Source organism: Acipenser ruthenus, chromosome 8 (genome assembly GCF_902713425.1).
Source record: "Acipenser ruthenus chromosome 8, fAciRut3.2 maternal haplotype, whole genome shotgun sequence".
Lineage (NCBI taxonomy): Eukaryota > Metazoa > Chordata > Actinopteri > Acipenseriformes > Acipenseridae > Acipenser > Acipenser ruthenus.
Genome location: NC_081196.1, coordinates 48,394,596 through 48,503,709, shown reverse-complemented (window position 1 = coordinate 48,503,709; position 109,114 = coordinate 48,394,596). Strand labels below are relative to the sequence as shown.

Here is a 109,114-nt window from a genome sequence, read left to right as displayed (position 1 = left end):
TTCTCAGTTGACCTGCTGTAGGAATTGCTCCCGCATTTATTACATGTTTGTTCAGAAATGCATGTCATTTGGGATTATCCATTTTTTCAGGGGAATATTAGCACAAACAATGCCTCTGTCAAATCGAAAATAACATCTCGTCAGCGTTCATAATTTTCGTTCCCCTTACATTTTGTCCTGGAGGACGCCATCTCATAGCTGTCAATCTCAGCCTTTCGTTTTCTGTGTTTTTCTGATGATAAATGTCGGTCTATTGTTGACTTTCGAGTGTGGTCCAAAGATAAATTGCATGTTGTGCAATATAAATTATAGCCATCGTACAGAACACCAAGTGGATATTGTTGTGTGCGTTCAGTCAATGAAATGCTTTTTGATTGTGATACCTATGACTCCATGTTTAGGTCTCTCGATTTTTCTTTTAACGCATCAATTTATTCAATTACCATTTATACTCATCATAATTAGCTTTTATCTTTCTAATTAGTCAATGCGTAATGTGTTGATTTCTTAACTGTGAATTTGATTACTATAACGGGAGTGGCTGCAGGGACATCTAGGGGATAGCAGTTGAATTACAATTGAAAAAAACAGTTCGCGTAAAATGCAGCGCCCTATCAATAACATACTGAAATTTAGCTGGCTGTACAAACATGCACTCAAATCCTATTTTAAAAAAGTTATCGATAACAAACACTTCACAAAACTGGGTACGAACAGCTGCATATAAGTAGAATATTTTAATTAAACATGGTACTGTGTTAATTTGTTATTTACGCCACAACTGGAAGTAGCCTACAGGGTTCACCGCTTGGATTAAACCAAAGAGCCAGAACAGACCACAGATGTTTTTTTGAGGAAACCGCATTTCTTATTAAAAAAACGTAATTTTTAAATTTTCTTTAAAGTATCCATATTCTAATAGCATTTGAGCCCTCACGAGCCTACTCGGCTTCGGCATGGGCGTGTAACTGCACGAAGCGGGCATTGCCACACGATTAAACCTGCTCCTTCAGTATCATTGCTTAATTTAAATCCCAAATCAGTAAATAAATTTTAGTCACAACCTTTATCCATTAATGAAACAATTCTAGGATAAAATATTTATATGTTTTGAAACTGCTTGTAGATTCCTGTTGCTCTTCTAAATTACTAATGCTTCCTCCGCAGCTAAACGTTGTGTTTGTTGATTGGTTATTTAAAACATCTAAATGGTCTTTGGTTGGGCATCAACATGTCCTCATCAAAGCAAGCAGACACTGCGCATGCGGCTCTGCTTTACCCAATCAGAATCCTGGCCAGCACAAGCGTCAGTGTGCTGAAAGAACGAGTAACGAGGTGCTTCTAGGAAATGTATGGGAGTAAAAAGTATATTATTTTCTAAACAATCGTACTTGAGTAAAAGTACAAGTATCTTGTACGTTACTTTCCACCCCTATCTCTATCTATCTATCTATCTATCTATCTATCTATCTATCTATCTATCTATCTATCTATCTATCTATCTAATAATTGTGATATAATATATATATATATATATATATATATATATATATATATATATATATATATATATATATATATATATATATATTAGTGACAAAAAACAGTGTGTACTAACAATTACAGCTAATGCTGTGGTTACAAAATTACATTAAAGGACGTAAGTAATACAAGTTCCTTAACGTGTTATATAGTATTTGAAAAGTTGACAATTGTTGCATAAAATTGCTTATATTGTTACATTAACATACAGTTCTGTTTTCCATTTATTACTGACAATTGAGGGTTTTCAGGTATATTAAAATACACTTGGTTTTATGTTTTTTTTTTATGTAAAGAGTTAACTTTCTTGAGAAAATGATTATTTTGTGTGTTATTTCTAAGCCAAAGAAACACAGTCATTAACACTAGAATTGTATCATAAAAATGATACAATTTATGTTGTTAAGCCTGGATAATGAGCGTGGGAGGCCAGTTCTGGAGAGGCATAAAAGATTGCCAGATCACGTCTAAAGAGCTGTATCTTTTACTTGGAGAGAATTGCCAGAGACGCGGGATCGTTACAACACGGTGGTAGTTGTGTTCATAATTGGCTTTGGGAATTCAGTGTTTAAATTAGTGACTCAGACTGGAGTTACTGGGACTTTTTGCTGTGCCTCTCGCAATCGATGCCCTGGCTAAGGAGAACGGTTAGCCTGTAAATTGAAGCCTAACTCAACTGAAAGTGTACCTTTCTGATTCCTGATTTTGGATTATAAAATATTATTGTCAAGTCTCCGTCTGTGAAAATAGAATTTGCGTTTTCATCTACTTTTCGGAGCCCCCACCTCCCCACCTGGATCCACCATGTTTATATTGCATAACCACTGTGAAAAAAACCCTGTTTATTAGGAAATGTACTCGGGGTAGTACAAAAAAACATACTGTATTTTACACAACAGGTGACAATATGAAATATCATTTGATAGTTTACATAACACTTATATAACACTATAAATAACTGGTAATGCTTTAAAGTATTTTACTGTGTCAAGCTAAAAAAACATTTTTTGCAAATTCATGAGCACCTGCATGTGATACAGCTGCTGAATAGCAATTATAGCCTGATATGGGGTTTCCTTTTCTTTTACACAGACATTCAGCTGGTAACCACTGAGTTGGGGAAGGATGTTTCTCTGCACTGCACTAATCGAACATGGAGTGAAATCATATTTGAAACATGGAAGATAAGGAAGACAAATGGAGCTGAGTGTCAAATTGCTGTTAGGTTTGATCAGACTGATACAAACAGCACTTGTGAAGACAGAATAACAATTCAGAGTACAAGTGAAAACAGACCATTTCTTCATGTATCACATTTTAATAATGCTGATGAAGGGAATTATACATGTGAGTCGGCTTACAATGGTGGAATGGACACAGTGCAGTTTAATGTATCCATTATTGATAATGGAACTGAGCCTCCTGCAGAGTCAGGTAAGTGATAAAACACCTGCTAAAAATGTATTGACCCACCAGAGTCCCCCAGTGCTGGTGCTTTGTGTAGGCTCTGAAAGTTTTGTTTAAGTCGATTAAAAACACCAAATTAAATAATAATAATAAATGTAGAGCAATATGTAAGTTTATAAAATATAAAAATATTCTTAAATGTTATTTATAGAAGCAAGTCCTGTATGTACAGTCATACCATGTTCCAGAAGAACTGATTTTGGCAGTGTACAGTATCTGTTAAACATTATGAACCAAGTAGCATTAAAAATTCCCCCGCGCAAAGGGATTTTGCCTCATGCAAACTTACCCAAAATAAAGCTGTGTGCTTAACTGCTTTAAATAGTGTACAACTCTAGAGTAGTTCAACATATAGGTGCGTATACATAAAAGGCGTGGTGTTTAACTTCAGTGGTGGTTAAGAGTTACACTCATGCAAATTGGAATTCAGCGAATCTGGCTAAAATGGCTTTCAACGAAACTTAAACCAGTATTCAAAAAATGATTTATATACCCTTTTAGCTAAATGCGTTTAAATGTAAGAGAGGCAGTGTTTAGCTATGTTCTTGTCTATACAGGTGCACTTAAATCTAATCGATTGCAGCTGCACTGGTTAATTAGCCAGTGGTGTAAAGGATAACGTTCAGTTTGCTTGACACTGCTGAAATGCCAGAGTGAAATGTAAAAGCAGTGTTGAATGGAAATGTAAAAAGGAAAATCAGCATATTTTACATTGCGGGTTATTTTTAGGACCCTTTACATAAGTAAGTTTCTTTTTTTTTTTTTTTTTTTTTTTTAAATACCATGCTGTCAGCAATTCGCCAACACAAATATAAGCTGCTAAAATAAATATTATATTGTATATGGAAATACATATACAAAAATCTAGTAAATAAACACAAACAAAAAATATTTATAAACAAATACCTGTGCTTCAATATAGTCGCACTGTGCGTAAAAATGCGTCTTCCGTCTTTTCAGCCAAAACATGCGTAACAAAGCATTCATAACACAAAATATAAAAAAAAATAAAGTTATAAAGACTCTAACCTTAATAAAATATTAAATAATGCCAACAACGCACAGTTAACAAAGACTGGTAAATGGAGGCACATTTACTCCAAATTGTCTCGATTCTGCAAGTCAATACACGGAAGACAGAAAAATAATAAATACATATTTTTGAATACTGCACTGTAGCATGATACTGTAAAGAATGGATGTATTAAATAAATTCAGTGCTGGAAAAGAATGTGTTATACACACATGGAGCTGCACGGTTTTATGTTTGTATCACTCTAAAATTGGAAATTGACTGCATAAGGCTAATATTTTATATGTTATTTTATTTATATATTTTATTTTATTTATATATTTTACTTTCCTTTATGACCAATTTAAAAAAACGCTTCAAATGTGAAAAAAGACTGCGTATTTGTTGTAGCTCTGCATAAATGTTACTGAAAGAGCTTTTAAAACAAGACTTAAACAAGCCCTACCCTTGTCTAACACATTCTATTGTATTTTGGTTAGCCGTGTCTAAATTTTAGAACACACTTAAGTGCATGCACATATAGATGTGCTTTATGAAGAGGGCTCATACGGTTTGCTATAATTTAAACTTATTTAAATGAAGTTCAAATGCAAACTACAAGTCTTGCTTGAAAAGCGTCTCAGGAACTTGATTTTTCCTTTAGCATTGAAAGGTTTCTTAAAGGTATATCTACCTATTCATAAAGGGAGTTGCTAACCAGGTTCAGGGAAAGTGCTTGTTACCCTGGTAAAGGGAAATGTTACCTACACTAAGGGGAACACTAAGGGTAATGGGAAAGATTGCAATACAGTGACAGAAATAAACACACGTGTAAAATTTGCCTATAACACTAAAGTGATTGAGTTTATTTGTCTTTTTCTTGTAGGTTCAGGATTGGTTACCATTCTTTTAGCAATATTGGCTTTTATAATAATTATACTTATTACTTCTTTCTTTTTCAAGAGAATACTTTTAGTTGTACTCAGGTAAGCATGAGTTTTTCTCAGTTTTTTTTCACACAGGCTTTTATCAAGTATAATTTCTTTCTGAAATATGATAGATGGTGTTGACTGGGTGATGTGCAGTGTTAGGCTTGCGCCAGACGTAACACTTGGAATTTAGACCGAAAAGTTCAATTTTTGTCTCATCTGACCACAAAACCTTTTTCCACTTGTCTGCAGTATCATCTACATGCTTTTTCGCAAACTCCATATGTGCTTTAAGATGAGGCTTTTTGAGTAATGGCTTCTTTCTTGCCACCCGTCCATACAGGCCAGCTTTGTGTAGGGACCGGCTTATTGTTGATGTGGAAACATTGACTCCCATCTCAGACACAGAACTTTGCAGAGTAATTTATGACGTCAGAGACCCTCGATGAAATTATTTTCCTGTAACTCACTGAAGCCCATCTATTATATACTGTGTGTATATATATATATATATATATATATATATATATATATATATATATATATATAAATTGTGTGTGTGTACAGTATATCTATTTGTATTTATATACATTGTCTTTGTTTATTATACAGCATTCTTTTCTTACATTAGAATTGTAGTGATTCAAAATGGCTTCTTTTTGTTAAAATTCTGATGCCACCTTTGAATGTAATCATCAATCCCTCTTTCCTACTTTCACCTGAAGAAGAGACCTTGAGGTCTTGAAAGCTTGTGATTAATTATTATTTAGTTAGTCCAATAAAAGGTATCACATCTCCTTCTCTTTTTCTGAAATATAAATGACTGAAGTATAAGAGCTCTTGAATGTATTCCTCAGATGTGTGTTACATCAGTTGGTGTTTTTCTCCTCTTAGAAAAAACAGTGCTAATTACATTCATGGTTATTCATTTATTAGATTCAAGTTTGATTTTGTACCTATGTACCAATGCATCCTGTGTGCAAAGACGCCAAGTTTTAATGGAAATTAGACTTTGATTTGAATCCTTGTTCTGTCCCTCAGTTTTTCAAGTCTATTTCATGATAGCCTCTACACACTGCTTACAGCATGTATTTGTATTGTCCCACAGAAGCTGCTGTAAGTCAGCCATTCCTGCAACAATATCATCCAACAAACAGGTAAGAAACCTAGTGGATTTACATTAAGGTTTTTTTTTATTATTATTTTTTTCTGTACACCTTGTCCAAGTATACAAGCCACAACAGTAGACCTATTTATATGGTTGCCTTCTATGGACAGCAGATTATTTCCTTCAAGTGTTTTTTTGGACAGTATGACAAATCAAAAAGTCGTGTTCAACAAGTGAATCAATCAGTTTGCAAAAAATATCCAACACAGTTTCAGGTAAAACAAGTTGTTTTCATTTTTTTGTCATTCTGGAATAGTTTTCAGTGATTATAAAACCAATCCAAAGCACTATAGGAGATCAGCAGGATTGTTTAAATTCAATTAAATCCAAATTATTTTGATTGAAAACATTTAACATTCACCAGCTTGCTATATTTGTTATTTACTATGCTTGTCAGAGGTGGTATTATTTAAGCTGTGTTTTGTTTTAATGAAATACTTTGTGACAAATTTGTTAGGTTACAGACAATTAAGCTATCCTGGGAAAAATTGCCTGTAGTGACCAGTGTGTTGAGCTGGTGAGAAAAAGAGTGTTCAGAGGTTTTGTTTCGTTTCATGCCGTTGGTGCACTTTCATTATAGAATAGCATAGAGAGAAGGAATACAAAAAACAGGCGTCTAGCCCTTGAAGAAAGCAAAATGCTGGCTCTCCTAAAGCCCTATCTTTAATAAAAGAGGCTTCCTGTCTCTATGCATGCCTATCTAAAGAAAAATAAATCCTCAGTAAATGTATACTGCTTTTGTATAAATCACGTGGTCATTAACAGCTTTGTTTTGTTACAACAATCCCTGGTGGAGGTGGTAAACTATCTACCCCGGGTGATTTAGACCTCAATTTATTAAGTTGTTGAGGAAATACTACCACAACGTTCCACACAAGTTTGTGAGGAATAACCAATTTTGTCACCTCACTCTCAGCAAAGATCACTTGGAACCAAATAGCCCTCTTGCTCACAAAATGACAGCAAAGAGTGTGCTTACGAAATACAATACTATACTATAGACTGTAGATTTCCTTGCTGGTACCTGTGCTGCAGGTCACATTATCTGATTGTAGTTCGACTGTTTGAAGTTATTAGGTACCAGAAAGCAGCAGCAACTTGTCATCTGTAGCATTGTCTTTGGAACATCTTCATTTATAAAACACAATCAAAGAAGCAAAAGGGGAAAAGTGATGATGTTAGTAAAGCAATATCTGCCCATGTACTGCAGTTCTGGGAAGGTCAGATCATGCTGTCTACAGTATACCAAGAGAGGAGCACAGAACATGTTTCCCCATTAAGGAACCCTGTATTAATATAATAGGGTGGTTCATTACAGCTACGAGTTACGTTTATAGAAGGACTATTTAGTTTAATATATTACCCATACTCACTATGTTCTTATGCGTTCATCCTTATAAAAGTCTGGATGAATTCATTAACCAAAACATTTGCCTACTTGTCTACTTAAAGGATTATCTTTTAACGTTTTTACTTTGGTATATCATGTGGTAAAAGCATATGCAAGCATAGTTAAGCACTGAAAAGGAAAATTACATCAACCATGATAAATGCCAGATAATTAAGGTAAAACACAGTGGACTAGAAACAAATTAATGTGCAGCAATTGGGCACCAAAAACATCTGGAATATTGATTAGGGTGGCAATGGGATATCAGTTTTAATTGTTATTTCTACTTTTTTACTCTTGTATTGTTTTTTTTTATGCATAATTGGCCAAGTAAGCTTTTTAAGGATATTCAGCTACATGTGGGTGGAAAAAAAAATGATACTAATAGTAAGCAGATATCTTCATGTTGCATAATGAAACAAGATTTTTGTCAACTTAACTATATGTAAATAGTTTTTTAAAACTACAAGTTTTCCTGTATGTCTTTTGATGGTGTATGATCTGTTACAATTATTTATGCATATTATAAATATGGGACATACTGTAAATAAATGTATTTATTTTCTAGGAGTGTGAAGAATTTGAACCATATGAAATCTATGTGGAAAAGATGAACTACATCTACAGCTGATCAGAAGATGTGTGTGAAATGGAATAACCTAAACTACAGCAGTTAAACAAAAACTTGACCTTGGATTTTTATTCACAAGTAACAAATGATATTCTCCTTGAAGTAACAAAAACTCATATTATAATTTCCCCCCTGATTTTCTCCCAATTTGGAATGCCCAATCGCTTTTTCCATCACCGCAGCAATTCCCCACATGGCTCAGGAAAACTAAGGGTTCAGTGGGCGTCCTCTGATATCACGACCAATCAAACTTCCTTTTTCACTCAAGAGTGGATGTCAGAGAACTACCGACCTCTGGAGGACAAAGGCCAACCCTGCAGGTGTCTGCCTTTGAGTTCACTGGGTGCCTGGCCAGCAGGGTTTGCTGTAGCGCAATGAGGAGAAACATTCCCTGCCGGTTTTGCCTGCCTAACCCATGCGAGCGCCAGTGCCAATGCAACACTCTCTTCTGAGTCTCCAGCAAAGACCGGCCTACTTTACACAGCCAGAACGTGGACCTGCTCTGTATGACTCACCCTGCGCACCATGTGCCTGCACTTCTACCAGGTGAGCCACTCGGGGACCCATAACAAAATGACTTGATCTTACTGTATATATGTAAAAGAAAAATGAAAAAAAATATGGAATAATGCCCTCTCGACTGATCAAGCTCCTCGACTGCAAAGAGTGGGGACCTGTTCAATGCAGCTCCTTTGTTCCCAAATTTTTACTAAAAGATGTGACTGTCCATTATAGACAGAAGTGTGTGTATATGTAAAGTTTATTGGTGCAGTTTCATTATTATTGTGAATGTGTATGTATCCACAGTATCTAAACATTAGCAAATGTTGTTTTTTTAATGTAGTGTTTTGAATGATAATTGGCATGTAATACATCAATGTTGATAACAAAGCAAACAGGAACTACACACACCGCAAGTGAGCAGGGCACAAGAAACACAGGCTTGTTTCCATGAGCATCACCTCAAACTCAACCAGATTGGACTACTGGAACTCCCTCCTTGCTGGTTTCCCTGCATTGGCTATGTGCCCCCTTCAGCTCATTCATAATTCTGCTGCTCGTCTTGTATTCTCCCAATCCCAGCCTCGCTGCTCTCATGCTACCTCTCTGCTTCACACCCTACACTGGATCACCTATCTCTGCTCACATAATAATAATAATAATAATAATAATAATAATAATAATAATAATAAAGTGCTGCAGCATTAAACATCAAAGCGTCTCGTGTGTAACAGCTGAGACCTGAACACACAGGTCACACTTTATATTAGGAATGGGTTTGGGTATGAGACTGTTGTTTTATTATTTTGGTTTCCTGTTAGCTCATGCAATTGTGGCCTCCTAAAGAGATATTATTTTTAGAGACATGTGAGAGACTTGCACAGGTCTCAAGAAACTCTAGATCAATACTGTAGTAATGGTATGGTCACATTAAATAAAAATAAGCTCCCTATAAAACAGATTTGTGAGTGGATTAGGAGTTGCACTTAACATATAACGATATGGGTAAGTGAGAATTCTACGTTGTGGAAGAACTAGGACCCACATATCCATATAAATGCTTTAAAATCCTTACATGACCCGGTTTCACAAAAATATTTTGGTCACTCTGGAATCTGTTTTTCTTGCCCAAACTGTATATAAAATAATATAATTATTGATCAGTTAATGCAGGTTTAAATGTTGGCTACAAGAAATATGATGACTGGGTTCTCCACCTATAAAACACATACATTGAAGGAAAGTTTTTTTTAATGGTGATGATCTGCTCTATATCTATCATAACTCAATAATATAATTTGAGAATTAATGTAGGTCTTAAGTACATTTCAAACTATGAAAATGAAGAAAATATGAAAATAGGAAAAAAATTGTTTAAAGGATTTCATAGACAGGTGAGTTTTTTTTCCAAAGAGAGAGGTTGTGGATGTCATTTGCAGGCTTTAAATGTCTTATATATATATATATATATATATATATATATATATATATATATATATATATATATATATATATATATATATATTATACTGCTAACTGTATTGAAAAGCTGTTTAATGTGTTAAAAAAATCAATCCTATCGGATACTACACCTTTAAGAAAAATAGTGATTATAACTGCTGGAATCATAATGATTAAATTAGGAACCACAAATAAAAACGTGCAAACAACTAAGGAACCAAAATTGAGAACTAGCAATATATTTGCTTCTGCTAAGAAATAAATAATAACATAAATAAATAAATATTTGAAGTGATTAGTAAACACCACGTTTTATTTGTTACAGTCTGCAAATGTCATTCCTGCCATGTACTTTGTAAAGCTGCATGTCCCTCTTGCAAGTCATTGTATTTATGGTGGGTAATTGTGATGGAAGCCTGATAGTGGGCTCATTGCTGGTGGATCTTTTGTACTTTACATAGAAGTTACAAAGTTGACAGATCACAATTTCTAATGACACAAGTTATACCACAAGGTAGAGCCTTCGTCGACGGGCCCTATTGCTTAAGTAGTATTGTTTAGTTTCCTCTTCCTGCCACATTCCTCTTCCTGCCTAGCAAGAATAATTAGATTCTCATGTTAGAAAGACCACATACACCATTAATTAATAGCATACTTAGCAGCAGAAAAATAATGACATTTTAATTTTATATTATCTGTGAAAATGTCACTAAATAGAGTATTCATACTAACTGTACTGTTGTTGGTGAGAATTTATGCTGAAGGTAAGGAAATTGCAGCCTTATATGTACAGTTTTTGTGTATTTTTGTTATATTGTATCATAATAGAAAAGACAAGCTGTTATTTTGTTCAGTATTTTTCAGTCTGCTTCTTTACGAAATTATTATCTATTAGAGTAGGGCTACTCAACCCTGGTCCTGGAGGGCCGCTGTCCCTCCTGGTTTTTGTTCAAACTGTACACTAAACTGATTAATTGGACAAATTAAGCTTCTAATAAGCACTTAATTGGTCCAATTAAGTAATTTAGGGTACAGTTAGAACAAAAACCAGGAGGTACAGCGGCCCTCCATGACCAGGGTTGAGTAGCCCTGTATTAGAGTGTTCAAGCTCATTGTGAACTGTATTTCCCAATACAAGTGATTCACAATGTACAGCATATACTGCAGATTTGTTCTAAATAATGTTTGTTCTATATATTGTATTGCATTTAAAATGTTTTGATGTTGAGTCTAATAAAAAAGGTGATCTAGGCATCAATTTTCAACATTATTTATAAGGTAAAAGTAAGTTAACTACTTCTAAAACATAAACAGTTTTATTTGTATATAAATGTAGAGATAAAGTAAATGTGGTCTGTATTTTGTGCTAAACAACTAAAAATTCCATCTGTTTTATTCAAACATAACCATTCAATAATTCTGAATACACATAAAAACCCTTTTCCATGCAGTGTTAAACATTTTAAAGCATTAAAACCCCTAATTGGTTTTGCAATGTCTTCAGCTGAAATAAAAACAACAAACATATATTAAATATTTAAATATGTTACATACTGTAAAAACTATTATATACTGCATTAGTTATCCCCCAAGTACATACTTGTTTCTCAGTATCTTTCGTGAAACATATTAGTACACAGGGAGATGAAATCTAACCCTAAGGCTCTGTGTGTATTTTGAGAATCTGTGAGAATTTGCAGCTTTGCAGTCAGCAGCTTCTCTTACACCGCATCAAATCAAACAATTGCTGCAATTTAAGCATTTGCAAAATAGAGAGATTTAAAGCAGATATATTTTGCCTTTTGGGAGAGAACTGAAGTGGGTCAATTTCCACGAAGCAGATCCACTTCGATTGTAATAAAAGAAGGGTCTGGAGCCGCACCTGCTCTAAGAGCAGCAACAACAGAAAGGAAGAAAACACGTATTTTCTAATTTCTTAACTGAAGCATCTACCCCAGATATGTAGATCTTCAGAAGCATATTGAAGTATAATGGACTGTAGGCTATCTTTTACATTGCAGGATAATAATCGGTAATCTCAAGAACGCAAACAAAGATCAGCCAGATGGGCAGTTCACAAATACAAGGTTCTTTGTCTGAAAAAATATGACGAGATAGCTGATTGGGTTAATGTGGTGTGTACTGTAAAAAAGGGAGATCATAGACTGACAGAAGAGCTAGAAAGATGAACGCCAGATTGTTAAAAATAAAACAACTGCAGGCTCTTCTCACTCTTCTGAGAGGATCATCATCCAAGGTATCTTCCTCCTCTTGATGCACAGACCACATAAGCACATCGAAGTCTGCCATTTTCTCCACTTATAGCAGTGACTAGGCTACAAACCGGATTTATGTGTTTTCCAACCAGTAAGTAGCTTATCTTGTTCTGAGGTTAACAATGCAATTTAATGTATGCGTTACTAATAACAAAATTCTTACATTCCCTTTGCTCTGTGATTAAAATTGGGCTTTAAATATGTTTGAAATCTTGGTCGTGGTCCTGTTGATTAAAGTGCAATGAACTGGGTCTGCTCTAGACTAATCACAATCATATCAATACTGTAAATCTGATGGCTACTAATATGCTAGTTTCACAAATAAAATTAGTTGTATTTATTAATTTTAAAGTTTGTGAAAGTAAAATAATTTCAACTTTGACCTAGTAAAAGCATTTGTCTATGAATTTACAAAGTTTATTTTAGGTGTATTGTTTTCTACAATTGTGTAGCATAACCAGAGTGAAAAAAAGAATTTAGGATCTATATGTTTATTGAGAAACAACATATATTGCACACACAAGGTGACTAAATAGTTATTAAGTCATATAACAAATATAATTTGTTAGTACAAAACAGTTCACAAATAACTGGTTATGCTCACAGAAAACTCCTTTCCTGTATGTCACAAAATACATGAATTGCAAATTTTGAGCACCTGCATGTGATGAAACTGAATAGCAGTTACAGCCTGATACGGGTTTTCCTTTTCTTTTACACAGACATTCAGCTGGTAACCACTGAGTTGGGGAAGGATGTTTCTCTGCACTGCACTAATCGAACATGGAGTGAAATCATATTTGAAGCATGGAAGATAAGGAACACAATTGGAGCTGAGTGTCAAATTGCTGTTAGGTTTGATTGGACTGATGCAAACAGCACTTGTGAAGACAGAATAACAATTCAGAGTACAAGTGAAAACAGACCATTTCTTCATGTATCACATTTTAATAATGCTGATGAAGGGAATTATACATGTAACTCTGCTTACAATGGTGGAATGGACATAGTGCAGTTTAATGTATCCATTATTGATAATGGAATTGAGCCTCCTGCAGAGTCAGGTAAGTGATAAAACACCTGCTAAAAATGTATTGAAAAGATGTATGTACAGTACACTATATTAAAACACATTTTGTTAATTTTAAATAAATAGCATATTACTGACACATTTCCATCTGCACCATAAAGGGATATCTAACCTTCTGAATATTTATGGATTTATCTGTATACTTTGACCTTTTTCTACTGCAAGCTTAAAATGAGGCTATCATAAGAATGACCACCAGGGGTGTGCACCAGTAATTTCCTCCCCTCTAAAACAGTGAGTTTGAAAACGATACATTTGCAATATCTATTGTAGACACACTCAGACTTCACCTTCAACGGAAACAATCTCAGTTCCTGAGGACTGGTGCATTGTAACTATAGTGTAGTAAATAGCCCTTTAATCAAGTGCTAACATTTGTTTTTATACAAGATTCATGTTTTTTTTTTTTTTTCAGGGCATGCAAACTTCAATTGGATTGATCTTCTTATCCGCTCATCATGTTACCTAGTTTTTATTGTCATTGTCTTGCTTATTTGGAAACAAAAACAAATACCTGATCTCGGTATGTTTCAGATTTCATCATTTTTGTTTTTTTAAAGCTTTGAATTATCTCTAACATGAAAGACGCTTCCAAACACTTCCTGTTGTAACGTTTATCTATTGTGATATCAGTCCAAAACATTGAAATAGAGTAACATTTAGCAAAGCAGTTATTATATAGGAGTTGCCATGCCATGCATCTAGCTTGACTCTCATATCTCACACTCACATGTTGTTTTACTATTTAATTCATTCAATAATAGACAGATTAAAAATTGCACTCAGGGGCTATAAAAGTATGAGATTTGTTTGACACTCATTGAATAACCTGTTTTTTAAATTACATTTTCCCTCGTGTTCCTTCATATCCACAGCATGGTTCAGAAGAACACCAAGGACAGAAGTGCATAACTAACACAACTCATTACTGAAGTCAAAGAAATACTTAAACTCGGCTTAAACTAACACACCTAAACACAGTAACTATACCAGCTTGCTTGACTTGTTTCCACAGAGCTACTTTTAAAAAGATCATTATTAAAATACTACTATACTAATACTGCATTTTAAATGTTAAAGTGTATAACAGACTACACAAAGGCTTGCTATAGCATTCAAAACACCTCCATCCTGAAACGCAATTGTCCACCTGATTGCCTTTCCTGGAGTGTAATTAACTAACTTGTGTGTAATCAGAATTATAAGTTTAGCACGAGTGAATACTGAATTGTTGCTCTAGTAGAAGTATCATTCCTGTATTGAATGCTGAAGTACTATTGATGAACTAATAAGATAGTGTGGAGAGGGTGTTAGTGACTCACTGCAGGGCGCAGCTAGATCTGAAGGAGTGAGTTTCAGCTGTGCTGTCCTATCTTGCTTTTCTAACTTGATGAATCAATGCTTATGTATTCGCTTTAGATGATCATTTAATGAATATTCTTTTTGAAACTTTAATGAATTACATATTGTTTCCGGGCTTCTATCCTTAATTGAAAGTTGTATTGATTTGCATGGTTGCATCTTCAACGAGTGTTTTTATTACATTGATTATTAGCTGCTTTTATAAATTTGAATACGTTGCTTAACGCTTTAACTACTGTCGCTAGTTATTCTGTCTTAATAAAACGCATTTTGAAAAGATTCATGTGTGGTCCTTGACTCATATCCGGGTGAGTCAGTTCTGATCTACAGCTTGACAGGAACAAGATCTAAACATTCTCTTATTATTGCCACACACAGCTGAATGTGCCACGGTGCCAATTTTCAGATTTTACTGTGAATTGTAAATCTGTCTCCTTTCAAGAGTTAAATGGTTTTATTTCCCTGTTTAAAATGATGTAACATATCATTGGATTTCTGGGTTGCTGGACAGTTATAATCTTGTATGACTCAGCTCCTAACCCTGTCTTTCTGCTATTTAAATCTGCTGTTTAACCGATCATGTAAATGAGCTTGACTCTTGTGTTGAGTGGTAAAGAGGCTCACTTGGGGACTGCGGTGCAGTCTTTGGTTCACATCCTGCCTCTGCTTGTTAAATAGGTGTTGCGACCCAAATTCCAGTTTTTAAATTGACTTGAAAATCTAAAATACAGAAATAAATACAACACATACAGAAATAAATACTTATGAATAATTTATGAATACATTTGGATACCTAAAATCAGTAGCTAAAAATATCTGCAAAGAGGTTGTGTTCTGTAAGTGTGTCATGCTGCCATCTAATGGACACTAGTGATAACATAATGCCCAAAGGCAGCTGGGAACTGAAGATATTCAATCACTTACAGTTTAAGTGTTTTAGTATTAGTGTTTTGAAAAGCATTTTAAGTTTTATTTGGGCTAAAAAAAAACTTACTATATAGAGTATATAGGGGGATTTTTTTTTTTTTTAAATATATAGAATGTTTTAAAGCAAGTAGCCCTGCACAAGACCTTTGCGTTCCCACCACCACATGAAAAAATAAAAATAAAGAAAAAACTCCAGTAGCGTACACCGACCCGATGTGCTTCTGTTTGTGTATGCGATGCCAGTGCAGGTGCTGTCAAAACACTTCCTTTCACGCAATGATTTTCAAAAAAAATTTAAAAAAAAAACAAAGTCAGATTTTAATTGAGATATTGAAACTTCTACGCGTCGTTGACAGTTTCCTTCAAACCCGTTATCAAAATACTGTATCAGTTGAACAGATCTTCATCAGACACTGCTAAGGATGCAAGTCTCATTGCTTGGCTTAGAAGCTTGGTTTAGAAGCATGCCAATCCTCCCCCAGGGCCCATGACGGCTCTCAGCGGCCCTGAGTACAGCAGTTAGAAACACATTCAGTAAAATGTACATCCATGTTTAGGCACATGAATAGAGGGGCAATTATAATAATAATAAAGACTTTCCCTTATAAAAGCTGACCATGGTATTTTTGCAGTTTTACCATACTTTTCCCATGCTTATAATACACCTCCCTATTTTTTACAATGCTTACCTATGCTTTACCATGCTTTCACTGTGCTTTATTACACAATGCTATGCTTTTACTCTGGTAAACTTTTAGAAGGGCTGTGTAATTGCTGATGCCTTGAAAAGTCTCACATTGTGTGTTGTTCAAAAATACTTTTCTGAAACATGTTGTTACATTTGCACACAACAGCACTGCAGTGTTTAATGCATTATTGTGTTTGTGAATTTCTACTGAGTACTGCATTGTACCGTTACCTGCAGCATTCAGTATACAATACCTTATTACAATCATAGTAGAATTTCAAGGCACTGATACGTGTTCCATTCATTCAAATGGTGTCAAATTTGATTCAGAGTTAATGTAACAACAACATTAACTGGGCAGAAGTGTGGAGTAGTGGTTAGGGCTCTGGACTCTTGACCGGAAGATCATGGGTTCAATCCCAGGTGGGGGACACTGCTGCTGTACCCTTGAGCAAGATACTTTACCTAGATTGCTCCAGTAAAAACCCAACTGTATAAATGGGTAATTAAAAATAATGTGATATCTTGTAACAATTGTAAGTCGCCCTAGATAAGGGCATCTGCTAAAAAATAAATAATAATAATAATAATGTTTGCATTTTAGCACTGAACCTAACAAGAAAGAATGTTATTACATACAAAGGCTTGGTAATATGAGTAAGTGTTGAATATGTTTAATTGATTGCATCACATAAATTAAATATGTATTCAAATAGAAATTACAGTAGTTCAGTAATTACATTCAAATAAAGGATTTCAGTTTGTAATACACAGATGTCTCAAGTATCTTAAATAATGTACATCTTATGACACAATAAACTAATAAAAACACATGTAATAAACCATGTTCTACAAAGGCTTAATATAATGGATTTTTTTTTTCTCAATTCAATGTCAATATTCAGCTAAACCTCTTTACGTCATATGGAAAACCTAAGACAGAGTTCTTAGAATTCACATTCAGCACCCTGACTATTGGCACTGTTTTAGTTTAAAATCTATGCCAAGAAAAGGCAACAGGGTCTTTGCTTCCTACGCTTAAAAAAAGGTTGTGCAGAGGGTGATGAAATTAAAAACCACAGCCTTTAAACGGATATTAGAACGCTTCACAACAGATTCCTACCTTCACTGTCCACAGTACAATCTAACATGCTTAAACAGAATTTGTGTGATAAAATGTACGTGAATAAAGCCGTCAGTACAACATTTCTGCTGCTGTGGATAACGCAGACTCAAGGTAAGAGAAATTGACATATTCAGTTGAAAAACTTAATATTTCAAATAATGTTGAGTGAAAAATCGTACTTTATGTAGTGAATAAATTCAATTATTAATCCATGCACCATTAATTAAAATTTAGGAAATACATGGTTAGACATTATTTCTAGTTTTTGTGAGGCAGATATTTTTTTTTTTTAACAATTGCTCCACATGTAGGCCTTACTGTATTTGAAAGAAATACATCATTTAGTTTACTGAAACAAAAAAATCAAAATATACAGTACAGTACGTATAGCATATAGAAATTAGGTGCATACGGGAAACAGCACAACTGACGAACATCTGTGATGGGTACTGCTGTTTTTTAAAGCAGTAAAAGTGCGTTTCTTATACAAACTACGCTAATGTATATAAATAAATACTGAATAAGGTGCACAAGGAAGACTCTTAAAGCAACTGATGTTAATATCATGACCACTAACCAAACTAACCTTATTTATATCAAACTGAACCAACTCACTGTGTATTTGCGTCCAAAAATGTCATTAACATTGTACTAATATTTATTGTCAGAAATTAACCCATACAACTCATTTCTTCTTTAGACACCCAATCAAATCCTTCACTCGCCTTCAGTGTGACTCCAAGCTCTTCAGCTTCAACAAAATCACTGGATTATTTTGGTAATTGTTCATTAAAGTAAAAACAGATTTGTATTTCATTTTAATAAGTCATAAAATAATTAATGAATAAAGCGTCCATACTGAGCAGAAATATATTATTATTATATTTGGCATTAAGTATTGATGCTTTATTAAATACTAAGGGGAACAGTGTCTTAAATTCAAACTGGAAAAATAAAACATAATACTATGCTAATATTACTAAAGACAGACTCACTTTGTCTCTTACATCCTTGCTTCCGTTTATTAATCTTTCCTGAGAGTTTTAAAGTAGTCTTTAATGTTGTAAAAGTATGCTATACTGTTTAACTCTCACTAACTTTACCAATGTAATTTCTCCCCTATATTTGTATGTAAACCTTTTGTATTTAATATTAAAACAGAAAATGTATGATTTTGATCCTGCATTACATTAAACATGACCTTCACTTTATGTTGGTTGCCATATGCCCCATATATTTCAGTCCCATTACGGTCTGTGACACAAAAGCACTTGAGTGTTTTTTTTTTTTTTACTAAGAATTTTAATTCTTGTTATTATCCATTCTGTAAATCTCTGTAAATAGGCAGTATCACACTTGTGATAACTGATCAAGCACAGGTTCTTACTGAGACTTAAATACACTACCCTCCAGCACAGTGTGCCACAATACTTGATAATGTATGTGCTGCATGAAACCAAACTGATGGTAAGGATAGTATTTTGTTTCATAAAATATGACTGCACTGTGCAATTCTGATTTAGATTTTGTGTAAAACTTTCAACTTGATCAATGTGTAACAGTGGCTTGAGCAGTCTTTAAATGCAGGTTTTACTGTTACAGTATACTGCTGGAAGAGAATGGAGAGACAACTTCCATCAACATTATCTGACCATTGTTTGATTTTATAATGTTATTAGTAATTTCCTTTTAATTTCCCTAGATGAAGAGAAGTTCATCAGCATTAAGTTGGGTGAGGAGATTAATCTGAGCTGCACAAATCGAACATGGAGCACAATGCTGTATGATACCTGGGGGTTAACGAACACGGACAAAACATGCAGAATTGCACACAGCAATAGCGAGCCTCCTGTCAATAATTGTAATGATGGAAGAATACTTATCAATACAACTGAAGGAAGATCACAGCTGCACATACCCCCATTTAACTATGCATATGAAGGGATTTACAAATGTCAGACAGCCTTCCAACATGGGAGCCACACAACAGTGTTCAATGTATCTGCCATAGGTAAGAATAACATTTCAAAGAGCTCTACTAACAGCACAACCCAGAGGACACCTGGATAGATAAAGCGAGTGACAATTGAACAAAGGCTATTCAATACACTGGGACTGCGGGTGGATTTAGACATTTGGGGGGCCAGATGGCTGCACATGTTATTGCGCAAGTCATGTAAAGGCTGTTTCTGTTAAATTTTAAAATAGAAAATTCACAAACACAAATGTACTTCTCAAAGAAGAAATAAGGAAACTCAAGTTGTTGCTATCAATGCCATGATATAGTATCTCAAACAAAATATTCAACTAAAATCATGTTTTAATGGTTAAATGTATTCTTTTACAGTTCAACCAGAGATAAGTGGAAGAATTGAATATTCTACCAATGACAATCATGACATGGCTGTGTGTGAAGCTTCCAATGGGAGACCAAATGCAAGCATAGCATGGACATCAGATGAAAATGTAGCTGACAAGATCATTTACAACCGGAATCGTACCTTTACAGTGGAGAGCAGGCGTATCATACCTTACAATACATCTATGGGAAATGTCACCTGCATAGTCAGTCATCCATACTGGAATGAATCACAAACCTACACAATTCCATACAGAAGAGGCACAGGTATGTTTACTACTGTTTATTAAATATGATTTACATTTTAAAATAAAACCTATTGCTTATTATAATCACCAGCCTATTTTTTTGTTTTGATTATTTTTTTGCAAACCTGATAAAGGTGGAATTTCTCTAATGAAAAGACAATATCAAATAGATAATATGTATTATAGAGATACCTATTAAAACAATCACAATTACAATATTCCTTAGTTTTAAAATCGAACGGTCTTTCAGTTGAACCACATCATTAACCTTTTAGGGTTAATTAAATCCCAAAGTAACATCATTTAGTAACTTTTCAAAATGCATGTCTGTATGTACAGTACCTAATGTATTTTCACTTTACCTACACTTTGCTACTAAAAGGTAGTGTTTAAAATTGGGGGGGTGGGGTTGGAGGATGTCCAGGCAGCCAGAGTACATACAAGAGTGATCCCTGCTGAAACCCTTCAGTATGAACTCAGATTTCCATTTCTGTGCCTGTAATTACATCACCATTTGTTTTGCTTTTCAGACCAGGCGGTCAGCTGTTTTCTTTCCGTAATACTGTTTCATTTGTAACATAAAATATTCAGAGCATTAAGATTTTTCAGCTTAGCTTGTATTAATGGATTTCAATCTGTTCTTTCAGAGCCATCAAAGGAGTCGCAATGGATTGTACTTTTTGCCCTCATAGGGTTTTTTCTGGGATATATTGTTTGCATCATCGTATTTCTCTTAAAATACAAATCAAGTTGACCCCAAGTAGGTATCTATATTAAATTACTTTGTGTTTTGTGTGCATTAATAAAGAAACGGTAATAAAGAAATAACAGAGTGTAAACAGAGACAATCATATACATATACAGCACCTCAACACTGGATTGAAATACCAGTATGATTTTCAAAGTAAGTTATTAATGTCAATTTAGCAATAGATTACAAATACAAAATATCTGAGTTTGTGGTAAGCTACCATTAGATTCAAAATTCTGCAGTAAAAGCGTGAGTGATTTTCTGAAGTGAGGTGGGGAAGCATATTAGTGTTGCACTTTGTACTGAAAACCATAGGTAATGCATTGTGCAGTAAAGCCATTGTGCACATAATCAACTAATAGGTTATTAATATAATATAGATGATGCAAAGTATGCCACTGTACAAGTTAGATAAAGAGAAGGCGATGTGATACCTTTCACTGGACTAACGAAACAATACTGTACAAGTTAAATCACATTCACCAACACCCATGCCAATATCCATGTTATCAATCCTTCCTTATTTTTAGAACCTGTCCCCTTTCCACTGGTAAAATGCTTGACAAACATGTATAATTTTTCTTGTCCAGGGACCACATATGGAGGACACTGATATTGCACAGTCCTTTTTCCCCAGTGTTTAGAAGGCCCATCACATCGTACACTCTTCCCTCATGACTGGGAATCTGCTTGAAACCAGCTTTGCTGCTCAACATGTTACAAATTCAAACCAAAAAAAAAGTCTAAACATAAGAGATGCTATTACTAGTTCCTCTGTTGTTTACTGTTCTATGAGAATTGATACAGCATGTATGTAACAGACAGTGTTGTGTGATGCACTTGTGTTACAGATTCTAACCACTGTCAGTCACATACATTTGAAAGCTCTATAACCACGACTGCAAACACGCTTTTTTTGCGTAGTGGTTAAGGATCTTGGTTGCAGTGTGCAGTCACCAGGTTGCGACTGGCTCTGTTCATTTCCCTTTTGTAACCTAAAAGAGACACATACTGTAGTCTTGAATAGCTACGTGGTCCTAAAATGTACACATCCCAAATCAAAGATAGAGAAAAACTGAAACTGTAAATGCTGCTTTTTATATGTTTGGTGTATATTTCGGTAGCAATATTCTCATTCAGTTAACCATGATTTTGTATTCCCACTGCGTAATAGTATGGTCTGTGTATTTATTGTTGATAGATAATAAGTGATTCAAAAGACTTGGATAGTTTATAGAGTAAAACGGGTAGTGCAGCTGTTTGCTCTCTCATTATCACTTCCTGGATCCCTTAGATAAAGGTTAACTCCAGTCCATATACAGAAACCCTAATCGTCCAAATGCAAATCTGTAGTTTTAAAGATGCAGACACACATTTCAAACTTTGTGTAACTGTTACAAATGACTTATTTTCTGTCCTGCAGTTCAAAGAAGACTTGTACCTGGACATAACACATTTCTTTAGTATCGGGTGCAGGATATGTGGATTTCCCCTTGCAAACAGGGGTACTGTATTGAATTTTACAGCCACATATAGAACGGGGAAATCAAGGGCAGCCTCCAAGCAGCTGAAATGACAAGTTTATAACAGCTGCACACAAACTGCGCTCGCACACAGCGGAAACCTGCCGGGACTGGTTTTGCTCTCTTCTGTTTCTAAGAGATGACCACAAAGACACAGACACATACTCTTCTTTAGAGCTGCAAATCTCCCTGCTCACCCTCACAATGTTCACTTAACTGGAAACCCCTCTCCCCTCCCCTTAAAACACATTAAAATTCATTAAGTATTACCAGGATTCTTCAGGAAATGTCTTCTCTAATTTAAACTGTATGAAGGGGATTTCATACAGTTTAGTATGTGTGCACTTACCTGACCACAGGGTATTGACGTCCCACAATTTAATATTATCATGTTTGTTATATAATTAAAACTGCTATATAAAGTTACTAAACACAGTTAAAAAAATATTATGTAAATGTTGAACAAGTAGTTGGTGATGCCAATACAACTGCTGACTTTGGTGGATAAGTGGCTAGTTATTTCAATACTGGCTGGTTGGTTACTTAGAGATTTTCCTCTTAAATGTTTAAAATGCAAATGTAGGGGCAAGATGGATCTCAGTGTAAATTACCAATTTATAACTTTATAAATGCATGGAATAGCCTACCAGGTGAAATAGCATGATCTAAAACACTGGGAACATGTACAAAAAGACTAGAGTCTGTGCTTTTACATTAGTTCTCCCAGTAGGGGAAAATGGTGTGCAAGAAAAGACAGGCTTTGATGGACCGAATGGCCTTTTCTTGTTCTCAAACTTTATAAAAAATAACTTGACCCTAAAATTGTGTTTTATTATTATGATATACTAAACATCACCACCATGTTCCCATAGAGGTAATAGAAATTGCACCATATGCTTTAGGAGGCTTGGTGGTCCAGTGGTTAAAGAAAGGGGCTTGTTACCAAGAGGTTCCCAGCCCAGTCCCTGAACAAATCACATAACTGAGGTCCTATTGTAAGTGACTTTGCAGCAGCAGTTGTGATGCATAGTTCACCCCTAGTCTTTGGAAGTCACTTTGGATAAAAGTGTCTGCTAAATGACTCATTAATAATAATTTGTATTATCTGAGTAAAGCAGGTTTTGTTCTCTACATTGGACAGATTTAATTTATGGGCTATTTAAAGAAAGGTCTTGAAAGTCAATTTTTGTACACATAATACAGTTTAAAATCCAGAGACTGTTATTGGCTTCTTCAAAAACAGTGTACCAAATACCAAATTGTAAAGTTCTTATCACTACTTAAAGCTTTGTGAATAGGGTCCAATATACACAACTGCATTGTTAGCATGTAGAGATGTTGAAGAAAAAAGGTTATCATGTTTTAAACCTGAATCAGAAATGCGTCAGTACAGTTTGATGTGAGTGGTCATATTTAGATCATTACAAAATAACCCTTTGTCTTACTCCCCTAGTCCAAACTGTGGTGTGGTCAATGATAAGAACAAGTGTAACTAACATTTTGATTAAGACACCTAAAATAACTTTTTGGGAGCTGTGACAGAAAAAAACAATATGCAAATGAGTTGATCTTAATCAAAGGTCAACACCCCACCCTAATTTGCACATTGTACTATCTCCTGCCCAATCTACTTTTTACATATTCAAAACCTCAACATTTAGAACAACACAGTACAACTCCACCAGTGGAAACACATCTATTGAGTAATATTGATTTTATAGGAAAATGGACCAGCAGCTTGAGTAAGATTGTAAGAAACAGGTGGCTAAAACAAACACATTTTCTGTTTTTATAAGAAAGTATAGCTCTACTTATGCTGCATTCGTCTGTATCTTCAAGGAACTAATGTAGCTAACTGGTCACAATGAGGATGTTTGACTAAACGCGTAGAATAACTATAGACAGGCAGCCAGTCTTCTCTGACTGCTGACTTTCAAATTAGTTCTATTTTTAGTCACCCTGTCTGGAGAGCTAACACACCAGCATGACTGCTAACACTGGGCTAGATTCTTAAAACTATTTATTTCAAAATGTCATAAACAGATAGTTAAAATGCCCCTAATTAAGTTACCAACTTAGAAATTAAGAAGTCTTAGGTTTGTGGCTTGTGAATAGTATTTATCATTTGTTTTAGAATTATAAATGGTGTTTTTTCTCTTTAGACAAAGAAAACGCTAATGGCGATTTGGATATCTAGCACATTCTGCTTTTAAAAACAGTTTTATAAAAATAAATACCATTATTCTAATGTTCTTGTGGCACATTAAATATTATATTATATTAAAAAGAAAGGGTTTTTATTATTTTCCCCATACAGTACCTAATATGCTATAATGTGTCATGATTTCTTTCAATTTAAAAGCATTGTAACTTTAAGATGGGTAATCTTGCCTAACGGATGGAGCCTGTGCCACCCTCTACATTTGGACCAGGACCAGTTGGAGAGTGGCAGTGTAGGCTGTATGCAGAGCTCATAGGGTCTAGAGAGATAATCATTAGCTAAAAGCTGTATGCCAATTTATTATTATTATTATTTATTTATTAGCAGACGCCCTTATCCAGGACGACTTATAATTGTTACAAAATATCACATTACTTTTACATACAATTACATTATTTTTTTACACATTATTTTTTACATACAATTACCCATTTATACAGTTGTGTTTTTACTGGATCTAGTAGGGTAGCAGTGTCCCCCACCTGCGATTGAACCCACAACCCTCTGGTCAGGAGTCCAGAGCCCGAACCACTACTCCACACTGCAGCCCGATCCACTGTACCCGTATGTATGAGGGAGTTTAGCAACTATTTGGGGAACCACGACATGTAATAAAACCAGTAACCATATCTATAGTAAGTGCTTGTCTGTGTCTTCATTGCCTTTGGACTTAACCTGTATCTTTAATAATAGTACGGCAAAATTAGTAGCCATATTTAAGTATAATGTAGCTAAAATTACATATGTACATATCCAAAGACAGACCTCAATGTAAAGTATACTGAACACACTTATCAAATATCAGTGAGTGCAGAGACAGAACACATATCATAGGATAATGAAGGGATTTTTTAAAAAGACGCAAACTCAAGGGTTATAAAGTACCTTTAAATTATTTAATAGCTTATAATACTAGCTAGTAAACATTATATAGTTTGTACATACATCACTGGTATACAGAAAAACAAATCCAAGGCACAAGAAGGTGTAAAAAAAACAGAATGTACTTTTTTAAGTGCATGAAGACATACAGCAGAACTCGTTTACTATATATATATATATATATATATATATATATATATATAGGTACAACAAACTGCTTTGGCTGTGTAAAACATTAGTATACAGTCTCAGGAAAGTTGAAACATTTTCTCCAGTCTCAGATTATGGTGCACCACTCTAACTGCACTGTTTACTCCTACTGGCCTGTAAAAACTAAACAGACAGTCGCATACTGAACATACTGTTTTGCTGAGGTAGCACAGCAGTAAACAGAATTTTCCAGATAATGAGATACAATTTTGGTTATAGGCCTGTTTTCATTCAAGTGTTGAATATTATAGTATATTAGTCATCTTTTCAACACTTTACAAAGTTGCAATATTAGGATTCTAGATTTAATCCATTTGAACATAATCATCATTACACTCTTCATTACTGTTGTTTCTTTTTTTGACAGATGGTAGACTGACAACTGCATAGTCACAGTTATCACTCATCACCACTGTCTTTCTAGAATTTGCTGGGTCCCCGTGATCAATGGTAGCATACAAAACATCTTCGTTCACACGTGTCTCCCCCTTTCAGTTCAAAGAAGAAAAACAAAAAATGAATGCATGTCTTCATTTACACATAATAACAATATTGCATTAAGGTTAAGGGGTTCCTGTGTTTGCTTTGCTGTTGCTGTTGCTCTGTGTCGTTAAACCGAAACAGAAACATCTGCTGCGATTGTCAGTGTTTCCTTTGACACTAAGTTAACCACCCTTTCATCCAGTGACAAACATCCTCCATAAGAGACCCTTTTGCTGCACCGGATGTAAGGTATTTCTCTTCCATTTCACACTCAGACATTCAACTGACAATGGCTTGGTTTACTTTCAAAATAAATACAAGTCTCACCTTTTTGGCATGCTATATTGGTAGTACCTTTTGAGCAATTTGGGTTTACTTGTAGTATTCTTTTAGGGGAGAGAAATTCTCCAAAATTCAAGTAACCTGATTCATATTAAATCATAGGAGGCTATATTTAAATGTTTCTGTATTGCGTTCCAATTTGGCCTTGCACGATGACTGATATCCTGCAGCGTTCTTAACCAGGGTTTACAAGAAGTTTTTAGGTTGTGTTGAAGAATCAGCAACCCGCCTTGTTTGTCCACCAAAAAATGAAATAAAAAAGCAAAGGAAACAAAACAAAAGCCCTGACATATCGTTACAGAGATACCCCCCAAAAAAAACAATAATGTAAATATGCATGCATTAGTTACTAAACATTATTTGAGTGCATATATAAGAGGGCCTTGTGTTATTAGTATTATTCTAAGAATATTATGTATTCGGAAATGTGGGTGAATAGAATAGTCTATTGTAGATTTACTGCCAGAATTTTGAGAATGTACTGTACTAAACATTGACTGGATTATTTTTATATCACTAACTTAAAGTGCTGGAGTTTATCTCTGTTCGTATATAAGGCTCAGAATTGCTGAAGTTGTGCTTCTGTAGGAAAACGTGCCATAAATATATTATATATGTATGTGTATATTAGGTTTATGATGGAATGGTTGTCCTTTTTTTTAATTTGTGGAACGCTACGTCTGGGTTTTTGTTTTGTATTTTTTTGGTGGCCAAATGAGACAGGCTGCCCTTGCAGTTCTTCAACACAACCTAAAAACTTTGTGGAAACCCAGTTTAAGAAAGCTGTACGATATAACTAATTATACAAGGCCAAATTGGAACTCTGATAGAAACATTGAAATATACCCTCCTGTATTTGAATATTAATTAGGTCATTTCATTTGGACGGAGAATTTCTCTCCCTCAATGAATACTACATGGAAACACAAATTGCCTAAAGGGGGGATCTCCTCCAATGAAAATGTTCTTGGTTGTGAATAAGTACTGTTGGATTTTTTTATCCATTTAATAAAAAAATAAAAAAATAAAGATTATTCCATTTCAAGTAAAATAGACCAGATAGTTTCCATTGATTTACTTATTATAATTATTTTTAAGTATACCTACTTAACCAATATTGTTATTTTGTTTTAGGCTGCAATTCATTTTCAGTTACATTGCACTAGATTCATAACTGATATTTTAAATGTGAATCATCTGTGCTGTACAAGTATTTTATTTTAATGTCAGTTAATGAAAAAAACAGCATATGTTTTATAAATCTAATACTTTTATATGACTTTGTTTTTGTTAGTATGCTGTTTATAAGTGGGTTATATTTTTAATAGGCATGTATTAGCATGGTCCCCAGTCACCGTTCTGTCTAAAATTATTTAGTTTCTGCTTCATGCATGACTTCCAATCTTTTGATCTAGAGACCACCCTTTAGCAGTTAAAGAGCACATCTGCACACAAACACAATACAAAAGAACCTTCACAAGAACTAATCAAACTGCACTTTCCATATGGGGTTCCTTATTAGTGTCCTGATCTTACCGATGTTCTGGGAAAATATTTTGTATTATAACAATTATTTTTGGAAAGAATATGTATATATATTTTTTGAAGTAGGCCACTGAGACCTGAACCAGTTTAGCAGCAAGTACTAATGTCAGTATCTGCAGCAAAAATGAAAGGAGACGATTGTACTGCTTAATTCTCTCTCATCATTCTGCACTTTGCCATTCAAAAAAGTGTATAAACTAGGTGTCTTTCTAGCATGCAATTTTTTTCAAGTAACTGACCCTAAATTAAACAACTCAATAAATCCACATTTGCATAGTTTCCCCACTTGTTTGTCAAAAAAAGGGTACCACAAGAGAAAGGTAATTTTCTAGTCTCTGTAAGTCGCCTTGGATAAAGGCGTCTGCTAAGTAAACAAATAATAATAATAATAATAATAATAATAATAATAATAATAATAATAATAATAATTTACACTTACAACAGCCACGTTTGCATACAATGTTTCATCTTGACCTAAAATGACAGAAACAGAATCCTTATCAAAAAAACGAGATACTCTGAGGCCCATTGTGTTAGGCCTAAAACCACAGGCTTTCCTGTCATGTAAGCATTTCAAGAAACGCTCATTTCAGAAAGGAAGTTTCTGTTGCATAACCAGTTTTTGTAAAGAATTTATTTTATTTATTTATTTTTTTAGTCAACAACAACAAGTCATACAATTTGTTGATACTATAATGAGGTCACTGATGCATGTTTTGATGAATTGAAGTAAACTAAGGCAAGCAAAGAGACCATGCTTCTAATCAACTTTCAAAACAATCAAGTTAGATGTAAGGCTGCAAATTATGTGAATCTGCAAAAACATATTTGACAAGCTGTCTTTCTCAATTGCTCCTTATTGCGATTTAGAAAAAAGAAAAAAAAGGAAATAATTTGTATTTGAGTTTAATGAAATTTCAAGGCATTATCAGTACTCTTTAGTCACACATCTGAAAAGTAAAAGTAAATCTATGCAGTTCAGTTAATATAAAAGAATCAATGTGGTAGCACTAGGGTACTTTCCTTAAAGGTATATCTACTGCAAAAGACTAATGTGACCCAAGTGAAGGGAACACCCCTTGCTTGGTTTAATGTTCAAGTTATTCAGAAAGATCAGGTTACCTGGAAAATGGGAACTATAGGTTAGACGGGTAATGGGAGACACTTTATAGAACTGGGAAAGTGATGGTTACCTAGGAGATGGGGAATATTTTCTAGCATTGCAGAAGTGCAGATTGCCCAGGTAATGTTAAATGTAATACAAGATAGATAGATAGATAGATAGATAGATAGATAGATCGTGATTTGTTGTCACATAGATAAATATATATACGGTTATTAATTTAGAGCTTAGAAAATACAATTCTGTGTCTTAATAGAAAGCAAGCAGTGGATAAACTAAGAAGGGCTATATTGAAATGTGTGTATTAATAAAATTGCCTAGGCTTTTTTCAATGAGCAGCACCTCGCCATGAAAAAAAAATCTTGCTTCAGTAGTTTCAAAAGCTAGTGTAAATGTAACGTTATTTGATGAAAAAAAACTAATTACCTTGTGTGTCTTGCTTTCCATCCCTAAACCAAAAAATAAAGAGAAAGGATTAACATCGCTTTTGTGACCAAGTGCTTACAGTTACTACCGTAATGCAATGTTCCTGTTATTTATACTTATTTCAATGCAATGCTGTTGTTTTTTTGGCATTTACTGCAATGTTAATTTTCCATCAATATGGTGTTAATAGTTTCCTATGAACATCATGTGACCATTAAAACTGATTTCAATCGGAGTCTGGGTGGTGTTTTATACCCAAGTTAAGCAGTGTATCAGCTACTGCCTTCATCGGTGTATGTGTAGCATCTCATAAATGTAACTTCGGATTCATTCTAATAAAGCATTTTGTAGTTATGGATGATTGTCTAATATGCCGGCTTCTTAAATTCAATCGTTTCTCAAATTTCTCATCTCAACACATTGTCTATATCCACTACCTCTTTTACAGATACCAAAAGAATAAATTCAGTCAGTATCTTGTCTTTGCTCATTTTCTCCATGTTATTTTGTCATTATTTGCCTCAACCTCTGCTGTTATAATCCGAAGTTCGAAAGTCTTAAATGTGGGTTTTCTGATCCTTTCTCTGTCTTTTGGCGCTGACTTGCAAACGTCATATCATCGTGTTAAAAAAGGCATGGAGTATGTAACACAGACTAGATCGGCAAAACTGTCTTCGAGTAGTAAGAGGCAGCCCAGTTTACTGTGCAGCTGCTGTGAATCAAAGTTGCTTTTAATTCCCTGCTATACGTGATAGTATTTCCCATTCCAATACTAATGAAATGGGGCAGAATTCAGAAGGGTGGCAAAGCTGCTCATTATAAATAATTGGGCATACAGCTGAATGGCTAGGAATTTAAAAGCTACGCCATCAGTGTAAACCGTCAGAGGCCCAGCAAACAAGGCAAATGTTTGATTAGGCTGTTTAAATTCACTGACATGACACAATCTCAAAAATATTTCAAATCGCAGAATCAATTCAAACTTTTAAACTTTGGCCACACCTCAATAATTTGGTTTAGAATAGCTTTTTATTCTGGCGTTTATTCTACCCTTTCCTTTTTCTTGACTACTTCAATAACATTGTCTAATTTGTCTAATTTGTTTAAATGTGGTGAAAGTTCTCAACCGATGCGCGCACAAGCAACACCGCTGGTAGAATGTCTATATTTTTACATTTGCTTGAAACATTGCTATTGTGTGTGTGGGTGGTGTGTTGTTGTGGATCAAAAATGGGCTTATGCATCATGTGCATGCAAATTCAAAAGATACAACAATAATGTAATCTATATTATAGTATAAATCAGCAGTCTCCAACCCTGGTCCTGGAGAGCTACAGGGTCTTATGGTTTTCATTTCAATCGAGCTCTCAGTTACTTAATTGAACCAATTATTGGCTTAATTAGTCCAGATTAACAGATAGTTTCAGATCTTTAGCCATTGATGACAGACATCTATAAAACCTGAAGATTTGGGGCTGTGCAGGACCAGGGTTGAAGACTCCTGCTATAAATGTACAGTATGACACAAGAGCTAAATGTAGTAAGAGAAAGGGGCTGCACCTGCTTAAAAAGGATACTTTTCAATGATACGCTGAAAATCTGTAAATAGCTATTTAGATATGTTTGACAATTAGATATAATGTGCTTGGAAAGTAGTAGATAGTAAATATCCAGTGAAATGTTTTTTTATTTTGAGTATGATGTCTTTCCTGTTCACTAGTTACTATATATAAATGTAACCAATTATTTTGAAGAATGTTTTTGATTAAATTTGTGTGTTCAAAATGTTGTCAGCTTTGTACACCAAACCAACTGCAGAGTTTGAAACTTAACACCATTACGCACCAACTCTTTATACACATTCAATGTACAACGAATATTAATTTAACAAGAATGTACATTTATGATTAATTGTGGAATCAAATAATTTTGTTTTGATCTCATGATTAATGTGTTAAATGACAAACGGTTATGCTGTGCAATTAGCTTGCTGGCAATAAAACAGATACAAATGCTTTAATAAATAAAAATGTTTCAGTTCTGGACTGTACATATGTGGTGTGAATCTTTGTTCTGTACATTTTAAATATGTTTTTCTTTGTGGAGAATAAGAAATGCTTCAGTAAAGTCGGGTTTCACAGACCTCAAGGAGCACAAATATTGAACTACCTCATATAAGGAAGTAGTGATTCTGAAAATATACAAAATATGCATATTTTCTTTGTATGGAATTTGAAAATATACATTAATGGCTGGTTTACATACTGTAGTATGTGCCACTAATGTTGAGATACCTAATAGTGTAAGGAATCTGTGACACCAGCCGTAAAGACATGTAAAATACCGTAAATAACCAACAAACTTAAGATTGGGAAAAAGTGTAATGCACAGCAGGTGAGTAACATTTGCTTTGACTAAAAACATTACATATAATAAAATGAAACAGTCCAGTAATATTAATGATAGATTTGCTAAATTCATTCTTCACATCAAACCTCTAGAGCAGGGGAGTCAAACTCAGTTCCTGGAGGGCCGCAGTGTCTTCTGGCTTCTATTCCACCCGAGCTCTCAATTACTTCATTAGTCTAATTATTTGATTAATTGCACAAATTTAACACTTCTCTGCAAGCCTCAAAATGTTTTATAGGTAGTGTGCCTTGAATCAATTGCATTTTTTTTTATTTAAATCAACTGTAAAAGACCTTGAAAAATATCAAATATGTCCAATTGAACAAATAATTGAGAGACCCTGTGGCCCTTGAGGGCTGGAGTTTGATACTGTCACTCTAGAAGTTCTGTTGTAATAATGAAACAGCCCAATTTTCCTAAAAATGAACAATATGTCAGTCTAGGAAGGAAAATGAACAACAGTACAAACACTCATGTTGACAGAAAGTACATTCACACTGCGGAGTCCACAGCCTGGCCACAGACAACACACATTGTAATTCAAATTCTACACCAAACCTTTAAAGATATACCAGCATACATCGAATACTCAATGTGAGCTGAAGCATTATACAAAAGAGGTCACTAACCTGTTGCTTTTGTGACAGCAGTTTCCCATCATTCATATAACTGCAGTAATGTACATTAGTTATGTCTTTGCAAAGCAGCACCATGTGTAACCTGACATTAGAAAGTGTACACAACTGATTGATAAGAGATAACAGTGAGTGGACCCGTGAGATGTACGGATATAGCACAGACACGACGGGGTATTTATAAAGCACTGTCACTTCCTGCACTCTACTCTTCAGCTTATTTTGCAATTCAAACTTGTATTAGTTACAGTCCTGTTAGCTTCGCAAGCACATACCACATGCGTTTTCTCCTTTGCAGCTGGAAGGTTTTCTATTCAATTCCGACCCAGTTTAATTTTGCTGCATTGCTGATTTTACCAGTCATGTTTACATTAATTTAGGTTGCCAATTTTGTAACATAAAGCTATATCAAAACAATCAATATGCAATAAATAACAAAAGGCAGCTCTAAACTGAGTATGTTTTGACCCTTGTCAATAAATACATTGCTATAGTTTTTACAACTACATTACTCCATCTTTTTTTCTAATTATTTTCAAAGCTGCTGTACTAAACATAAAAGAATATATAATGTGTCATTTTTTTTGTACTTCTCCTAACCCGTACAAAGTCCAAATAAAAAAACAATGCTCATAATACAAAAAGCTCATTGTGTGAGTGTTTATTGTCTGAATATTCAGGGTGCCACCTATCAAAGTGTAAAAATCACCTTTATTAACCAGGTGGTACTTACTGATAACAGATGGCCATTTACAGTGATGACCTGGAGGCAGTGGAATCTTTCCAGTATATGATCTAATCACAAAACCACACCGCAGACGTTACTATGCATTCTTCTGCCAGCTCTTTGGAAAAGGGAAGCAATGTGTTTTTTTATAGCAACACTTTGAACTGTAAAGGAACTTTAGGCCATGTCTCCCACTTTAATTTCAAAATGTAATTTCTCATTATGGTACAATGGCCAACAGTCACAAATAAAGGACACTGGGAAGATGAACCTGTTAGCCAGTCAGGAGTCCTTAACATTTTCCAACACTTTTTTTTTTTTTTTTACCAGTAACAGAACAATGTCTGTATAAACTGCTTATTGTGTGTATTTATTTTCTTTAGAAAGGGGAAGCAGTACAGTACTTATAACAATACAGCGTCATCAGTTCTAGCTTAAGCCCTGTTTTCCAGACACGTCTGCTGCAATTTGTACATACATAAACATACATAAACACCGGAAAAGGAAATGGTTAACATGGTCGCTAACATTCCCTTTAAGAGGACTCGTGTGCCTGCAGCAGTGTTCAAAGTGATTTTCCATACAGTGGTTCCTATTGACATGTTAGCAGTAGGTGTCATCTGTGGAGCGACCAGGGTGTTACGTTGTTCATTAAAAAAACTACAAAACCATACACTGAATGGCCACCAGAGTACATTGTTTCCCACTCAGTTGACTATTACAGATCAGCTGTCACCAAAGCTTTCTTGTTTCCTGTACATATTTCATTTGTTTAAATTTTTTTTATTGATTCACATGTGGCTCTAGTCTGGTAGATGTACAATGAAATCTTCAAAATAAATTAGAAATCAGAATAATTCATATTATTGTTTAAAACAGCAAAAAGCGAAAGCAAAACCCCTTATTTATTAAATACTACAGCTTCATTTCTATTCGTCCTATAATACCTAGAGAGGGTATTCCTCTGCTGAAGGCAGGTGTACCAGACCACACCTTTTTGTTACACTTCAGCTTCACAAATGTATATCTTGTCCAACCTTGATTTTACTTGGATTCACCATGCCTGCCGGTGGGACCGCTCTCTGACCTAGGCTGCACTAGTATTCAGTATATTTAAGCCATTATCAACCACTGATGGGCAGGATACCAACCCAGTTCCATCTGCCATCTGTCATAGCCATCTACATGCTCAGCCCTGACAGTAAAATTACCCAGCACCAAATCATTAAACACAGGGCGTGATATAGCGGACCTCATGGTCAGGGTGGCAGTACACGATATCACTGCTGCAACATCTAGCACTCTTCCCTGCTAGACAAACTCAGACAAGAGAAGCAGGTGTATAGGCTTGGATATTGGCTTGTTGAAGGAAAAGCACAAATAACTGTCAGGGCTTAATTAATCTGTCAAATTGTTTTAACCCTGCCAATCTAGTAGTCTGCCCTCTACTCTGCCCACAGTGAAGCTAAAATGCATCCCACAACTCCATGGAACTGTGGGCAACAACCTCTCTCAGGAAGCCCATGGTCCAAGTGCCCTATTAATTGAGAAATACATATACACTTAATCATACAGGGACTAACATATAATTGTAAAAGGACAGGGGTGCACAATTCCAGTCCCTGATATCTGGATCCCTCCTGGTCTTTATTTAAATCAAACCAATTTAACCTCCTTCCATGTCTTAATTACTCACACATTATAATACATAAACCTGGAGGGCTCTGGACCCCCAGGGCAGATTTGTGCCTCCTACCACAGGGCAACCCCTCTGACCGAGTAGAATATGAAGGGTTAAGGTACATGGACACCAGTGGACAATATGTTGATGTATTATTGAGCCCAATTGTGGGACAGCTTTGAAGATCTATTTTTATTTTGATATCCTGGTTGCTGTCAGCATTGGAGACACGTTATCCATTTGTTTTTGCTTGTTTGAACAGAAACAATAAAAAAAAAAAAAGAAAAGAAACTTAGTTGCATAAAAAGATTTACAAATAAGTTCTAAATAATTCTTGTGAAAACAATCTATTTGTAACTTCCTTCCTTCCTTGGGGTTAGAACAACACTATCTCAGCTGAATGTGACGAGCAAGCACAGCCTAAAGCATCACACCTTGAACATAAGCTAGAATGCATATCTGTAACTATATAATCTGTAAGACAGGAATGAAAATTGCCCAGTAAGATCAGTTAGGCTTAAACACTGTGCTTGAAAGCAGTGAACGTGTAGACTGAGGTCAGGTTATGATAATGTTTCTTTCGAAAAGAATTGAACAGTTGTGATAACATAGCTGGTGGTCAAGGCAGACAACGGCAGGAATAACTCTCACCCAGAGACAGACTTTCAGTTCAGCGCTGTTCTGCGTACTTTTATTCACACAGATAATCAAAAGGTTTAAACAAAACAGTGTAATAAAACAAATAAACAAACAAAAACCTAACTCCCATTGGAGTACTAACTATAAAACAAAAATCAAACTCCCACTGGAGTACTAATTGAACTTTCCACTAAGACCTAAACTATCAGCCGGGCGGCTAAGCTGTTTCCAGGTTCAACAAAACACTTTTTACACACAGTACCTTTTGGTATTTCGGGGGACCCACACAGGTCTCTTCACAGGTCTCATCACACAGACAGCCTTGCCCAAACATTCATTGTTCTTTTTATAGGGTATGACCAGGGGTAATTGACAATCAATCTTACACAATCCCCACACCAATTAAATAATTACATTCATAAGAACATAAGAACATAAGAAAGTTTACAAACGAGAGGAGGCCATTCAGCCCATCTTGCTCATTTGGTTGTTAGTAGCTTATTGATCCCAGAATCTCATCAAGCAGCTTATTGAAGAATCCCAGAGTGTCAGCTTCAACAACATTACTGGGTAGTTGGTTCCAGACACTCACAATTCTCTGTGTAAAAAAGTGCCTCCTATTTTCTATTCTGAATGCCCCTTTATCTAATCTCCATTTGTGACCCCTGGTCCTTGTTTCTTTTTTCAGGTCAAAAAAGTCCCCTGGGTCGACATTGTCTATACCTTTTAGGATTTTGAATGCTTGAATCAGATCACCGCGTAGTCTTCTTTGTTTAAGACTGAATAGATTCAATTCTTTTAGCCTGCCTTCACCTGTGGCTGTGCATAGACAGCCACAAAACACACATTTCCCTCCATACCTAGAGGTGTTACGTTTCTGCTCAGGGTAATGGGGACAAAAGAAATAGACAGAGGATCTTTTAAAGGTACATTTTTTTATTTTAGCGTTTTTTCTAGGTTTTTTTCTGTCTGAAATTAGTTTTTTTTCCCTACGATTTACTCATAATGTCCTTCATTAAGATGGCGGATGCTCTGTGACATCATGCCTGTTGGCAGCCACGACCTCTGATCTCTATAGAATTTATCCAGGCTTTAGATTTACTTTGACTGCCACAACATTATACAATCACTTCACGTGCAGCAAGTATTAGGGCCCCTTGGTCCACATAGAGTCTGTGTTTAATATAATTTCAGTGAGGGGCACCGAGTACTTTTGCATTCTAAAAAAAAAAAAAAAACATTTATAGAAAAATATAAATAACTTAAATGTTATTTTGGTGATGAGAGGTAACTGTCAGTATTACTTGCATGAATTGTCTGTTAATAGATTAATAGTGTGTTTTTACAATTAGAAAGACAGGAAATAACACACTCATGCCTCACTCCGCTCAGCTCATTTTTTCTATAGGTGTTAAGTGCAATGCTAAAGCTTTTCCTGCATCATCTTAAGGTTTTTAGTGGTTTTTTGGAGGGGGGGGGGGGGGGGGACAGGAATTGGCAACTTGCTCCTGTTTATCAGATTAGTCGGCCCACCGCTGGTATTGTTTAAAAGCTGAAGATTATGTTAACGGCTAGGCAAAGGAAGGGGTTGCTACTTAAAACACACACACTGGTTAATCCCTGCACCATATAGCTTCTCAAAAAGGCAATTTAAACAATTGTAGGCAGTCTGAGGCTGTGTGGTCCAGTGGTTAAAGAAAAGGGCTTGTAACAAAGAGGTCCCTGGTTCAAATCCCACCTCAGCCACTGACTCATTGTGTGACCCTGAGCAAGTAACTTAACCTACTTGTGCTCTGTCTTTCGGGTGAGAAGTAATTGCAAGTGACTCTGCAGGTGATGCATAGTTCACACACCCTAGTCTCTGTAAGTCGCCTTGGATAAAGGCGTCTGCTAAATAAACAAATAATAATAATTAAGATGCTCTGAGAAGCTAAGACTTCCCTCTTTTTGCCATTCAATCTGTGGTTCACCTAACTGTTTTTCAAATTAAAAATCAAAATATATGAAGTAGATTCAGCATAAAATATGCAAGTAGCATTAATGTACCCATAAATACTTTTCTAACCATTATTCATACAAAACTAACTCATACCGTAATTTCAAGTTGAACTTGAAATCATTTACATCTACAATCATTTTTGAAAAAATTAGGAAATAAATCAAATCACAAATAGTTTTTTAGCTGCTGATTTTTTTTATATGATTAATCAATATGGTTTGATAAATTGTAGCCTACATCTACAATAGTTGACTGCAATCACAAGAATTTCAAAAAGTAAATTTAGGGAGCAGTACTCGAACATATGAACAGTTATTTTTTAAACTCATCTGTTGTTCATGAGTTTCAATCCCAAGTCTTGGCATTGTTTCAACTGCTTGTGCCTGTTGCCGCTTTTGTCTATGTAGTAATATATATCTATAAGAAGTTCATCGACTCTTGTTGGCAGTTTACTTGCAGCCGACTGTGCTGCAATGTGGATTAAATGACAGGGACAAACCTGAACGTACACAGATTTGTTCTCCATCTTCACAAAGGCAGCTACGCCTTTATGTACACCTAGCATCACAGATGCATGATCTGCTCCAGATGCAATGCAATTATTCCACGGTATTCCAAAAGATCGTAAAACAAGTTCTTAAAGATATTTTCTCTTGTTGCTCCCCCGCATGTGTTCTTCAGAACAATGCATCTGCATCAGTGTTGCTCTTCCCTGGCCGGTGCTGCAAGCTGAAATTGTAGGTGGCAAGGGCAGCAAACCATCTATGGCCGGTGGCATTGAGTTTGACCAAAGTCAGCATGTAAGTGAGCGGATTATTGTCCGTACAAACAATGAAGTGGGCCCCGTACAGATAATCGTGGCATTTATCGACCACTGCCCATTTCAGAGCAAGGAACTCCAACTCCAACCCCAATGGATGGGGTAATTTTTCTCAGTGGCCGATAACTTCCGACCATCTATACTCTCCATCCTGTTCATGTGTTTATGCTGCTGAAAAACTCTTAAGCACAAAAGGTGGATGCTCGGTGTAGTTATGGTGTTTGGTATGACCGCTTCTTCACAGAGCTGTCCTAAGCGACCAAACAAGCTGACGTTAGTTCCGAAAATGGCAGGCACATGATCTTGGCCCTTTTCATCTGGATGCACTAGTGCCATTACAGTAATCTGTTGGTTAATACCGAACAACTCCTTAGGAAACTCTAACGCCACTACTACATACCCTATGTAGGGTTAACTGAGTTGCTTAGTTCCCAAATTGCTAATCCTTCAGTGGGGTGTAGCTGAAGGTTCCCTAAGTGCTTCTGATATCACCCTCAAAGACAACAGTAACCTGGGAACTGCTGTCTAGTAATGCTGAGCACTTTGTTCTGTTTATTTTAACAGGGATCACTGATGCTGGCCCCACTAATCCTTTGGGAATCTGAGTTGGAGGTCATCTCAGACCTGGTACGTAAACTGGAGCAGTTGAGTTGGGGAGGTCCAATATGCCCCTTCACTGGCCTCCCCTGCCTTTTCCCTGTTTTATGTTCACCCCAATTAGTTTCTGGATCACTCTCTCTGAATCTGCTGGGTTCTCACATTTGTTCACAATGTGCCCTTCTTTGCCTTACCAGTAGCAAAAGAACGAGCTGCTGACCTCCTGGAGGGCATCTTCGATCCCCGGATCTGGAAATGTCCCTTGTCTGGGAACGGGAGCCAGTGTAAGGGTGGATATGGCCTGTTGGAGCTCCCATAGCGGTCTCGTCCCTCACTGTCATTATCACTCATTTTTACGACAGCGGAGGCCAGCCTCCAAAAAAAAAAAAAAATATATATATATATATATATTTTTTTTTTTACTGAAGTCCAGACTACCAGAGCTATTCAGACGCTGGAATGTAGGGATACACAACGACGTGTTGCACAGGTTTTGTACACTAGACGTCCTCGACAAGGTTGTGGCAAATCAACCCCACCACACAATGGCACTATCCACTTCAAGACAGCATAAGCAAGCAAACTGCGAGAAACATATTGCATGAATCTGGTTTGAGGTCTAGAAGACCAGCTGACTCCACAGCACCAAAGAGTGCTGATTACTCTCTTGATCACCAGAACTGCGCACCTGTTTTGTTCATGATGAATCAAGATTTCTTCTGTCCATTAATGATCAACGTGTTCGAATATGGAGTGCCCATGAAGAACGATTGTTGAATCTGACAATTTTTTAACACTGATCATTATTGTGCTTCCAAAGGGCGGATTTGCAGCTCTATGATACATAGGCATAGTCTTGTAGGAAGACCATATGCTGGTGTAATGCACTTGTTATTTTCACTGTGTGTGTGTGTTTGTGTGTGTATATATATATATATATATATATATATATATATATATATATATATATATATATATATATGAACTCAAACAACAATGTAGAAGAAAACACAACGATCAAACCCAATGTGATTGTGACCCAGTTCAAATAAAAAGACCATTATTAATAAGCCTTTGCTACATTAAACTGCTACCGCAGTATACGATACGCTTCATGCAGTTAAAGTTAAAAAAACATGGTGGTGTAATTCTTTCAAGCAGATTCTGACACATATAGTACAGTCAACTTGACCTACATTGAGGAACCTTGCATGCACGTCAGGCAACAAAGTATTGCTATACAGTATTAGACATAGAGAAATGACATTTCAGTCCTGGTGTCTACATGCAATAAGAGGAAGTGGTTCAAGCCACATGTGTCTTTACTCTGTGCCAAAATTCAATTACTGGTATGTGACTGTGACGGGGTACTGCCCCGTCTTTATGATCATGGTTGGGACTGGCAGGGAGGGGGTTAAAATTCCTCCCTGCCAGGAAAACATGTGAGAATGTGGCTGGAGCCCTAATTGACTAATCAGCAATTATTGATTAATTGGGCTCCAGCCACAGGGAATAAAAGCCAGGGGAGAGGCCCTGGCTAGGAGAGAGTTGGAGGAGAGTTCCAGAAGAGAAGGAGTGTTTTGTTTGTACTGTGTTTTTGTAAGTTGTTGGTTCCAGTGAAGGCAACGCCCAGCCTGGAAGCTTTATTTTGTAAGTTTTGTTTTGTGTTTGTATTTCATGTTTAAAACCTTTTTGTTTGGCCCTCGTGCCTATTTATTTGATTATTTTTGTTTATTAAAAACTTTATTTTTGAACTTTCAACTGTCTCTGAGTCTCAAACCTCGGTCCATCCTGTCACATTTGGTGTCAGAAACGGGATAGCGCCACCTGGAGGTTCAGAGCAGTATTTTTTTTTTTTTTTTTTTTTTTTTTTTAATTTTGGGAGTTATTTTTTTTGGTAAATGGGGAAGAAGAGCAGACAGCGGCAAAGGCAGGAGATGCAGCAGCCGAAGAAATGTAGGCTGCTGCAACAACAGCCACCCCAGCTGGAGGACCCAGCGAGCCTCTTCCCGTGGTGTTCCTGGTGCGGGAAGGAGGATCATCGGTGGAGGTCCTGTCCAGATGGGCTACCAGCTGACTGGTGTGGGTACTGTGAGGTGGATGGCCACAACTGGGCAGGATGCCCCCACAATCGGGACCAGGAGCAGCTGCAAACCCCGTCCTCGGCAGCCACCCCACCACTTCCTACATCACCGCCTTCACCACCATCCCAGGAAATATGGGACTGGTTGATGCACCCTGAGGCGGACCTCTTCCACGACCTCCCCATAGTTATCAACACGCTGTGGCGTCGAGATGGGGGGAGGTGGGAAAAGTGGGAGGAACAGCATCACCCGGCGTCCTTCGCAGAGCTTGCCCTGATGGTTGTTAACTACCTGGCGGTAGATATGGGAGATGCCCCAGTCATTCCAATAAAGAAGGTGGAGCTGTCGCCCCGAGAGCCAGAGAGGGGTGAGCTGTCGCCCCGAGAGCCAGAGAGGGGTGAGCTGTCGCCCCGAGAGCCAGAGAGGGGTGAGCTGTCGCCCCGAGAGCCAGAGAGGGGTGAGCTGTCGCCCCGAGAGCCAGAGAGGGGTGAGCTGTCGCCCCGAGAGCCAGAGAGGGGTGAGCTGTCGCCCCGAGAGCCAGAGAGGGGTGAGCTGTCGCCCCGAGAGCCAGAGAGGGGTGAGCTGTCGCCCCGAGAGCCAGAGAGGGGTGAGCTGTCGCCCCGAGAGCCAGAGAGGGGTGAGCTGTCGCCCCGAGAGCCAGAGAGGGGTGAGCTGTCGTCCCGAGAGCCAGAGAGGGGTGAGCTGTCGTCCCGAGAGCCAGAGAGGGGTGAGCTGTCGTCCCGAGAGCCAGAAGGGGAGGAGCCGCCGTCCCGAGAGCCAGAAGGGGAGGAGCCGCCGTCCCGAGAGCCAGAAGGGGAGGAGCCGCCGTCCCGAGAGCCAGAAGGGGAGGAGCCGCCGTCCCGAGAGCCAGAAGGGGAGGAGCCGCCGTCCCGAGAGCCAGAAGGGGAGGAGCCGCCGTCCCGAGAGCCAGAAGGGGAGGAGCCGCCGTCCCGAGAGCCAGAAGGGGAGGAGCCGCCGTCCCGAGAGCCAGAAGGGGAGGAGCCGCCGTCCCGAGAGCCAGAAGGGGAGGAGCCGCCGTCCCGAGAGCCAGAAGGGGAGGAGCCGCCGTCCCGAGAGCCAGAAGGGGAGGAGCCGCCGTCCCGAGAGCCAGAAGGGGAGAAGCTGCCGTCGCCCAGAGAGGGGGAGCCCGAACGTCCACAGCCCGAGAGGGAGGAGCCCGAACGTCCACAGCCCGAGAGGGAGGAGCCCGAACGTCCACAGCCCGAGAGGGAGGAGCCCGAACGTCCACAGCCCGAGAGGGAGGAGCCCGAACGTCCACAGCCCGAGAGGGAGGAGCCCGAACGTCCACAGCCCGAGAGGGAGGAGCCCGAACGTCCACAGCCCGAGGGGGAGGAGCCCGAGCGGGAGGAGTCGGTGCGTCCACGGCCCGAGCGGGAGGAGTCGGTGCGTCCACGGCCCGAGCGGGAGGAGTCGGTGCGTCCACGGCCCGAGCGGGAGGAGTCGGTGCGTCCACGGCCCGAGAAGGGGAAGCCCACAGGCCCAGGGCTGAAGGGACCCGCAGGGGAAGAATACAGGCTGTTCCCACCTCCACCGCCAGCAGAGGGGGAACAGTCGGAGCTGTCTATCCCTCCACCGCCAGCAGATGGGGAACAACCGGAGCTGTTTCTCCCTCCACCGCCAGCAGAGGGAGACGAGCTGCTGTTTCCGCCTCCGCCAGCAGAGGGAGCCGGGCCGCCGTTCCCGTCTCCGCCACCAGAGGGAGCCGGGCCGCCGTTCCCGTCTCCGCCACCAGAGGGAGCCGGGCCGCCGTTCCCGTCTCCGCCACCAGAGGGAGCCGGGCCGCCGTTCCCGTCTCCGCCACCAGAGGGAGCCGGGCCGCCGTTCCCGTCTCCGCCTCCCGAGGGTCCGCTGCTGCTGCCGTCGCCTCCCGAGGGTCCGCTGCTGCTGCCGTCGCCTCCCGAGGGTCCGCTGCTGCTGCCGTCGCCTCCCGAGGGTCCGCTGCTGCTGCCGTCGCCTCCCGAGGGTCCGCTGCTGCTGCCGTCGCTTGGGGTCTTCGGGGATCCTGCGTCGCCTGGGGTCGCTACACTGTGGCCGGAGCCCCACGGAGGGGAGTTGCTGACCATGAAGAGGGAGAGGGAGGTCAGGAGACTAGCTCCCCCAGCTGCACTTTCGCGGCAAGATGGTGTGTGGCCGGAGCCCCGGAAGAGGGAGCTGCCGGCCACGAAGAATTGGGTGGTGCCGGACGTCCCACCATGGCCACCCCCATGGACACTGTGCTTCCCCCTCTTCCGGGACTGAGACTGAGGGGGGAGGTGGCCATTTAGGCCATGTTGTGCTTGGCACAAGGGGGGGGATATGTGACGGGGTACTGCCCCGTCTTTATGATCATGGTTGGGACTGGCAGGGAGGGGGTTAAAATTCCTCCCTGCCAGGAAAACATGTGAGAATGTGGCTGGAGCCCTAATTGACTAATCAGCAATTATTGATTAATTGGGCTCCAGCCACAGGGAATAAAAGCCAGGGGAGAGGCCCTGGCTAGGAGAGAGTTGGAGGAGAGTTCCAGAAGAGAAGGAGTGTTTTGTTTGTACTGTGTTTTTGTAAGTTGTTGGTTCCAGTGAAGGCAACGCCCAGCCTGGAAGCTTTATTTTGTAAGTTTTGTTTTGTGTTTGTATTTCATGTTTAAAACCTTTTTGTTTGGCCCTCGTGCCTATTTATTTGATTATTTTTGTTTATTAAAAACTTTATTTTTGAACTTTCAACTGTCTCTGAGTCTCAAACCTCGGTCAATCCTGTCACAGTGACTTTAAAAAAAATATATGGATTTGTATTTAAAAGAGTACAAATATTGGAATAAAAACTATTCCCAATACTTAACTGGGGCTAATCCTAATTTTTTTTTTTCTCAAGTCAATCTCAATGTAATACGCTTTGGAATTATAACACTGATTAAACAAGGTAAGAATCAGGAGTTAACAGATACTGTATTACACACAAATACAAGTTATTTTCTTTTTGTGTTTTGTATCTCTTGATGTTGACTATATTTTTTCGTTGTTACTGTTGAAAAACTAGTGGCCATATTAATCAATTATTTCATTAACAATTTATGGTTTGGCTGTAACGCCTTTAATGGCCCATCGTGGTCTTTATAAAAGTTTACCACCATGGTAAAATTGCATTGTAATTTCACAGTTTTCAGAGCCTTTTATCATGCATGGTTTACTGTGGTTTGCCTTTTTTATTCACTTTATAATTGTCAAGATTCATTGAAGTGCATGTTTTACCAGCCCTCCAAAAGCTAATGGGACATATGAATCATGAAAGTGGCTCAAATGGTGACTTGAATTTAATTTAGCCGAACGTATCCCGTGGCTTAAGCATCTAACTGTCGCTGTGGTCAGTGATCTAGCAGGTAATGACTTCTGCGTCAGACATGCTTAATAATGCTTAATAGTGTAAGGAATTGTCATTTTCTCTGAGGTCATGTATTCAATTACTGTAGAGTTGTTGTTGTTTCTTACAGTAAGTGTTAAATACTTGCGTTGTTTTAAAAAATGTATTACTGTTCATCAGCTAGAACTTGAAATCTGAAGGTTTGCTTTTACTTTGGTGGCCATGTTGTTTTTGTTGTGTCTAAAGCTGAATCCAATGCTGTGTAGGTATTGGTCTATTCATTTTATACAAAGCCCTTCATTAAAAATGTGTTGCACTGTTAGCTTCCTTCCTACAGCCCACACATTGAAATAAAGGCTTTTACAAGACATTCACGGCTTGAACCTTTGGGTCATTTTTACATGCTGACGGACCTACAATGCTGTTGTTTGGAAACCACCTCTGTATTACTCTGCAGTTATTGGGGCTTACAGGTAAGTTTCAGAAATATATATATATATATATATATATATATATATATATATATATATATATATATATATATTCTTCTGTAATATATTGTTAACTTAAAACAATTATAGTTTCACAATAGTACCCCATAAATATACAGCAATGAAAACATTTGGAAATGAATCTCACACTACAAAATCGATACTTGTGTATCGATGTAGAACTGTGTAGACAACAATCAGATAAAAGATTCTTCAATTTGCCAAAAGTGTTAAAACTATATATACTATTTTGTTTTTTCTTGTGAATAAAATCAAGATAAAGCTTTGACATGATGATACTTTAAATATATTGCCTATTTGTCCACACTGTAATTGTAAAATGTGTGAAACAAGAATTTGTTCAATTTTATGTTTGATGTCCAAATCCCTGTGTTGTGTCACAGAATGCTCTAATTATGATGGAAGAAGAAATTATTGTCCCAGATAGATAGATAGATAAATAGATAGATAGATAGATAGATAGATAGATCTAAATGGAATATAATTATTTTGTTTCATTATAAATATAAAAGTATGCAGCTTTATTAAATACAAATGCTATGAATCAAAACATCATATTTTTTTGCAACATGTTTGGCTAGTGAAATTATTTTAAAATAGATAAAGCACTATAATAATAATAATAATAATAATAATAATAATAATAATAATAATACATATTTAGATCAGATCCTTTGCTACAGTACAAAATACTTTAAAACTCACAGCTGAATTTAACTTTGTGGATCCTTTAGCAAAAAATGAACCGTAATGTTTAACATTGTAGTTCAACTTACAAGATTACCTTTTTTAGTGTTATCTGAAAACTAACAAACTACTCTATTTTAAATTTTGAGGTTTATAAAATGCCATTGATGAGCTTTTTTGATGCTAAGTACATCATTAGTAGAGTTATTAACAAAGAGTTTTTAACTTAATTGTGTAATAATTCAAGCCTAATTAATGCTTAATATGCGCCTGACCATCACAGCTGATCTTTTAAATATTGTACATCTTATATTAACGCATTACATTATTTACACAATTTTGTTCATATGAAAAATAGCCAACCTTTCATGAATTGTATGATGCTTTTCTTTCTTTACAGTTTTTCTGAAGGGAAGCTCAGAAACAAACACAGGTCTCTCTGTCTTCATTAATCAAAGTGTTTTGCTGAGTTGCAATGTGTTTGGCAACACAGTAAATGCACAAGATGTGCAATGGAACCATTTCACATTCAACAGGTCCAGGAAAATTGCCTTTTTGACAATAAAACAAGACTCGAAGAAAGTATATAATGAAAAACGAGTAACAATCTATAACAATGGCTCCCTTGAGATTCAGAGCATCCAACTGAATGATGCTGGAAATTACACATGTACAGTGACTTATAATGATGGAACTCAGGACATACTCACTTTTGTTCTCAATGTACAAGGTGAGTGGGTTTTTGATTGTTTTTTTACATCTTGTAGGTGACTAAGACATGCATTTAACTGTGGCTCAATGTGGGTGCTTGTGGGCGATACGACCAAGCTGATGGTATTATTTTTAACCTGATTGTTTGTTATTGCAAACAAGTAAATTGTTCCTTAAATAGATTTAATAATGTATTAAATGATATGAGGAATATATCTATATCATATAGAGCAATATCATGTAAGCTATTTACTCCAAACTGACATTTTCAAAAACAATTCCAGAAAGAAAAACATGCATATAATAAAGTTACCAAACTTGAGGCCTGTAAGAAGTCTGTAGTTGTTTTTTGTTATTCATTGTAGAATTTGAACTGGTGTTAATGACGATTTGGAGTAAATAGCTTTGAAATTCATAATTCACAGCAAAACTGCTTTTATCTGCCTGGTTTTATGTAAAGATTCTGACTCATGTTACCTAAGGATTGTTATCATTACTTAAATATTCCATCCAGCTCTGTCTCTTGATGAAAGGCTAAACAGAATTTAACGTTTTTACAATGCCATTTTAATATCACCATTAAAAAGTACCCATTTTACTATCAAGGTTTATTTATTTATTTATTTATTTATTTATTTTCTTTATTCATGGCTTTTCAAGTTTTTTTTTAAGTACTATACAATAATCTTTTTCTATAAATTAAACAATGACATCCATCATTTTCATGAAATCATTAAATTGATCATAATATGATTAGATTACAGCCAATTGCCTAATTTGCTTTCTATGGAATTGATAGCTCCTAATACACAGTACCTTTCTTTAGTCACGTACTTGCAGCAGATCAACACAGCATTGACATACTTGGAACCCTCGACAGAGAGCAACAAAAACACTAAGTGCTACAGCAAACGCATAGCTTGTTTCCATCTGCCACTGAGACAGAGCTGAAAGCAATTTAAAATGCACTCCTATTTATTTACACTTGTATTAGACTGACAGTAGACTGTTTTAAACTGAAGACAGAAAGAAATTGGTCCATTAAGCATCCAACTGCAAATTATATGAGATTCTGGTGTTAAACATCAGAAAAAAATAGGATTATTTTACTGGTAGGTCTTTGACTCGAAAATAATTCGATGAGACACTGACGCTTTAATGTAAGTCTGGCCTGAGCACATTTCTATGCAAGTCGATGAACAATGCTTGTCACTGATGGAGTCCCTTTTTCCTGTGTAATGCAGAAACAGAGAGCGGCACAACCAAACAAACACCTGATATCAGTGGTAAGGTCTCTTTCCGATGCAGTAAGATATTTATATGGTAACACTTTATATTAAGTGTCTCCAATTGCAGTGTATGTTCATAGTAGTTACATAATAAATACATGTGTACTTACACATATTTACAATGTTATTTTGCATAGTTACAATGTACTTAATGTGGCATGATATAACCCTAATTCTAACCCTATCCCTAACCCTAACCCTTTTCTGCTACAACTGTGTATTTGCATATATTGTGCAAAAAGATTGACATGTTAAGCACACTGTAACTATGCATAATAACATTCTAATTGTGTGTAAGTACATCTGTATTTGCTATGTAACTACTATGTAAATACACAGTAATTAGAGGCACTTAATGTAGTGTTACCATATATGCTTAATTGATTGTGGAGAGTGTCTATATGTTTTAGTAAGTGTGCAAGAGTAAAAAAAAACAAAGAAACCACAATATTTTTTTGTAACATGCCAAACAAACAGAACTCCTACGCTATTGAAACCTCATATTAAACTACTGAAGAACATCAGAATGCACAGAGAAACGCGTGCTCACTGCACCTGTGTCCACAGAATCTGTATTAACCTGTGCCAAAGTTTGTAATACAAAAATAAATACGTTTCACAGATGGCACATTCAAAATAATTATTGTGAAAACAAAAATGTGGTTCAAGTATTTTTTTCAAAAGGAAAGTTTGGGCAGACACATGAACCAATCCCACCTGCTGACTCATATTCACTTCTTTGTTGACTTGTTTTTGGATTCCTCCACATCTACAGCAAACTCCCAACCTGAGAATATAATCAGATATTGCTCCTTTTCAAAAATGCGAACAGATTCCCCTTGTATGCTCAAAATGTATTCATGACAGTAATTTTAACCATATAGATCTTCTGATGTCTGGAACAAGTTTGCACGTTTTTTAAGCAGTGTTTTCAAGATAGGCCAATAGCAGATCTTTAGAATAGACCCAATGTTTCATTGCATTGCTAATCTTCTAAAATAATATGCACAATAATATCTTGTAACAATTAAAAGTATGTAACCAAATTCAAGAAAAGTCAGAAATAATATTCACCATGAGATAGAATGTCATCATAACTTAAAGGACATTGTTTATTGATATCAGCTGCATTGTGTGGGTAGTGTGAATATTAAATACACTTTTATGACTCTTCTTATTCACTCTATATTGTCCTGTCTGCTTAGATATTTACAGTATTTATAGCAATGCTTACTAACTATTCTAGCAAAATAAAAAAGCTGAATTTCTGACCAGAGGTGGTTTTTAAAACTGACCAATAGGGGTGTGCATTTGTCATTTCTGTCCCTTCTGAGATTTCGTATAGAGATTTTCTTATTAACTCACAGTTTTTCACAGTTGCAGAGGGGGCTGAGATGACAGTTGCACCCTTTTGCTTTTTTAATTGTTGAAAAACAACTTGTAGTAAGCCCAGTTCATTATTATTATTTGTTTATTTAGCAGACGCCTTTATCCAAGGCGACTTACAGAGACTGGGGTGTGTGAACTATGCATCAGCTGCAGAGTCACTTACAACTACGTCTCAACCAAAAGACGGCGCACAAGGAGGTTAAGTGACTTGCATAGGGTCACACAATGAGTCACTGGCTGAGGTGGGATTTGAACCGGGGACCTCCTGGTTACAAGCCCTTTTCTTTAACCACTGGACCACACAGTGGTTAAATAAACAATAGAGAATGATATAATAGGAAACAAAAAATGCATGGCCTTCATAATACAACCCCCAAATAAAATGTACAATTGCTGTAATGCCAAATGCTTACTCCGGTAGCAATTTAAGCTGTTAATTCAGCTATTGACTTTGAGGGGACAGTTTTATTGCACAGCATGGGCCGTAATGTACAATGATAAACCTTTTCATTATTCATTTATATTCAAATGAGAATTCAGTATTTTTTGACAATATGTTTTGTTAAGAGGCTACAACGACTGATACCCTTGAAAACTCAACCATGTTTATGTGTTATGCAGGAACAGAAGACAACACCTCAATCACCAGCCTCAGAAACAATAGTAAGTGTTTAAACAGTAATAATTAGGAGTGTTGGTACATTTCATTTGCATGATCAGATGAACAAATAACATAATCAGATCTAACTGCGACATGATTACTCATTTACACACAAAAAGGACTCTACAGAAAGCACAGAGATTTGAATATTAGGTAGTCCAGACACTGACAGTATGTATAATGAAACCGAAAGACGTTTTTTCGCCTAGTTCAAAGATAAAACCTGTGATGTGTAGCAAAATATAGACTCCTGGCATCAATTTGAGATGTAGGGTAACTGTATATTTTTTAGGCCTATGTGAAAGAGTGAGTAGCAGCGTTCCAAAAAAATATAGCGTTACACGTCCCCAAGTGTTGCTACAACTGTTTAAATAACACACTTGTAATTTTTATTTTCATTGTTAACATCCTGACAACTTTTTACACTTGAAACTTTAAAGTCTGTTTCAAAGCTCTTTTTAAAATGTCCACTCTACAGCACTGGGAGTGTAAACAGGTAACACACAGCAATAACGATCCATGGTGTTGTATGGAACAGAAAAGCCAGAGCACGTTATTTTTTATTTTCTTATTTATTAATTTTTTTTATCGTTCTTCCTGCAGTGATTTAGCGGACAGATCTCAAACCCCAGTGCACTAGAGCAGACATTTTGAAAATAGTTTTGAAACAGACTTTAAAGTTATAAGTGTAAAAAGTTGTCAGGATGTTAACAATGAAAAGAAAAATTACAGGTAAGTTATTTAAACAGTTGTAGAAACACGTGGGGATGTGTAACGCTATATTTTTCAGAACCCCGCTACTTACTCTTTAAAAGAGTTACAGCTAATTAGATCAAAAGCATTTCCCTAACCTTATTTTAGCAAACACTGTTCATTTCTGTACCATAATTGTTTTTTTTTGTAATGTTTTTTTTTTTTTTTTTTTTTTTTAGGTACATTTTGGAATGATTCACAAATTGCAATAATTACAGTAGCACCGGCTGTAGTGTTGATTATTTCAGCAATTATAATTAAAATGAAATACTGGAAGAACAATGGGGAACTCAACGGTTTGTAGAATTAGATACATTCTTAGTAAGTGCTGATAGTGCACTATATTTATTCGACTAACTGCATTCCACTTTGTTTAATGACATACAGTAGAATTACATTTTAATTATAGATAGCAGCACCATAATTACATCTTAATCCTATGTTGTCCTCTTCTCAAAAGACACCAGAGGGAGCTAAATATCATTATATTCACCTCAAAAATACCGTCTGAAATAATACAATGTGCCTTCTTCCATCTCTTGTAGAGTAGAATGTTCATGCGGTCACTTATGTGCACATTTTTGACTTCACAGCAGAATAAGTGGTGTTATCAGTACTCTTTCTGAGTGTGCATTTTAAACAATGTTACATTTTACCAGAGACTGTTAAAGTTGAGAATAAACATTTAATAAGTACCATATATAACATATTACTGTTAAACATTTCCCTATGATGGAAATGTGTTTAAATACTACTACTACTACTAATAATATTACTAATAATATATAACCATTTACATTAATTTTACTGTCACATGTTTAACCATTTAATGAGGTCATGACCGATTGCTCTGTTACAGAGGAAAACATTTACACCAACATGCACACACGTCCTGGAAGAAAACGTCAGGCTAAGAACAACCCAGAAGATCCCATTTATGAAAATATGGACCGAAGTCCTAGAAAAGCTTCAAAATGAAGATCTTTGAAAACTTATTTAAAGGGTTCAGTTTGGAGTTACCAATAACTGAGCCAAAATGAAACCTACGATATCCGTTTGATGGGTTTTGGAACTTGTGTAGTAATGATGAATTCTTGAAAATCTATGTAAATTTTTTTTTTTTATTTACCAAAACCCTTAAAGAACGATCCTGTCAACTTTGTGCAGAACAAGTGCATTCTAAAGAAAAACATTGTGATTACTTTCTATTAGAGACATTGCTGTTGTGTTTCTAAATACTAAAGTAAAGCCTATTATAAATTAAACAAAGTTTCGCTTTGTGTCTTCATTGGTGCAGTTACTGTACATTGCTGTAAAATACTGTCACAGACCTTGACTGGTCCGGGAACACAGTTGTTTTAAGTATGATCATTTGGGGTCTTGTGTTTGTTTTTCCAATGAGATGGTCAGAATGAAGATAAAAGAGTTTACAAATGTTTACAGGGCATTAGTGACTTTAATGAAAATACACATTCAATTTATTCAACACTTCGTATTCTCTGAATGCCACATCTCTAGCTTTATCAAGTGTATTAGATTAATCTGAACCAAATAACCACAGAGTATACTTTACAGCCCTCTCACTGACTTGTATGGAGGTGAGATTTGGTTTGGCAGCCAGTCTGGTTGCTGTCAGCCCACTGAATGGAACATGAAGGTTTATATGAGCCCTTTGATCATGTCCTGCTGTAGGTTTATATGAACCCTTTGATCACGTCCTGCTGTAAGCACGCACATACTCCCCCACAGAATAAGATGATCCTTGATAATGTTTTATTAAGTAAATTGATACAACTCAGATTGTATAGATTTGGAAGCCATATGAAAATGATTTATAATAATGATGGTAGCTCTGTGAATTTGATTAAATTACAGAAATTAAACAAAGTCATTTGTTTTCCTTTGTGTTAACATTTAAAACATTTATAAGATACAGAGTCCTTGGTTTACTGGAGGATTTGAACCACAGATAGTAAATGACTGCTTTACTGCCACAAGAATATGGGACGTAATCAAGCGTCTGAATGGATATAGCGTAATGTCAATTACAATAATATTACTTTGTTTTGAGACAATACTATGAATTTCTTCATTGTAAAACTTACAAGCATAGTATCAGCTAGCATGAAGCGCGTATGTAACCTATCCAGCGTCCGCTTATGCACCCAATCATAGTTGTGCAGTGTACTTTATTTCCTACCACAGTCTTTTTAATACTGTGGTAGTGAGACGCGTCATGGAATTAATAAAAACCCATAACTACAAGTTCACTTCAGGAACTTCTTATATACTGACTTAGAATCTGCCATTACAGTAGATTGTATTATTCTAACTATTAGCTCTACCCTGTAAACCAGTTCTGTTGAAATGTGTTTTAAAAAATTAATCAGTGCAATGTTGTTGCTGTTTTGGACAATACAGACTGAAGGTAAGGAGAATGTGTGTGTGTGTGTGTGTGTGTGTGTGTGTGTGTGTGTGTGTTTTACTTTCCAAAACATCTACATGTTATATCTTGTGTGTTTGTGCTTAATGTACTGTATCTCATGGCTGGTTGTTAAATTCTAAGGACATGCAGCTGATATAGCTATGAATTAGGGTTAGGTTTTCTCTACTTTAAGGTTTTAGGTTGTTAAAACTAAGGATGTCTAGGCTACAGGCTCTAAATATGTGGGTATTTTCCATGCTGTTCATGTACAATCTCCCACCCACCACTTACAAAATATAAAAGCATTTATGTGTGTTTAGCAAAGCAAATAAATAATGTTGTACACTGAAATGAGTAATTTCTAAGTGCCCTTAAAAAGAATGCTGTACAAGATATGGTAAAATAAGAACTAATTACAGTCATTAGTTCAGACTGATAGTCATATGTTTAAAAGTGTTGGGCATGTTGTATAAATAGTTTGAGGCCAGCAGTCAAGATATGTTGGTGGAAAGGTAAAATAATACAATTTCCATTGTATTACACAGAACTGCAGTTTGTGAGCTTGGTGCTGGAGAAGGAGGGTTCTCTGAACTGCAACAATCTAGCATGGAGTGAAATCAATGCCGAAATCTGGAAAACAAGGAACACAAACGGTAATGAGTGTTGGGTTGCTTTAAGGTATGATCACACTGAAGCAAACAACACTTGTGATGGCAAGAGAACAGCAATTCGAAACTCAGTTGAGAGTAGACCGTTTCTTCACATATCACATTCTCAAGTTACTGACGAAGGGAACCACCTGCATGTCTGTTTACCATGGTGGATGGGACAGAGTGCACTTTAGTGTACCTATTATTATTATTATTTATTTCTTAGCAGACACCCTTATCCAGGGCGACTTACAATTGTTACAAGATATCACATTATTTTTTACATACAATTACATTATTTTACACATTATTTTTACATACAGTTGGGTTTTTACTGGAGCAATCTAGGTAAAGTATCTTGCTCAAGGGTACAACAGCAGTGTCCCCCACCTGGGATTGAACCTATTACAGGACTAGGTAAGTAACACTGGATTTAGTACAATTACGACACAGAATATAAGCGAATGGTTATTTAGTAAACATTTTGACTTATGTGCACACAACATCGCAAAATAATCACAGGAAAAGTAGATACTTATTTGATTTCATAATATATTAGCACAAATCTAAACAGTAAGAGCCAACGTGACAGAAGATAAGTGAAAATGCAAAATGTAGCTTTATTAAGAGGGGAGTGAACTTCTGACCTAACTCAAAGCGGAAGCACACAACTGAAAGCAAATAATGTTGAAACCAACAGTGTAGCTATATTTAGAAGTGAAGGGTAGCTATTATCTACCCCTCCCCCCTCCCTCAGCTACCATGCCTGTTGTCCCTGTTTCCCCATACACTCAGCTGAACTGTAGTTTATCACTCTACAGCAGTTACCCTACTTGAAAGGCCTAACACAAGTGTACCAATGCATTACAACTTCAGGCAATCAGGTATTGAGGTATTATTGTAAAGTAATAGTATATGCAAGGCACTAGACTTACAGCTATTTATATTAAACATATAAATAAATAAATACATACATATTTTCATAAGCAGTTTCATACACTAATACACACATGATGGAGGATGTGTGGTCCAGTGGTTAAAGAAACGGGCTTGTAACCACGAGGTCCCCGGTTCAAATCTCACCTCAACCACTAACTCATTGTGTGACCCTAAGCAAGTCACTTCATCTCCTTGTGCTACGTCTTTCGGGTGAGATATAATTGTAAGTGACTCTGCAGCTGGTGCATAGTTCACACACCCTAATCTCTGTAAGTCGCCTTGGATAAAGGCGTCTGCTAAATAAACAAATAATAATGAGTAAAACGCCGTCATTATTGCACCATCCGTTTGCCAAAAAAAAAAAAAAAAAAGATTTGTGTAAGGCCACAGGTACCCTTTGTTTGTTGGGATTGAGTTCTATCTTTAAAATGCATGTTTAGCTTATTTTATATACTTGATTCCTGATAGATCGGTCTAAAAATAAGAACTGTTCCAATTATTACATCTAATTGTACAACGCTGACACTAGCACAGTGTTGATACAGGTAGCCTTCGCCTCTCTGTTGTTCCAGGCCAGAGGCACGCTATATTCAGACTTTTTCATTATTTATCTCTCAAGGGTTTCTTACGGTTATTGTATTTTTTTGCTTTTGAAAATAAATACATCAGCAGCAAAATCTAAATCGGTTAAAAACGTTTTTTTTGTTTTTGTTTTTTTTTATATAAATTATTTTCCAACAAAACATTCTAACGTTATTTTAAGATGACAAGACAGTAATCAATCAAGTAACAGTATATCCAAGCATTTTAATAAATCAATTATGTAACACAATTAAGCAATTTGATTAATCATAGGCATTAAATGTTAGCTTGCGAGGTTCGGGGGGCGTGGAGCTGGGGGGGGCGCTAATCTCTAATCTTTCAATTTTCTAATCTCCGGTTAATTAGTTCTATTTACTATTTAAGACCTGATCACCTGCACCTTTTCTGTCTAGTGTTTCGTTTTTCCTCCTCCTCCCCCCCTCCTCCACCTTCTACATGCCTTCGCATCGGTCATCTCTGGGGGGCAAGTGAGGCTCACTTCCCCGACCTCAGGGTTAGGCAGCCGCCTCCCTTACCTTCAGAGGTTCTCACCACGTGAGTCAGAGCGGACCCCCGGCCAAACTGTTCTGTCGCAGCTCCTGCGCTCATCTCACTCGAGGCTCTCTTCTATTCTGCCTCTCTTCAGGACGTGGTCACTCGTGGCGAGTCCTATACTAACCTCAATGCTTTGTCCTTATTTTCAGGTCCCAGGCAGCGTGATGTCTCGGCCAATCAGGGGTTTTACGAGCGCCCCTTACAGAAGCCTCAGATGCTGGGTACCTCTCTCATCTCCTCCCGAGGGGCGGCTTTCCAAGTCATAACCCTCATATGTGTTTTCAGGTTGCCGGGTCCTCCGCCCCTGGGATGTCGACAGCGTCGGCCCCAGTCGGTGACCTCTTTTCTATCCTGTTTCCGGTCGCCGGGTCCTCCGCCCCTGGGATGTCGACAGCGTCGGCCCCAGTCGGTGACCTCTTTTCTATCCTGTTTCCGGTCGCCGGGTCCTCCGCCCCTGGGATGTCGACAGCGTCGGCCCCAGTCGGTGAACACATCCTGTCCTACTAACTGCTCCTTGCTACTTCTTCTGCCTTATCCTTCCCCCCCAGCTCACGCCCAGTGAATTGGATTTTTAAATTAATGTTATCAAGTACACAAGTTAGTATGAAAACGTTTCTATTAAAAAAAAAAAAAAAACAAAAAAAAAACACGTCTGGATCTCTTAGGCCACAGTAAATGCATTCGTTACAGCTTATAAGCGAAAACATAATTCTATGAACACACTTAACAAATCAATATATTATTAATATTAGTATGGCTTCTGGTAGACTTTTGCGATATCGTTATGTAGTTTCTTTGATTACATGCTGTTAAATAAAACATCTACATAATGTTATTCTATTTTTTATGTATCAATCAAAAGAAGAAAAAAATCAGATTGTCCAGTTCTGCTCGGTCTTTTCGGGCTCTCGAAATGATACCTTTAGTATCGCATCTCCCAACAGAGCAATCACATTATCTTAACACTGACCTTGCCAGAGCGCTTGTCCCGCGTCCCGTCTCTATTATTACCTTGCTAAGTTCTTTTTTCTCCTCAGTGGAGTAGACGGCGAATCAGACACCATCATCACATGATACACACGCTTCAAGATAGCTATTCACTTGGGGTTTTGGGAAACGCACATGAAGAGCAGCTGCAGTGAGTCATCTTCGAACACCAACCGTTATCGGGAAACAGCCCACTGATTTGTGGTTTGAAGGCAGCACTATGATATTGCTGCTACTCTGAAATGTAATGCCAGAGAAAGTCCAAAAAGGAATTTGATCAAAATGGCATTTTATTTCTCTGAATATATATATATATATATATATATATATATATATATATATATATATATATATATATATATATATATATATATTATTATTATTATTATTATTTATTTCTTAGCAGACGCCCTTATCCAGGGCGACTTACAATCGCAAGCAAATACAAATACATTCAAGTGTTACATATATATATATATATATATATATATAAACTATTCACTTCACTTCAGAAATTAAACAATAGAGACAAATCAACAGTACCACATGCAGTCAGATACAAATATATGACTTGAACTTGTATTTTAAATGTATTGCCCATTTAAGGCATCTCAGGTTGTTACATGTATTATTTTCTATTGTTTTAGAGAGGGTTATAAATGCATTCTCTTCTCAAGATAGTGTTTTTATAAAAACTGACTTTAAAGTATTTATACCAGTGGGAATGTTTACATTTGTGGTAGTATGTACATGTGGGTTTACTTATTATATATATATAAAGAGAGAGAGAGAGAGAGAGAGAGAGATTGTCTGATCATGTAGAGAAAGGTTGCACTGTTAGTAATTTACAGTGGAGATAACACTGTCCCCCTCTGCTTTTTTGCAGACTCAAATGTTCACACTATAACGTGACCGGAATCATATTGGAGTATTTGTCCTTCTATGCTTGTTTATTTAGGGATTGGCTCACTGAAAGTCAATCAATCTCCTGCTGAGACTTTGACTTTAGAAGAAAGATAAGCAAAAAGTATGTGCTGATCAGGTCAGTTCATTTCTAACCAAACTTCTTGTGAAGTAAAGGGAGGAATACAGTGCACTAGAATTCCACTTGATAATTAAATACATGGTACTTATGTGTTCCTGTTAACGCTTTTCAATGGAAATACGCAGTAATGTTCTGCTTAATGGTGAGAAAGGCTTTGGCAGTAAGTGTAAAAGTAAAATATAAACAATGTGAATGGATGGCCAGTAGATGGCACCATTGACCTAGAAAAATGAAACGGCATTCTTTCAAATCAAATGTGCAAAGAATGCCCCACAATACACACACTCACATCTTTTATACTGTGAATGTGCCATCTGTGTACTGTATGGTATGTTAAACTTTATAATCCATATGTAAGCTTTTGCAGGGCAACTTCTAGTAACCCATATAATTCACATGAACAAACAGAATGTCTAAACATGTCATTTTAAAAAAATGTGACTTAAGGGTATATCTTTTGATCTTATAGTGTATCTTGCTTTCAATATAGACCTCGTCTGATCTATGTAGTTGCTTCTGCTTAGATCACTGCTTATCATACTCTCACAGCAAAACTGTTCATTGTTTTAACTTTTGTTTTCACTCAGTCTGTTTCTAAAGACTGGCAGTCTGAAGTAATGCAGCCCACGAGGAGTACAGGAGTAAATTGCAGCTGTAATATATGTTTCCCAGAACCCTCTCTCATCAGTATTGGTTGGATTTCAAGTTCCTGTACCACTTAAGGGGGTAATATGGGAAACGCAGATGTAATCATCTTAGCAGCCGTATGGGCTTTCTAGGGAGAACTGACTTGCATTGTTGTAATGCCAGTAACTGAATTACTGAGTTACCCTTTTGATCAAGTGTTTCCTGTAAAATATTAACCAAAAATCAAATTTGGGGAATCTAACGCATGAGAATAGTGGGGGCGGTTGTACGTCAGTCCACCTATTCGTCACACAGACTTACATTTTTTGCCAATATCTGGTGAACCACTTATCCGATTGTGAGGAAACCTAGTATTAACATTATATAGCTTAAGTCGTGTTTCATGACTAGGTAAGTAATACTGGTTTTAGTACAATGATCTGATTCTGCGGCTATACAAAGGTGTCTGTCCGTTCATCCATCCCTCTGTCATGGTCAACTGTTTTACCATACTGCTTGCTCTAATTGTGAATTTAAAGCCATGGTGGGGAGGTGGATGTTACTGACATAGCTACATTACTACATTCTACATGACTGAGGTTCAGGGGTCAAGCTTAAGGACCACCTCTTATTCTGAACATAATATCTAATTGATATCTGACTTTAAACATTACAGATAGACCTTTACTAATACAGGCTAGTGTTCTGAAGATGGTACATACTTAAAGCCATAAATATGTGCGAGCCTTTTACTATGTGTTTTTCGCGTATGAAAAAATATATATATATTTTTGGCACGAATATCAGATTCCACCAACAATACATACTTCGTATATTGCAACAGGTCGCCAACATTTCTGGAGCAAAATAGGTTTTATGGGTGTGATTCGCCAAATATTTTGGTCGCAAATATTTATGGCTTTACAGTATCAAATTACCATCTCCAATTCCGTGGAATTATGTGGATTTGTAATCAATGAAGAATTTATTGGTAACTGTTGGTTCCTTTTTTGTAAGCTTACAAAAATGTGGCATCCCCAAGGGTAATTGCATTAGAAAAATGGGAACTTGAACTTGAAACGTCCCACAAATAGCACGTCAAACGCTAAGGGGAAGACACTGCTTTTTTTTTTTAAATCAGGTCTCTTCCTGGAAATCTCTTATATTTTGTTTCATGACACATACACAGGATAACAAAATGACCAAATCCAGAATGTTGCAGAGGAAATAAGGATATCCCGCATGACAATGAGGATCTCGGTACTGAAAACCACTGAGCAATTTACAGGATATAAAGTGTTATTTGTTCAGACTTGATGCATTACCGTAAAAGGTGAATCACATCTATATTCCAACATCATACAGTATGTTGCAAAAAATCCAGAAACTTAACTTATGATTTTGCAAGGAATATACTTCATTTTCATGTACAAAAAAAATAAGAAGAATGACATAAGAACAAGTTTTTTTTTTACATAATAAAGTAAAATTATTTGACAGAGGTTTCCAGTATAAGTCTTTCTCAGTGTCTTCAATAGAAAGACACCTAGTCGAAACGTTCGTTAAAGAGATTTCTTTCTGTAATTCTAGTGATTTATAGATATGAATTATGTGTTTGTTAAATTTGCAGACGACACAAAAATAGGAGGAGTGGCAAACACTGTGTGGTCCAGTGTGGTCCAGTGGTTAAAGAAAAGGGGCTTGTAACCAGGAGGTCCCCGGTTCAAATCCCACCTCAGCCATTGACTCATTGTGTGACCCTGAGCAAGTCACTTAACCTCCTTGTGCTCTGTCTTTCAGGTGAGATGTAATTGTAAGTGACTCTGCAGCTGATGCATAGTTCACAACCCTAGCCTCTGTAAGTCGCCTTGGATAAAGGCGTCAGCTAAATAAACAAATAATAATAATAATACCACTGTTGCAGCAGCAAAGGTCATTCAAAATGATCTTGACAGCATTCAGAACTGGGCAGACACATAGCCCAAACGGTCGTTAGTAGCTACTTCTCGTTTGTAAACTTTCTTATGTTCTTTTATCATTTTCTACGCGCGCACACACACGCACGCACACACACACACACACACACACACACACAATGATAGACAGCTGAAAAGACAAGGCACTTCCGTTGACAAATGTCGTAATTGCCAGGAATCTCCGCTAGTAAATTCCTTTGTGAGTATTATAAGAATCCAGCGCGATGTAAACTTACACTTCACAGCTGTCTAGTGAGCGTCTGGAACGGACAAACTTCCCAGACTAACTTTGACCATCACCAGTGAATAATTACTACTCTAGAATGATGGATGTTTCTGTGAGGTATTTCACCCTGCTTATGCTCGTTGTGTTGACTGGATGTACCGGTAAGTGACTTATTAAAGTAGTCGTAGAAGTACTATTACTTTGTTCAATTATTGTCTGACATTTACTTTACTATCACAGTACAAAATGTTGCGCGTTCTGGTTAAAAGTTAAAAGTATTTTTTTTTTCTTTTTAGCACTAGAGGAGAAAGAGAGTGAGTGAATGAGTCTGTGTGTAGTTTTGCAAAAAATATTGAAACGGTTTCTCACTATCGCTTTTGTGTTGGTGCAGGTACTACAGTAACAGTTCAATCGGATGGATCCACGGCTGTTTTAAATAAAGACTTCACCTTCAGATGCAGTCTGTCAGATCCGAAAGTGAAACAAGTTACCTGGCAGAAGCAGAAGGATAAAGCTTTGGAGAACGTGGCTACCTACAGCGTTACATTTGGAGCAAAAGTCCTGGAACCGTACCACCAGAGAGTGAATTTCTCGTTGCTAGGATTACATGAATCATCGATAACTATTCATAATGTTCAACCAGAGGACGAAGGGTGTTATATGTGTTTGTTCAACACATACCCACAAGGATCAATTACTGGAAGATCCTGCTTTACCGTTCTTGGTAAGAATATAATTACTGTTTAACTGGCCTTAACCCAGCGGGGCTTTCATTGGCTGGAAACCACGTGTCGCTATACATGCAATAAGCCATCCCAGGCTAAATTGTGTTTATTTATGGTGATGTAAGACAATAACAGGAAATACATTGGATTACACGAACAATGTAGTAAATACATAATTTTTTTTTTTTAAAAAATACACTAGAAAGAAAGAGTATTGGCTTTTATTTTTAAGAAATTATATAATTGTTTTTTATAAAGTTTGTTGGTTTTACACCATTACAGTGTTGGGTTTAACACAAACGTTTCATGTGTTGTAACATAACTCATGCATCAGAAACTGTCTCAAATACAAACTTTATATTACCGTAATTGGTTTCTGAGATGTGTGGAAATGCAGTGACAACAGCATTGTCACACAAAAAAAAAAGACAGATGACTGCACTGCAGAGAAGCCATTGCATTTGACGCTAAGATCCCAGTAACCAGAATCTGCACGCCACTGTAAAAAATGGTTATTGTATCAAGGGAGATTCCGAAGTCCGGTTAAAAATGTCAGCGTGGAAGTTCTAAAATGTGTACAGTATATAAACAGTGATTATAATGTAAAATGTGTTTCTGTTTTATATTAGTTTCTATGAAAAGTGTAAGTGAACATATATTTTGTATTTAAATACGTGTTAACTGTATATTAACTTCAGTGCCAAAATGTGTTATTGTTCGTGGTTTGGAACCACCCTGTTAACGTTTCCCTATAACTCAAGATCCTACAGCATTTTCAGTGTGGACAAATTGCCCATTGTGTAGTGTATTGTAATAAGTATATAACGTGAACAATGTTCTCATAGTGAAAAACTGGGCCATGTTTTTTTTTTTTTAAATTTTATTTATTTATTTATTTTAACACGAGCGTTTGTTTTTATTGTGTTTATTTCAATGAGCACAGACGTGAAACTGAAATGGTACAGTCCAGAGCAACAGCAGCAACTGGAAGTCCCAGGTTGCTGTATTCAAAAAGCACCCGTGACAGAGTGAGGAAAGTCCAATGAATACCGAATGAATCATGAGTTTATTTTTTATTTTTACAGGTGTTTCTGAGATACATATTGAAACAATCTCTACAGAGTCTGAAAATACAGCAGTGGTGAGCTGCTCGGCCACTGGGAAACCAGCCCCAAAGATCAGATGGAACGCATCAGAAAGTGTCACTTCGAATGCCGTGCAAAGCAGCGTAGATCATAATGGCAATGGGATTGTGACAGTCACCAGCAACCTTACACTGGATCTGTCAAGTTTCCCTGCTGAAGAAATCAGCTGCTTTGTAAGCCACTCTACACTGAATGAGGAAGTTGAGAAAAACATCACTATTAGAGAAGACAAGAGAACATGTAAGTGTTTATGTTTGTACTGTATACTTTAGGTGGGGGTGTCAAAATTTTACTTTCTGCTGGTCATGTTTACTGACCTCCAGGTGGCACTCTATCCCAGGTTAAAAAAATCAAATCCCCAATTAAAATAGAAATCCTTACCAAATTATTGTACTTTCTTCATTGGTGCTGTTTTTGCTCTGTGTTGTGTGTTGTTTTGCACCATATGGTCAGTGCTAGTGTTGTTTTTTTGTTGTTGTTTTGTGCAGCAGCTCTTTAAATAGTGACTCACAGGAAAGTATATCTCTTGGTAAGAGGACTCCTGCAAGTAGATAAGCTGCATCAGTGTGATCATTACATTCTGTTGTTGCCATAGCAATTTGGAAAGCATGGTGCTTTCCAGACAGTGTGTTTTTTCAAATGTAAACAACTGTGAGAACATTTTGGTATTTTCCTAGTAATTATTTATTTTATTTTTTACATATTCGATTGCCAGTGTTAAGATTAGGAGAGTTCTTACCACAGGAGGAAGTTGGTGATTTCCTGATAGGAGGGTTTCAACTCTTTTAATATCTTCTTTTGCAGAACAACATAACAAAACAAAAACTCATGTGCCATTTCTACCCAGATTGCTCCAAGTGAAGTCAATGGCTTTTTTTTCTTAGTACCCTGAAGATGAGGCATTTCATTTAGAAGAATTGAAATTGATATTTTAACACAAATTCTAACATGTTTTTTTTTTTTTTTTTTTTTGCAGTAACAAATGTTCGTAGTCCTGGTGTAGTCGTCTTGGTGATCCTCTGTATCGCAGCTCTGATTATCGTGACAGTTGCTTGTTTTATAATCAGAAAAAGAAAGAAAACCAAAGGTAGGTTAACTTACTATGAGCCAGTCGATGCACAGTTAGTTTATATGTGAAGGTGTGAAATAGAATGTGTTTGGAAGATATTTTTATATCTCAGTATTTATTACTATCCAGGGACATACTGATTTTGCTATAAATTTGTTATGGCTGATCTGTTTATTTTTTTATTTCTATTGCTAGAGGACTGTACAGTAACATATCCAAACTAATCACAGGGTTTTATTTGTAAACCAAACAACAATGATAGATGATAGATAGATAAACAAGTAATAGGAAGGAATTCATTTAGAAACAAAAAAAGAACGATGGATTGTTGCAGTTTACACATAACATTTTAGAAGCCATTTTTACACCATTCTTTCATTGTAGTTCCATTGCCTTTATGCAGAGCACAGTGGATGCAATGTTGACTTAAAATCGTTGTGTGCTCATTAATATACAACTGACACCATCTGATCATAAGTTCAATCTTGTATTACTGATGTCAAGATTTCAGATGATTCGTTTCACTTGTTCAAGTCAGGCCCACATGGCTACTTGTCAAAACGCCCTGCCACCTTTTCGACACTCTCCTTGATAGATAACAAAACAGTAGAGAGGTATACCCTGCAGTGTATACGCTGAAATGACTGCATTGAGAGTTCATATAACATAAAACTGACACTGAACAAACTAACTGAAAAGTGCTTGGCGAGTGAAAACAATACTAAAACTTATGAAAGGAAAATGGCTTTTAAAACAGAACAGAAGGTAAATCTTTTAAATAGTGCTATTCTAGAGATACAACCATTTTGTCCAACTTAATACCGTAATAACAGTATTTCACACACTGTTTCCAGCTCTAATTCTTCTAGTAATGTCACTTTGAATAATTGGATTCCTAAGGTAAAAGAAAATAACTCCCTTAAATTCCAATGCTTGTTTACAGAAACCTGCAGTATGCACAAAAAAACATTTGCAAAAACTACTGGGTATACATATCTCAACTTTTACTCTTTAGCATGCCCAAGAGAAACATAATTTATTTTATAAACATCGCAGTGTATCCAGATAATGCTCCTCTTGCAACATTACTTGTTTTGTGTTCCCACAATACACCACCAGTTTCAGTTGTAGCAGCAGCTTTGTTGCAGAAGGGAACATGTTTTAGATACACTGCGATGCTTATAAGAGACATTCTCTTTCTCCTAGCAAACACTCCAGAGTTGATGTTGAAAACGGTATTTCCCAGTTGATTTAAAAATAACAAAACAATCCAAAGTGCTATGAAAAATATTGCTGTGATACACAAATGATACTCCAAAGGGAAAGTAATGCGTTTTTTGTAAACACTGCAGGGTGCTTCATAACACTTTGTTACCAGTAATATATTCTTATTCCCCTTTTTTAATCAATAAAGCATCACACATTACAGTTAGAGTGGTTGGCTTGTAGAGCATTGCAGTTTATGTTATTGGTGACCATCTAATAAGAAGAATGTTGAAATGATTATTTGGATTTTGTTCTCTCCCAGCAGGCCCTTTGGAAGAAAAGCTCAATGCAGGAGAGATGTCTTATGCTTAAGCCTGTGTTTGTTTGTTTTTTTTTGTTTTCAAAGACATGTGTACTTATGGGTGGTGTCAGATGGTCAGCAGTGGAGAATGATGTCTTGTATTTTCTACACAACTGAGCAGGAGGCTGTGTGGTCCAGTGGTTAAAGAAACAGCCTTGTAACCAGGAGATCTCTAGTTCAAATCCCACCTCAGCCACTGACTTGTTGTGTGACCCTGAGAAAGTCACTTACCCTCCTTGTGCTCTGTCTTTCGGGTGAAATGTTGTTGTATGTGACCCTGCACCTGATGCATAGTTCACACACCCTAGTCTCGTATCTTGTAAAGTGCTTTGTGATGGTGGTCCACTATGAACGGCACTATATAAAAACACAGATTATTGTTATTATTTAGCACCCATGAAGTACTGCTGCTTATACCCAGTTTAAGGACTGCAAAAGTGAAGAAAACAATTTAAAATGATATTTTTCAAAACTATATAAAAGTGATCTACCTCTTCAACTACCAAATAGGATTTTTTTCAACTATATCAATATTCTATTGTGCATGTGTTCATTCTGCAAATACTGTAATTATGTTTTGTACTGTCCTGTAAAACATATCAATAAAACATAATGCTTGCACTTTACACCCTATTAAGCTAGCTACTCTTTAAAGACAAAAATGCAATCAGGACTTAGTTATAAAATACTTGTAAATAAAATTGTTAATTATTTATGTATTTATGTTAATATTGTTTATATTTTTTTTGTTATGTTTTACTGTATTTAACCATATATATATATATATATATATATATATATATATATATATATATATATATATATATATATAATTTTGCAATAGTGTGTGCCGAGATTCAGTATAATTGTGAATGTTGTAATAGTCTTGGCAGTCACTGTTAAAGTAAAGAACAACTATCCCACCCAATTATTCTGAATTCATAGTAATTGGATAACATCTGGGGTATAACTGCATTTGTGGAATGTCTTGATTAATAAAATGTTTTGCATAAATCTGAAGTGCAGACAATTATCTGTTCAGGGATACCAAGTGGAGTTTAAGAGATACAAATGTCACACCACAACATTGTGTTTTGGTACGTTACCTGTAACAGCAGTGTCTTGTAGAAAGAAACTAAAATTGCTCATTGTTTTCATTTTTTTTAATTTAGTTAGGCATATGTTTTTTGTGAGAATTTTATATAGATTTAGAGAGAAAGAGAAAATAATGCATGGAGTAGTGTATGACATGAGAATTTAATGCACACCAGAGGAGTGCGATACTACAGAGCCCGGGAGGAGACATATATATATATATATATAATGTGCACGAGATATTATCTCTTGGCCACAAGATAGGAAGATGTGTGCTCAAGATACATATTTTTTCTTTCTGTCCTGGGCTCCATAGGATGCTACAAGCATCACACCCCGACGGTGGGCATTTACTTCTCATACACTACTCCATGCTGTATTTTTCATAATCTCTGGTGAGCAATTTTTTTCCTGCCAGAGTTCTAAAGTTCGGTCTGTACTAGGAGTTGTAACCAAAGTGAACAGTTTAAACTTGTTACTTTGTGGTTTTCAAGGATTCAGGTGTTGTGGAGCGTGTTAAAAGTACATTATTATTATTATTATTATTATTATAATTATTATTATTTATTTCTTAGCAGAAGCCCTTACCCAGGGCAACTTGTATACAAAAAATACATATCAAGAATTACAGTACAATTAAGAACAAGATACAAAATACAATGACTTCAGTCCTAATAACAGCAAATACAAAACACAGTACGATTTGATATCGGGACAGTTCAAGAGCAGATAACTGTGTTGACAGTTACATCAGGGTTAGATACGAGTGCCAGTGAAATACAAAATACAGATTGGGTTAAGTGCTTGTTGGTTAAGTTAAGTTGTTGTCTGAAGAGGTGTGTCTTGATGAGGCGCCGGAAGGTGGTTGGGGACTGGGCAGTCCTGACATCCGTAGGAAGGTCATTCCACCACTGCGGAGCGGAGAGGTCGGGTGGGGGTGTAGGGAGAAATGAGGGTCTGGAGGTAGCTGGGTGCAGTCTGGTCAAGGCATCGGTAGGCGAGTACAAGAGTTTTGAAATGGATGCGAGCGGTGATCAGGAGCCAGTGGAGTGAGCGGAGCAGTGGAGTAGCGTGGGAGAAGCGAGGCAGAGAGAACACCAGGCAAGCAGCGGAGTTCTGGATGAGCTGGAGTGGATGGGTGGCGGACGCAGGGAGGCCGGCCAAGAGGGAGTTGCAGTAGTCTAGGTGGGAGAGTACCAGGGCCTGGACGAGGAGTTGCATGGAGTAGTTGATGAGGAAGGGTTGGATTGTTCGTATGTTGCTCAGGAAGAAACAGCTGGTTTAGAGAGGTTGAGTTTGAGGTGATGCGAGTGCATCCGGGAGGAGATAGCAGACAGACAGGTAGAGATATGGGAGGGGATGGTGGGGTCAGAGGGGGGGAAGGAGACGAAGATCTCAGCATCATCAGCAAATAAATAGTATGAGAAACCATAGGATGTGATAAGGGGGCCCAGATAGTGGGTGTAGAGAGAGAACAGGAGAGGACCCAAGACTGATCCTTGGGGGACTCCTGTTGAGAGAGGGTGAGGTGTGGAGATTGAGCCACGCCACGTTACAGGAGAGGTCGGAGGAGAACAAGGCCAGAGCAATGCCAGAGATTTCCAGGTCAGCGAGAGAGGATAGAGTGATCGACAGTGTCAAAGGCAGCAGAGAGATCGAAGAGAATTAGGACAGAAGAGAGTGCTTTATTCCGAGGGTGTTTTAATAACAATGCAATCTACCGGCTGTTTTTTCTTCGGCTAGAGGAATCCCTAGTTTTGAAAATACAGACTTGAGAATTAGACTCTGCACAGGGAGGGCATAATGAAAATCAACAAGTAAAAAATCATTTAAGAGATGGAGCAGGAAGGGAATGTGATAATTGTTTAACAAGATCCAGCAAATAGATTCTGATATAGTGTGAATATTTTGGGAGTACTTCTGCATCCGAATGTTAAACATACTGAAAAAAAGGTGTTATGCCACTGAACTTTGAAAAGGTGCCATAGGCGTTAGAAATAACTGTTTTTGCAAGCCATGCATTTTGACCTGATAAGGGAAATGGCATGGTCGATGGTTGCGTACTGGAGAGAAAAATCTTCATGAGGGATTAAACTGTTGTTCCTGGGAGTAGAAGAATTGTGAGGAGTGGATAAGTCTTTTCTTACCTGAGTATTTACACATCGCTATACCTAGTGGGTTAATACGGTAAGTAGAAAAAGGAGGTGTGTCGAAGGGACCGATCATGAAGTTGTTATCTAACTCTTTTTGCAGTAAGGAATCTACTGCTGCAGGGTCAGAAATGGTAGACTGCAGATTATTGCATATCATTTGAGAAGTTGGAAAGGAGTATAGCCCAGTTGAAAACCTGTTAGATAAACCATGAATCAAATAAGATACAAACTGAAGATCAAGGTGAAGAGTTAATTCTGAAGCAAGTGCTTGAATATTTATTGAGGTTCAGTGGAATTTTAGCAGTCATTCAGGAACAGCTGCTTTGGGAGGTTTGTATTTCTGAGTCGTGGCTGAAGTTTTGGGTCGATGGGGGGCATACTGCTTGACAGTGAGTTTCTCCACAATGGGTGCAAATGTTACATAAAAATTACAAGAAGAAAACGAACAAGCTCTGTTGTTAAAATTATTACAGTCTTACTGACCCCCTGAAAAAATAATGGGGTGGCCGTAGCTATCTTTGGAACAGGAGGGAGCAAAGAAAATTGATGGAGTATTCATTTTACGGTTAGGTACGGACATCACTGAAGGGCAAGAAGAGCAGATGAGCCACATATGGAACAGGAAAGAGCATGTAAACCAGTGAAGAAACAGCAAATTAAATCCTGAGCTGGAGCACCCCGATACAAGCGCTGATTCCACTGTTGAAGACAAGCTGCAGCTTTTGCTGAACAAGCTTTGTGATAATCGTAAATAGTAGTCCCACCAAAATGAACAGACAGGTCAAGGATAATCGTCTAACTCATGACGCCTGTCAGGGTAAACCTCACAAATGATGTATCTGTAATGACTAAATGAGGTGATGAACTTGGAAATAGTAAGCATTTTGAATGTGTGTGGATCTGAGGATTTGAGAGTGACTAAGAGTTCTCCGCAATCAAGTGTTCTGTTGCTAATGCTATCTAATGAATTGATGAACAAAAAGACTAAATTGATATCTGCACCTGAAAGTATTTGCTGGTGAAGAGAGAGATAGACAGGCCTTGGATTGAAGATTAGAGCATTATCAGGGGGAGGCAGTAGAAAAGCAGAAGATACAGTGGGAGGAAGAACAGGGTGGCTGAAGAGAGACTGAGAGGCCAGCTGGTCACCCACAGAAGACATGTGAGAAGGGAAGTTTGAAACAGAAGCAGAAATACCTGTGGGGGGCCTGCTGGATGCCCATGGGAAAATATTGGTGGAGGAGAGTGTGTTTACAGGAAAGTTAACAGGAGGGGCCTAATGGATGCCCGCTGCAGAGTTGAGAGAAATGGCTCGACTCACGAAGTGGGATTTCGGTGAAACCCGGGGCCATAGACGAGGCTGGACTGTTGACAGTGGGGGCCATCTGGACGCCCATATTAGATGAATGGATGCCCGAGACACTGGGGTTCCCAGGGGCTGGGAGGTGATCTGCAGGGGCCTGTTGGATGCCTACTAGATTCACTGGTTGAATTATTCCGGCTTGTTGTATTGATAATAGTAGCTTTTATATACTGGACAGGGCAGCTGGGATGTTAATGGAACTGGAATCAATTGTCTGATGAAGAGGACCAGGTACAGGAGCAGCAGCAGTAGTATCGGATGTGATGATATTAGAATCACTCACGTGTCTCATTGCAGCTGGAAAATTAACTGCTGGATTACGTACTCCAAAATGACAGCGCCTGTGTCCGCCATCAGCTGAGGTGACTGTACTGCTTCTAGTTACTGGAGAGTGACGATTTGTGATGACGTCATTGCAAGAGCGACTGGAATCAAGATGAAAGTTGATTAAAGACAGGTAGTGAGAAAATAACTTTTCTTTGCAGGCAGTTTTTAAGTTTGAAATAATCAATTTCTTAATGTCAAAAACTGCTGTTTTACTAAGGGGGGGACGGGAGCTCCGTCGAACTGGAGTAGATGGCTGGGCTGAAGAATGGATTTGTGCAGAGCCGGGATTCCGGTTTTTATTTCTATTTGTAGTTGCATGGTGAAATGCCAAAAAAGAGAAAGTTGGGAGGATGACTGATCATAGCTGAGGACGAGCAGAAGCCAAAGTCTGAAGAGAAGCCAGAGTCTGAGGAGAAGCTGGAGTCTGAAGAGAAGCCAGAGTCTGAGGAGAAGCTGGAGTCTGAGGAGAAGACGGAGTCTGAAGAGCAGAAGGTTGGCACTGTTCTGGTGAAAGGGCAAACAGATCATCGGTCAAAGAGTAATCTAGAATTCCTTCCATGACGAATGTGAATGAATCAAATGCGAGAGAGGATTACATGAGTATTTAAGTATTTTGATAGGGTACAGTTAGATGACGTAATGCATTGGGGGTGTCCCTCCTCCCGAACTTATTTGTGAGTATTTATATAATACTCACAAAAAACTTAGCACTGTTAAATGTAATTCATGCCTACATACATTTAAAAACAGGAAAACAATGCGCAAGTTTAGTTTCTTTTAAATGTAATTCATGTATCCTACATAATTATAGAAAAGAAACAAAAAAACACGAATGACTTAAAATACGATATGCAATGATTAAAAACAACAATAACAACTTTTCACCATTGAGCAGTTTAAAAAAAAAAAAAAATTATATTATCTTATATTTTCACTCATAAAACGTAATTATAGCCAGTGCATTAAACTAACCTGACTGCTGGCAGATCCACGGCTGCTGACAATGGCTGGAACCAAATCAAAACTTTGACAACCCACTAATCGCACTTAACAAAACTGTATTTAATAGTGTTTTCTTTTTATGAGTCGAATAAATAAGATACTTACAAAAAAAGAAAACGCTATTATATACAGTTTTGTTAAGTGCAATTAGCGGGCCGTCCACGTTTTGACTTGGTCCCAGCCAATGTCGGAATACGATAAAATCAGTTCCAGAACGAGAGGCTTTTGCTACCAGTGAGGTGTTATTTTCAGGTACGCCTTAAAAAGTGGTACGCAGCGCACTGCGCTTGCTCGTGCATGCCTAAACAACTTCCGCTAAGAAAACAGGGAAGCGGCCATTCAAATCTGGTACATTATGCTGTTTTAGGTCTTTTACATCTGTTTTAATTGAATGTATCATATTTTCCAGTCTTTTACATCGTTTTTAATGTAATGCATCATATTTTCCATCATTAAGAAAATGGCATGTGAATATTTATCATATGCAATACATTGGGTCTACTTGTGCAACTTTGCGGTGGACTTCTCATTGTCTGTTTCTAGTTTAAGTTTGCAAAAAAATAAATCAGGTCGCAATTGATTGCACCTGTACCAAAATCTGACAGCGTACCACTTGCTGAGATTACACGGCTCACATTTTGGTATGCGTACCACATTGTGACGATGTATCACTTTCTAACACTACACTGGTATTAACTGGTATTTCATTTTGTTCGAACCGGAACGGAACTAAATCAGCCGTTCTGAACTTTCGGAACCGGAAATTCCTGTTCGGTTTGGAGCCGAACCGGAACGGAAAACCATCCAGTTCATGTCCCTGATAAAAACACAGACATTCAAGCGTAGTAGAACCACATTTTTAAAAGCAGCTTCAAAGTTGTTCTCATACAGCATGCTTGAAGATACAAGTTTAAATTAAAATAGCAACATATAAATTGACATTATTTGAAACCAAAGTACACCAAACACATATATAGACTATACAAATGTAAGCCACACAAAACGTTCAAGAAAATACATCAATTGTTGTACTTGTTGTAATTTAATTATTTAAAGACAGTAAAACCTGTCTGATCCTGCTGCTCTACATACTGGCATAGCTACACATCTACAAAGGTTATTACATCTAATAAAAAAAAAAAAAAAGTTAAAGCAATGTAACTGATTAAACATTTTTATCACATCCTCTACGTTAAAAGACCACAGACCTGCAAGCAAAGGTACAATACCTGGATTCTGTAATATATTTATATTTAAAATATTTGTATATTTGGAATTCCTGAATTAACTTCAAGTTCTAAGCAAAGAACCAAAATATTCTCAGGACTGTAACACCAGTGGTAATGCTAAAAAGAAGCAATGAAGAGGTTAGCAATCAAGTTTGTGTAATTTCTAGTTTGTCAGCCTTCCCCGCTTCATTTTGGGAGACTAGCATACTAGCTGTCTTGCTAAAGTTTTCTGAACATGCTGAAGGTGAGTAAGGGTACATATTTAAATGGGAAGTTCTAATAAACACATATTTCTCCTTAAAACAAACTTACTCTGTGTGAAACAATATGAATGACTCTACCAAGGAACCTCTGTAGTGTAATTTTTAATACAATAATATGAATGAGGGAGGAACACAACATAATCTTCTGATATGGCAAATGTAATTCTGCAAAACTGTCATAACATGTTGAAACACAACGTTTCTGCTTAACTCAAAAACTTAGACTGAAACACTACTACAAAGTTAGCTTGAGCTGATAGAGTGCAAAGTGACGCACATGAGGTCAATGTTTAGTTTCAATATCAGCAAACCGTTTAAATACAGTGCAATGATTCTTCCTGTTTACTTTTAAATCCTGCCTTTTCAATGACGGCCCACCCACCCTTTCTGGATTGAGGGACAGTTTATAAACGTTCGCTGCCTGCTAATAACATTGGGCTAAAACAAATTTGAACAATGCTACAGAGCAAGGAAGAGAATTATCCAATCACACACAGTTGTGCAGTTTGCTCCTTGTACACACTGCATAGTAAAGCAAATAGATTGCATAAGACTACTATACAGTGTACATGGGTACCCCTATGTTACAAAACATTTACATTACAGCAACAAAATATGCCTGTCAATGAAAAATCATAATGTTTACTCCCAAATTACATGCACTGTACCGGCTCCCTGAGATTTTTCTTTTCTGCTAAAAACCACTTGAAAATCTGTTGTGCCATTAAATACAAAACGCAGTGCACAGAAATTGAATGCACATTTAAGTGCATGCTGGCAGTGTGAAGCACAAACAGCTAAATAAAATAACTATTGTAAGTAGGAGACTTGGGTGCATTGTATTGGGAATAGCTTTTTTTTTTTTTACTACAATAGCCAGTTGCAAATTATTGATTTGTTCAGTAATACAAGTCATATAATTGGAGAGGCCTCTGTTCCTCAGCAAGAGAAAATAATTTCTTCAGTGGCAAGAACAACATTACATAAGCTAGTTAACAGTTTTCAAGGCTTGAAAATGTTGAATAAAAATATCAAAACACATAATAACTGCACTAAAGGGAATATATACTGGAGAAAAAAAAGTAGTTTTAATCAAACTGAGTTTCACTTTCAGTTTTACACAGACAGTTCTTATTGGAGTTTAGAGGGAGGTGGGTTCAAATTTGAAAAATGCTGGGAGGTACTACAGTATAGATATATATATATATATAAAAAAAAAAAAACAGTGGGAGATTTAAACCGTTGTGTAATCGCCCAGACATGATGCAGTTCCAGAAGATGTGCCTGTATATACTCGGAATGTTAGTTATGAGCACAGTTTATGGTAGTGGTAAGTATAGATATATTTTTAATTATTTATTTCATTTTCTACTACAGAATGTACCTTTTAAATAATGTTTTTCATTTTGTAAAATATAAATGAAATGCTTGGATGTTCATATAACACGTGGCATAACTAGATGAACCAGACTAGGGTTTCTACACATAATGTTTTAAACATGAATGATGTCACTTGAAGTAGAGGCGGGGGGCATTCTTAAATGCTGCAGTGTATGTGCATTATTGATAATAATTGATAACAAAAAACTTCTTGCAGTTTCAGCAGAACTTGTAAGAACACAACGTGTTGTCGCAGCCACACTGGGAGAAAATGTCAGCCTCAAATGTGAGCTAACAAAACACAAAGATGTGTTACAAGTTACTTGGCAGAAGACAAAAGGACAATCATTTGAAAATATTGCCACATACAACAAGCGCTTTGGAGCAAAAATTACAGATGCTTTCAGAGACCGCATGACTGTCACCCAGGTGGGAACAGATGTTTCCTGTATAACCATTGAAGGAGTTAGGAAGGAAGATGAAGCCTGTTACAGCTGTTTATTCAATGCATATCCTGAGGGAGCAATCACTGGAAGGACCTGTCTATCTGTCTATGGTAAAACATAACAATATTTTAAAATTACAAACTTAAAAATATATATATGTTCCTCTTTGTATTCCCGTTCATATTTCTCTTAATGTCCAGTGACAGCAGATAACCACTGTTTATCTGTTTATCACTGCTAAATAATGTTAATAGCAAGTTTCATGACAGCTGGAAAAACTGTTTTTCAGATAGAGGTATATGGAAAATATGACCGCCCCTACTATATCACAGGGCATGATATTTACAATTATTGCCTCTCACTACTGTTGTGATTCTGTAAATTGATTCTTAAAGCAGCATTGCATTGGCTTTCTTTAAAGAACAGGAGGCACTACTGAAGAAACTGAAAATTGAAGAATACATATAAATCTGATTTTATTTACAGATGCAGTAACGACTGGATTTTTTTGCTGCAACTCTTACATAATGAAGTTCCAGAAAGATACAAAAATGCCCAGGGTGGATTAAGCATCTGTTGAGGAATTTGTTATAATTCCAGTATAGGACTGAGTATTAGTAAGCATTTTCTTTATATCTTTTAAATGCATGTGCCTTCAATGTTTTGCTCCATCTGCACACATTCACTTACATCCTACACAGTTTATGTCTCTCTAAGATACATTAGTATATTTTAAATACATTCAGATTGTTCTTTAATAAAATAATGCTTTTAATTGTGTCCTTGTAAAATATTGTATTAGTTTGAATCTTTCACACAAGTTAAAATCAGAATAACAGTGTGATTCTTATTTTAGTCTTCAGAAAAGGTTTCCAGAGGACAATGAATCAGGATCAGTCAGTGAAAACCATGATCCTTTGAGGACTCCGTTAAATAAAAGGTAAGGTTTTATATTCAAGGTAAAATCTACATTTCCATGTCTTACAGCAACAACTGTATTTAGAATGTATTGATTAAATATAGACCAGCTCCAGCTATCCAGTTGTTTAAGAAATTATAAAACGTATGAAATATAACATCACAGCAAACAAAAAAAGGACCCTGTTTGTGTCTGACATCTATTTTGTAAATGTGCCCCTCTTCAGATATTACACCTTTTCATCGTATTTATTCTGTTGATGGTATATTTTAACATTAAACTTTTTTTTGGTTGTACAAATATTGAACAGACTATAAAGAACTTCTATTTTTAGTTCCAATACAGGTCAACCTTTTGAAAGCCCGTTGAGGTACAGGAAGACACCATTAAAAAATAAAAGGTAAGTTCTCAAATACATGAGAGGAGGGAGCAGGGAGTGAGGGGTTAAGAACAAAATATACAGTGGCTTGATTACATGCAGTTTAGAAATTCCATTGCAATAACATATCAAAAAACATAACCTGTGGAACTGTAAGAATATTGAAACTTTGCATCATGCCTAAATTCATATTTTATACTAATGTTATTATTGACATTGTAGTCTTTCTATCTAGATTGTCAATTCAAACAATTATTTTTTTGAAGTTGACAGATATAATCCTTGAGTTGTGTACTAGATCTAAAGCCAGTATATCAAAGCTACCTCCAAATGGCAGCTATATTAGGTTCAAGGTCAAAGTCATTGGTTACTTAATTGTAATGTTTAGACAAAATGATGCTACCATAACAGATCTTCCCTCTATGACCTCACCAAAACAATTCTCTTTCCTCAACCTGTGAAATTATCATTTATTTCTTAGCAGACGCCCTTCTCCAGGGTGACTTACAATTGTTACAAGATATCACATTATTTTTACATACAATTACATTATTTTTACTACAATTACCCATTAATACAGTTGGGTTTTTACTGGAGCAATCTAGATAAAGTACCTTGCTCAAGGGTACAACAGCAGTGTCTCCTACCAGGGATTGAACCCACAACCCTCTGGTCAAGAGTCCAGAGCCCTAACCACTACTCCACACTGCTGCCTTGTCATAGCGTTCTGTGACGTGACTGCTCTACATAAAGTTACTATTACAATGCATAGCTATGGCACCTCTATTAAATGTGATCTAACTCTGACTATTATTATAACATTGTAACAGCAATACAAACTGTCTAAAAGCATGAAACAAGGTGAATTAAATCTATTTCAACTGAGCTGTCAGAAACTGATAGTCATTGCAGCTGTAATCATTAGATTTATTCACAATTGAACTATATCAGTAAGATGTCAATAACAAAATAACACTGTTACTACTATATACCAGATAATCTGATCGTCTCAAGAACTTAAGCTAAATAATGTTAATAGCAAGTTTCATGACAGCTGGAAAAACTGTTTTTCAGATAGTGGTATATGGAAAATATGACCGCCCCTACTATATCACAGGGCATGATATTTACAATTATTGCCTCTCACTACTGTTGTGATTCTGTAAATTGATTCTTAAAGCAGCATTGCATTGGCTTTCTTTAAAGAACAGGAGGCACTACTGAAGAAACTGAAAATTGAAGAATACATATAAATCTGATTTTATTTACAGATGCAGTAACGACTGGATTTACCAGTATTTGTGGATTATTATTAAGTGTTCTTGGAGTTGTGGCAATATTATAGTTCTGTTGGAAAGAAAATGGAAAAAGGTACGATTAATTTTCTGATCCTTCTGCACACATTCACATACATCCTACACTGTTTATTTCTAACTAAGATACATTAGCATATTTTAATTATTTTTATTATTTCTTAGCAGACGCCCTTATCCAGGGCGACTTACAATTGTTACAACATATCACATTATACATTATTTCACATTATACAGATATCACATTAATTACATTCAGATTTGTAATTGTGTCCTTATTTTATTAGTTATATTTTATTAGTTCGAATCTTGTATGTATGTCTGTGAAGAATCATTCCCACAGGTTAAATTCAGAATAACAGTGTGATTCTTATTTTAGTCTTCAGAAAAGGTTTCCAGAGGACAATGAATCAGGATCAGTCAGTGAAAACCATGATCCTTTGAGGACTCCGTTAAATAAAAGGTAAGGTTTTATATTCAAGGTAAAGTCTACATTTACATGTCTTACAGCAACAACTGTATTTAGAATGTATTGATTAAATATAGACCAGCTCCAGCTATCCAGTTGTTTAAGAAATTATAAAACGTATGAAATATAACATCACAGCAAACAAAAAAAGGACCCTGTTTGTGTCTGACATCTCTTTTGTAAATGTGCCTCTCTTCAGATATTACATCTTTTCATCGTATTTATTCTGTTGATGGTATATTTTAACATTCAACTTTTTTTTGGTTGTACAAATATTGAACAGACTATAAAGAACTTCTATTTTTAGTTCCAATACAGGTCAACCTTTTGAAAGCCCATTGAGGTTCAGGAAGACACCATTAAAAAATAAAAGGTGAGTTCTCAAATATACGAGAGGAGGGAGCAGGGCGTGAGGGGTTACGAATAAAAGATACAGTGTCTTGGTTTACATGCAGGTTAGAAACGTCACATTTTCTCCACCCACATTCCTCACACTAAAGGAAATGCACGACCAAAACTTCGTACAGCTTAAAAGGGGTGAGTAAATGGTTATATATGCAGAAGACTGTGGTCCAGTGGTTAAAGAAAAGGACTTGTAACTAGGAGGTCCCCGGTTCAAATCCTACCTCAGCCACTGACTCATTGTGTGACCCTAAGCAAGTCACTTAACCTCCTTGTGCTCTGTCTTTCGGGTGAGATGTAATTGTAAGTGACTCTGCAGCTGATGCATAGTTCACACACTCTAGTCTCTGTAAGTCACCTTGGATAAAGGCGTCTGCTAAGTAAACAAATAATAATAATAATAATAATAATAATAATAATAATAATAATAATAATAATAATAATAAAAATAAAAAGACTTTAACAGTGACGATCTCGTTTATAGCGTGACCTCACACAACTTTGCACTAAAATGCCGTACGAAGCAATTCTTTATCAACAACTGAGTTCTGCAGAAAGTAGCTCTGGCAAGCTTATTTGACCAAACAAGAATAAACAAGCATACAAACAACAATAAACAAGCATATAAACAAGACTTGAGGTTTAGAGAACTCTTCATTTAGCATGTTTTATTTTAAATATATCTTCACGTGATACCATATACATAACATTTCAAATTATTGCCCTCTGCAGGTGACTCTTAAAATAACGATGCCATATAATTTAGTTGTTTTATGAAGATGTTTTTTAAAAAATACTGCAGCTACTACAAAGTCAAATTTAGGGTTGGTGATCGGATAGCTGATTGCTTTAAGCTCTAGATGTTTCAGGCCCTTAACATTAAGATAAGATGTAAAGCATGTTACACTAGCCATACGTACTGTAGCACCTATCATGTGTACGAAGAACAAAAACAAAGTCCCCTTTGTGCCCCAACATGAATGTATTCAATTAGTTTAGCGAGGAATTCGTGCCAGTGGTCTATTTCTGCAGGCTGCCAACCTCAGTACCAGGCTAGATAATCGACCCTGTATAAAGTTGAAGTTAAATCTTTTAAATCTAATTCATAGGGCAAGAGCTATCACAAGTTAAAAAAAAAAAAAAAAAATCTGAAAATTAAAAAGAAAAAAGTTGGTTCCATGAATTTCTTCAAAGAGACAAATGTGGTGCTTAATATCAGTTTGCTGCAACTCTTACATAATGAAGTTCCAGAAAGATACAAAAATGCCTAGGGTGGATTAAGCATCTGTTGAGGAATTTGTTATAATTCCAGTATAGGACTGAGTATTAGTAAGCATTTTCTTTATATCTTTTAAATGCATGTGCCTTCAATTTTCTGCTCCATCTGCACACATTCACCTACATCCTACACAGTTTATGTCTCTCTAAGATACATTAGTATATTTTAAATACATTCAGATTGTTCTTTAATAAAATAATGCTTTTAATTGTGTCCTTGTAAAATATTGTATTAGTTTGAATCTTTCACACCAGTTAAATTCAGAATAACAGTGTGATTCTTATTTTAGTCTTCAGAAAAGGTTTCCAGAGGACAATGAATCAGGATCAGTCAGTGAAAAACATGATCCTTTGAGGACTCCGTTAAATAAAAGGTAAGGTTTTATATTCAAGGTAAAATCTACATTTACATGTCTTACAGCAACAACTGTATTTAGAATGTATTGATTAAATATAGACCAGCTCCAGCTATCCAGTTGTTTAAGAAATTATAAAACGTATGAAATATAACATCACAGCAAACAAAAAAAGGACCCTGTTTGTGTCTGACATCTATTTTGTAAATGTGTCCCTCTTCAGATATTACACCTTTTCATCGTATTTATTCTGTTGATGGTATATTTTAACATTAAACTTTTTTTTGGTTGTACAAATATTGAACAGACTATAAAGAACTTCTATGTTTAGTTTCAATACAGGTCAACCTTTTGAAAGCCCGTTGAGGTACAGGAAGACACCATTAAAAAATAAAAGGTAAGTTCTCAAATACATGAGAGGAGGGAGCAGGGGGTGAGGGGTTAAGAACAAAATATACAGTGTCTTGATTTACATGCAGTTTAGAAATTCCATTGCAATAACATATCAAAAAACATAACCTGTGGAATTGTAAGAATATTGAAACTTTGCATCATGCCTAAATTCATATTTTATACTAATGTTATTATTGACATTGTAGTCTTTCTATCTAGATTGTCAATTCAAACAATTATTTTTTTGAAGTTGACAGAGATAATCCTTGAGTTGTGTACTAGATCTAAAGCCAGTATATCAAAGCTACCTCCAAATGGCAGCTATATTAGGTTCAAGGTCAAAGTCATTGGTTACTTAATTGTAATGTTTAGACAAAATGATGCTACCATAACAGATCTTCCCTCTATGACCTCACCAAAACAATTCTCTTTCCTCAACCTGTGAAATTATCATTTATTTCTTAGCAGACACCCTTCTCCAGGGTGACTTACAATTGTTACAAGATATCACATTATTTTTACATACAATTACATTATTTTTACATACAATTACCCATTAATACAGTTGGGTTTTTACTGGAGCAATCTAGGTAAAGTACCTTGCTCAAGGGTACAGCAGCAGTGTCCCCCACCTTGGATTGAACCCACGACCCTCTGGTCAAGAGTCCAAAGCCCTAACCACTACTCCACACTGCTGAAATTGATCTAACGTAGTAGATCTGTGCTAAAATTAAGTCTTGATTTGGGTTTATTGACATGATATATTTATGTGCTCGGTGGCTACCTCTAATCGCTTTTAGAGGTACCCACTGAACACTTATTACATGTATTTAAAGCCTTGTTACTAAACAGTTTGAATAAAAAAAAAAAAAAAAAAACTTTAATATGTGCAATCCTTTTGTGTCACTGGTGTGTTGCGTGTTTATAAATAGATCTCTTTTAATAATGTGTCTGTTTTCATGTAAATATTACAAAGTCCCTGATACAATCATTCCCATTTTAGTTTTAATGGATTTTCGCCATTGGGAGGATCAGAAAATTCATCAGAGACTCCATCGAAAAATAAAAGGTAAGTCTTTTTATTCATGCTAAAGATAAACCTTATTTTTGGCTTTAAAAAACAAATGTGCAATGAATCAACTTTCAATACTAATTCAGTGATTTCCATCTTAGCCCTTCTAAAAGTTTGTTAAGTGACCAATCCCCTACTTTGAAGAACACTACTCGGGGAAAAAAAGGAAGCAAAAAGCAAAAGGTAAGTTTAGATGTATTTGTAGTGGATAGAGAATTAGTAATACATAAAAACACCAGCAAAGGCGATTCCAGTGCTGGTATTTGTTCCAGTCATGCCCTACATATTGTACTGTAAAGTAAGCTAATCTTAACTAGGTAGGACAACATACTGTTAAAAATATTGTTTTGTTTGGATCACAATCTGTACTGTACAACAAATTCTTTGTCTACTCTTTGTGTTAGTCTCTGTGAACTCTTTTAACTTATATTAAATTAAAAGTCATAAGCATTTTAAATATAATACAGAGAGAGCTGTAAATGTTTTATAAAATTCTCATAGAATTTGGATATTGAGGTTTGGTTTGTACAGCTGCTATCACAGCTGTTTTTTTTTTACTTCTGATTTTGCTTTATTAATAATATATTTATATATATTACAGAATTGTTTTCATAATGTGTATTACAGAAAGGTACAATGTACTGTAGCCAACCTTGTAAGTGAGTATTTTATTATACAATGTATTATGTGCTGTTGGACAAATGTATAATTATTTGTTCCAACTTTCCAACAGTGCTCCCCTCATGTAACAGTTGCATTCACCGCACCTGTGGTGTATAGTCAGCTCTTAATGCCCAGAACAGACAACAAGCTACTTCTAGATAAGCCTTATTGGCTGGTTTCACAGACCCCAGTTACCACTAATAATGTCTCTATTTTGCCAAGAAGAGGTTATCGCTGGGAATCAAGAATTCCATTAGACACTTGCAGTAATGATGCTTCGATCAGCTATTTAGAACACCCTGCTAGAAAAAGGATGCTATAATGGAAACCACTGGAAATTACATTAAACAGCATGTGGCATTGAAACCTCTGAAATACAGTAACCAGTAACTATGGGCTATGTCTACAGTACTGCACTTATTGTAATATATATATATATATATATATATATATATATATATATATATATATATATATATATATATATATATATATATATATATAGTGAAATTATTTGCATGCTGTATCTTACTGTACCATACAAATATACTATGCCAAATAAAGTTTTCTCTTTAATAAAATAGTTTTTCAACTTTTCAGGGCAATACACTATTAATAAAATCAAGACGTATTGGATTATTGATTAAAATATACATATACATGCAATTAGATGGTACTTTGTTACAAGTCTGCCATACACAACGAGGGACTGTAGAAGATGAAGATTTTTTGCCAAGTAAACAATATCTACTATATATCATGAGTTGCTATAGATTTAAACTTTTCATACTTTATACAATACTCCTTTATTGTTGCATCTGGTCTCCTGTTTTCAACACCAAATGTACTGTACACATGTGAGCATTGAAATGTACTATATTTTCCCTTTCAGATATTCAGAATGTTGTACATATTTCTTTTGTATTGTTTGTCATTTTGTATAATTGAATTTCAGTACAAAACATTTGTGTTTTTCTGTCTCCCTGTTTGATTTTTTTCTCCTTTAAGCATTTTGAAAATCTGCATTTTTCCACGTTTTAAGAATCAATGGTGGTGAGCCTAGCACGGGTCCCTAAACTAAATGTAGAGCAGAACCCTGTTTTTATACAGTAAGTTTTAGTGATCATTTGTTAACACCTGGCACTAAAAAATGTCTACAATTCACAAAAAATTAACTACAGTACATAGATGCAACAGGTATACATTGTCTGTGAACCATAACATGAAATGCAGAACAACAACTGAATGAACAGAGCAAAATGACAACATTGATCCCCACAGAATTTCTTATCTTTTGGTTTGAGAACCATTGCTCTGAATTATTGGGCTTATTTAAATGATGCTCTTTTTAATCCTGAGCTTGAACAGATCTTGAGGAAGTAATTCCAAACTGTATACTTCTGAGATCAGTAGCCAGAGCATGGCTATTTGCTTCAAAGAATGACGTAGACGACAAGTAAAGGAAACTTATGTCCCTGCAGCTAAAAACTATGTTTGGGAAAAGTAATGAGCCTGGAACCCAAATGCGCAGTGTAATTTAACAGTTAACCATGTTTTTCTTACTGTGGGACAGTGGTTCCATTATCCACTGTGCTGTAATGATAGTAAGTTCAAAGAATGATACTATAATCATCAGGCAGATCCTAACACTGCCTTTTAATTCTATACAGTTCTGCTTTATTAGCCATTGAATTATACACAATGTCAAGAGGTCCACAAAATATCACGTTTATACATTTTAGGATAGTATTAGATACTCACTGTTTATATCTTTCAAACAGAGTCCACTGTCTGCAGTATGTAACACCCCTATACAGTTCCGTAAGTTTAATATAATGTAGTTGACTATGTCACCCTCACTAAATGTTATTATATAAATATTGAACTTATTATTAGACTTTAACCCCCAACACAGATTCCCTTCAATTACACAAAAGACATAGATATACAGCTATGGCCAAAAGTTTAGCATCACCTAGAATTTCAGATTGAGACAAACTCCAAAGCGGTATGTAATTCAATATGTTAATGTAACATAATTCAGCATTTTTTCATTCGACTTTATGAGGCAAAGTTAGGTAGCAAGGTATTAAACAATTCATTAATAGCAATATTCCAGAACACCTATTAGGTTGGTGGTCTATTATGGCAGAGTATAAAGGTGCAGTAATTTTACACAATTACAGTGAGCAAAGAAGATAGAAACTCAAAATACCTATTAAGAAAAAAAAATGCCCCTGGGTCGTACAGTGGTATCCACTACAAGTAAGCTGTTTTCTATGATTCGCTCAGGCGAGTTCCTTTGCCGGTTATTTTAACTACTGGCCATGACAATAATACATATCTTTTTTTACATCCATTTTACTTCATGTTTGCAAACCATTTGATCAGAGATAGACCCCCCCCCCCCATTATACGGTATACCCCTGTGGATGCTTTGTTTTGCTTCCCATTTCTAGTTCAATTTCTAAGGTTTGACAAGAATATTAACCATGTTTGAAGCTATTATTACTAGATCACACTTCTAGGTTGTGGCAACATTAATATTCAGATAATGAACATTCTAAGCTTTTAGCACTTGTTTTCTAACAGGAGTGATATAAATACATGCAATTTACAAATTGAAGTACAGTATAGAGATGTGCATTTTACAGCTATAATGAAAACTTGCTAGCATACACAAAATTAAGAGCTCAATAACTTTCTTCAAAGACTTAAAAAGAAATAGCTTCGCTCATACTAAAATGTTACCCTCATAAAAATAAACAGTGATAAGCATTATCAGGACAGAGGAAATTCCAATGGTCAGTCCCATTTCCTTCTGTCTTACTCACATAATTGTACACTATGGACCAAGTTAAAATTAATGAGGGAGAACCATTTTAGGAATATTGAATACATTTTTTAAAACATATGTTGCCTGCCAATATTGTAGTTTTACTTTAAACTTGACCAATATACTGAAGATGACAAGCAAGCAACAAACAGGGGAAAATCAACATACACAATAATTCCATTGATGTTTTAAACGAGCCCACAGGATACAAAACGGTTTTTAAAATGCCCAAAACGAAAAGCCACACCAAGCCAGAAACAATCAAAATAAACATCCAAGAGAACACATCACAGCCGTTCACTGCAGTCCTTCCCAGCATGGAAAACGAAATAAGCATGTTGTGGGTGTGTTTTATTCCACAAATATACGATGTTCTTTACATGCCCTCTCGCATCTTCAGCCCAAACATGTGTTGCCCATTTTACTACTTTATTCTAGAAAAAAAAAACTTTGAAGGAATAAACAGGGCTTACTCTTTATTTTATTTAGTTTTTTAAAAGTAAAAAAAACTTCATTTCAGAAAAAATTATATATTATATCTATCTATCTATCTATCTATCTATCTATCTATCTATCTATCTATCTATCTATCTATCTATCTATCTATCTATATATATATATATATGTTTCACTATGCCAGGGGAAATAGCTACAATAAGTTGTAATGTGTGACAACAATTTAGTCACACATTACAGAAAGAGCATAAAGTTTAGAATACCGTAAAATGAGTTTTGATAAGCTATTGGTACATTTCCTATTTAGACAGGGGTTACTGAACAACCGAGCTATAGGGCACAGAAAAAAAAATGATAATGAATAAGTCGGGTGTCTATCAACTCATGACAAGTCTCTTTTTTTCCCAGGGGTGTTACAGTACGTACTTTTTTGTTGAACCAAATCAAAGAAATGCAACTTCAAACATCTCCAAAGCTTTATCAGAACAAGATAAAACAGAACCATTGTATCTATCTATAAGTGCCGTAGCATATCTGTTAAAGTGTGAATTTCTAATGTTAAAACACAATCTGTTAAGAACAGTTTATTGACTGACAGAAAGATGGGTTTGATTGTATCGTATATTTATTGAAACAAATGCAGCGCTATAGGTGCTCGTTGTGAAATGTAAATCAAACTAATACACCACTAGATGTCAGGTTTGGCTTTAAAAGTGGGAAAAAATATATTACACAAACTCTGTTTAAAACATTTGAAATCATTATATGTAAGATGGTTTAAGTTTAATGTTAACTTTCTAGTACCTATTTTAACACTTTAAAAGCAGTAATATCTAGAAGCAGCTTCTCCCTGTTACAAGCTATCACAAAGGCCAAGTCCATAGATGTGATAGCGACATTATAAGGAATACAATTATATTTCACTGTAAATAGCCATACAACTGATGAATTATATATAGTGATAATCATCTGAGAAGGGTCAGGTCTCCTCCAGAACATTTACCTGCAGACATGTAAACACCTTTCTGCCTGCTCGTGGTGGCCTTCTATATTAGTTTTTTTTTCTTTTTTTTAGTTCAGCAATGCTGTTAAAACGTAGGCTACTGTCAGTGTGATACATGTCAAATAGTCAAATAGTTGTGTTTTAGGCAGCTATGTACATGCTTCATGCCTAGGCTTCTGCGGGTACAAAAATGTGATCATAAAATAAGAATGTTGCTGTTTTTCTAAGCCCAAATACTCTTGAGCCAGAGTCTGTTAAAATGATCTAAATGTATAGACAATGTTTTTTTTTTTTTTTTCTTACAATGTTTACAATTTTACTGTAAAAATATTTTGGCTTAACTGCTCCATTTTTTATGTACGCTAATACTAACTAATGCACTCTAATGCTGCGCTGACTGCATTAAATCACTAATACTCGTGTGCATAACTTTCTCTCAAGGACATTAATAATAATAATAATAATAATAATAATAATAATAATAATAATAATACCACTTCATAGTATTTAAAAAAATCAATAAAAAAAAGGCGATTTACTTCTTTTGAATTTAGGCTGGGACCAAATCAAAACTTTGACAACCCGCTAATCGCACTTAACAAAACTGTGTTTAATAGCGTTTTCTTTTTATGAGTATAAGAAATAAAATACTTACAAAAAAGAAAACGCTATTAAATACAATTTTGTTAAGTACGATTAGCGGGTTGTCAAAGTTTTGATTGGTCTGAGCCTAAATAAAAAAAACAAAGTATATAGTGTTTGTTATCTGCAGGTATATTTGATATATTGATTAGTGTAATAATAATAATAATAATAATAATAATAATAATAATAATAATAATAATAATAATAATAATAATAACACCACACATTGTGAAATGACACGCTCATCACGATGCTGCTGTGCACTTAGTCAGCCTACTCACTGCATTCTAGGGGCGGGACATTTATACATCAATTCCAAAACATGGCTCTGTCCTGCTGTAAGGGTTTTGCTTTCTTAGCAGTCTTCACGTTTACAGAAAGCTGATCATGTTCACAAAGGTAAGCTCATTTTATCATGATATCATGTTTAGCTGGGTATAACAAGAAGACACGCACGATTAGAGAGACTGGAGAATGTATGCAGTTATTGCGACTATATCATATTTGAGACAATGCGCAGACGTGCATGTAACAGTTGTGATTTACATATATGTGGTCCACAGGAGGTGAATGTTTTCAAAAATAAAATGTTGCTTTAAAAAACAATGACATCGATAGAAAGTCCAGTTTACAGTGTAAGACCTTTCAGAGGCTGATGTCATGCACTGTGTCCAGCATTAGGCTCCAGCTGAGCGCCTTGGTTTCTATGTTCCTTATATCTGTACTATACTGTTTGATGTGTATGTATATTCACGATTTAGTATTCACGATTTAGTAACGTATCTTCTCGTAAAATCAATGTCGCTGTGTAGCTTTGCTTTCATCTTTAGCCCGCATCAGAGTACCTGTATGCTATTCAAAAAATAGGAAACATAACATGGTACCGTTATGCATGCAGTGACTGAATATACACCAGCTTTGGACTATGGCACATCCTGTGCTGAAATTGGATAATGGTCAGTGCTTTCTTTGGAGATTTCAGGTATCAACCAATGCTGACAGTGGGTGATTGCCTTGCTTGAGTTGGATGCAATTAGATGGTACTTTGTTACAAGTCTGCCACTTTATAATATATATGAATATCCCATTGAACACATACTTTTAATACAATTATCTAACCTTAATCAGGAAACTCAGGAATAACATTGTGCTGGTAAACCTTTGGTCTATGTGCAGGGGTCAAGAAAGGTCATGGTATCTATTGCAGGGCGTAAATGCCATGTTTACTTGTTGTGTTGTTAGCTGCCTTTAAGAAGGCTGGTTCATGGTGCCCAATGATACAAACATATTTAAAGTACTGGTTTGTGTTATTCCACAATGCAAACTCAAATAAAATTCTCAAAAGAGAGAACATATGTAATGTTGTATATTATGGTAAAACTGTGGAGTGTTGTGGTTAACTTTCTTATCAGTCCACTGATTTCTCATTGGGTTGTTGTTGCTGTGTTGTGAGGGATCAGATCAGCCTACCTGCTGGGGATCGATTGTAAACAATCCTACAGTGATGTGTCCTTTCCCATGCTAATAGTTTTTTTTTTTTTTTAATACTGGGACATATACTTGTCCAAGTTTATACAGTACAGTATGTGCTACACATTCAGAATTACTGGACTATATTATTGATGTGTTTCTATGTACAATGTTGTATGTACAAAGTTTAATTTTCTAGCATGAACCAAACTGTAGAAGCACAAAAGCCTCATTTAAAATGGTAGTCAAACAGGGTCCAGATGTACCCAACATTTTTACCTGACTATATTGATGATAGTTGGCCTATGAAAGCTGTGAATGTCTTTGTAATAAATGTCTCTAAAATTACTTTATACTTCCAAGTAGAGAGTAAAGGAAGTGTTGGATATCGAACACTGTCCTGGTAGCTGCAGTCGTTAGATCCGCCTCACACAGCAGCACCCCTTGATCATTTCACCAGCTGCAAGTAAGATTCATTTCTGCAGCTGACACCCCTGCTGAAAACTCCAGCAATTGCTGGTGAGCTGGTGATAAGTGAAGTGTGGGAATGGACTTAATTGTAACAAATATTTACTGACTTCTTATTGGGCTCAAAGCATGTATGTAAAATCACATACAAGATGTACAGAATATAGATTCATTTAGGCGTGTAGACAGCATGCATTTCCCTTTAGAACAGTAAAGACCAAGAATGGGACTGCCAAACACTGGTATTAATATATGACAGTTTCAGAACCTCCCCAGTACATAAAAAACAAAGGCAAATTGTATTATAAATGCATTTTTTTATTGCAGAAATGCACAAAAAAAGGAATTGCCATTGTTCTTTTGGAAATTCAATTCTACTGTTTAAGATCACTGGCAAGGCCCAGCTGCTTTTTCCTGTAAAGGAGCAATAAAAAAAGTGTATCACGGGGATAATAAAATCATTTATTAGATAATAGAGTCATTTATTAGGCAGTGTATTACTCCTTTATCTTCTAATTGCCGTGTACCATACATATTAAACATGTTATTTCTTGTATCAAAAAGAGTAAAATATGAGTTTACACATTCTTTTCTGGAAGGGTTCAATTTATTATTGACAATTTTGTTATTTGGATTCAATTCTAAAATAATAGTCATACCACAAGTGAAACTTTATGAATAAAGCTGATTAAAAAACATCAGCAGAGGTTTAAACCTATAAACAACACTGTCTAGACAGGAGTGCGGGTAAACACACCATAACTATTGCCTTAACTTGTTGGTATTCCAGTGGAAGGTAGGTCATTCCTGCTAATTGGTGTTCATGGGTGTAAATAATTGGTGTATATCAGTCAGTTTTAAATACTTTTGGCTCGGTTTAAAAACATTGAACACCATAACATTATTTACAACTAACTGGGGGGAAAAAAATGCTTCAGGATAGTTGGAGAAGTTGATGTAGAAACATATCTCATGAACTGCTCTCGAAAATTCTTAAAGAGTTTTCAGACTGTTCCTTGTGAAACATCTGCCATCTGAGCACTTACGGTCAGTCTTTTGACAAAGATTCACTGTCTTGCACATTGTTACTAAAGATGGCTTACAACAGGGAGATCCTGGTTTTATATTATACAGAATACATGTCAGGGATACCATTGGCATAATAAACCAATCAATATGTAAATCCTTGTTAATCAATGAAAAATTGTGGGAAACAAACAACTGCCAGGTGTTACACCAGCACAACAGCAGCTTGCAATGAGTCTCCTCCTGGCGGCTGTTGAGTTAATAATACCGACATGAAAATAAGACATTTACTTACCTCTTGACTACGCAGCTTGCTGTTTAGTTGAAAGCTAAGATGTTTGTCTTTGAACCATATGGTTTGCAGGTCGCATCCAGCCCCTGCCTTCCCATTCAGTTCAATAGGCTGAGATGCCAATTCATTACCTTGAAAATATTGTATATCTCTGTTAACGACATACAGGTGTGATCCAAAGAAAATGCACATAATTCCTGTATTTTGCATTGGTTATGCAGGCTGACACCTGGTTCCTATTTTAGTTCTACCATGTTTGTGGGAGACAAAAAAAAAAAAGGTCCTTACTTTGATAAAACCACAGCTTCTATATAAACATGTTTACCAGTACCTATTTTGTAAATTCTGTAAGTTTTGAAATTGTTACATTTGTACATTATTGAGCAGCTGGTTATTATGAGCAAGATATTACTCCACGAGTTAAATAAAGAAATCTATAAATACTTGAAAAAAACTGACAAAAAACTAATTTAACCACAGTCAGCTAAGAGTCACCATAAAATATGTTTTTAATAAATGTGGCTTTTCTGTTATGAGTTAATGTTACTTGATTGTCACTCTTTTCTTTCTAGCATAAAGGAACGCTTGGAGTTTCACACTACTTGATTGTGTCATTGATTTTGGTATCCCAGTTACAAGGTAAGTTAAAGTACAGGCTTACAGAGCACATTCCATATGAAACTGTTTCACAGTTTGAAAATATCTAGACACCTTCATACAGTATGTCTCGGAGAACATAACACACACAATTGCTGGTTGTTATAACAAGCTGTGATGAGTATATTTCATACTGTACAGGTATTAGAGAACTATAACAACATTCCATACCAGTGCATATTTTCCAGCAGACTGCATTACAGAGCAAAACATGAATAGCTAAACCCTCTTATCTTTCTGATCTTTCTAGGAAGCTTGTATTTTGTTAAGGTTCAATCTAGAACCGTTTTTATACTGGATAACGAACACGAGAGGAGTGCTGTATATATTAGAACCATTTGCTCTACTATTACCATAATTATGGTAAACAAATGTAATGCTTAATATTTATTACTCTTTATGTGTATAGACTCTCCCATAATTGTCATGCCATTTATTCATATACAGAATAGTGAATTATTTGCATTTTAGTCCATAGGGAAGCTAACTGAGTTACAGAAAAGTACTACAGTGTACAAAACTTAAAGAACAAAAATGAAAGTGCTCCATCCTGCAACCATGTTTCTTGTCTAGTACTGAGTTTTAGGTATTTGCAATATGGCAAATCACTATTACTTTATAAAAAACATAGCTTTGAATTTGATCGCTTTTAATCAGGTAAATTATAATTTATTTATTGTTTTGCAACACAAAGGCTGTAACAACATTCCATTGCAAAAGAATAACCAAACAATATTTTCTTTTAAGTTGCTATTTTTTTTAAAACAAACAGACATCTTTATCTATATAATCGTACTTTTACCTACAACTTCCCCTCCCCACAATTCCCCAATTTGCTTACCAAAACGAACCCACGATGTCTAGTGTGTTCATTTTTACAGGCCCTGGAGTACAGTGCAGTATCATTCTTGGAAAGTTGCAGAAAGAGAACGAATCTAAGGAATATATATATATATATATATAATGTTTACACATTTTTCATCAAGCTTTGTTGTGATTGAAATTGCATAACAATCGTCATGATTGGTGGTTATTTTAGAAGTGTTTTTACCAATACTGTTTCAGCTAAAGTGATAACACAGGGGAACATGACCGCAATCCTGGACCAACCTCTTACCATCAGATGTAATGTGACCATAGAAACTGGAACGGTAGTAAAACAGATCAGATGGCAGAAAAACCCAGACGAGAGCATTGCTTCAAACAACCAGAACAACAATGCAGTGGTCAGTGAAGAATATCGTGACCGAGTAAATATATCCCTCTACAGACCACAGACGAGTTCAATTACTTTCAACCATATAACAGTTACCGATGAGGGGTGCTACACGTGCTTATTTGATACCTACCCTGAAGGGGAGCATCATGAGCAGACATGCATCAGTATAACTGGTAAGTTTTGTTTTGATGATTAATTGTATTTTTGAGAGTCTTCACATTAATACACAAATTCAGGTACACTACAGTTTCGGTTTCATTTCGATCATTCAATAATGCAATTCCCAGAATTCTATAGGCCAGTGCATTAGGGTTCTATACCACAATACGAAACACATTACAGCACTGCCAGATAAATAACTTCTGTAATAAAGGAAGCTTTCACCTTATGTAAGGTTGTAGTGAGACAATTAAAGTGTATGTCAAGAACAGTGACAAATTATGCACAGTTGATTACTAGTGGAAGGAAGGAACTTAGCATCTTTTACAAGCAAGGTTATGACAGGAGACTAGATGCTGTACATTGTCTCAGCTACAGGCTCTGCTACAGCTGAAGTCTGAATCAAGGCCGAGTCGTGCGCTCTTGATTGCGCTACGGGTTCGCCTCATTTATTATTATTTCTTTTTTTTGTGTCATATACTTCCGGATTGTGAAAACTCCTGAGGTTTTGATATATTCATTACCTTTCATCAATATTCATTAGCTAAAAATGTCCTTAGCATTTCATCAAATCTGGACAAGAGGTTCTCTATATACTGTATATGCTTAACTCTAAAATGATGTACGAGATTATGATGCAGTATATAAATTGTGCTAAAAAAGGGCCACTGCAAATGTCATGACACGTAGACAAGCGCTTTATAGATATACAATTGATGCAAATACTTTGTGTACAAAACATACAGTACGACCCGTCCCACAATATGTCTCAGTGGGGATATGCAGCCTCAGCGGGGCATCATAATAAAAGAGAGAATTGCACTCTTTTGCGTTTTTCATAATTCCAAGATGAATTTGCTTTTATAGATGGCTGCCTGCTCATAATTGAACTATCTGCAGCCTGAGTTAGAGGACACTGCAAGGAGCATGATTGTTCCATCATATGCTTTTTTATATTTCCTTTTTTTCAACTAATGTAAGCAGACAACTTCAAACATTATTTACACAGGACAGCGTTTCCTGATCCCACGGTAAAAATGTTAACCCACCCTGACCTTACCCACACCTATCCGGATCACCGCCAAGGTGGCACAATGTTAGCAATGTGGGAATTTACAGGACACAGATTGGTAGGGCAGTTAAGTTAGATCATAGGGATCTTGGCCAAACTAAGTCATTTGTGCGTACTTTTTAAACAATCTCTGTATGTGTTGAGTATTATTATTATTATAATTTTTTTTGTTTAATTTTGGCTTTGCAAAACTCTGTTTCACTCGTTCTCATCAAAGAAGCAGATATGGTACTGAACAGCATTTGCTAAGTCAGTGGGAAGGCATGTTCTCAAAATGAGAACATTCACTACAACAAACTTCCATAGTGTTCTTCTCATCCAAGCTACTCGTCAGCTCTTCGTGCATTGTATTTGTTTTCATCTCTTTTCTATCAGATTCAAGCTCAGAATTACCAAGTGCGCACTGACTGTTCTACATTCTTTTATAAATATCTTGTGACATCACTGCTGCTTAGAGTGCAGTGTGAGCATGGTTTGAAATACTGCTTGGCTCCGGGTTTCAGTAGCTTATTAAAATCTGTTGCTTAAAAAGTTAACCACTGTATTTTTGCACAGTGTTTTCACTTTTACTATGCTTTTCCCATGGTTGTACTATGCCTTTACCACAGTTTACCCTGGTTTGCCATGCTTTAAATTTTTTTTTGCCATACGGCTTTACAATGCTTACCTGTGCTATACCATGCTTTCACTGTGCTTTATTACATTTTACTATGCTTTTACTATGGGTAACTTTATTAAGGGTAATTTCTAACAATAGTAAAATTGTTTTAAAAAAGCACTAACATCTCTTACAGTTCAAGCCAGTTTCTTCAATTCATTTAGTTCAGTAACAACACATGAAACTTCTGGTTGTATGAGGGTGGACCCCACTGACTTGGTATCTTTTTCCACCAGAAATTACCTTCATTGTTTATTTTGCAGTTCAGGTTAAGACTGAAGGAAATGTGACAGCAGAAGTGGGCCAGCCTGTTACCTTGAAGTGTTATTATGGGATACCCAAGAGTGTTCACCAGGTCAGGTGGAAAGTGTTGCAAAACAACAAACTTGAGGACCTGGCTTCATACAATATAAGATTTGGAGATGATATCAAAGATAAATTTAAAGATCGATTCAGTATTAATCCTGGACTAAGCAGCGCTGCTATTTCTATAAAAACAGTAACACTACGTGATGAAACATGTTACATCTGCGAATTTGATACCTTTCCTCATGGAGTGATGAACGGGAGTACATGCTTGACTGTATATGGTAAGCTGAGTATTTTATATATATATATATATATATATATATATATATATATATATATATAGTATCATGCAAATTTACAGAAGCTTCTTCCCCTCACAAAATGAAATTAAACCATACCTACAGTACCTGACAACATTCACGTTTAGATCATGGGACAAATGCTATGAAAGAGTGCTATATAATGATTTTAAAGGGGAAAGATAACTATGGCAACAAAAATCGAGGGAGTAAATTTAACTCAGATCAGTTCAATTTTCAAAGAGGTTTTAACTGCTATAATTATAATAAGATAAGTACCTTTGAATAATAGTCAGTACCTTTGTATTGAAGTAGTTTTCAACAGCAGGATTCAATGTTACAATCTTAAGGATCATAATCTATGGCTTTATGGATTGAGCTGCACGGAGAGTTTTGCTTGCTGCTGAGGTTTCAGTGGTTTCTCAGCGACAGCCTGAAGGTGTGTATATCCCACTATATACTGTGTTGTATCTGTAATTTATATATGTACAGTATAAACAGATCAACCTGTTTTTAGATTATGTCAAATTTCTGAGACTGTACTTTTGACAAATAATGAGTGCCCTTTCCCTGGCCGGCACTTTTTTTTTATATGGAGTTTCATTAGCCCTTGTGTTATTTGCTCTGAAGTTATGTAGTCTGTATTTCTTAACACGAGATCTGAAACAGGATTACAGGAGATAAGGAAGTGTATTGATGTCTTAGTTAGATGGTATTTCTTCAATATGTTCCTGGAATTTGATGAATTCTGACCCATGGAACGTTATTAATGGTACAAAGCTGGCACTGGCCTGCCCCCTCCAGACATTACACGATTGAAACGAACTGTATTTCCAAAATCTAGAAACGCACAATATATGACATTATAATCATAGAAAAGAAGGGTCCATTCTGGGTGTCAAAAGTCATTGTAAACATATGATAATATTACAGGATTTACACAACCCTTATCACAGGCCCCATGCCCCAAAGAACAGTTATTGTAAATATAGGAGCCACATCTGCTGTGCTTAGAATGATAATTCAAAACTGTACTAGGAAGTGTATACATTATAGCCTAAAAGACCAAATAAGAACAATCCTAGTTTTAAAAATGCTCCTGTCACGTATATACGATTGTAAGTCGCCCTGGATAAGGGCGTCTGCTAAGAAATAAATAATAATAATAATAATATAAAGTACAATATCTAGTATGTTAAGTATTACTATCATTTACATTATACATTTAATGTAACTATTTAACTGTCTGTCACACACTACACGGCGACACGATAACTGTCTTGTTTTAGTACCAATCTTTACCAAGATTTTATTTTATGATTCAACTTTCATTCATGTTTTTAAATTTATTTTCTTATTTCATATTGTAGTTTTGCCTAAACCAAAACTACACCTTAAACGTTTACAAGATGGAATCCAAGCCAACTGCACAGCCTCTGCTAAACCAGCACCTGATATTACATGGAATATTGCAGGAAGAAATAACACTGAAAACGTCACCACTACCAGTGAAATGCTTCCAACTGGGATCACATTGGTGGTTAGCAGCTTGTTTGTACAGACCAATGTTTCTGAAGATGATATCATTTGCATGGTCCGACACCCAGGTCTGGAGAGTCCGATCACAGTGTCTATGAGTGATCAAGGTGAGCGCTGTTATATATTTAAATGTGTCATGTTCACAGTCTGTCGATTCCAGTACTACAAATTAGTACTGCAGTAGCCTGGGTTCGATTTATAATTTTAGGTTTAAAACTAGCCACTTGAAAGTGATCAAACCCTCAGTACTCAATATCCAGCTGTGTGTAAGAGGGTCAGTGCGCTGAGGTACTGTTTTTCCTACTTAAAACCAGATTCAAGTATGCATTTATGATCATAAAAGTTCATGGTTCAAGTCACCAATCAAAGAACAGCTGCCTTGTATTATAATTAAATGTTCCTCAATTCCAGATGCAATAAAATGCAGTAAACTCCCTCCTCACCAGTTCACTGTTCCCTGCCAGTTGGTTGCTTACTGCACTCATACTTAAATCTTTGTGTACCATGCAAGTTCCGTAATGTTTACATTTTTTACTTTATGTTGGAAATAAAATTCCCAGGTTTTAGGCCGGACCAAATCAAAACTTTGACAACCCGCTAATCGCACTTAACAAAACTGTATTTAATAGCATTTTCTTTTTATGAGTAGAAGAAATAAGATACTTACAAACAAAAAGAAAACGCTATTAAATACAGTTTTGTTATAGTGCGATTAGCGGGTTGTCAAAATTTTGATTTGGTCCAGGCCTTAGTTTCACAAAACAAAGTCAAGTTTTTGTAATCATTGTAAAATCTTGTAAGACACACCTCAGATATAATTGCTGTTGACAAACACTCTAAGCATACATTGGCCACCCACTTGAACGGTATGTTAACTGGATGTTTGCTTTCTGTATGTTACAATAGCTGAGAATAGAACCTCCTTATACTCTCCCTCTTTGCAAACTGCCCTCTTTACACACCTGTATCACGTGTCTTTGGAACAAGTTAATCTGTATAATTTATGAGAAACACAGACTGCAAATAAACACAGTGATTTCTCCTACAAAGAGTTAACTGGAGTAACCTGCTACTCATCCATTCATAACATTATGTTACTTCTACTTTATGTTCCATCTGCATCTGCTTAAAATACATTCTATAAAAGTAAGAGGCAACATTCCAGGAGGGTGTTGAATGAGTAGACGTTAGAGGTATTGTAATGCACATGTGGAAACTGTGTGGTTCCATTGCTTACTTTATCGGAAAAAAAAAGCCAACCAGAGCACAGAGTTACATCAGTGCTTCCCCAGGATTGTCATTCTCAGGAATTTCACAGCAGACTTCCCATTCGGAACAATTGAATCTGTTTATGCATGTATTTATAAATACAAATGACAACTACATTATATAGTCTAGATATACACTACACACCTCCAAACCACTGAAATCTCAGCACTAAGCCGAAACTCCCTGTGTAGCTCAATCAATAAAGCTTGTTTCTTTATAATTTAAAGTCTGATAATGTAGACAAATGTAGAAAACAGACACCAATAAAAAAATTGAAATGTACAGTGGTGAATTCATTTAATACAGTTTGAATATCTTTACTGCTTTTGCAGATTGATTATGAAGGAATTCATAGGCTTCAGTGTCTCAAGAAATATTAAGGAAACCGTCTGTAGGCCATGTTTTCTTACAATTATATAAAGCAAATCACTTAAAAAAAGATTACTGAACAATCTCCAAATGACCTGCAGATGAACCACCAAATACATTTTGCTGTCCCATCTCGTATTTTGTAACCATGCAAAACCACCACTACTCTGTAATGAGCCCAATGTTTTTGAAATGCTTCAATGTGTCTAAGAATACCAGTGGCTGGTGTTTTTATGAATGTTGGCCAAAGTTATTTTAGTCCCTTAATAATATGTTCCTCTGGGAAATTATAGTAAACCACATACAGTGTTCAGCACACATGTAAACAAAACACATACTGTATATATAGGGTTGAAAGGAGATATAACTGCTGAAGAAGGGCTTTTTTTAATCATTTAAACCTCTTGTGTACACTACATAGAGAGAGAGAGAGAGAGAGAGAGAGAGAGAGAGAGAGAGAGAGAGAGAGAGAGAGAGAGAGAGAGAGAGAGAGAGAGAGAGAGAGAGAGAGAGAGAGAGAGAGAGAGGTGTGTGTCATGGTAAAATTCTGAATATTGGCATCTCTTAAGATTTATTGGTAAATGTCCAAAATAAACATGAACGGTTTACTTCGGACATTTACCAGTAAATCTCAAGAATAAGCAAGTGCTTTTAACAATAAGCTTCCGAAAAGCAATATATTTCTTCATAATTCCAGACATTTACCACCTTACGTGGTAAATGTTGACAGTTACCGGTGAAATGTAAATTTTTTCCAGATTCTGACTTTTACCGTAATATATATGCAAATAAAAACTATTACTGAAAAGACTACTGTGTAATAGGTGTACTTTCAGAAAGAGCGATGTCAGAAACAACATGCTTTTGTTTTTGTTACAGGAGCAGGTGGCAGGAATATTCTCATAGCCGTGATGGTTTGCACAGCATTACTAGTCTTCTGTTTGTGTGTATGTTTGTGGAGATGTCTAGTACATAAGGACTGATGGTAAGTCCCGTTTTAACTTCTAATAATAGTAAATAATCATAACTTTAAACTGATTTATAATAAAACAGTGTTTACTAACAGAAAGACACTGTGTGTGATCAGTGTTACAGTATGGGACTGGTACTGTAACTACAGCAGAACTGAACAGCACCTTGTGGACTCAGACTAAAGCTCAGTGTCTGAGAAAAGGCAATAGGCTTCAGCTTGAATTATAACATACTGTACAGCTAAATATTTTTTTAGTGTCACCTAATACTACTTACTACTAAACAGAATAATACAGTATTGGGTTATAAAATGTGCCACATACCAGCACAACTAAGCCTATTTCCCCAGTTCAGTGATATCAAATTGAGAGATGAAATATTGTTTGATGGTCGAACAACACATTTTACATACACATTTTATTTGTTTTCCATGGCTTATTAATGAATGTAATAGAAAATGTCCATACTGTGATGCTTACTTAGGTGTTTTTTATATGCTGATTTTTTTTCCTCAATGTTATTACATGTAGATTTCTATGAAGTAATTATATGGTCCATGTATACAGCTCTGGCCAAATGTTTTGCATCACCTATAATTTTAGGATTAAGACATAATACAAAATAAATTATATATATATATATATATATATATATATATATATATATATATATATATATATAATTTAGATATTTTATTTAATATCATGTAATCAAAGAAACTACAGAATTATACTGCAAACGTCTACCAGAAGCCATAATAGTAGTACAGTATTTCATGTTGGATTTCAAAATGTCACATTTGACCATTGTCAGTTGTACGTTAAGTATATGGAAAATTACAAAGTGGTATGTCATTTAATATGGTAATGTAACATTATTCAGCAGATTTCATTCGACTTTATGAAGCAAAATGAGTTAATTCTATAGGGTGATGCAAAACTTTTGGCCATAGCTGTACATAATAGCCTAAAATCATGAACAGACAGAGGATCAAAAGGTATTGCATTTAGACCTCTAGTTTCTTGATTCTATCTTAGTATAATTTAAATTCAAGATATTAGTAGTAAAGTTTATTTTCCATTATTAGTAACCACCTTCTAACCTGCTCCGTTTTCTTCCCTATGCATTAAGCAATGTCTTTGCCAGTGTTGTGTGAAGCCCTGTTATTACGTATTCTGTCCCTTGCTGGTGAGAGGAAGTTAAACTGCTTTGTTCAATGGTTAAGATGTTTGCTTGAGGAGTGTGCGGTGGCCAGATTGCACCCAACCTCTGCCCTGTTAAACCAAGAACAAACCAGCATCTCTGTTTTAAAGAAGAGTCACCCCCAGGCCTAAATGGACATACAGCTGCAGCTGAGGTGGCAGAGAGGATAGGGATGAGAAAGAACTCCAGATTCAAGCCCTGATACAAAAGACAAACAAATGATAAGCAGTGGCCACCCTTTTTTCTTAGTTTCTCAAATACAGCACAACACAAGTCATTGCATAGAACTGGAATAGAAATATAGTTAAAAATAACTACACTGTGAGGAACACTTTATGGGAAACAGCTCAGCACTAAAGTACTGACTTCCACCTCACCAGGAAAAGAGAATGCAAGTCCCTGGATAACAGGACACAGAAGCAAACACTACCAGAAGCAGGAAAAAGAGTAGTAACCTCCTCCCATTCTAAATAGACGACTTGTTACTTTGGAGTTGTCTGTCTCTGAAGAGGGGAAATGAGGACTAGGCCAAATAAAATGTTGTTTACTAACATTAAGACACTTTGACTGATCCAACTGTGTTACATGGCTGGTATTGTAACTACAGGAGAACTGAAAAGCTGCTTCTGTGCTCAAGCACAGTATCTGAGTAGAGATAACAAGCATCACAGGAAAACTGTACAAGCAATGTAGTTATTGTTAAACAAGGAAAAAAACAACAATAATAATAATTAAATGAAACATGCATGCACGGCTGAAATAATAATAATGATACACTTACAGGAGTCATATGTTTAAGGTTTGTTAGGGCACTCCAAAACCTGCTTAATACTGTATATTAGGCTGCAACCATTTTTGTTAAAACCATCACAGATGTAAACTAACAAGATACAGTGTGTTTCTGGCCAAAACATCTTCTCTCTACACAACACTTTCAACGAAAACACATTTTTGTAACATTATTGAGCAAGGCTGTCAAAAGTGTGTATAGTTTAATGTGAGCTTGTTGCTATTGATCATATAGTTAGAAGCTGCAAAGCAGGGTAATGTTGGGGGACATCTGATGCACATTTATTTGCTGACCTAGAAAGAATGCCTGGGAAAATGTAGGTGGCATTGGTCCAATATAATCTGTATGTAATAACACAATCTAACAAAATACCTCATTCCAATACACAGTGGGACAAAGTGTTGGATACTTGATATCCTATTGTCAGGGTTAAGGTCAGGTTATTAGTTTATTGATGTGCAATTTCTGAATTTTTGAAACATCACCTTGGAATATATTTTTTTTCTTTTGTTAAAATATTTTTAAAGCACAATTAGTTTTAATTCGTTTTGTCTTTGCATCTGTGGATAATAATGGGATATATTTGATAGGCGGGGCTGTACTACAGAGCAGCCATGAAAACAGTTCTGTTGATGTGATTATTTCTTGTGTTTATTTTTCTTGAGTAAGTGCTCGCTTTTACTTCCAGGAAATACCATATTTGCATAATTGTAATAAGAAGCAGTCAACATGATTGCAAACAGAATAAAAACGTAAGGTGACAGTAACAATGAAATTGAATTAATTTATCTTGAGACTTGCGTTTGTCTGCTTGTCTCGATTTTAAGAACAAAAAAAACTGGAGTTTGTTTTCTAGGATTAAATGTATTGTGTAACAGTTTTTTTGTTTTTTTTTTTAATATTTTTTGTTTCTTTACTGGTAAGGCACTGTGAAGATATGGAGATGTGTACTCAAGGTTAAAAAAGGCTAACAGGAAATGCTGCAAGTAACCATTTCCTTTACAGCTTCTCAATAGAATGTGACAGGCACATGAATTTATTGTCCCACAGAAATTCTTAAGAACAGTTTTAATACAGAGGTAGATACAATACATGGACCCTGAGATTTTCTTTTTCCTGGTGAAAAAATAATAGAAAAAATGCAGATGAACTTAATTTTAATATTAATGAATAATTTCCAACTGTGATAATGAAGCCTGAAGGCTACCAGACCACATATGGAATTCTAATCAAACCGCATTACTCATAGAATATTGACGAAATGTTTGTATTTATTACAGTAGCAACTGAAACTAGTGCTGCATAAAATAAAATTAAAAAGAAAGATTTTAAATATAACACAGACATTTTCTAAAAGCAATTAAACCCGAAGAAGAGCTTCCTTCTTGTAATGTTAAATGCCAGGTTTATAAATAATGACTCCACTGCACAATCCCAGCTGAAACTAAATTCACTTTCCCATGACTACATCACAGTTGATTAGTAGCCATGGGATTGTGACTTTGCCAAGAAAGTGATTTTGCCCAAACAAACGGGCCTGTCCTGTATATGATTATGTACATTTAAAAGGAAATTAGCACAAAGGTGATATTTCCCAAAGAGAAATAAAATTTTAAAAAAAAAAACCTTGCAAGGAGAGACCAGTGGTGTCTCACCAGTAGAATGCGGTATAGGATAATCAGCAAGTTTGTTTTCATATTTTTATAGCAGTCAGTAAAGTATATTGCTGTGTGAAAATGTATCATATATTTCTGCTCATTGTAATAGTATTTTATTTAAGAAGACATATGGTTCACTATGTTTAGCTGAAAACACTTTTAGTTTAGGAGAGGCACATGTGTGCGAGAAGACCTTTAAACCAACTGCATTCTTGAACTGCACTGCTGCATGCTCTTCATTACTTAAAGTCTCTGTATCGGGTCTGAGACAAACTTAGAGTAAAACTAAAGCATTTCTGCTGCACACACAGCAAATACCACAATAAAATCAGGCTACATCTGCAATCAATCTGGGCATTTCAACTGGAAACAATTCTACCTATTAAAATACAGTGTGACAAGGGCCGTCAGAAATGGTTTGATTTGATATGATTTTAGGGATCATATTGTGAATCCCTAAACATTAATATACTGTATATACAACATGTATTTATTAACCCTATAGTGGCAAACACTTAATGCTTAAGGTTTCACGTTTTTACGGTTAGTCTGCTTGTTAGTCTGCTAGTTAACCAGTGTGTTTTGTATTTCAACCAGAGAATTAAATTAAGAAAAAAGACTGACAGAGGAAGTTTCAGGCAAGAACCAGTCAGACAGACAACATGCCAAGAAAAGCAGTGACAGTATTTCTCATAGAATTACCAGCAATTTGTTCAAAGAGATAAAGTTTTATTTTAGAGAGTATTGTTGCCAGCTTATCTGTCAGACTTCCCTACTTTTGATCATGTCAGATAATGATGCATAATGGTGACCTTTAAAAGCCAATGAGTCTACTATTAATCTTGTTATTTTAACACTGTATGCATCAAGCCAATTAGATTACTCACTTCACTTACATTCACTATTTTTACATTCTTACACAAATCAATAAAAAAAAAAAAAAAAACTGTGCCCAGTTAAAAAAAAGTACAATTTATTCAGATTTTTTTTTTTTTTTTAGCTATAATATTCATGGTACTGATGCTAAGCTTTTGGACCTATTGGGGTCCACATTATGTCAGTGATCTAAGTACTGTCACCCTTTATTGTAACTGTATTATTTGTGCTTGTGTGTTCCCCCTGTGGAGATTTATTGACATCCTTATTATTAATGCCACCAAATACAATAACAATACAGTGCATTTAGTCTAGTTATATTCTTTGTGGGGATATGTGTACTAAGATTCCTTGTTTAGGAAAATATACTGTATAACCAGACTTAGTTACCACTAGTATAAACACATATAAAGGCCGGAGTTAGTCTCATAGACACTCTGTCATTTCCAAACTGGTTCAAGCGCTACAGTGGTTTTCATTGAAACAAACCGTTTGTATCAGGCTTGTTTATTATTTATGGCTTGTGTTGTTCTTGTTGCCACAATATCAACCCAATGTATTGATGTTTATTTCAACAGTAAAATTGCAGTCTATTCTGAGAGGTTTTGTGCTTTAGAATTCACTTTTTATACTCCCTTATGAAATACATAGAGCAGACAGACAAAATCCAGCAGGTTTTAGAGGTAGCACTTAAAGTGTCAATTTCTGAAGAATGTAAGTTGTTGATCAGTTTAGCAAGTTAAGTTGTTCAGTTAAACCAGGAGTGTTCAGCTGTGGCCCATGAGCTGCAGGGGGTTCTGGTTTTTGTTCCAAATTACCTCTAAATTACTTAATTGAACAAATTACTACTTAAATTGGAAAAATACTACTTAACTAGTTACAATTAATTTGTTCCAAGTCTTTAGAAATTGATGATTAAGGGTTACCTATAAAACCTGCTGGATTGTAGCTCTCCAGGACCAGGGTTGACCACTCCTGACATACAGGCTTCTGCTTGGAATGTTGTGTTGTATCATTTGCCAAGAATGATGAAGACTCACCAAATACTGTAACTTATATTAAGTCATTCCGCATCATGAGTACAGTATAATATTGCAGTCAGTAACCTATTTCTACCACATTCAATTCTGTTTTTCTTAAAGTGGATTATTGTATTATTGTGTACTACTATTGCTATTGCATGCTACTTTGTGGTATACCTAAGCCTTGTGTTGTCCACAGGGAATCATTTTCAGGCTGTGTTGCTGATTTGTTAAATTCCATGTTCGTAAATCAAAAGAAAGGATAATCTGTTTTGATAGCATTTCATTTTTTCTATGGTATGTACCGGTAGTTATTTATTGTGAAATGATTTATTGTGATTTAAATTGAAACAGTATTTCCGCATAGTATAAAGGAGTTTTATGCAATGGATTTAACGTCATCTTGTGTGGTAGAAATATTTTACTTACTTACTTAACCTACACACTGTTGCAGCTTAGTATCAATATTTAGGGGTATAGAAACTCATTGTGTGTCAATCATGATGTTAACTTACAATATATATTGTATTGTGTTACATAACCACATTCACTCCAGAGCCACTTGAGAGATTAACACATTTGATTTATTATGCACACAACATATATTGTAATACAATTGAAAAGGAATGAATGAATAATATGTAAACAAATACAAAGTAGACAAAAGACGATGTATATTTTGCTATTGTTCTTGGAGGTTCATACAATGTAGAGACTCAAAGAAAAGGTGAGTGCTGGTGCCAAGACAAAATAGTTTTTTTATTGCTTTCTGATAAGAACCATTAAAAAGTAACAACCATTTCTGCTAAGATAAATTTAAAAAATGAAATCAAGCTGGTATGTAGATAAATTCAGCAGGGTGTTCCTGTTGCATTGTTTTTACAATGTTCGTGATATTTTCATTAGTTTGTGTCTTTTAAGTCCTGGATTGATGCAGATGCAATGAAAATGCCTGATAGCAGCAAAAGTGATTCATTGTCCCTGAGAAATGTGTGTTTTGGAAGAGAACAAAATCGCAGACAGACCAGTGTCAATGTGCTAGGGACTTGTGATTAAGGTTAAAGGGCTAAAGTTAAGACCATGAAATATTTAATGTTTGTTGAGATTTGTAATCCAGTGTTCCCATTGGAGGCCCCTTATTGGGGCTATTCATGGTGATCAGCATATCCATCAAAGTTAGTATCATTGAGAGGTAACTGAGACAGAACGGGCATGGATTAATAGCATAACGGCAGCAGTGTTGGAAATGTAGTCATACATGCTGTGGTTTTTCAGTGGCTCAGATAATATAATAAAAAATACATGTACCATACAATGAGGTATTTTGTTACATTAGTTCAATGTTGTCAGATGCTGGGATTATTTTTAACCACCATAACAATAACGTTCTAGAGAAGGCAAGAGAAGGTGTTGTTACAGTGACTAATTCAATTCAAATGTTTCTTTTGCAGACTGATGGATGATTACTGAAGGCAGCTACAAAAGGAAATACACTACTGCTGGCACATAGAAGGAAAAAAATATGTCACCCATATGTCACATATTTCTGGATAATTACAGTTGGTCATATTCAGTTAATTCAGTCCCAGATATGGGACTATCTCATATATAAAACAGAAATTTCTCATTATATATCACTTTGTTTGTAAAATTCTGCCTATATATAATCTAAATACACTACTAGAAATAAGCCATGTGGTGGTGCCCAGTGTGTGATTTTAGGGTTAGAAATTGCAGTAACAAAAAGTATAATATTTAAGCATTTTGGGACTGCCCCAACCAGGTTAACCTTTCCATACTACTAGTACTTCATATTTTGGCCGCATACATTTCCAGTTCCAATTACTGATTGTTCTAATACCACAAGTATTTATTCTAGATCCTTCACAACAGTAACATTAAGGAAGGTTTCTTTAGTTTCTCACTAAGTACTAGTGGACCTTACACAATCTTACACAATCTTAGTTGTTCTGGCTTGGTGTTTGTCTTTTATTCACAGGTTCTTGGAATCCATTGTAATAAACCCATGGTAACATGTTATCAACATTATGCAAGAAAACAAACAAATTAAATAATGTATAATTATCTTTTACGGCAATACAGTAAATAGTATATTATATCTGAAGTTGGTGGGTCAGGTTTTTTTTTTTTCATTACTTTTTTGGATTTGTTGTCTTGTTCAGTTAACAAACACAGACATTTGCATGACAAAAATGTGAAGCTTGTGTTTTAACTGAAATAATTATATTACCAGAGTATTTTGGATATTATAAACTCAAGACTCACTTGTTTAGACTGCACTTGTAGATCTCTTGATCTACCCATATGCACTGGACTTGAGCACCACATTACTGGATCCTCAGCTGATGCACTATCCTTGCACTATTGCACTACTAATATGTAATTGTAGATATAACTTGTTGTAATCCTAACTTGTTGCATCCTAGTTCATATTGTATTTTAGTAGTATCATTTGCACTTACTGTAAACTATACTGTATTTAGTGGGGCTTGCAAAGCAAGAGTCCCCACTTTAAATCTTCGACATACTTCTTCTTCTTCTTATTTTTTGGCACGCTACTCCTCTTACACCATTTAAGCTACAAACGCCGTTCAAACTTTACAATGTGTAGACCAGTCTGGAATAGTGTGCTTGTATACAACTTTCTGATATATATTATACTTTTTAAACTATTAAGCTTTTTGTCCTTTTTTGTCCATCTTCATTCACTTTGATGGAATTTTTTTCAACATTCTAAAGCTCCCCTTTGTTTAAAAACTCCCAGACTTCCAACATTCTGTTTACTGTCAATGATGTAACTTTTGACACAAATCAGCTACTTTGACCACTTTCCCAACAAGCAAGACAAAAAGTTATATGGAATCTTCCTCTACTTCTCAGCTATTTGAATATGAAATCAAAACAGGAATGGCGTCTACCAATCAAGAGGTACAGCTGTAACCGCATCAGCTTCTTTCAGTAGGCTACTTCCCACTGTTGAATTAACTGTCATAGAACTTTGAGAAATTTCAAATTCTAGCACATTCTAAGCATGAGACAATTATTAAACAATGTGACTTTTGACACAAATCAGCTACTTTGACCACTTTCCCAATAAAGCAAGCCCCACAACTTTACTTGTAAAGTTATCATCTAGTTAAATATTAATCTTGCATTGTGGCCCTTTACTGCCCTGTAACACCTATACTGCCCTGTAACACCTATACTGCCCTGTAACACCTATACTGCCCTGTAACAACTATACTGCCCTGTGTTCATAAATGTGCTATTTCTACCAACACGTTTTAACAGAGTTTGGAATAATAATAAATCAAAGATATCACTGTGAGTCCAGTTTACAGGAACTGGATTTTGGCCCAAGAATCTTTTTTCTTTTCCCTTCATTTTTACAAAACCCATTCTCGACTCTGTTCCTATGAATAATAATAATAATAATAAAAAAATCGGTCTATACGCTTTCAATAGGCTTCCCTTATAAAAACAAACAAAACACTAACACTTACTACACTACACTATATGCATTCTGAACAAAACATTTTACATGTACAAAAACAGCCAAGTCGGAAAAGGGGATCAGAACCCTATCAAAATGTAATTCTATAAAAAGGCCAACTTACAAACAACTGTACAAAGCTGTAGTTTCAATAAAAAATGCATTTTGGACAAACTTGATCCCCCCCCCACACTGTATGCTGTTAGACATTTCAAAGGGTGCAAGAGCCAGTTTACAGAAGAGATAAAGTATCTCATATATATATATATATATATATATATATATATATATATATATATATATATATATATATATATATAAATTGTAATTGTAATTCTTTGCAGCCTCCTTCAGATCTGTTCAAGATGTTTCAGTTCTCGTATTGTTTTCAATGGGGGTGTTCACATAAGACAGGTTTCAGACAGCTTCCCTTTAGTGGCTTATTTCTCTGATTTTTTTTTTGTTTTTTGTTTCACGTTACACCACAGGAACTTGGCACATTGGACTTGCATCTAAAAGGTTTATTAATTAGGTTTGGTTTTAACTACATAAAACACACATGCAGGCCATTAAAGAGGTTTTTTATTCTGAGCCAATTTTATGTACCAGTAGCAGTAAAGTTTTACTGGAAATTGGAAGCTCACAGGTAGATAACAGAAAGCTTGGCACATCAATTCAGATGCAGTGTTGTACACACATCATGTTCATGGACAGTGTAGGGTTTATCAAATTAAATAAATAGAAAAACAAAATACTGTTCTCAGCTAAGATTTTCATAATGGTGAATATTTACAAACCCATAAGTGGTTGTCATGGAAAATCACGGACAAGAAAGAAGAAGTGCAAGAGAAACTGGAAGTTTGGGCAACTCAGAATACTGTTTTGTTGTATCAGGGAAGGTTGATCATTACCAAGGGGGTTATGAATTATAGTGTGAACTTGGTCAAACTAATATGTATCCAGATTATCAGGCAGTTTGCTTTTTATAGCATTTTGCCAGTAATAAATAAGACTATACTTGAAAAACAGATCCGTTAAAATAAAACAAAGGGCCTAAACAATAAATAAAAAATTAAAACTACATATTAGGGATGTGTTATCATCAATACCATTATTAATTATGAATTAAATTACCTTTAAATCTAATTCCTGAATGTAACTGCTTTTTCTTGAGAAAATGACATGATTTCAAGGGGTTTACTTTGGTTATAACAGAGATGAAGAAACACAAACACAGCACATTATGGATGTAGTAATACAACATATTATAAATAAGGCTGTGGCTATTGTGGGTAATGCCTCTCATTTTAAAACCTACTAACACAGCGCCAAGCATGTGAGAAGGATGGGTTGTACATCCAAAAACTGCTTGAAATAGCTCCACAAGAATTAAATACAAAAGGTGATTGAAACCATTGGATTCCGCTCTCGGAAAGGCTTCAAATGACTGATTGGGGCCGTTGGATTTGTTCTGTTGCTGTCTCCAGATCTGATCAAAATGATTTAGATTTTAAAATCAACACATCACTCTCAAATAACTTTGTGGATGTGTCCAGAGTGACAGGCTAGGCACCGTCGTGGAGGAAATCAAAGTATGTTCAAGACAAAAGCTTTTTCGATGGAATGTGCTTGCTTTTATTTACAGTGCTGGTCAAAACAAACAAACAATGGTTTGGAGGCAGG

The 109,114-nt window shown here is 36.1% G+C and overlaps 6 protein-coding genes across 17 annotated transcripts; 5 read left to right on the top strand and 1 right to left on the bottom strand.

Annotated features, from left to right (window-relative positions):
* Positions 1-1,362: 1,362 nt before the first annotated feature.
* On the top strand, positions 1,363-15,090 carry LOC117407083 (cell surface glycoprotein CD200 receptor 1-A-like). Of its 4 annotated transcripts, XR_009329406.1 has the most exons (7): positions 1,363-1,414; positions 2,635-2,976; positions 4,908-5,007; positions 6,059-6,107; positions 8,077-8,685; positions 13,100-13,441; positions 13,883-15,090. XR_009329406.1 is itself a non-coding variant. In XM_059029129.1 (6 exons), the coding sequence occupies exons 3-6, from the start codon at positions 8,646-8,648 to the stop codon at positions 14,381-14,383; spliced, it is 531 nt and encodes a 176-aa protein (XP_058885112.1). In that variant the 5' UTR covers positions 1,839-2,976; positions 6,059-6,107; positions 8,077-8,645; the 3' UTR covers positions 14,384-15,090. The 4 variants fall into 4 exon arrangements, 3 of the variants coding, with proteins under 3 accessions (XP_058885112.1, XP_033867592.2, XP_058885111.1); XM_059029129.1 differs by lacking the exons at positions 1,363-1,414; positions 4,908-5,007 and having other exon boundaries at positions 1,839-2,976; positions 13,883-13,990; positions 14,343-15,090; XM_034011701.3 differs by lacking the exons at positions 1,363-1,414; positions 13,100-13,441; positions 13,883-15,090 and having other exon boundaries at positions 1,839-2,976; positions 8,077-10,073.
* Positions 15,091-17,580: 2,490 nt separating this feature from the next.
* Positions 17,581-20,937, top strand: LOC117407080 (cell surface glycoprotein CD200 receptor 2-like). The gene is made up of 5 exons (XM_034922660.2): positions 17,581-17,681; positions 18,271-18,348; positions 19,273-19,581; positions 19,918-20,196; positions 20,825-20,937. The coding sequence occupies exons 1-5, from the start codon at positions 17,594-17,596 to the stop codon at positions 20,929-20,931; spliced, it is 861 nt and encodes a 286-aa protein (XP_034778551.2). The 5' UTR covers positions 17,581-17,593; the 3' UTR covers positions 20,932-20,937.
* A 4,609-nt stretch (positions 20,938-25,546) lies between these two features.
* Positions 25,547-56,911, bottom strand: si:ch211-214p13.7 (uncharacterized). 7 transcript variants are annotated; one of them, XR_009329402.1, is made up of 5 exons: positions 55,763-56,745; positions 48,545-48,614; positions 29,684-29,706; positions 28,574-28,608; positions 25,547-26,252 (listed from the first exon to the last, which is right to left on the bottom strand). XR_009329402.1 is itself a non-coding variant. In XM_034011703.3 (4 exons), the coding sequence occupies exons 1-4, from the start codon at positions 56,846-56,848 to the stop codon at positions 26,070-26,072; spliced, it is 297 nt and encodes a 98-aa protein (XP_033867594.1). In that variant the 5' UTR covers positions 56,849-56,893; the 3' UTR covers positions 25,547-26,069. The 7 variants fall into 7 exon arrangements, 2 of the variants coding, with proteins under 2 accessions (XP_033867594.1, XP_033867597.1); XR_004545025.3 differs by lacking the exons at positions 48,545-48,614; positions 55,763-56,745 and adding an exon at positions 56,752-56,911; XR_009329404.1 differs by lacking the exon at positions 48,545-48,614 and having other exon boundaries at positions 55,763-56,742.
* Positions 56,912-60,552: 3,641 nt separating this feature from the next.
* Positions 60,553-65,915, top strand: LOC117406537 (OX-2 membrane glycoprotein-like). Of its 3 annotated transcripts, none has more exons than XR_004663673.2 (5): positions 60,553-60,803; positions 61,034-61,366; positions 62,453-62,752; positions 63,505-63,599; positions 65,113-65,131. XR_004663673.2 is itself a non-coding variant. In XM_034922588.2 (5 exons), the coding sequence occupies exons 1-5, from the start codon at positions 60,740-60,742 to the stop codon at positions 65,157-65,159; spliced, it is 855 nt and encodes a 284-aa protein (XP_034778479.1). In that variant the 5' UTR covers positions 60,553-60,739; the 3' UTR covers positions 65,160-65,915. The 3 variants fall into 3 exon arrangements, 2 of the variants coding, with proteins under 2 accessions (XP_034778479.1, XP_034778478.1); XM_034922588.2 differs by having other exon boundaries at positions 63,489-63,599; positions 65,113-65,915; XM_034922587.2 differs by having other exon boundaries at positions 63,489-63,599; positions 65,110-65,915.
* A 7,924-nt stretch (positions 65,916-73,839) lies between these two features.
* Positions 73,840-82,035, top strand: LOC117972804 (uncharacterized). Its single transcript, XM_059029665.1, has 11 exons — positions 73,840-73,910; positions 74,178-74,516; positions 74,661-74,739; positions 75,263-75,346; positions 75,660-75,725; positions 77,397-77,480; positions 77,794-77,859; positions 79,457-79,540; positions 79,854-79,919; positions 80,919-80,984; positions 81,089-82,035. Exons 1-11 carry the CDS (start codon positions 73,841-73,843, stop codon positions 81,282-81,284), a joined length of 1,200 nt encoding a protein of 399 aa, XP_058885648.1. The 5' UTR covers position 73,840; the 3' UTR covers positions 81,285-82,035.
* Positions 82,036-86,883: 4,848 nt separating this feature from the next.
* Positions 86,884-107,455, top strand: LOC117406752 (OX-2 membrane glycoprotein). Its single transcript, XM_034011038.3, has 7 exons — positions 86,884-86,989; positions 90,419-90,485; positions 91,569-91,895; positions 93,875-94,201; positions 95,590-95,865; positions 98,276-98,381; positions 105,369-107,455. The coding sequence occupies exons 1-6, from the start codon at positions 86,978-86,980 to the stop codon at positions 98,377-98,379; spliced, it is 1,113 nt and encodes a 370-aa protein (XP_033866929.3). The 5' UTR covers positions 86,884-86,977; the 3' UTR covers positions 98,380-98,381; positions 105,369-107,455.
* Positions 107,456-109,114: the final 1,659 nt, after the last annotated feature.

Coding starts and splice junctions, on each gene's coding strand:
- LOC117407083 (XM_059029128.1), top strand. CDS start 10,805: ATGTCACTAAATAGAGTATTCATACTAACTGTACTGTTGTTGGTGAGA. Junction 13,442..13,882: donor TGAGCCTCCTGCAGAGTCAG/GTAAGTGATAAA, acceptor TTTTTTTTTCAG/GGCATGCAAACTTCAATTGG. Junction 13,991..14,342: donor AAAACAAATACCTGATCTCG/GTATGTTTCAGA, acceptor TCATATCCACAG/CATGGTTCAGAAGAACACCA.
- LOC117407080 (XM_034922660.2), top strand. CDS start 17,594: ATGCTTAAACAGAATTTGTGTGATAAAATGTACGTGAATAAAGCCGTC. Junction 17,682..18,270: donor GTGGATAACGCAGACTCAAG/GTAAGAGAAATT, acceptor TTTCTTCTTTAG/ACACCCAATCAAATCCTTCA. Junction 18,349..19,272: donor AAAATCACTGGATTATTTTG/GTAATTGTTCAT, acceptor TAATTTCCCTAG/ATGAAGAGAAGTTCATCAGC.
- si:ch211-214p13.7 (XM_034011703.3), bottom strand. CDS start 56,848: ATGATGGTGTCTGATTCGCCGTCTACTCCACTGAGGAGAAAAAAGAAC. Junction 29,707..56,792: donor AGAAAAAAGAACTTAGCAAG/GTAATAATAGAG, acceptor TTTTTGGTTTAG/GGATGGAAAGCAAGACACAC. Junction 28,609..29,683: donor TGGAAAGCAAGACACACAAG/GTAATTAGTTTT, acceptor CTGTCATTTTAG/GTCAAGATGAAACATTGTAT.
- LOC117406537 (XM_034922587.2), top strand. CDS start 60,740: ATGATGGATGTTTCTGTGAGGTATTTCACCCTGCTTATGCTCGTTGTG. Junction 61,367..62,452: donor ATCCTGCTTTACCGTTCTTG/GTAAGAATATAA, acceptor TTATTTTTACAG/GTGTTTCTGAGATACATATT. Junction 63,600..65,109: donor AAAAAGAAAGAAAACCAAAG/GTAGGTTAACTT, acceptor GTTCTCTCCCAG/CAGGCCCTTTGGAAGAAAAG.
- LOC117972804 (XM_059029665.1), top strand. CDS start 73,841: ATGATGCAGTTCCAGAAGATGTGCCTGTATATACTCGGAATGTTAGTT. Junction 74,517..74,660: donor GACCTGTCTATCTGTCTATG/GTAAAACATAAC, acceptor TAATGTTAATAG/CAAGTTTCATGACAGCTGGA. Junction 77,481..77,793: donor AGGACTCCGTTAAATAAAAG/GTAAGGTTTTAT, acceptor TTCTATTTTTAG/TTCCAATACAGGTCAACCTT.
- LOC117406752 (XM_034011038.3), top strand. Junction 90,486..91,568: donor TTTGGTATCCCAGTTACAAG/GTAAGTTAAAGT, acceptor ATACTGTTTCAG/CTAAAGTGATAACACAGGGG. Junction 95,866..98,275: donor AGTGTCTATGAGTGATCAAG/GTGAGCGCTGTT, acceptor TTTTTGTTACAG/GAGCAGGTGGCAGGAATATT.